Source organism: Bufo gargarizans, chromosome 4 (assembly GCF_014858855.1).
Source record: "Bufo gargarizans isolate SCDJY-AF-19 chromosome 4, ASM1485885v1, whole genome shotgun sequence".
NCBI classification, from domain to species: Eukaryota; Metazoa; Chordata; class Amphibia; order Anura; family Bufonidae; genus Bufo; species Bufo gargarizans.
Genome location: NC_058083.1, coordinates 318,047,907 through 318,192,085, shown reverse-complemented (window position 1 = coordinate 318,192,085; position 144,179 = coordinate 318,047,907). Strand labels below are relative to the sequence as shown.

Sequence of the window (144,179 nt, the reverse complement as noted above, 5' to 3'; positions counted from 1 at the left end):
TGGAGGACATGCAGAGCTTTTTCAGTCCTACACATCGCCACAGCCCTTCGGGATCCAGCCTTAGAGAACGACTCGACCGACAGGTGGCAGACTACCTCGCCTTAACTGCAGATATTGACACTCTGAGGAGCGATGAACTCCTTGACTACTGGGTGTGCAGGCTTGACCTGTGGCCTGAGCTATCCCAGTTTGCGATAGAACTTCTGGCCTGCCCCGCTTCAAGTGTCCTGTCAGAAAGGAACTTCAGTGCAGCAGGAGGCATTGTCACTGACAAAAGAAGTCACCTCGGTCAAAAAAGTGTTGATTACTTCACCTTCATTAAGATGAATGAGGCATGGATCCCGAAGGGACTGACAGTAGGGGATACGTTTAACTAACAAAAGGCCTGATGACATGCCTTGGCCTCAAAATGGTCCCCACTCTGCTGTATTTAATGTCTGCATACCGGATGACTTTCGTGAATTCTCCGCCACCAACTAGGGTTCAAGCCGCAATGTTTTAGTCACCTTTCTGCCTTGAAAACAGCGGCTGCAACAATAACATTGTTTTTCAGGCATGTGTACATGCCTAATTTTTCTGGCTTCTGGTGCTGCACTGTGGCTGCAAAAACAAACAAAAAAAAAAAGGCACATACAAGTGTCAATTCCCCTTTTGTGATTGTTACCTTGTTGTGGTGAAGGGGCTTGCGTATCACAATGAAGCGATATTCACCTCTATGAGTGTGTTGGCAATGTTGCCACACCCCAGATGATAAGGCCGTTGCTTCATTATGATCAGACCAAAAGTTGTATGGGTGGGTTTTTAATACATAAAATAAAAAAAAATCATAATAAAGTCTCTTAATAGTTTATTAGAAATAATGCAGACAATTTTAAAAATCCCCAACAATTCCAATACAAATCAAGTACAAAGCTCAGAACTAAATTATTCCAGGATGTCATAATGGTTCGTTAATTCGACAATGGTTAATCAGTTCGACACACGTCCCTGGATAGGGGACGTAAGAGGGATTAAACTGATGGGAATAGTACTAGTTAAGACACCACTCATATAGGGTGTCACAGCACATTGCTCCGTGCACGTGCAGTGCCCCAACTTGGGAGTAAGAGGACCGACCAAGCTGCTTTTTCCATCTCCCGGTTTCTAAAATCAATTCAGTTTGGTGTATCAGAGTTTGGTCTGTCACTGTGAAGACAGTCGAAGGTACCCGGCCTAAATTTTTTTTCACAAAAGGCAATCCCACCCTGATATGGGACGTAACAGGGATTAAACTGATGAGAATAGTACTACAGAAAATAGCACTCATATCGGGTGTGACAGTAAATTGCACGGCGCAGACGCAGTGACCGTGGCGTGGATTCAAACAAAGGGGAGGGAGCCAGCAATTTTTTAACCATCTCCCCGTTCGAAAAATCTATTTAATAAATGGACCCCAGATTGGGGACGTAACAGGGATTAAACTGTTGAGAAGAGAGAACTATAGAAAATAGCACTCATATCGGGTGGGACAGTAAATTGCACAGCACAGACGCAGTGACCGTGGATTCAAACAAAGGGGAGGGAGCCAGTGTTTTTTTAACCAACTCCCCATTCAAAAAATCAATTCAATTCACCTTTCCGGGACCCTTGGTGTTGTACGTGGCTGGGTGGAGGAAGAAACCTTCAATGACATCAACGGGACATGGCTAGCTTGGTATCCAACCTTGTGCAAATGGGAAGTTTGCGGTTGTTTGCGGTGCATTAAAAGGGGAGTTTGGTCTGTCAATGTCTGTGAAGCGGGCATAACCCTTACACTACCTGATCGATACAACATCATACCTGATCGTATATACACACTGGATGTTTTAAACCACGTTGTTCAAAATAAATTGGATTGTTAGGTTATTTATGCCCTTTATGGATTAAAATCCAACTCTGCGTCAACTATGTAATTTTCCATGGGAGTTTTGCCATGGATCCCCCTCCGGCATGCCACAGTCCAGGTGTTAGTCCCCTTGAAAAACTTTTCCATCACTATTGTGGCCAGAAAGAGTCCCTGTGGGTTTTAAAATTCGCCTGCCTATAGAAGTCAATGGCGGTTCGCCCGTTCGCGAACATTTGTAGAGGTTCGCGAACGGAAAATTTTATGTTCGCGACATCTCTAACAACAACTAGACATACAACTGACCCCGCACATAACCCACACCAAACATAGAAACAACAAGAGGTAAAGACATAGGGAACTTAGGGGAGACATCATGGTGACATCGATGTCTAACAACGAGGCCCTTCCACTGGACAGATGGTATAACCAGGAAAGGAGCAACACTCCTGCTCACACAAAGGCTGGAAGGAAACTGACCTCACTCTCACAACACCAGAACATGAAGAGCCAAGAGGCCACACACAGGACACACCTAAATCCACACCAGCCAGAAAGTTAACCACACCAGCCAGAAAGTTAACCCCTCCGGCACCAGACAGGGAAGGGACCAGGAGAACGGAGGAGACACCTAAATGCTGACAACAACACGACACATTGCTGCTGGCAACAGCATGCACGGCTACCGTGTTACGGCAAACACAACCGAGGCCGTGACAATATAATACAGGAACTTTTGGATGTACATTACTTAAAGCCTTTACCACTTGCTTGTCAATAATACCAGATATTTTACTCTCCTCCATAAACATATCTACCTCCTTTTTAAAATCCAATGAAGGATCTCCTGATCTGTTCAAAATAATGATTGCCCCATCTGTCTGCTTTTTTAATAATAGTGTCATCAGTTTTCAGATTGTATTGCCAACCGTTCATCCTTAATGAGATTACCCACCTGTTTAGACATTTTCCCAGTTAGATTTTACTTAATAATTAACAGCTTGTTGAAGCGCATTTAAAGCGTTATGTGTGGGTACAATGAGCCCCCTCCCCACAGTGCATCAGGGATTATTTTCAATAGGGACATACACATGGTGTAATTCCAATAAAAAAAAAATCCATTTCCAATTTTGATGGCAAAACATATAAAAGTCCACCAAAAATTCAAACTCAGAAATATTAAATGGGCAAACCTGATTTGTTTATTGCAAACTCATGTCTCCAATTTAGTTAATGTACAGTCAGATCTTTGATCGTCCTCATTTCTTTTTGACCCCTTTGTTCTTTTGATTTCTCTTTCCTCCTCCTTCTCTGACTGTTCTGCTTGATGATTCTCCTGTCTGTGGATCCTTCTGTCAGCTTTTTTTCTGAACCAATTCCCTGTAGATTGTTAACCAGATCTCAAGTGCATTTAGTCAGGCTCTGATTCTTGATAATCTGTAACAACCGGACTAGCAGATCCTAAGGAGTGTTCAGCAGAACTTGTATCTAACAGTATCTAATCTGATGCCTCCCTCTAAAACTTGGATATTTTCTCTTTACAGCCTGTAATTTCTCAATATTAGCATTCAATTCAGATTAATTAAACTCCTCCAGAGACTTAATTTTTAATCTGTTCCTCAGTATTGGAAACGATGCACACAAACTGCATCATTTTTGGGTAGAATTTGAAATGGCTCATCACATTTATCTTACATGGCAGGTGTTGGAGACGGTAGAGGTAAAAGAAGATGACCATAGGTGACCATTAGTGAAAATGGAGACAAACTTGATAGTGAGACTGGATTCATATACCCCACAGAGATTAAATGAGATCTGCAGCTTTAGTTTTAGTGATGCTATTATAATATACTCTATTATTGCTCTGAGAAAAGGTGTAGTGCAAGGCAATTGTGTAATAAGGATGAAAGGAGACATTTATGTATATGTGTATGTTTGTATTGTAATAATAGTTTTGTGTATGTCTCTGCTATTTATACCATGTCTCCTTTTCCTCCCACGTGCATAAGGGGGCAAAGTCTCCTGAAACTCATGTCAGAGGGGGATGGAGTCTAGGAAGATGTTGAGCTCAGCATCCTTCAAATTGAGTGAGTAGCAACTGCAGCGTCTGAGTGGTTAGACCATGGAAGAAGGACTCTGCCTGTCTCTTGATCATCTTCTCCCCTCAAGCTGTGGATAGAAGGGCAGTGAAATCACCATATACTTCTGTAATATAGAACCTATATAGAATCTACAAATCAATAATGCAAACAAAGATATGACATTTTTTTTATATTTCTTATGAGAGAAAAATGCCTCTTTCTCCACCTATCAGGCTCCTTCCCTGAACCCCAGAATTTTTCATTCATTCTGAATTTACTGAACAGATCCATCTCCAGAGAGGAGATAGCTTTTCAGCTTAACAAAGAAATCAGACTGAATGCTGCCAATAGAAGTATATGGTAACAGGAGGAGAAGAAGAAAGGAGAGAAGAAGGAAAGAGCTGAACTACTTATTACTACTATATAATATCCTCCATGATGCATATGCTTTTGGGGGCTGTGCAACAGAGTTGTAGGGGAGCAGAATCTTAATACCGTGCCTTGTATTAAAGCTGTTATAGCAGCTAGTGTACTATGTAAGAAACCTACCAGCTATGTCCGTCCAATGCTTCAGTTGTCCAGTGACACTAGCAGTGTGACCAGGCAACTAACACTCAGAGCTCCATTCAGACAAGCACAAGGAGGGCTTGCTGAGACTTGATCATCTGACTAAGGCCGCATTAACACAACTGGGAGACAACCATGTCCATTTCGTGGACACAAACCATGGATGTGCAAAATGCTGGCATCGGCCTTGTGCACCCCACTTAGCAGACCCATTGACTTCAAAGAAGGGTCCACGATCCACAAGTTGTGGCCAAAAATAGGACACGCCCTGTGGTTTGCGGACCCATGGTTTGCGGTCTGCAAAATGGACATGACTGTAAGATGGTTGTGTGAATGTGGCCTAATCAAGGGAACGATTACAGCAATCATTCTGAGAGCTTGGCTCTATTTGAATCTACTATGCTGTTCAGTCAGTGCCAGTTATTCTCATTTCATTCTGGAGTGCTTGATATTTAGACTGATCTGTCCCAACTTGTCTCTCTACTCCTCTGGATAAATACCTGCTATTCCGACCCTTCAGTGGATGATACCGTTAAATGGCTTACTGAAAAGATGATAAGACAATTTCAAGCCTTTAACCACTTCAACCCCGCTAGCTGAAACCCCCTTAATGACCAGGCCACTTTTTACACTTCTGCACTACACTACTTTCACCGTTTATTGCTCGGACATGCAACTTACCACCCAAATTAATTTTACCTCCTTTTCTTCTCACTAATAGAGCTTTCATTTGGTGGTATTTCATTGCTGCTGACATTTTTACTTTTTTTGTTATTAATCAAAATTTAAAGATTTTTTTGCCAAAAAATGACATTTTTCACTTTCAGCTGTAAAATTTAGAAAAAAAAAACGACATCCATATATACATTTTTCGCTAAATTTATTGCTCTACATGTCTTTGATAACAAAAAAAATGTTTGGGCAAAAAAAAATGGTTTGGGTAAAAGTTATAGCGTTTACAAACTATGGTACAAAAATGTGAATTTCCGCTTTTTGAAGCAGCTCTGACTTTCTGAGCACCTGTCATGTTTCCTGAGGTTCTACAATGCCCAGACAGTACAAACACCCCACAAATGACCCCATTTCGGAAAGTAGACACCCTAAGGTATTCGCTGATGGGCATAGTGAGTTCATAGAACTTTTTATTTTTTGTCACAAGTTAGCGGAAAATGATGATTTTTTTTATTTTTATTTTTTTATTACAAAGTCTCATATTCCACTAACTTGCGACAAAAAATTAAAAATTCTAGGAACTTGCCATGCCCCTCACGGAATACCTTGGGGTGTCTTCTTTCCAAAATGGGGGTCACTTGTGGCGTAGTTATACTGCCCTGGCAATTTAGGGGCCCATATGTGTGAGAAGTAGTTTGCAATCAAAATCTGTAAAAAATGACCGGTGAAATCCGAAAGGTGCACTTTGGAATGTTGGTCCCTTTGCCCAGGCTGCAAAAAAAGTGTCACACATCTGGTATCGCCATACTCAGGAGAAGTTGGGGAATGTGTTTTGGGGTGTCATTTTACATATACCCATGCTGGGTGAGAGAAATATCTTGGCAAAAGACAGCTTTTCCAATTTTTTATACAAAGTTGGCATTTGACCAAGATATTTATCTCACCCAGAATGGGTATATGTAAAATGACACCCCAAAACACATTCCCCAACTTCTCCTGAGTACGGCGATACCAGATGTGTGACACTTTTTTGCAGCCAAGGTGGGCAAAGGGGCACATATTCCAAAGTGCACCTTTCGGATTTCGCAGGCCATTTTTTACACATTTTGATTGCAAAGTACTTCTCACACATTTGGGCCCCTAAATTGCCAGGGCAGTATAACTACGCCACAAGTGACCCCATTTTGGAAAGAAGACACCCCAAGGTATTCCGTGAGGGGCATGGGGAGTTAATAGAATTTTTTATTTTTTGTCACAAGTTAGTGGAATATGAGACTTTGTAAGAAAAAAAAGAAAAATCATCATTTTCCGCTAACTTGTGACAGAAAATAAAAAATTCTTGGAACTCGCCATGCCTCTCACGGAATACCTTGGGGTGTCTTATTTCCAAAATGGGGTCACTTGTGGGGTAGTTATACTGCCCTGGCATTCTAGGGGCCCTAATGTGTGGTAAGTAGTTTGAAATCAAAATGTGTAAAAAATGCCCTGTGAAATCCGAAAGGTGCTCTTTGGAATGTGTGCCCCTTTGCCCACCTAGGCGGCAAAAAAGTGTCACACATCTGGTATCGCTGTACTCAGGAGAAGTTGGGGAATGTGTTTTGGGGTGTCATTTTACATATACCCATGCTGGGTGAGAGAAATATCTTGGCAAAAGACAACTTTTCCCATTTTTTTTATACAAAGTTGTCATTTGACCAAGATATTTATCTCACCCAGCATGGGTATATGTAAAATGACACCCCAAAACACATTGCCCAACTTCTCCTGAGTACGGCGATACCAGATGTGTGACACTTTTTTGCAGCCTAGATGCGCAAAGCTGCCCAAATTCCTTTTAGGAGGGCATTTTTAGACATTTGGATCCCAGACTTCTTCTCACGCTTTCGGGCCCCTAAAAAGCCGGGGCAGTATAAATACCCCACATGTGACCCCATTTTGGAAAGAAGACACCTCAAGGTATTCAATGAGGGGCAAAAATTTCAATCTTTCATGGACTCAATATGCCCCTCAGTGAATACCTTGGGGTGTCTTCTTTCCGAAATGGGGTCACATGTGGGGTATTTATACTGCCCTGGCATTTTAGGGGCCCTAAAGCGTGAGAAGAAGTCTGGAATATAATTGTCTAAAAATGTTTACGCATTTGGATTCCGTGAGGGGTATGGTGAGTTCATGTGAGATTTTATTTTTTGACACAAGTTAGTGGAATATGAGACTTAGTAAGAAAAAAAAAGAAAAAAATTTCCGCTAACTTGGGCCAAAAAAAATGTCTGAATGGAGCCTTACAGGGGGGTGATCAATGACAGGGGGGTGATCAGGGAGTCTATATGGGGTGATCACCCCCCTGTCATTGATCACCCCCGTGTCATTGATCACCCCCCTGTAAGGCTCCATTCAGACGTCTGTATGATTTTTACGGATCCACGGATACATGGATCGGATCCGCAAAATGCATACGGACGTCTGAATGGAGCCTTACAGGGGGGTGATCAATGACAGGGGGGTGATCAGGGAGTGTATATGAGGTGATCACCCCTCGGTCTTTGATCACCCCCCTGTAAGGCTGCATTCAGACGTCCGTATGCGTTTTGCGGATCCGATCCATGTATCAGTGGATCCGTAAAAATCATACGGACGTCTGAATGGAGCCTTACAGGGGGGTGATCAATGACAGGGGGGTGATCAATGACAGGGGGTGATCAGGGAATTTATATGGGTGATCACCCGCCTGTCATTGATCACCCCCCTGTAAGGCTGCATTCAGACGTCCGTATGCTTTTTGCGGATCCGATCCATGTATCCGTGGATCTGTAAAAATCATACGGACATCTGAATGGAGCCTGACAGGGGGGTGATCAATGACAGGGGGGTGATCAATGACAGGGGGGTGATCAGGGAATCTATATGGGTGATCACCCGCCTGTCATTGATCACCCCCCTGTAAGGCTCCATTCAGATGTCCGTATGTGTTTTGCGGATCCTATCCATGTATCCGTGGATCCGTAGAAATCATACGGACATCTGAATGGAGCCTTACAGGGGGGTGATCAATGACAGGGGGGTGATCAATGACAGGGCGTGATCAGGGAATCTATATGGGTGATCACCCACCTGTCATTGATAACCCCCCTGTAAGGCTCCATTCAGACGTCCGTATGCGTTTTGCGGATCCGATCCATGTATCCGTGGATCCGTAAAAATCAAACGGACATCTGAATGGAGCCTTACAGGGGGATGATCAATGACAGGGGGGTGATCAATGACAGGGGTGATCAGGGAATCTATATGGGTGATCACCCGCCTGTCATTGATCACCCCCCTGTAAGGCTCCATTCAGACGTCCGTATGTGTTTTGCGGATCCGATCCATGTATCCGTGGATCCGTAAAAATCATACGGACATCTGAATGGAGCCTGACAGGGGGGTGATCAATGACAGGGGGGTGATCAATGACAGGGGGGTGATCAGGGAGTCTATATGGGGTGATCATGGGTGATCAGGGGTTCATAAGGTGTTAATAAGTGACAGGGGGGGGTGTAGTGTAGTGTAGTGTTTTGTGGTACTTTACACAGCTACCTGTGTCCTCTGGTGGTCGATCCAAACAAAAGGGACCACCAGAGGACCAGGTAGCAGGTATATTAGACGCTGTTATCAAAACAGCGTCTAATATACCTGTTAGGGGTTAAAAAAAATCACATCTCCAGCCTGCCAGCGAGCAGTCAGTCAAGTATGTGTTTTGGATAAGGAGGCCGATTGGTACAAACGAGGTGTGAAGGAGGCCATCTACGTAAAAATGGAGAAGCTAAGCTTGAATACAGGCGAGGGGGGGGGGGGGGGGGGGTTAGATATCTATTGTCTGCCACATACAATGCTGTCTTGACACCTTTTTCTGGGAAGTCTTTATTACCTACTGACTCCAATTAGGATAATTGAATCAACACCTATGACCCCATGCTGGGTATAATTACCAGATGTTGATTCAGTTACATATTTATTCCCAGAGAATTCTTGTACAGTCACTCAGAATTGAGAAAGCTTGTTGGAAGAACGAGTGAAACATTTTCAAGAAATCTACAGTACATCCAGTTGCCTTGATTTATTCTTTACAGATAAATGAGACAAGAGATATAAAACAGATAAATAGAGTGGAGGAGTAAACAAACAGTTGTAGCAGGACATTGTTGTAGCAATTATAGATAAGGAGTGTGAAAGTTTTATTGTCCTCTAATAGATATCTAGTCCTCTAATAGGTATCTAGTGATGAAGCCAAGAGGATTCATCACTAGAGGTTAATATGAGTAGAAGAGTAAACAAACAGGTGTAGCAGTAAATTGTTGTAGTAATTATAGATAATAAGTGTGAAAGTTTTATTGTCCTGTAATAGATATCTCGTCCTCTAATAGGTATCTAGTGATGAATCCAAGAGGTCTGAGAGGCAAAAGTCTTTTGGTACCGGCTGATCTTTCCTTTCTTCTTTTACTGTGTAGCGATGAGTGTCCTTAACGCGGTACAATATATATCTTTTGCTATTCAGACCTAGATTTGACCCTGGACTGTCTGACACTTATAGTCTCACCTGATTATTAAAACACGCTCTGACTCTGACACACTGATTATATGGCATGGACCTTTGGCTTTTATGATCCATCTTACACCTGCCTGCTCCGCCAGTCAGTGCCTTTCTTGGTTAAGTCAGTTAAGGGTCTAGGAATTACTGAATAAAAAAAAAATAATAATAACGATAATAATTTGTGAACCCAAGGAAGCACTGTAATGCTTTAAGGGAAGATGGCCTTACCCAATCTTGAATAGCCTGTATCTTACCAGGATCCATCTTAAATGAGTGTGGAGTAAGGATATAACTAGGGTTGAGCGGACCTAAACTGTAAAGTTCAGGTTCGTACCAAACTTTAGGATTTTTGGACCCTGGACCCGAACTCAAACATTTCAGTAAAAGTTTGTGTTCGGGTTCGGTGTTCTGTGATTTCTTGGCGATTTTTGAAAGGCTGCAGAGCAGCCAATCAACAAGCGTTTAACTGTGTGCCCTTAGAAGTCATCACAGCCTTGCCTACTAATGGCATGGTTGTGATTGGCCAGTACAGAGTGTGACCCAGCCTGTATATAAGCCGGAGTCACGTAGCGCTGCACGTCACTCTGCTGTGCTTAGTGTAGGGAAAGGATGCTGCTGCTGTGAGGGAGAGGGAGAGGACAGAATCTTTTATCAGAACTCCAATTGAATTTAGCGATCTACAGGGAGTGCAGAATTATTAGGCAAGTTGTATTTTTGAGGATTAATTTTATTATTGAACAACAACCATGTTCTCAATGAACCCAAAAAACTCATTAATATCAAAGCTGAATATTTTTGGAAGTAGTTTTTAGTTTGTTTTTAGTTATTTTAGGGGGATATCTGTGTGTGCAGGTGACTATTACTGTGCATAATTATTAGGACAACTTAACAAAAAACAAATATATACACCCATTTCAATTATTTATTTTTACCAGTGAAACCAATATAACATCTCAACATTCACAAATATTCATTTCTGACATTCAAAAACAAAACAAAAACAAATCAGTGACCAATATAGCCACCTTTCTTTGCAAGGACACTCAAAAGCCTGCCATCCATGGATTCTGTCAGTGTTTTGATCTGTTCACCATCAACATTGCATGCAGCAGCAACCACAGCCTCCCAGACACTGTTCAGAGAGGTGTACTGTTTTCCCTCCTTGTAAATCTCACATTTGATGATGGACCACAGGTTCTCAATGGGGTTCAGATCAGGTGAACAAGGAGGCCATGTCATTAGTTTTTCTTCTTTTATACCCTTTCTTGCCAGCCACGCTGTGGAGTACTTGGACGCGTGTGATAGAGCATTGTCCTGCATGAAAATCATGTTTTTCTTGAAGGATGCAGACTTCTTCCTGTACCACTGCTTGAAGAAGGTGTCTTCCAGAAACTGGCAGTAGGACTGGGAGTTGAGCTTGACTCCATCCTCAACCCGAAAAGGCCCCACAAGCTCATCTTTGATGATACCAGCACAAACCAGTACTCCACCTCCACCTTGCTGGCGTCTGAGTCGGACTGGAGCTCTCTGCCCTTTACCAATCCAGCCACGGGCCCATCCATCTGGCCCATCAAGACTCACTCTCATTTCATCAGTCCATAAAACCTTAGAAAAATCAGTCTTGAGATATTTCTTGGCCCAGTCTTGACGTTTCAGCTTGTGTGTCTTGTTCACTGGTGGTCGTCTTTCAGCCTTTCTTACCTTGGCCATGTCTCTGAGTATTGCACACCTTGTGCTTTTGGGCACTCCAGTGATGTTGCAGCTCTGAAATATTGCCAAACTGGTGGCAAGTGGCATCTTGGCAGCTGCACGCTTGACTTTTCTCAGTTCATGGGCAGTTATTTTGCGCCTTGGTTTTTCCACACGCTTCTTGCGACCCTGTTGACTATTTTGAATGAAACGCTTGATTGTTCGATGATCACGATTCAGAAGCTTTGCAATTTTAAGAGTGCTGCATCCCTCTGCAAGATATCTCACTATTTTTGACTTTTCTGAGCCTGTCAAGTCCTTCTTTTGACCCATTTTGCCAAAGGAAAGGAAGTTGCCTAATAATTATGCACACCTGATATAGGGTGTTGATGTCATTAGACCACACCCCTTCTCATTACAGAGATGCACATCACCTAATATGCTTAATTGGTAGTAGGCTTTCGAGCCTATACAGCTTGGAGTAAGACAACATGCATAAAGAGGATGATATGGTCAAAATACTCATTTGCCTAATAATTCTGTACTCCCTGTACATACAGTACAGACCAAAAGTTTGGACACACCTTCTCATTCAAAGAGTTTTCTTTATTTTCATGACTATGAAAATTGTAGATTCACACTGAAGGCATCAAAACTATGAATTAACACATATGGAATTATATACATAACAAAAAAGTGTAAAACAACTGAAAATATGTCATATTCTAGGTTCTTCAAAGTAGCCACCTTTTGCTTTGATTACTGCTTTGCACACTCTTGGCATTCTCTTGATGAGCTTCAAAAGGTGGTCGCCTGAAATGGTTTTCACTTCACAGGTGTGCCCTGTCAGGTTTAATAAGTGGGATTTCTTGTCTTATAAATGGGGTTGGGACCATCAGTTATGTTGTTGTAACGGTCAGCAGAGGAAGAGACCGTAGAGCAGGACTCAAGTACAGTGCAGCAGACAAGGAGGCTGAAGCAGAAACCGGCTTTATTAAAAGAGAACTCTAACTGCCGGAAAAGCAGATTTACAATATGAACAGCTTGAGAATTCACAATAAAGATAATGGAAATTTGCATAAAGAACACAAATGAATCACAAACACAAGTACAGAAAATGGCAGGCTACTCTCTTCTAGGTAGTCCTATCTGTCCCCTCTACCCGGGGTGCACCTCTACGGTGCACTAAACTTAATCCTATTCCACTATGTCCTAGCTCAGATTAGCATCAGTGCACTCACAGTTCTGTGTCCGGCACATGCAGGCAGATACAGTCTGGGTCCCGATCTGGTTGCTTGCTTGCTTGCTTTCTTCAGCGTGGCTCAGCTCTGGCAGGGGTGATGCTGCAAGCCTCACTTTGTAGTCTCTGTAACTCTGGTTAGAGATAATCAGCAGCTCAGGACGTATAATCCGGCAGGGCCTGGAATTCACTCACAAGCCCCTCTGGTAAGTGCCTCACACTGCAGCAGTCTCTCTTCTGCACCAGGAAACATCAGCTCAGTCAGAGAGCAAACACACTCTAATGTCCCAGATACTGTGTCACAGCAGGCAGGGAGAAATCACTCTAATCTTCCCTGTGGATCTCCCTCTCAGTGGGCAGCGTCCTTCTTCCTGTGTACTCAGACACCTTCAGCCCAGGCTCTCTGCTCAGCCCGGGAAAAACCCTTAACTCCTTATCCTCTGGAAACATCCCCTCTCACTGTCCTACTCAGCCACAGTGGCCTCCGGTGGCTGGAGGGAAACATGACAGTCTGATATATATATATATGTGTTGGAAATGTTGCTGGATGATCAGGGCTGCCTCTTACATTGTGGAGAAGTCAGGTGGATACACAGCTGATAGTCCTACTGAATAGACTGTTAGAATTTGTATTAAGTCAAGAAAAAAGCAACTAAGTAAAGAAAAATGAGCGCCATCATTACTTTAAGAAATTAAGGTCAGTCAGTCCAAAAAATTGGGAAAACTTTGAAAGTGTCCCCAAGTGCAGTGACAAAAACCATCAAGCGCTACAAAGAAACTGGCTCACATGCGGACCGCCCCAGGAAAGGAAGACCAAGAGTCACCTTTGCTGCGGAGGATAAGTTCATCCGAGTCACCAGCCTCAGAAATTGCAGGTTAACAGCAGCTCAGATTAGAGACCAGGTCAATGCCACACAGAGTTCTAGCAGCAGACACATCTCTAGAACAACTGTTAAGAGGAGACTGTGTGAATCAGGCCTTCATGGTAGAATATCTGCTAGGAACTGCTAGGAACTGCTAAGGACAGGCAACAAACAGAAGAGACTTGTTTGGGCTAAAGAACACAAGGAATGGACATTAGACCAGTGGAAATCTGTGCTTTGGTCTGATAAGTCCTAATTTGAGATCTTTGGTTCCAACCACCGTGTCTTTGTGCGACGCAGAAAAGGTGAATGGATGGACTCTACATGCCTGGTTCCCACCGTGAAGCATGGAGGAGGAGGTGTGATGGTGTGGGGGTGCTTTGCTGGGGACACTGTTGGGGATTTATTCAAAATTGAAGGCATATTGAACAAGCATGGCTACCACAGCATCTTGCAGCGGCATGCTATTCCATCCGGTTTGTGTTTAGTTGGACCATCATTTATTTTTCAACAGGACAATGACCCCAAGCTCACCTCCAGGCTGTGTAAGGCCAATTTGACCATGGAGGAGAGTGATGGGGTGCTGCGCCAGATGACCTGGCCTCCACAGTCACTGGACCTGAACCCAATCGAGATGGTTTGGGGTGAGCTGGACCGCAAAGGGGCCAACAAGTGCTAAGCATCTCTGGGAACTCCTTCAAGACTGTTGGAAGACCATTTCAGGTGACTACCTCTTGAAGCTCATGAAGAGAATGCCAAGAGTGTGCAAAGCAGTAATCAAAGCAAAAGGTGGCTACTTTGAAGAACCTAGAATATGACATATTTTCAGTTGTTTCACACTTTTTTGTTATGTATATAATTCCACATGTGTTAATTCATAGTTTTGATGCCTTCAGTGTGAATCTACAATTTTCATAGTTATGAAAATAAAGAAAACTCTTTGAATGAGAAGGTGTGTCCAAACCTTTGGTCTGTACTGTAGATTTAGTTCTGTGGGTGCAGTGCACAATATTTTTACCCTGCCCTGAGCCCAGTGACAGAGAAAAATAATTTTTATCCATCTGATAGTAGGTGGGCGACGGCGGCTATTTTATAAAAGCTCAGTGCACCAGCAGTGCATCTGTGCTTTTGTGACATTCAAATCCAAGCTTGAAATACTGCAATAATAATCTGGTTTTAAAAAAACACCCTTTTTTGGCAATGTCCTACATCTGGTGCCTTTGCAGCATTAGTCAGTGTGCAATTTAAGCTAGAAATGCAGCTATAATTTTCTGGGTTTTAAAAAACACCCCTTTTGGGCAAAATACACAATTATACAGCCCTTGCTGCATCTGCACGTGTGACATTCAAGCGTTATATACAGCTGTGATATTCTGTTAGTAAAAAAACACTCTTTTTGGGCAAAATACTTAATATTGCAGCCCTTGCTGCATCTGTTATTGTTAAAAAGAAAGTTTGAAATACTTCAATAATTTTCTGGCTTTGAAAAAACACAAATCTTTGGCAATAACCTTAATTTTGGGCCTCTTCCGCATTAGTCAGTGTGCAATTTAAGCTAGAAATACAGCTATAATTTTCTGTGTTTTCTTTTGGGGCAAAAAACACAATTTTACAGCCCTTGCTTCATCTGCACGTGTGAAATTCAAGAGTTATATACTGTTGTCATATTCTGTTATTAAAAAACACCCATTTTGGGCAAAAAAATATATTTTGCAGCCTTTGCTGCATATGTCATTGTAAGATACACCCTTTAGATACTGTGGTTTTATTCTGCTATTATTAAAACACCAATTTTGGGCAAGAATCTTTAATTGCTGCCTAGTCTGCATCTGTACATGTGAGATAAACACTTTAGATACTGTGGTTCTATACTGCTATTAGAAAAAACACCCTTTTTGGGCAAAATACACAATTTTACAGCCCTTGCTGCATCTGCACATGTGAAATTCAAAGGTTATATACTGCTGTGATATTCTGTTATAAAAAACAAAACAAAAAAAAAAACTTTTTAATTGCTGCCTAGTCTGCATCTGTACGTGTGAGATAAACACTTTAGATAATGTGGTTCTATTCTGCCATTAGAAAAACACCCTTTTTGGGCAAAAAACAACATTTTGCAGCCTTTGCTGCATATGTAATTGTGAGATACACCCTTTATACAGGTCCTTCTAAAAAAATTAGCATATTGTGATAAAGTTCATTATTTTCTGTAATGTACTGATAAACATTAGACTTTCATATATTTTAGATTCATTACACACCAACTGAAGTAGTTCAAGCCTTTTATTGTTTTAATATTGATGATTTTGGCATACAGCTCACGAAAACCCAAATTTCCTATCTAAAAAAATTAGCATATTTCATCCGACCAATAAAAGAAAAGTGTTTTTAATACAAAAAAAGTCAACCTTCAAATAATTATGTTCAGTTATGCACTCAATACTTGGTCGGGAATCCTTTTGCAGAAATGACTGCTTCAATGCGGCGTGGCATGGAGGCAATCAGCCTGTGGCACTGCTGAGGTGTTATGGAGGCCCAGGATGCTTCGATAGCGGCCTTAAGCTCATCCAGAGTGTTGGGTCTTGCATCTCTCAACTTTCTCTTCCCAATATCCCACAGATTCTCTATGGGGTTCAGGTCAGGAGAGTTGGCAGGCCAATTGAGCACAGTAATACCATGGTCAGTAAACCATTTACCAGTGATTTTGGCACTGTGAGCAGGTGCCAGGTCGTGCTGAAAAATGAAATCTTCATCTCCATAAAGCTTTTCAGCAGATGGAAGCATGAAGTGCTCCAAAATCTCCTGATAGCTAGCTGCATTGACCCTGCCCTTGATAAAACACAGTGGACCAACACCAGCAGCTGACATGGCACCCCAGACCATCACTGACTGTGGGTACTTGACACTGGACTTCAGGCATTTTGGCATTTCCCTCTCCTCAGTCTTCCTCCAGACTCTGGCACCTTGATTTCCGAATGACATGCAAAATTTGCTTTCATCCGAAAAAAGTACTTTGGACCACTGAGCAACAGTCCAGTGCTGCTTCTCTGTAGCCCAGGTCAGGCGCTTCTGCCGCTGTTTCTGGTTCAAAAGTGGCTTGACCTGGGGAATGCGGCACCTATAGCCCATTTCCTGCACACGCCTGTACACGGTGTCTCTGGATGTTTCTACTCCAGACTCAGTCCACTGCTTCCGCAGGTCCCCCAAGGTCTGGAATCGGTCCTTCTCCACAATCTTCCTCAGGGTCCGGTCACCTCTTCTCGTTGTGCAGCGTTTTCTGCCACACTTTTTCCTTCCCACAGACTTCCCACTGAGGTGCCTTGATACAGCACTCTGGGAACAGCCTATTCGTTCAGAAATTTCTTTCTGTGTCTTACCCTCTTGCCTGAGGGTGTCAATGATGGCCTTCTGGACAGCAGTCAGGTCGGCAGTCTTACCCATGATTGCGGTTTTGAGTAATGAACCAGGCTGGGAGTTTTTAAAAGCCTCAGGAATCTTTTGCAGGTGTTTAGAGTTAATTAGTTAATTCAGATGATTAGGTTAATAGCTCGTTTAGAGAACCTTTTCATGATATGCTAATTTTTTTAGATAGGAATTTTGGGTTTTCATGAGCTGTATGCCAAAATCATCAATATTAAAACAAGAAAAGGCTTGAACTACTTCAGTTGGTGTGTAATGAATCTAAAATATATGAAAGTCTAATGTTTATCAGTACATTACAGAAAATAATGAACTTTATCACAATATGCTAATTTTTTTAGAAGGACCTGTATACTGTGGTTCTATTTTGTTATTTGAAAAACAGCCATTTTGGACAAAAAAATTGATTTTGCAGCCTTTGCTGCATATGTCATTGTGAGATACACCCTTTAGATACTGTGGTTATATTCTATTATTAATAAAACACCCCTTTAGGGCAAAAATATTTAATTGCGGCCTAGTTTGCATATATATGTGTGAGATACACCCATTACATACTGTGGTTTTATTCTGCGATAGTGGAGTTTCAGCTGCAGCATGCACGGGTGAGTCGCTCTGTGGAACAGCACCACTTCACCACCAATGACTTGGCCTCCTTGTTGCAACGTTTCGAGTACTCCCCCAACATGGCCAGTGCTGATAACGCCATTCTCAGCGTTACTTTCCCACTTCTATGCTTCCTTGAAAAATGCTGCTGGCGATAATAGAAGAGGATGTGGCACAGGAGGAAGAGGAAGAAGAGGGATAATTTTATAGGGTTTCCGGCCAGTCATTCACAAGTGGCTCCGAGGGTGGGTTCCTGCACACACAAATGCCAGGTACACAATTGTCCAGCCGGGGCTCAGTCTTGGAGGATGACGAGGTGGAGGATGAGGAGGAGAAGATGGATGTGGAGGAACCAAGTTCACAGCAAGGTTTCACCCAGACCAGCTCATAGCCATCACTGGTGCGTCGCTGGGGGGATACAGAGGACACAGACAATACACCTCCCGCAGAGGCCAGCTTTTCGTTGCCTCTGGGCAGCCTGGCCCACATGAGCGATTACATGCTACAGTGTCTCTGCAACGACCGCCGAGTTGCCCACATTCTAACTTGTGCTGATTACTGGGTGGCAACACTACTGGATCCCCGTTACAAGGACAATGTACCGTCCTTAATTCCGTCACTGGAGCGTGATCGTACGATGCACGAGTACAAGTGCAAGACGCGCTGTTGGTGGCATTCCCACCTGACAGCGGGAGCACAGTGGAAGCACAAGGAGAAGGCAGAGGAGGAGGAAGAGGTCGCCAACGCAGCTGGGGCACCGCCAGCTCCTCAGAAGGCAGGGTTAGCATGGACGAAATGTGGAAAAGCTTTGTCAGCACGCCACAACAACCAGCACCACCAGCTGATATGGAACGTCTTAGCAGGAGGCAGCATTTTATCAACATGGTGGAGCAGTATGTGTACACACGCCTACACATACTAAATGATGGTTCTGCCTCCTTCAACTTCTGGGTCTCCAAATTGGGCACATGGCCTGAGCTTGCCCTTTACGCCTTGGAGGTGCTGGCCTGCCCTGCAGCCCGTGTATTATCTGAACGTGTGTTTAGCACTGCAGGGGGCGTTATCACAGTCATGCGCACCCGCCTGTCCACAGCCAATGTGGACTAGCTCACGTTTATTTGAACCAGACATGGATCCCACAGAACTTGTCCGTACCTTGTGCAGAATAGACATTTATTACGGCCTTTCCCAGCCATTGTTATACTACAGCGCAATTGCTCATTGTTGTATTTTTGATATTTCCCACTCTTTTGGGGTGTACCCTAATAAAAAATATTTTTTTTTAATTAAAACCAAAAAACAGTGTTGGCTACCTCGTTCACCTCCGCTTCCACCTACACCACTACATCCAAGGCCTCCTCAAACTCCTACTTCATATGAACCTCCACCTCATAAATCAAGTTTTTATTTTATTTATTTGTACGTATTTTATGTCATTTCACTAATTGGTCTGTTACATTTTCGGGTGAAATTCACCAATTTTTGGGTGTGATATACCTTTGCTATACCTAGTAGACAGGTAAAAATATTTCACTAATTTGTCTGTTACATTGTAGGGTGAAATTCACCAATTTTTGGGTGTGATATACCACTGCTATACCTAGTATACAGGTTAAAAAAATTCACCATTTTGTCTGTTACATTTTCGGGTGAAATTCACCAATTTTTGGTTGTGATATACCACTGCTATACCTAGTAGACAGGTTAAAAAATGCACTAATTTGTCTGTTACATTTTCAGGTGAAATTCACCAATTTGTGGGTGTGATATAGCACTCCTATACCTAGTAGACAGGTAAAAAAAATATCACAAGTTTGTCTGTTACATTTTTTGGTGAAATTCACAAATCTTTTGGTGTTGTATACCACTACTATACTTAGTAGACAGGTAAAAAAATTCACTCATTTGTCTGTTACTTTTTCGGGTGAAATTCACCAATTTTTGGGTGTGATATACCACTGCTATACATAGTAGATAGGTTAAAGAAAATGACACATTTTTCTGTTACATTTTCAGGTGAAATTAACCAATTTTTGGCTGTGATATACCCCTGCTCTACCTAGTTGACAGCTTAATAAATTTCACTAATTTTCTTTTACATTTTCAGGTGACATGCAACAATTTTTGGCTGTGATTGACCACTGCTCTACCTAGTAGACAGGTTAATAAATTTCACAAATTTTTCTGTTACATTCTTGGGTTGACATTTTACAATTTTTGATGTGAATAAACCTGCTCTGCATAGGTGACAGGGACCAAATTTTTTAAAAATAATCTGTTCCATTGGTGGGTGACATTAACCCATTTCTGGCAAAGAAAAACCCATACTCTGCATAGGTCACAGGGACTTAAATTTCTAAAATTCGTCTTTAATTGGCCCTTTCCTTCAATCCTTCTGCTTTAATAACTTTTCCCATATTTCCGCTTGATCAAAATTTCATTTCACCCATTTATTTCCTTTGGATGTGGTCTCTCTTTCTCACACTCTTTCTCCGGCGTGGAACCCTGATTCGACGATAAGCGCGATCAACATGGTAGGCTCAGAAAAGAACATCGAAAGTTGATAGAGAAGATATCCAAATGGATGGTCGACATCACAGGGACGTGCGATCAAGCAGAAGTTATCTAGAGTCAACAAAGCGGCAGCAGAGCCTCTCCTGTCTAACGTTTCCTGATCCAAAATACCGCAGTGACATTCCCTGTAATTTGTAATTAATCATTCAAATAACAGGGCATCATAAGAGTCCTGTATTGTTATTTATCGTCACTAGTGGGTAATTGTCGAGCCAGCCAGGAGTGGGTAATTGCCGCGCGCCCCCTCATTTCCTTCAATTCTTCTGCTTTAATAATTTGACCCACATTTCCGCTCAATCACAATAAATTGTCATCCATTGATCTCCCTTGGATATGGTCTCTCTTCCTCACGCTCCCTCTCGTGAACCCTGATTCGCCGCTAACCGTGATCAACATGGTAGGCGCAGAAAAGAACATCAAAAGTTGATAGAGCAGATATCCAATTGGATTGTGAACATCACGGGGACCTGCGACATGGTGGGGCAGTATGTTTGCATATGCCTACACGAACTGACTGATGGGTCTGCCCCCTGCAACTTTTGGGTCTCCAAATTGGGCATATGGCCTGAGCTTGCCCTTTACGCTTTGGAGGTGCTGGCCTGCCCTGCAGCCCGTGTGTTATCTGAACGTGTGTTTAGCATGACTAGAGGGGGTTATCACAGGTTATATTTCCCAATGTTTTGGGGCGTACCTTAATTTAAAAAAATAGAAATACATTTAAAACCAAAAAGCAGTGTAAGCTACCTCCTCCTCCTCCACCGCTGCTTCCACCTACACCGCCACATCGACCACCTCCTCAACCTGCTACTCCATATGGACCTCGTCCTCATAGATCAAGACTATTATTTTTTATTTTTACGTATTTTATGATATTTAAAGTCATTTCCCTATTCACATTAGTTTGCAGAGCACTTGCTATGCTCTTAATCACATTTTGATGCCATTTGCAGCCGTCTAGCCCTTTCCATGAGTTTTTACAGCCATTTTAGTGCTCAAAAGTTTGGGTCCCCGTTGACTTCAATGGGGTTCGGGTTCGGGGTCAAGTTCGGGTCAAGTTCGGGTCCTGAACTCAAACTTTTTTTATGAAGTTCGGCCGAACCCATCGAACCCGACGCCACAGTTAAAAAATTAACCACGGCGACTACATTGAGCTCTTTTGGTCAAACCGAGCTGCATAGGTTCGTCAGTACAAGGCTCGGACTTGTTCCCCTCAGGATTGGTCTTTGGTTTGGACATAACCTGTGGAAAAAGCGAATGCTCCCATTGTCTCTCCCTAATGCGTCTGTCCAGTTCCACAGCAAGAGTCATGGTTTGCTCCAAAGTCCCAGGAGAGGGATAACATACAAGCATGTCTTTGAGAGTCTCAGGCCAGACCTAAACTGACTTTTAAGAACAGGTTCATTCCAACCAGAAGGAACGCACCATTTACGAAATTGAGTACAGTATTCTTCTACTGGTCGGTCACCCTGCACAAGAGATTTTTACTAACTAACTTTCCGCTACAGACGCTCTGTCAGGTTCACAGAGAGAGCTTGAAAAAATGCGTAAGCAGACCTAAGACACTGAGATTCGGGGGGTAACGAAAATGCCCAGTCTTGGGGGTCGCATTGTAATAAGTACATAATGATTACCACTCTTTGTTGAGCAGAACCAGAAGAGTAAGGGCGCAAATGGAAATACAGTTTGCAGCTCTCCCTAAAGGCCAAAAAACAATTGCGATCTCCCGAGAACCGATCAGGAAGCTTAACATGAGGTTCCGCCTGTAGTGCAGATGATTAAGAAACTGTTTCCTGTGCTTCAAACTCCTGGACAATCAGAGCCAGGTTTTGGACATGATCCGTGAGTGTTTGTAATAGATCCATGATATGATAGTAAGGCCTGTGATTCTGTCACGAGAAGGGGATGTGGAAGGTGCAAACTGACTCCTCTGTCCCTAGCTACTTGCACTTACCCGCCATAGGCAATGGAGCGCAACTGGGCGGCGATCCCTAACCTGCGTAAGTGCGGAGGGACAATCAAACATACAAGCAAAGCGAAGTTGAAAAGCAAGGTCAAAACCAGGAGGTCAAGGCGGCACAAAGGAAAAGGCAGAAGCAGCGTCAAAGAACAAACCGAGTGTCATTACCAGGAGAAGCAAGTCAGACAAAAGGAGCAAGCAAGAGACGAAGTCAAATAACTAGCAGAAGACAAATACAAAAATGCCAACAGAATATTCACTAGGTATAGGATCTTAATCACAGGCAACCTGTGGCCAGCAGGCTGCCTGTTAAATAAGGGAGAGAAGGAGTCATATGACGTGGCCAGTGTCACATGACTCATTCCCCTGCAGACTGCTGAGCGCCGAGTGTCCAGTTCGGCCCCCCGACTTTTAGTCGAATTTACGGGAGTGGAGTGCGCTAGCCGCGCTAAGGAGGCGTGCGCAGCCGGGTCCTCTCAGCCCCCAGTTGCCTTGGAGACGAAGACGCAGCGCACGTCATCGCTCCGAAGTTATCGCAGGGCGCTGGCTTCGCCCTCCTTCCCTTCAGGACCGCCGATGCCCTGCGATAACTTTGGAGTGAAGACGTGTGCTGCATCTTCGTCTCCAAGGCAACGGGAGGGGCGGAGAGGACCCGGCCACCGCACGCCTCCTTATCGTGTGACACTGTGTTTCTAATTGAAGGTACACTTTACATTACATTTTCTCTTAAGATATTGTAATAATTAACAGTCACGCCTTTGTTCTGCAATGATGCAATGCTGTTGACAATTTAAATATTACCATACTTTTGTTTCAGCTAAAGGGCATGCTCATTCTTTACATTCACTTTCTTTCTTAGAAATGTTTCTATTAAACTAACTGATCGCAAGAATTCCCAGTCTAGAAGTCCCACAGATCAGCTGTAGTACCAGCAAAAGTAAAATAACACATTGCATGATGTTCATTAATATCAATGGACTGCCCTGGTAATCTTTGCATGTTCTCTGTCCTCCAGTGGGCGATGAGCCACTGTCTGTACTTGATAAAGCGTATAGATCAGGAATACCCTTATATTACTTTTGAATTCCTTGGAAATAGGTGTACTAAACTAGACAACACATTTGAATACTGAGAGATTAGGTTCACATTATTCAATGATTTACATTGTATTTCTGCAATCTGAAAATAAACAATGGGACAGTTCCTTCCAGCTTTAACCCTTTCTACCCTGAAGGTTTTGCGTTTCCATTTTGCACTCACTGCCTTCCCAAAGCCATAACTTTTTTATTTTTCTGTTCACATAGCCATATGAGGGCTTGTTTTTTGCAGGACAAGTTGTACTTTCAAATGCCACAATTTAATATTGCATAGTGGGAAGCCTGAAAAGCTTTTTTAAATGGGGTGGAATTGGAAAAATTGCAATGCCACCACAGTTTTATATATTTTTTTAAATTGATGACGTTCGATGTGCGATAAAACTAACCAGTTACTTTCATTTTACAGATCAGTACCTTATATGTATAGTTATTCTTGCATTTTGATAATGATAAAATAAAAAACTTGGAGAAAATCTGTTTTATTTTTTTGCCGCCATATTCTCACCCCTATAACTTTTTTGTAGTTATGTTTATGGAGCTGTGTGAACATAAATTCTTTTGTGGGGCCATCTGTACTTTTCATTGATACCATTCTGGAGTGTGTACGGCATTTTAATCACTTTTTTTTTTTTTTTGTGGGAAATTAAGTGACCAAAAATGGTTATTTAGACATTTTTTTCTGTTTCTCCGTTTGCTTATGGGGAAAATATTTTTATAGCATGGGTGTTTTTGCACATGGCGATACCCATTATGTGTATATATTATTATTATTTTTTAGGAAAAACTGTGCAGTCACTATGGCAGGAGCTCCTGCATACAAGCTCCGGCTCTTTCGATTGCCACATGGGGAGCCGGAGCTTGTATTCAGCAGCCCCTGTCATAATGTGCAGACCATGGCATCTGAAGTGTTAAATGTCTGTGACTGGCATTATCGCCGGTGGCAGACATGAGCCGCGGGTGTCTGCTATATGAAACAGCAGGCATCCCGTGGCTATGCTGCCCACTCTGCTCAGGAGTGGGTGCCATCTTTAAAGACCCGGGTCGGGAAGGGGTTAAAGAGTATCTGTCTTCTGGTATGTCTGTTTTAGCAACTAAGGGGGTCATTTACAAACATATATACTAGAGATGAGCGAAGCGACTTCGGATGCTACATCCGAAGTCGCTTTGCTAAAAATGTTGTTATAATGCTGGAGCATCTACTCTTATAACTATGTTGTACCGTTCCTTTATTATCCCTTCTACAAGTTATAAATTAATTTTTAGCGGTTTGCAATTAAGACCCAGCTGGGGGTTGGGGGTGTGACACTATCCAAACAGTGCTACCAGTGTCAGATTATGCAGGGGCACACTCCCAACTAGAAACACCCAGCTGGACCCTCATTGCAAACTGTTTGTAATTTATTTATAACTTCTAGAAAGATTAATATGTGAATGGTACAACACAGAGTCATAAGAATAGCTGCTCCTGATTCTGAATAGTTATTACATGGAGAATTCAAGTAGTTGCTAAAACAGACATGTCAGGCGAGGTTACAGGTCCTTTTTAAATTTGGAGGGGTCAGCCTACAAACTTCCCATGTAGTGTATTTTTTACTCATTGCTTAAATATGTTTGAAATGTAGTAAGAACCCTCTGTCCCGATGGAGAATGATTCCCATGATATTTTTAGTAAATAGAATTGCTGAATATAAGCTAAGTATTATTCATTGCCAAAGCCTAGTGCATATTTATATTTGGCAACAGAGTAACAGTAACGGAGCAATTATAAAAAAGCAGAAGGGACAGAAGCGAAACAGCACAAAGAGCTGATGCATTTTAGATAATCGCTCCTAACAAAAGACAAAGTGGGAGTTTCCAGTCGAACATCATAAATGTCCATATTTGTCACTGCGATCTGTGACCTGGGTGACTAGTATAGACAAAAAAGCTGTTATCATTTAATTCTGTCAGGATGCCAGGGTAAAGATTTATATCCTGCTTATCTGTTCTTACGCATTCACTGTGCACGTCATCATCAATGAATATTATGAGAATTCTACTGTCTCAAAACGTGTAAGATTCCATTCGGCTGAAGATGCCGGTCTACATGGATTACCTGCTTCTAATGTTGCTTCTGATGCTGCATATGTTCAAGTCAACAAACCATTTTGTATGACCTTACTGTTCACAAGGTATGCATAAATACTTATTACGGTGATACGTATTTATTACCTTTATTATGCTTTATCTATGCTGAGTGGCAATGGCAGTGAATGGGTGTTGGGTTTTATAGAGCTCATGATAAACTGATGAGGGGATGTGGCTTGCTGTAAATGTTAGATAGAATTAGACTTCTAATCACGAGCTATATAAAAAATGAATTAAATGAATGTATTTTTTAATTTTTTAAAATATTTTAGATGTTTTTATTTTTCATAGACTATTTTTCTTATTTTAAGGTTAATATTTACATAATACATGTTTGAAATGATTTAATTGCAGACATTTTGTTTAGATTGGACCCACAGTGAGATTATAAATGGCAATACATCTGAGTTTTTTTTTAAAGTACCGTTCTACGTTTATCTTTTATTACATTTTGGTTATACTGACTGTGTTTTAATATAATAATACAGGTCATTTTACCATTATTCTATTGTGAATGTAGTGTTTCCTGTAACTTGTGCTACATTTTCAATGTGGAGGTTATTATTAGTGATTGATAGCATTCTGTGTGTAGATTTGTATACAGAGATAGCCACTACCATCTTTATGCCATACATTTTAGAAACCCAAGTTTTCTCAGTTATGTCCAAAATGTCACAATTAGGCCTCTTGCACATGAATGTTGTGCATCCGTTCTGTCCCATGTACGGTATTTGACCGGACAAAATACTGCAGCATGCAACTTTTTTTTTCCGGACAAAATCCCGTAACAGTACCGTACTTGCCAAATCCGGCATTCATTTCCATAGAAATGAACAGTTGTGTTCAAAATAATAGCAGTCAGACATTACTAACCTGATCAATCACTGTTTTTGGTAGAAAATATTTCTACATGGCAAATAATTTACTAGCAGGTGTAGTAAAGTAATAGAAACCCAACAGACCCAACAGTCATGACATGCATGCTGCTGATTCTCTGTAATTCAATCACTTATTGAAAGGGGCATGTTCAAAATAATAGCAGTGTGGAGTTCAATGAGTGAGGTGATTCATTCTTTGAAAAACAGGTGGCAATTATTGCCCTTATTTAAGGAAGGAAGGCAGCAAATGTTGTACATGCTGGTTACAGTACATTTCTCTCTGAAATTCTGAGGAAAATAGGTTGTTCCAGACATTGTTCAGAAGAACAGCGTACCTTGATTAAAACGTTGATTGGAGAGGGGAAAACAGATAAAGAAGTGCAGAAAATGATAGGCTGCTCTGCTAAAATGATCGCAAATGCTTTAAAATGGCAACCAAAACCTGAAAAATGTGGAAGAAAGCAAAAAACTACAATTTAAATGGATAGAAGGGCCAAGGGATTTAGCATTTAAATTGCCATCGCTCTTATTCACTTTGATATAATTGATTGCACAACTGCACTTTATCTAATAGGGTTTCGATCATGTCACATGGCACTTTGACTGCAGTCATGTCTTATGTCACGACTGAATTGTTATCCTGTTGGTTTTTGCTTATAACTCCAACTGGTGGGAAATTCCGATTTGGACCCATACCTGTGTGGTCTTTGACTTATTGACTGGTCTTTTTTATGTATACCACCTTCATATGTCCTGTGGGAGGTGCGGCCACAATATGCTTTTGACGCTGCGGTCATGTGCTTGGTCGCGTGACTGCCGCGTCATACCTGTCCCGCCCCCGGTATTTCCGCTCCATGCTGTAGATTGGCTATTTGTTCCTGGTAGAGGCGATGGCTATGACGCATTTCTGGCGTTGCGGTCATGTGCTTTGTCACGTGACCGCCACGTCAGATCTGCCCCGCCTCTGGTACCTCCTTGCGATTCCGCTGATTGACTTTTAGCACTCGAAGCTGCATACTCATTGGTGTAGGCGTCACCAGGTTATTTTTATCATCCTATCACACACCTGTGAGGGCACTTTAATAGGGAAAGTCCTTCCTAATGTTCCACATCCCCGGAAGAAGCCAGGTTACTGGCGAAACGGCGTTGGGTAAGGAGGCGGCTGAGAGATCAACACACCATCCAGGGCATGATTATTATTTTCCAATCACCAAGTTTTTTGCCTTTACATTTGCCTCTGCTACAGCATTGCCCGTAGCTTACTGTTTACAGGCGTCTTGGTGTTTTTTCATTTAATCATTCTTTTACCTGTTTTTTGGTGTGCTGACCTCTCGGCCCCCTCTTGGGTCCTGTTCCTCATCCTTGTGTTCCACCATTGTGCTGCCTTCTATTATTATGTATGTACCTATTATACATTGTCAATAAAGTTTTTTCGATTTTCACTTTGTGAAGATTGTGGTTTAATTTTTGGTTGATACAGCTGTATTAATGCACAAACAGTTTTCTGGTCTGCGCATGTGCAGTTCTTTCTAGCTTTGAAAAAATTAAATACCATATCCATTATTCCAGATGATACCAGAAAGACTGATCTAGTATTTTAATGAACAAGTCTAACGGATCCAGATCCGGAAAAAAAGATATCCGTTTGCATACAGATTTCCAGATCCGGCAGGCAGTTCCGGCAATCGAACTGCCTGCCGTATTCTAACAACGCTAGTGTGAAAGTACCCTAAGATGTATAGTAATACGTCATAAAATATTTATTACTTAACATTCCCCATATATCTACTTTATGTTGGCATCATTTTGAAAATGTCATTTTATTTTTAGGACGTTAGAAGGCTTTCCATTTTAGAAGCAATTTTTAAAATTTTTAAAGAAAATTTCCAAACCGACTTTTTTAAGGATCAGTTCAGTTATGAAGTCACTTTGTGGGGGTTACATAGTAGAAAGCATCCATAAATGACCGCATTTTAGAATCTATTCCCCACAAATTACGCAAAGCTGATGTTACTTTTTTTTTTAACCCTTTAGGTGTTTCATGAGAATAAAATGTTGCAGATTTTCAATTTTTATCTATTTTTCCTGCAACACACAAAGGGTTAACAGCCAGACAAAACTGAATATTTATTACCCTGATTCTGTAGTTTACACCCCATATGTGGTCATAAACTGCTGTATGGGTACACAGCAGGGCGCTGAAGGGAAGGAGCGCAAATTGGATTTTGGAAGGCAGATTTCACTAGGATCATTTTAAGACCCCCTGATGCACCTCTACAGTATTTTCGCACAGTTTTTATTTATTATTATTATTTTATTTTTTTAACAGCGTTCACTTTAGGGGGTAGCTCATAGGATATTTTTATAGAGCAGGTTGTTATGGAAACGGCGATACCTAATATGTCTACTTTTTTAAAATTTATTTCAGTTTTACACAATAAAAGCATTTATGAAGAAAAAAATCATGTTTAGTGTCTCCATTTTCTAAAAGCCAATTTATTTTTTTGCGATTGTCTTATGTAAGAGTTAATTTTTTTGCGGAAAGAGGTGACAGTTTTATTGGTACTATTTTGGGGTACATATGTCTTTTTAATCACTTAGTATTACACTTTTTGTGATGTAAGGTGCCAAAAAATTGCATTTTTGGCAGTTTTTAATATTTTATTTTTTTGGGAGTTCATCTGAGGGTGTCGGTTATATTATATTTTTAGCAGGTAGGTACACATGGGCAATACCTAATATGTCTGTTTTTATTATACATTATTTTATGGTGAAAGAATTTTTTTTTTACTTGAAACTTCAATTTTTTATTTATTTAGGAAAACGCTTTATTTACTCTTTTTCACTGTGGGACTTCAACTTTTCAGGGTTTGATCCCTGTTTCAATACAGTAGAATACATGCTATATTGTGCTGCTCTGAACTGTCAGCGTCTTACAATGGAAGATGCTGACAGTTGCCTAGAAGACCCATCCTGGGGGCTGGATCTCCTAGGCTTCCGTAGCTGCCATAGCAACCATCGGCCACCTTTAACCACAGAGCATGGGGCCGGTGGAGTCAGAGGGAGCCTTCTCCCTCTGTAAACCCCATATGTGCCATGGTCATCACTGACTGCGGCATGTGAAGGATTAATCCACATACAGAAATGGATACAGCGATGCTGGAGGATACAGCAGGGGCCCAGCTGTCAGTAACAGCTAGGTCCGTGCTGCTGATTGGGCGGGTGCAGATTCTGCACCCGCCCTATCAGAACATGTACATGTATGTTGGCATACGGCACATTTTAATACAAGGCACTTACGAATGTATTGTTATTATTCATATTGTCTCCTTTCTGGCTTGATTCGTTTTTCTATCACATTATACACTGCTCATTTCCATGGTTACGACCACTTTGCAATCCATCAACGATGGCTGTGCTTGCACATCATAGGAAAAATGCTAGCCTATCTTGTGGAGGGGACCATGGGAGCTCACATAAGCTGTTGTTTGTTTCTATAGTGTGCAAGCACATCTACCGCTGCTGGATTGCAGGGTGGTTGCAACTATGGAAAAGAGTAGTGCATAATGCGATGGAAATATGAATCAAGACAGCAAAGGAAGCAATATGGACAATCACAATACATTTTGTAATTAACTTTCTCTACATGATAGATGCCATTTGCTGAGGTGACACAACACCTTCAAGGCCACGTTCGCATCTGCAGCAAGCTGATCCGGCTGCCTAATATCGCTCAAATGCTGGCTGTTGACTAGACCAAATACCATTGCATGCCAACAGCCGGCACCTGTACTGGATAAGCTTGCTGCAGATACGATAGCGGTCTTAGGTCTTACACTACCATCTTAACTGAACCATGACAGCTATGATAGACCTTTTTCAGACAAATCCTAACATATTCTGACTGATTTCTATGACTTACAATAAGGTCCATGAAGTTTTTGGTATTCTGGACTGTGAGCATAGTGGTGCAGGCTATATTATTCTTGATGTCAAAAAGAAACAAGATCCTGAACTGTGAATGTACAGCCACATGGTCAAGTTTCTACAAGCAGTTTTGGAAGCCAAAAACCAGAGAGAATTTAAAAAAAGAGAAATTTCTTTCTTTTATCCTTTCTCACCTTTTATGATCCACTCCTGATTTTGCTTCAGAAACTGCATGCAGAAACATGACGGGTGGGGGCCCTTCATAATGAGTTTATTTCTTGCTATATCCTTGAAGGTCTTGCCACTCCTATGGTATTAGGTCTTTCCTGGTTGGTAGTGCATAATCCGTCATTGATTTGCAGGCCAGGGAGATATTGGAGTAGAGTGAGCATTGTAGGGACAATTGCCCTACAATTGCAGTTGCTCAGCCACCTCTATTACAACCTAAGGGTACTTTCACACTTGCGGCAGAGGATTCCGGCAGGCAGTTCCGTCCCCGGAACTGCACGCCGGATCTGGCAATACAGACGCAAACTGATGGCATTTGTCAGATGGATCAAGATCCTGATCCGATTGACAAATGAATTGAAATGCCAGATCCGTCTCTCCGGTGTCAATCGGAAAAACGGATCCGTCATTTATTTTTTATTACATTTTTTTTCGGTCTGATCATGCACAGACTGCAATTCCGGATCCGTTTTGCTGGAACACTCGAGGCCGGATCCGGCATTAATGCATTTCAATGGGAAAAAATGGCGGATTCAGCATTCCGGCAAGTGTTCCGGTCTTTTTGACAGAGATAACATCACAACATGCTGTGGTATTATCTCCGTCCTGAAAAGTCAAAAAGACTGAACTGAAGACATCCTGATGCATCTTGAACGGATTGCTCTCCATTCAGAATGCATTAGGATAAAACTGATCAGTTCTTTTCCAGTATTGAGCCCCTGTGACGGAACTTAATGCCGGAAAAGAATACTGCTAGTGTGAAAGTACCCTTATCAGCATTTGTGTCCGACTTTGAGGATGTTTTCTCTGAAAAGGGGTGTCAAGAGTTACCACTCCATTGTCCGTATGATTGCCCGGTTAACCAGCTCTCTGGAGCAAAGTTACCTAAGACCAGGTTATATAATCTTTCTGGCCCTAATACTGTGTCCTTGCCTAGATTTTCGGGAACTAAATCGGATAACTATCCGAGACCCCTATCCTCTTTCTCTCATTCCCGATCTTTTTATTCAGATTGCTGGTGCAAAATGGTTTTTCATAATGGATATACGGGGAGCCTACAATCTGATTCGTATCAAAGAGGGGGATGAGTGGAAGACAGTGTTTAACACTACTGAGGGGCATTATGAAAACCTGGTCATGCCATTTGGCCTGACTAATGCTCCTGCTGTCTTTTAAAACTTTGTCAACAATATCTTTTGTCATCTTGTCGTCAGATTTGTGGTGATATATCTTGACAATATTTTAATCTATTCACTCGATCTGGAGATGCAAAAGGCACATGTCAGGCAGGTGTTGCAGATTTTACGGACAAATAAGTTAGATGCTAAATTGGAGAAATGTGTATTCGCCATACTGGAGGTACAATTCCTGGGGTATCTGCTACCAGGTTCAAGGTTTTCGTATAGATCCAGAGAAGGTCCGCGCAATCCTAGAATGGGATCTTCCTGAAAACCTAAAAGCTCTGCAGTGCTTTTGGGGTTTTTGCCAATTTCTATAGAAAATCCATTCAAAATTATTCGGTGATTGCCAAACCCCTTATTGACATGACTAAGATGGGGACTGATTTTTCTGAATGGTCTGACTCTGCTAAACTGGCTTTTTCCCCTCTGAAGGAGAGTTTTACCTTGGTACCCATATTGGTCCAGCCTGATGTTTGTCAACCTTTTATTGTGGAGGTTGATGCATCGGAGGTGGAGGTGGGGGCGGTACTGTTCCAGGGTCCGTCTCCAAGTAAATGGCATCCTTTTGGATTCTTTTCTGAGAAATTGTTGGCAGCCGAGAAGAATTATGATATAGGCAACAGGGAACTTTTAGCTATTAAATTAGTATTTGAGGGATGGCGTCACTTTTTGGAGGGGGCATCTCATCCCGTTATGGTGATTACTGATCATAAAAACCTGTTATACTTTGAGTCTGCTAAATGTCTTACCCGTAGACAAACTAGGTGGTCTTTGTTTTTTGCCAGGTTTAATGTTGTTATCACCTAACGTCCGGGGGCAAAAAATACCAAAGCTGATACGCTGTCCCGAAGTTTTCCTGGAGGGGGTGATGTTGACGATCCGGTGTCGATTTAACAAAAGTGGGGTGGTTGTCTCTGCATTACACTCAGACCTGGAGGGGATGGTGTTGGAGGTTTAGGGGGATGCCCCGGTTTTCTGTTCCCCAGGAAAGTTGTTTGTGCCTTTGAATTTGCGCCTTCAAATATTAAAAGAACACAATAACTATGCACTCGCTGGGCACTCAGGTAGTAGGGCAACCTCGGATCTATTGTCTCGTCATTTGGTGGCCGATGTTTCACCAGGATGTAGTTTATTTTCTGTCTATTTGTACAACCTGTGCACTTGCTAAAGTCACTCATACTTCTCCGGTGGAGTCTCTGTTGCCAATGGTCATTCCAAATAGACCGTGTACACACCTGTCAATAGATTTTTTTTACTGACCTACCTGTATCTGCGAGTAAAACTGGTAGTAGTAGACAGGTTCAGTAAAATGGTGCATTTCATTGCCTCAGCCGCGTTGCCAAATGCTAGAACCCTGGCTCATGTTTTTATCAGTGAAATAGTGAAGCTTCATGGGGTCCCTTCCAATGTTGTATCGGATCAAGGAACTGTTTATTTCTAAATTCTGGGGTGCTGTTTGTTCTCGCTTTGGGGCACATTTGTCTTTTTCCTCAGCCTTCCATCCACAGTCGAACGGCCAGACCGAACCCACCAACCAAAACCTAGAGACTTATCTTAGGTGTTTTGTGTCTGAAAATCAGGAAGAATGGTGATCTTACTTACCTTTAGCAGAGTTTGCTATAAACAATTGCCATCAAGAATCAACTGGTAAGTCACCATTTTTTGGTGCATATGGTTTTCAACCACAATTTTGCAATTTCAGTGAGAGGGAGCCGTCTGGGATCCCTGAGGAAGAAGGGTTTACGTCATCACTCTCTTCTCTATGGCGAAAGGTTGAAAGCTACTTGAAAAATATGGGAGACAGGTATAAACGTATAGCTGATAAAAAAACGTTTACCTTGTCAGGACCTAAGGGTGAATGACTGTGTGGTTGCCAACTAGAAATATTTAGTTAAAGGTTCCCTCCTGGAAATTGGGTCCTAGGTTTATCGTTCCTTATAAAATAGTCGCCGTCATTAACCCCATGGCATTTCACCTAGAGCTACCTCAAACTTAGAAAATTCATAATGTTTTTCAAAAATCGTTGCTTAAAAAGTATGTTGCACCTCCGGAACCATCACCATTACCACCCCCTCCAATCATTGTCGATGGCAATTTGGAGTTTGAGGTGGCAAGAATTGTAGATTCTCGTTTCGGCCTTCACTCCCTTCAATATCTGGTGCATTGGATGGTTTATGGTCCAGAAGAAAGAATGTGGGTGCCAGCTTCGGAAGTTAACGCCAGAAGGTTAATTTTGAATCTGTAGAATCCTTTCAGCTTTTCTCTGTCAGCCACTCCCAGCTACTATATATTCTCCCTTTCTGCTTCCCTTGTTGTCAGATATAGACCTTCCCTCTGCAACGGACCCACTATCAGGGCGTCTGGGGTATCCCTTGCCCCTTAGGAGGTTTCTACGAAATATGTCCCTCTTATAGAGCAAATAAACGTGACGCCAGTGCCGTTAAGCAACGAGGACATGGAGTCCTCTTTGTAGATGGTAGTGTGGGTACCCAGATGTAGGATTGCCAGAGGGGTGCAGAGTGGCCTACAGTCTCTGTAGATTTTGTATACACGTGTCACAGTGTTACTACCTGGATATCCTTGGATCCCAGATGTGAAGTGGTCCGAAGCAGTGCAAAAAGGGTACTTGAACTTGGATGATGAATAAGTAGAATAAATTGAGTCTAAACTCGTAGTAATGTTGAACACAGCTTTACTTGGCATAAACGGTAATCCAAACAGCTTCCAAATGTCTTGGTCATCAGCAGGTATTGGCTTAATTTTGGCAGGAAAACACTTCTGCAACAATCTCAGCTCTGCTGTATCTGTATCTTTCTCAGCCCTGCTATGCTATCTGGAATAAATAGGAACTTTTCCTTTTCTACTGGAACTTAGTTTAGCTATAGTCTGTTTCTTACTTTAATCCTAGAAACTTCTTCCTGGCATCAAGCTCACTTAGCTTGGGTATTGGCAATTAGTGATGGCCTTCCGGTTTGCCTGGCGGTCGGCTTGCGGCAAACTTTGAGTGTTCGCGATCCGCCGTACATGCGAACATATGGCAATGTTCACGCACGCCAAATTCTTTAGCATTGCGCCAAACTTTGACCAATGACACATCCATCAGGTGGGACAGGACAGCCAATTGAGACGTTTCAGCACATAGACACACGCCCACCCTATAACAAAACCCGATCTGGCAGCCATTTTACATTCTGTATTTTGTCAGTGTAGGGAGAGGTTGCTTTGTGGAGCAGGGACAGGCTGTTAGGGACACCAAACGTTAGCTAATAGGGCCACAAAAGTCCTTTTAAGTGCTATAAATAGGTGTGATATACAGAGGGGTGTGATATACTTATTATATACTTTCTAACATGGAAAGTATATGATAGTGCATTTTGTACTGTGCAGCAGTTGTGTGCGGTTCTGCTTTGATACCGCAGCTATATAGAGGGACAAACGCTATTGGGACAACTAATTACAACGGGTGTAATATATCAGTTGCCCCCCAAAAAACTGTTTGAGGCAGGGGTGTGACATACCTATAATATACTTTCTATGTAGTGCATTTGAACTGTGCAGCAGTTGTGTGCGGTTCTGCTGCAATATCGCAGCTATATAGAGGGACAAACGCTATTGGAACAACAAATTGCAATGGGTGTGATATACCAGTTGGAGGGGTGTGTTATACTAACTTCCACAAAAGACTGATTAAGGGGTTAGATATACCTGCATTCACGTGTAATTGAATTTCCTCATACCAACCCACACATATCCGCCACGACCAGGCTCATTTTCACCTTCAGGACCAGGCCATTTTTTGAAAATCTGACCAGTGTCACTTTATGTGGTGATAACTTTAAAACGCTTTGACTAGGGATGAGCGAACTCGAACTGTATAGTTCGGGTTCGTACCGAATTTTGGGGTGTCCGTGACACGGACCCGAACCCGGACATTTTCGTAAAAGTCCGGGTTCGGGTTCGGTGTTCGTCGCTTTCTTGGCGCTTTTGTGACGCTTTCTTGGCGCTTTTTGAAAGGCTGCAAAGCAGCCAATCAACAAGCGTCATACTACTTGCCCCAAGAGGCCGTCACAGCCATGCCTACTATTGGCATGGCTGTGATTGGCCAGAGCACCATGTGACCCAGCCTCTATTTAAGCTGGAGTCACATAGCGCCGCCCGTCACTCTGCTCTGATTAGCGTAGGGAGAGGTTGCGGCTGCGACAGTAGGGCGAGATTAGGCAGATTAACTCCTCCAAAGGACTTGATTAATCGATCGATCTGCAGCTGTGCATCATTGAGCTGCTGAAATTCAAATGCTCACTGTTTTTAGGCTGCCCAGAGCGTTTGTCAGTCACAATTTTCTGGGGTGATCGGCGGCCATTTTGTGTCTTGTGCGGTGCTGCGACCAAGTGCATCCAAGCTGCGACCAAGTGCATTTAACCCTCAATGGTGTGGTTGTTTTTTGGCTAAAGCCTACATCAGGGTGAAGCTGTCACACCAAGTGCATTTAACCAGCAATAGTCTGTTTATTTTTTGGCCATATACTACATCAGGGGCAAGCTGCGCCTGTCACCAAGTGCATTTAACCCTCAATGGTGTGGTTGTTTTTTGGCTAAAGCCTACATCAGGGTGAAGCTGTCACACCAAGTGCATTTAACCAGCAATAGTCTGTTCATTTTTTGGCCATATACTACATCAGGGGCAAGCTGCGCCCGTCACCAAGTGCATTTAACCCTCAGTAGTGTGGTTGGTCAAGCTGTCACACCAAGTGCATTTAACCAGCAATAGTCTGTTCATTTTTTGGCCAAATACTACATCAGGGGCAAGCTGCGCCCGTCACCAAGTGCATTTAACCCTCAGTAGTGTGGTTGGTCAAGCTGTCACACCAAGTGCATTTAACCAGCAATAGTCTGTTCATTTTTTGGCCATATACTACATCAGGGGCAAGCTGCGCCTGTCACCAAGTGCATTTAACCCTCAATGGTGTGGTTGTTTTTTGGCTAAAGCCTACATCAGGGTGAAGCTGTCACACCAAGTGCATTTAACCAGCAATAGTCTGTTCATTTTTTGGCCATATACTACATCAGGGGCAAGCTGCGCCCGTCACCAAGTGCATTTAACCCTCAGTAGTGTGGTTGGTCAAGCTGTCACACCAAGTGCATTTAACCAGCAATAGTGTGGTTATTTTTTGGCCATATCCCAGTCTAATTCTGTCACTAAATCCATACCGGTCACCCAGCGCCTAAATACTAGACCTCAAATTTATATCCCGCTAAATCTGTCGTTACCGCTGTACTGTTGTGGCTGGGCAAGTTATTTAGTGTCCGTCAAAGCACATTTTTTGTTCAGGGTTGAAATACAATTCCCAATTTAGCAATTTCATAATTTAGTGGTTTCTGCTATATCAGAGCTATTTGAAATCTATCCCTAAAAGGGTATATAATATTCAAGGTGCACATAGGGTCATTCAGAATAACTTCACACACACGCTACTGTGCATTTCCAAGTCTAATTCTGTTAGTAAATCCATACCGGTCACCCAGCGCATAAATAGTAGGCCTCAAATTTATATCCCGCTGAATTTGAATACAATACATTGGGCCAAATAATATTTTTCTTGTTGTGGTGAACCATAACAATGAGGAAAACATCTAGTAAGGGACGCGGACGTGGACATGGTCGTGGTGGTGTTAGTGGACCCTCTGGTGCTGGGAGAGGACGTGGCCGTTCTGCCACATCCACACATCCTAGTGTACCAACTACCTCAGGTCCCAGTAGCCGCCAGAATTTACAGCGATATATGGTGGGGCCCAATGCCGTTCTAAGGATGGTAAGGCCTGAGCAGGTACAGGCATTAGTCAATTGGGTGGCCGACAGTGGATCCAGCATGTTCACATTATCTCCCACCCAGTCTTCTGCAGAAAGCGCACAGATGGCGCCTGAAAACCAACCCCATCAGTCTGTCACATCACCCCCATGCATACCAGGGAAACTGTCTCAGCCTCAAGTTATGCAGCAGTCTCTTATGCTGTTTGAAGACTCCGCTGGCAGGGTTTCCCAAGGGCATTCACCTAGCCCTTCCCCAGCGGTGAAAGACATAGAATGCACTGACGCACAACCACTTATGTTTCCTGATGATGAGGACATGGGAATACCACCTCAGCATGTTTCTGATGATGACGAAACACAGGTGCCAACTGCTGCGTCTTTCTGCAGTGTGCAGACTGAACAGGAGGTCAGGGATCAAGACTGGGTGGAAGACGATGCAGGGGACGATGAGGTCCTAGACCCCACATGGAATGAAGGTCGTGCCACTGACTTTCACAGTTCGGAGGTAGAGGCAGTGGTGAGACCGAGCCAACAGCGTAGCAAAAGAGGGAGCAGTGGGCAAAAGCAGAACACCCGCCGCCAAGAGACTCCGCCTGCTACTGACCGCCGCCATCTGGGACCGAGCACCCCAAAGGCAGGTTCAAGGAGTTCCCTGGCATGGCACTTCTTCAAACAATGTGCTGACGACAAGACCCGAGTGGTTTGCACGCTGTGCCATCAGAGCCTGAAGCGAGGCATTAACGTTCTGAACCTGAGCAAAACCTGCATGACCAGGCACCTGCATGCAAAGCATGAACTGCAGTGGAGTAAACACCTTAAAACCAAGGAAGTCACTCAGGCTCCCCCTGCTACCTCTTCTGCTGCTGCCGCCTCGGCCTCTTCCTCTGCCTCTGGAGGAACGTTGGCACCTGCCGCCCAGCAAACAGGGGATGTACCACCAACACCACCACCACCTCCGTCACCAAGCGTCTCAACCATGTCACACGGCAGCGTTCAGCTCTCCATCTCACAAACATTTGAGAGAAAGCGTAAATTCCCACCTAGCCACCCTCGATCCCTGGCCCTGAATGCCAGCATTTCTAAACTACTGGCCTATGAAATGCTGTCATTTAGGCTGGTGGACACAGACAGCTTCAAACAGCTCATGTCGCTTGCTGTCCCACAGTATGTTGTTCCCAGCCGCCACTACTTCTCCAAGAGAGCCGTGCCTTCCCTGCACAACCAAGTATCCGATAAAATCAAGTGTGCACTGCGCAACGCCATCTGTAGCAAGGTCCACCTAACCACAGATACGTGGACCAGTAAGCACGGCCAGGGACGCTATATCTCCCTAACTGCACACTGGGTAAATGTAGTGGCAGCTGGGCCCCCAGCTGTTTAGCGCACGTCCTTCCGCCGCCAAGGATCGCAGGGCAACATTCTTTGCCTCCTGTTGCCACCTCCTCCTTCTCAGCTTCCTCCTCCTCTTCTTCCACCTGTTCATCCAGTCAGCCACACACCTTCACCACCAACTTCAGCACAGCCCGGGGTAAACGTCAGCAGGCCATTCTGAAACGCATATGTTTGGGGGACAGGCCCCACACCGCACAGGAGTTGTGGCGTGGTATAGAACAACAGACCGACGAGTGGTTGCTGCCGGTGAGCCTCAAGCCCGGCCTGGTGGTGTGTGATAATGGGCGAAATCTCGTTGCAGCTCTGGGACTAGCCAATTTGACGCACATCCCTTGCTTGGCGCATGTGCTGAATTTGGTGGTGCAGAAGTTCATTCACAACTACCCCGACATGTCAGAGCTGCTGCATAAAGTGCGGGCCGTCTGTTCGCGCTTCCGGCGTTCACATCCTGCTGCTGCTCGCCTGTCTGCGCTACAGCATAACTTCGGCCTTCCCGCTCACCGCCTCATATGCGACGTGCCCACCAGGTGGAACTCCACCTTGCACATGCTGGACAGAATGTGCGAGCAGCAGCAGGCCATAGTGGAGTTTCAGCTGCAGCACGCACGGGTCAGTCGCACTACAGAACAGCACCACTTCACCACCAAAGACTGGGCCTCCATGCGAGACCTGTGTGCCCTGTTGCGCTGTTTCGAGTACTCCACCAACATGGCCAGTGGCGATGACGCCGTTATCAGCGTTACAATACCACTTCTATGTCTCCTTGAGAAAACACTTAGGGCGATGATGGAAGAGGAGGTGGCCCAGGAGGAGGAGGAGGAGGAGGAGGAAGAGGGGTAATTTTTAGCACTTTCAGGCCAGTCTCTTCGAAGTGACTCAGAGGGAGGTTTTTGGCAACAGCAGAGGCCAGGTACAAATGTGGCCAGCCAGGGCCCACTACTGGAGGACGAGGAGGACGAGGATGAGGAGGAGGTGGAGGAGGATGAGGATGAAGCATGGTCACAGCGGGGTGGCACCCAACGCAGCTCGGGTCCATCACTGGTGCGTGGCTGGGGGGAAAGGCAGGACAATGACGATACGCCTCCCACAGAGGACAGCTTGTCCTTACCCCTGGGCAGCCTGGCACACATGAGCGACTACATGCTGCAGTGCCTGCGCAACGACAGCAGAGTTGCCCACATTTTAACCTGTGCGGACTACTGGGTTGCCACCCTGCTGGATCCACGCTACAAAGACAATGTGCCCACCTTACTTCCTGCACTGGAGCGTGATAGGAAGATGTGCGAGTACAAGCGCACGTTGGTAGACGCGCTACTGAGAGCATTCCCAAATGTTACAGGGGAACAAGTGGAAGCCCAAGGCCAAGGCAGAGGAGGAGCAAGAGGTCGCCAAGGCAGCTGTGTCACGGCCAGCTCCTCTGAGGGCAGGGTTAGCATGGCAGAGATGTGGAAAAGTTTTGTCAACACGCCACAGCTAACTGCACCACCACCTGATACGCAACGTGTTAGCAGGAGGCAACATTTCACTAACATGGTGGAACAGTACGTGTGCACACCCCTCCACGTACTGACTGATGATTCGGCCCCATTCAACTTCTGGGTCTCTAAATTGTCCACGTGGCCAGAGCTAGCCTTTTATGCCTTGGAGGTGCTGGCCTGCCCGGCGGCCAGCTATTTGTCTGAACGTGTATTCAGCACGGCAGGGGGCGTCATTACAGACAAACGCAGCCGCCTGTCTACAGCCAATGTGGACAAGCTGACGTTCATAAAAATGAACCAGGCATGGATCCCACAGGACCTGTCCGTCCCTTGTCCAGATTAGACATTAACTACCTCCCCTTAACCATATATTATTGGACTCCAGGGCACTTCCTCATTCAATCCTATTTTTATTTTCATTTTACCATTATATTGCGAGGCTACCCAAAGTTGAATGAACCTCTCCTCTGTCTGGGTGCCGGGGCCTAAATATATGCCAATGGACTGTTCCAATGTTGGGTGACGTGAAGCCTGATTCTCTGCTATGACATGCAGACTAATTCTCTGCTGACATGAAGACAGATTCTCTGTTACAGGACCTCTCTCCTCTGCCTGGGTGCTGGGCCTAAATTTATGAAAATAGACTCTTACAGTGGTGGGCGACGTGATGCCTGATTCTCTGCTATGACATGAAGACTGATTCTCTGCTATGACATGAAGACTGATTCTCTGCTGACATGAAGCCAGATTGTCTGTTACGGGACCTCTCTCCTCTGCCTGGGTGCTGGGCCTAAATTTATGACAATGGACTGTTGCAGTGGTGGCTGACGTGAAGCCTGATTCTCTGCTATGACATGCAGACTGATTCTCTGCTGACATGAAGCCAGATCCTCTGTTACGGGACCTCTCTCCTCTGCCTGGATGCTGGGCCTAAATTTATGAAAATGGACTGTTGCAGTGGTGGGTGACGTGAAGCCTGATTCTCTGCTATGATATGAAGACTGATTCTCTGCTGACATGAAGCCAGATCCTCTGTTACGGGACCTCTCTCCTCTGCCTGGGTGCTGGGCCTAAATATCTGACAATGGACTGTTGCATTGGTGGCTAACGTGAAGCCTGATTCTCTGCTATGACATGCAGACTAATTCTCTGCTGACATGAAGCCAGATTGTCTGTTACGGGACCTCTCTCCTCTGCCTGGGTGCTGGGCCTAAATATATGCCAATGGTATGTTGTAGTGGTGGCTGACGTGAAGCATCATTCTCTGCTATGACATGCAGACTAATTCTCTGCTGACATGAAGCCAGATTGTCTGTTACGGGACCTCTCTCCTCTGCCTGGGTGCTGGGCCTAAATTTATGAAAATGGACTCTTACAGTGGTGGGTGACATGAAGCCTGATTCTCTGCTATGATATGAAGACTGATTCTCTGCTGACATGAAGCCAGATCCTCTGTTACGGGACCTCTCTCCTCTGCCTGGCTGCTGGGCCTAAATATCTGACAATGGACTGTAGCATTGGTGGCTGACGTGAAGCCTGATTCTCTGCTATGACATGCAGACTAATTCTCTGCTGACATGAAGCCAGATTGTCTGTTACGGGACCTCTCTCCTCTGCCTGGGTGCTGGGCCTAAATTTATGAAAATGGACTCTTACAGTGGTGGGTGACGTGAAGCCTGATTCTCTGCTATGACATGAAGACTGATTCTCTGCTGACATGAAGCCAGATTGTCTGTTACGGGACCTCTCTCCTCTGCCTGGGTGCTGGGCCTAAATTTATGACAATGGACTGTTGCAGTGGTGGCTGACGTGAAGCCTGATTCTCTGCTATGACATGCAGACTGATTCTCTGCTGACATGAAGCCAGATCCTCTGTTATGGGACCTCTCTCCTCTGCCTGGGTGCTGGGCCTAAATTTATGAAAATGGACTGTTGCAGTGGTGGGTGACGTGAAGCCTGATTCTCTGCTATGATATGAAGACTGATTCTCTGCTGACATGAAGCCAGATTCTCTGTTACGGGACCTCTCTCCTCTGCCTGGGTGCCGGGGCCTAAATATCTGAGAATGGACTGTTCCAGTGGTGGGTGACGGGAAGCCAGTTTCTCTGCTATGGGACCTCTCTCCAATTGATTTTGGTTAATTTTTATTTATTTAATTTGTATTTTAATTCATTTCCCTATCCACATTTGTTTGCAGGGGATTTACCTACATGTTGCTGCCTTTTGCAGCCCTCTAGCCCTTTCCTGGGCTGTTTTACAGCCGTTTTAGTGCCGAAAAGTTCGGGTCCCCATTGACTTCAATGGGGTTCGGGTTCGGGACGAAGTTCGGATCGGGTTCGGATCCCGAACCCGAACATTTTCGGGAAGTTCGGCCGAACTTCTCGAACCCGAACATCCAGGTGTTCGCTCAACTCTAGCTTTGACTTATCCAGGCCATTCTGAGACAGTTTTTTAGTCACATATTGTACTTGACACTGGTAAAATGGAGTAAAAAAAAAATCATTTTTATTTATAAAAAATACAAAATTTGCCAAAAATTTTGAACAATTTGCAAAAATTTCCAAGTTTCAATTTCTCTACTTCTATAATACATAGTAATACCTGCAAAAATTGTTATTACTTTACATTCCCCATATGTCTACTTCATGTTTGGATCCTTTTGGGAATGATATTTTATTTTTTGGGGATGTTACAAGGCTTAGAAGTTTACAAGCAAATCTTGAAATTTTTCCGAATTTTTCAAAAACTCACTTTTCAAGGACCAGTTCAGATCTGAAGTCACTTTGTGAGGCTTACATAATAGAAACCACCCACAAATGATCCCAATTCTAGAAACTACACCTCTTAAGGTATTCAAAACTGATTTTACTAACTTTGTTAACTATTTAGGTGTTCCACAAGAATTAATGGAAAATAGAGATACCATTTCAAAATTTCACTCTTTTGGCAGATTTTCCATTTTAATAATTTTTTTCCAGTTACAAAGCAAGGGTTAACAGCCAAACCAAACTCAATATTTGAAGCTCTGATTCTGTAGTTTACAGAAACACCCCATATGTGGTCGTAAACCGCTGTACGGGCACACGGCAGGTCGCTGAAGGAAAGGAATGCCATACGGTTTTGTGAAGGCAGATTTTGCTGGACTGGTTTTTTGACACCATGTCCCATTTGAAGCCCCCTTCATGCACTCCTAGAGTAGAAACTCCAAAAAAGTGACCCCATTTTAGAAACTACGGGATAGGGTGGCAGTTTTGTTTGTACTATTTTAGGGTACATATGATTTTTGGTTGCTCTATATTACACTTTTTGTGAGGCAAGGTAACAAGAAATAGCTGCTTTGGCACCGTTTTTATTTTTTGTTATTTACAACATTCATCTGACAGGTTAGATTATGTGGTATTTTTATAGACCAGGTTGTCATGGACGCAGCGATATCTAATATGTATACTTGTTTTAGTGTTTCCATAGTCTGAGAGCCAAAGTTTTTTCAGTTTTTGGGCGATTATCTTTGGTAGGGTAAGATTTTTGCGGGATGAGATGACGGTTTTATTGGCACTATTTTGGGGTGCATATGACTTTTTAATCGCTTGCTATTACACTTTTGTTATGTAAATTGACAAAAAATGGTTTATTTAGCACAGTTTTTATTTTATTTATTTTTTACGGTGTTCACCTGAGGGGTTAAGTCATGTGATATTTTTATAGAGCCGGTCGATACCGATGCAGAAATACCTAATATGTATACTTTCTTTATTTATGTAAGTTTTACACAATAATATCATTTTTGAAACAAACAAAAAATAATCATGTTTTAGTGTCTCCATATTCTGGGAGCCATAGTTTTTTAAGTTTTTAGGTGATTATCTTAGGTAAGGTCTCATTTTTTGCGTGATGAGAAGACGGTTTGATTGGCACTATTTTGGGGTGCATATGACTTATTGATCACTTGCTATTACACTTTTTGCGATGTAAGGTGACAAAAAATGGTTTATTTAGGTTTTTATTTTTTATGGTGTTCATCTGAGGGGTTAGGTCATGTGAATTTTTTATAGAGACAGTCGATACGGACACGGCAATACCTAATATGTATACTTTTTTTTAAATGTAAGTTTTACACAATAATATCATTTTTGAAACCTCCCCAAAAAATCATGTTTTAGTGTCCCATATTCAGAGAGTCTTAGTTTTTTCAGTTTTTAGGCAATTATTTTAGGTAGGGTCTCATTTTTTTGCGGGATGAGAAGACAGTTTGATTGGCACTATTTTGGGGTGCATATGACTTTTTGATCGATTGCTATTACACTTTTTGCGATGTAAGGTGACAAAAAATTGTTTATTTAGCACAGTTTTTATTTATAGGTCATGTGATATTTTTATAGAGCTGGTCGATACGGACACGGCGATACCTAATATGGATACTTTTTTTTATTTATCTAAGTTTTAAAAAATAACAGCTTTTTTAAAACAAAAAAATGATGTTTTAGTGTCTCCATATTCTGAGCTATAGTTTTTTTATTTTTTGGGCCATTGTCTCAGATAGGGGCCCAAGTTTTGCGGGATGAGGTGATGGTTAGATTGGTACTATTTTGGTGGGCATATGCCTTTTTGATCGCTTGCTGTTGTATTTTTTGTGATGTAATGTGACAAAAAAATATATATATTTTTTAATGATGTTCATATGAGGGGTTAGGTCATGTAATATGTTTATAGAGCCGGTCGATATGGACGCGGTAATACCTAATATGTCCCCCCTATTTTTTACCAATTTTTTTTAACTTTATTTGGGGAAAATGACATTTTTGTTTATTTTTACTTGAAACTTTACTTTTTCAACTTTTTTTTTGTGCCACTTTGGGACTTCAATTTTGGAGGGGGGGGGGGTCTAATACTTTACAATGCATTCCAATACTTCTGTATTGGAATGCATTGGCTGTAATACTGTGAGTACTACTCATACAGCTTCCTGCCTGTGAGATCCAAGGGGCTGGATCTCACAGGCTCGTTATCGGAAGGCAGTGTGATGCCTTCATTAGGCATCGCGCTGACTTCCTTGCCATCGGGTCCTCCCTACAGCTGCATTGGGACCCGATGGCACCGCCGCCCTCCTCCTCTGCACCAGGTAATAGACGCAAACCGCAGGTCTGAATTGACCTGCGTTTTGCGGCGATCGCTGACACGGGGGGTCACGGGACTCCCCCGCGCATTGACCCAAGGTGCCTGCTCAATGATTTGAGCAGGCACCTTGTTCCGATCACCGCCTGCCGTGCGGCGGTGATCGGAAATACACAGGACATACCGGTACGCCCTGTGTCCTTAAGTACCGTGACATCAGGGCGTACCGGGACGCCCTGTGTCTGGAAAAGGATAATGTACCTCTAGCCACAGAATCACAAGATCTTTTGTGTCAGGTGAATGCCAAATTTTTGGGGCTTATACTCCAGTGGCCTACAGTTCTATTTTTATCCAGTGACCGCCTAATGTACCTTAAGCCACAGTGTCACAAGTTCTTTTGTGTCAGGTGAATGCCTAATTTTTGGGGTCTCTATTTCAGTGGCCTACAGTTAAATTTTTATCCAGTGAACGCCTAATGTACCTCCAGCCACATCAGCCAAAGTTCTTTTCTGTTCGGTGAGTTCCAAATTTTTGAGGCCAGTACTCCAGTGGCCTACAGTTACATTTTTAACCAGTGAATGCCTAATTTACCTCCAGCCACATCAGCCAAAGTTATTTTCTGTCCGGTGAATGCTACTTTTTTGTGGCCTATACTCCAGTGGCCTATAGTAAAATTTGTATCCAGTGACCGCCTAATGTACCTCCAGCCACAGAATCACAAGTTCTTTTGTGTCAGGCAAATGTCAAATTTGTGGGGCATCTAATCCAGTGGCCTACAGTAACATTTTTATCCAGTGAATGCCTAATGTACCTCCAGCCACAACAGCCAAAGTTCTTTTCTGTCCAGTGAATGCCACATTTTTGGGGTCTGTACTGGCCTACAGTAACATTTTTATCCAGTGAACGCCTAATGTACCTCCAGCCACATCAGCCAAAGTTATTTTCTGTCCGGTGAATGCCAAATTTTGGGGGCCTGTACTCCAGTGGCCTACAGTAAAAAAAAATATTAAGTGACCGGTAATGTACCTCCAGGCACAGGATCACAAATTCTTGTCTGTCAGGTGAATGCCTAATTTTTGAGGCTTGTACTGGCCGACAGTTCTATTTTTATCCAGCGACTGCCTAATGTACCTCCAGCCACATCATCACAAGTTCTTTTCTGTCAGGTGAATGCCATATTTTTGGGGCCTGTCCTCCTGTGGCCTAAAATACAATTTTTCTATGCTCCAGCAGGGCACATTTTTAAGAGTTTCCCTTTAAGACACATAAAAATTGGTAATTTTTGTCAATGATCCCCCTCTGGTTGATCACTGTCCATGTTGTGTGACTATTTGTGTACTTATAGTAAGTGTTTGCTGGCTACGAATATGACCTGAAGGTTTTTCAGGTTTGCCTGCCATTAAAGCGAATTGGGCCCGTTGCGAACGCGTGATTCACAAACATTTGATCGTGAATGAGCGTTCGTGAATCGTCCCGGCCGATGTTCGTCCATCACTATTAGCAATGCAAGCCCAGGAGGGGTCAAGCAACCATGTAGAACTTCATAGGCAGGGCCTGCAGGCCAGCAGAGTAGGCAGTGCTCTGCTGGCCAACACACGACCGTCCCTTTGAAATGGTAAGCTAGACTGACTCACACTAACTAACTCCCCCCTCTCTAGAGATGGCTGGAATGGAACTAAAAGGTTCCTCTCCAGGGAAACTATAACACTGCCTTAAATGCCACCATCTGCTGGTAGACCAGACACATTACATGTTAACATAACATTTGCCAGGAAATTCATACACACATTGCAGGAAATGACATTAAATATCAGAAATGACGCAGGATGCACCAATTAAGATAGTGGGGGTACAAAGAAGGTGGTAATGCCCCTCTGGGTCATTACACCTCCAGATCTTCTACGCTGACCTCAGGTGGACAACTGTTGCTGTGGAGCCGTTGGAACTGGAGCTGTTGGATCTCCGGTTCACTCCTGTTGTTGTTGTCTCCCTTTGCAGATTGTTTGTGGTGTTTGTCCTTTCCCTGTTGTTACCCTAGGTGTCAGTGGTGAGGACTAGTGCTCCCACCACCCTATTCACTAACTAGGGCTTGTTTTAGGGAAAGCCAGGGACAAGGCACATGATCGGTGTACTCCTCTTCCCTCCCCTCTGCTCCACAGGTTTGTTACCTGCCATCTCAGATGTGATAGCCAGTCATGGGACATAGCTTTATTATTATCTTAATTATTCCTGCTAGAAGTTGATGAATTATTAAATGAATAATAGTTTTTAATAAATATCCAGATGGTCCTGCCACAGTCAAACACTGGCAGCACTGATTGGATCCTTTCAGACTGTGAAGAAACACATACACAATTGTTATCACCCCCCTGGACTTTTGTTGCAGACTGCTAGTAATTTGTTCACTTCTAGCAGGAATAATAAAGGAACATCATAGGGTCATAAAATATGCTCCAGAATTGTTATTACATGGGAAATGTATGTGCTTGCTAAAATAGACTTGTCAGGAGAGGTTACAAGTCCTCATTAAGTCACTAAAACACGTTAAAGGGAACCTCTCACCACCATAATGCCCCAACCGCCACAGTACCTCACAGCTGAAATCATCTTGTCACTAATGATGTCCCCTTTGCTATTTCACCAGATATCCAAGTTCATTGGAAAACAACTTTATTCCCTCTGCTTGCTGTATGAAAACGTGCAGCTTGAAGTCAAAGGTGCAGCGACCTTGGTTGTTGATGGATGCCTTTTTCATCTTTAGACACCATGTGCCTGACATCCCACACATGTGCCTTTCTCTATCCTTTTCAGTACTTGTACTTGGCTTCAGAGGCCTGGGAGTGAGCACACCATGGAACATTCTCATGCATCAATGTCACTCACGCACAGGACCAGGAGAGCAGAAGCGTTCTCTGGAGTGCTCATTTCCAGGGGTCAGTGCCTGAACAATGAGCCTCTGAAGCCAAGTATACTGCAGTTGGGCTCGCTGTGCAGGCGGGAGAAGGATAGAGGATTGTACATGTGTAGAATCTCTGGCACATTTTGTCTGAAGAAGAAAAAAAGCATCCATTAATAGAATGAAGAGGCAGGAAGATGGAGGGGCAAACTTCATTTGAAGTGTCAAGAAACTGACTTCAAGCTGCACATTTACATATAACTTGTAGTTATTTTATGACAGGATGCGAAGTCTGGAGAAGGCTGATATCCCTGACTTGCATCTGTCAGAAGGGTGGAAGCTATGCCTTGAGATCTCTAATGAAATATCCAGTCATTCAAGGTATGGGCACTAATAACATCACCTGATAGGGTGTAGTAGGTAAGAAGATAAAGGGAGGAGGATTAACTCCCCCTGAATACCAAATACAGTAACCTACAGTACTACAAGTTAGACACCAGAGAATCTATTCACTGAAATATTCTTCCCTTAGGGCACCAGTACTTACTTGCTTTGTCTGTGACCTCACGTTGCCTCCTATAATTATACACACTGGCAATCTGCTGTTGTAAAGCTATCAACTGTAGGTGTGAAAGGTGCAAATGTGCTGGATGGAAATATATTTATTTGGTGGTTTTACCTGGGGTGGATTGAAAATTTAAAGTGGTCTTGTAAAAATAATATAAAAGTGGCTACATGTTGTAGGTGGGTCCAATATTGTAGCAGGTGGGAACAACACAAGTTGGCTGGGTCAGTGAACTCTTTGCTATAGCCAATTTGGCAAGTGGGTTCAATGCCAAAATACAATGGTAGACTAAGCCTTTACAGTAGATGGTGCTAATGCACAAGTAGGGAAGGCACAACTTAGCACACATGGGCCTCCCTTACTTGTGCATTAGCCTGAGTGTTGATAAGACTGGAGAGTCATCTCACAGAGAGGTTTGTGTGGTTCTGTCCAGATGTTGCAAATAGAGATGAGCGAATTGAAGTTGATTTGCACTGAAACCGAATTTCCTCATGCTTTGTGGTAACGAATCAAATTTTTTCCTAAAATGGCTGCTGCATGTGTTAGGACATGGAGCAAAGAACTCTGGGAACGAGGAATCACCCAACATGCCATCCGCAGCAGCCAGCCCATGTGATGTCACAGCCCTACAAATAGCCTCAGTCATCTTGAATTCAGCCATTTTGCAGTGTGCTTAGTGCAGGGAGAGACATCAGCAAGCGCTAGGGACAGTGCTAGGAAAGACTTCATTGTGCTGAAAAAACAATTTACAAGTTCAGGGAAAGATTAGTCAAGGTGTAGGGAAAGGATACGGAGGCATCATCTACACTATAAAAGGAGAACAGGGTGTAATAGGAGAGTGTGCAGACGGCTAGTAGCCGTTCCCGCGTGTAATTTTGATATTTTTATTCGGTGGGGTGTATTCATAGGAAAATAAAAAAGGAAAAAATATGTAATAATTGCCGTTCAGCAGTGAAGTTACATTGTACTACAGCCATTTATGGGGTGTATTAATAAGAAAATATGTTCGTCCTATTAGCTGTTCTGCAGTGAATTGTGATATTATATTTATTTTTTTGGGGTCAAGTTACATTGTACTACAACAATTTCCAGGGTGTATTAAAAGGAAATAAACGTAAATATATTTTTTGTTGAGGGGGTTTATTAATCGGAAAAAAAATGTCTTAATTGCCGTTCTGCGGTGAAATTACATTGTACTACAGCAGCTGCTGCCCTGCCAAGATGTGGAGGAGACATCCGCCGCTTCCTCCGGTAGGTGGAGAATTAGTGATAATGAGAGTCACGTGGGAGCAGGTGCTGAGAGCGGTCAGGCTCCTGGCCCTGAGACTGTTGAGGGGGACATGAGTGATGTGCAGATGGTAGCAGATGATGATGGTGTACCCGATCGCACAGGGTGGTAAAGTGGCCATGAGTTAGAAGGGTGGCAGCAGTGGGAGGTCGGGAGCCAAACGTGCCCACGGTAGACCGCCCTCTTCGCAGAAGCTTACCTGCTTTGAAAGTAGCAGTGCAGGGGTTTACAGAGGCAGCGGTAGCAGGCAGTCAGCGCAAAGTGTTGGGGGGAAAATGCCATACTCGGTGGTGTGGCAATTTTTTTTTAGGCCGCCGGAGAAGGTGAACATGGCCATTTGCCGAATTTGTGGGCAGAAGGTGAAGCGTGGCCAGGGTGCCAATGTTGGCACCAAGGCCCCGTGTGAACACATGCAGTGTCACCATAAAATGGCTTGGGAGAACCGTGGCTACGATGTGATGGTCCAGCCTTCCGCAGCAACCGCTGCATCACCCAGTGGCACATAGGAAGCTGTCTGTCCTTCCAACCATCTGCTGGTCCTGATGCTCCTACTCCTCGTCAGTCATTGCCAAAAGACAACAGTATGCGTACACTCTGAATGTGCTCCTGGCCAAGTTGCTGGTGTTGCAGTCCCTCCCTTTCCAAGTGGTGGACTCTGCACCTTTCAGAGAACTGATGGCTTGTGCCGAGCCGAGTTGGAGAGTCCCAAGCCGTCATTTCTTGCCAAAAAGGCAGTACCAGCCCTGCACACATATGTTGAACAAAAGGTGGGGCAGTCCTTCAGCGTCTCGGTGTCTGCCGAAGTGCACGGTAGCGCCGACGTGTGGATCTATAACTACGGTCAAGGACAATATATGTCCCTCCCAGCCACACCAGCAACTTGGCCAGGTGACGCCGCTTCCGCCTCCACGTTTTTATGCCATTGGTCCTGTGACAATGTCCCCCTCTGCCTCCTCATCATTCACCGTGTACTCAGCCTCCAGTGCAGGGCACAGCGGAGTCACACAGTGGAGGAACTGCTCCTTCATCAAGAAATCTCCTCGACAACTCAAAATTGGAATCATGGTGACCGACAACGGGAAGAACATGATGTTGGCGCACATGTTCAATCTGATTGTAAGCGCTTCATGAAGTCTTCACCCCATCAGCAAGACAGCCTGAAAATGGCCAGGAAACTTTGCATGCACTTCAGCCACTCATACACCGCAAAGCACACCCTTCTTGACCTGCAGGGCAGAGCAGAGTTCCCCAACATAGGCTGATATGCAACGTTTCCACCCGTTGGAATTTCCACTCTCTATGTTGGACTGATTAAATGAACAGAGAAAGGCCATAAATGATCTTTTGATGATACAGGCGGACAGAGGTACTCCCCTGTGTAACTTTGATGTTAGCCAGCAGCAGCTCATGCGTGATACCTGCTGTTTGCTTGGGCCCTTTAAAGGGGTTGTCCGGGATTGGGGACATGGGTCTACATGTACAATGGTCCCCTAAATATTACATTCATGCCTGTCCTTCCCTTACCAGACATCGCATCGCTAAGCCACGCCCCTCGCCGAGCAGGGCGCATTCTTAGTAAGGAAGGAGGCGTTTAGCTGCGCTGGGACCCAGAAAGCATTGAGGCAGGAAGTTACCGCACACATAAACAGAAAGGTAAACAATCAGTGGGGGACTGTAGGAGCCCTGCTGAAGTGTAAAAATACCTAAAAACATCTGGGGGGACCTTAAAACCGCTATTAATAGTGATTTAACTGGTTTTAAAAAAAATCTTGATCTCGGACAACCCCTTTAAGGAGCCCACTTTGTTTGTCAGTCGTCAGGACAGGTCATACTTGGAGTGCACCCTGCAACTGGCCGAATTTGCCCTAAACAAGCTTTTTACCCTGCCAGCAGTGTGGCATCAGAGTGGGTGTTCAATGCAGCGAGAGCCATAGTTACCCCAATGAGAACTCGCCTATTCACCCAAAATGTGGAGAAACTGACCTTTGTAAATATGAATCAGGCGTGGATCAGCAAGGATTTTCAAACACCAGTGCCGGATGCATGAGACTAGATCATCCATGGTGCCATACCTAAACTTTGTCAAAAGAGACCTGTTTCTTCTGGCTACCTGCTTCAGCTACTATTCTGATGCTGCCAACCACATGATGCCACACCGGCTGCCAGGTGCTCCTACTGCCACCCACCATCTTCAGCCCGCACTGGTATTGCCCCAACTTCTCCACTCTGTCACTGGACCACTCTGTGGTCTACTCATGCTGCTGCCACCTCCCCACTCTGTCACTGTGCCACTCTGTGGTCTCCTCATGCTGCTGCCACCTCACCACTTTGTGGTCTCCTCATCCTGCTGCCAAATCACCATTCTGTGGTCTCATGCTGTTGCCACATCACCACTCTGTGGTCTCCTCATGTTTCTGCTATATCACCACTATGTTACTAGCCTTTCTGTGGTTTCCTTATGCTGCTGTCCCCTCACCACTATGTTACTGGCCTTTCTGTGGTTTCCTCATGCTGCTGTCCCCTCACCACTATGTCACTATGCCACTCTGTGTTCTCCTCATGCTGCTGCCACCTCACCACTATGTAACTGTGCTACTCTGTGGTCTCCTCATGCTGCTGCCACATCACCACTCTGTGGTCTCCTCATTCTGTTGCCACCTTACCACTCTGTGGTCTCCTCATGCTGCTGCCACTTCACCACTATATCACTGGGCCACTCTGTAATCTCCTCATGCTTCTGCCACCTAACCAATCTGTGGTCTCATTATGCTGCTGCCACCTCACTACTATGTCATTGGGCTACTCTGTGGTCTCCTCATGCTGCTGCCACCTCACCACTATGTCAATCGGCCACCCTGTGGTCTTGTCATGCTGCTGGCAGCTTACCAATATGTCACTGGGCTACACTGTGGTCTTCTCATACTTCTTCCACCTCACCACACTATGGTCTCCATATGCTGCTACCAGATCACCACTATGTCACTGGGCCACCCTGTTGTCTCCTCATACTGCTGCCACCTCACCACTCTGTGGTCTCCCCATGCAGCTGCCACCTCACCATTATGTCATTGGTCCACTTTATGGTTTCCACATGCTGCTGCCACCTCACCACTCAGTCACTGGGCCAATCTGTGGTCTCCTCATGCTGCTGTCACCTTACCAGCATGTCACTGGGCTACTCTGTGGTATCCCCATGCTTCTGCCACCTCATCACTCTTGTCCCCTCATGCAGCTTACCACTTTACCACTATGTCACTGGACCACTCTATGGTCTCCTCATGCTGGAGCCACATCACCACTCTATTGTCTCCTCATGCTGCTGCCACAATACCACTCTGTCACTGGGCCACTCTGTGGTCTCCTTATGCTACTGCCACCTCAACACTATGTCACTGGGCCACTCTGTGTTCTCCTCATGCTGCTGCCACCTTACCACTCTCTGGTCTCCTCATGGTCTGCCACCTCATTACTATGTCACTGGGCACTCTGTGGTTTCCTCATGCTGCTGCCACATCACTACTCTGTGGTCTCCTCATGCTGAAACAACCTGACCACTCTGTCACTCAGCTACTCTGTGGTCTCCTCATGCTGTTGCCATCTAACCACTATGTCACTGGGCCACTCTGTGGTCTCCTCATGCTGCTGCCACTTCACCACTCTGTAACTGGACCACTCTTTGGTATCCTCATGCTGCTGCCAGCATACCACTATGTCCCTGGGCCACTATGTGGTCTCCTCATTCTGATGATACCTTACCACTATGTCACTGGGCCACTCTGTGGTCTTCTCATGCTGTGGCTGCCATACCACTCTATGGTCTCCTCATGATGCTGCCACCTCACCATTATATCACTGGGCCGCTCGGTTGTTTCCTCATGCTGCTACCACCTCACCACTATGTCACAGGGCTAATCTATGGTCTCCTAATGCTGCTGCCACCTCACCACTCTGTTTTCTACTCATACTCCGGCCAACTCAGCACTATTTTACTGGGCCACTCTGTGGTCTCTTCATGCTGCTGCCTCCTCACCACCCTGTGGTCTACTCATGCTGCTGCCACCTCACCACTATGTCACTGGGCTACTCTGTGGTCTCCTCATGATGCTGCCACCTCACCACTATGCCACTGGGCTACTTTGTGGTTTCTATATACTGCTGCTACCTCACCACTCTATAGTCTCCTCATGTAGCCGCCACCTCACCACTATGTCACTGCTTCACTCTGTGGTCTCCTCTTGCTGCTGCCATCTCACCACTCTGTCACTGGCCACTCTGTGGAGTCCTCATGCTGCTGCCACCTCACCATTCTGGTCTCCTCATTCAGGTGCCAACTCACCACTAGGTCACTGGGCCACTTTGTGGTCTCCTAATGCTGCTGCCACATCACCACTCTGTGGTCTCCTCATGCTGCTGCCAACTCACCACTATGTCACTGGGCCACTCTGTGGTCTCCTCATGCTGCTGCCTCCTCACCACCCTGTGGTCTCCTCATGCTGGTGCCACCTCAGCCCTATGTCACTGGGCTACTCTGTGGTCGCCTTATGATGGTGCCACCTCATTACTATGCCACTGGGCTACTTTGTGGTTTCTATATGCTGCTGCTACCTCACCACTCTGTAGTCTCCTCATGTAGCCGCCACCTCACCACTATGTCACTGTGTCACTCTGTGGTCTCCTCTTGCTGCTGCCACCTCACCCCTCTGTCACTGGCCACTCTGTGGTGTCCTCATGCTGCTGCCACCTCACAACTCTGTGGTCTCCTCATGCTGCTGCCAAATCACGATTCTGTTACTTGGCCACTCTGTGGTCTACTCATGCTGCTGTCAAATTACCACTATGTCACTGGGACATTCTGTGGTCTCCTCAAGCTTCTGCCACCTTACCACTCTATGGTCTCCTCATGCTGCTTCCACCTCACCACTATGTCACTGGGCACTCTGTGGTCTCCTCATACTGCTGCCAGCTCACCACTATGTCAGTGGGTCAGTCTGTGGTCTCCTCATGCTGCTGCCACCTCACTACTCTGTCACTGGAAACTCTGTGGTTTCATCATGCTGCTGACACTTCACCACTCTGTAACTGGGCCACTCTTTGGTAGCCTTATGCTGCTGCCAGCTCACCATTATATCTCTGGGCCACTCTGGTCTCCTCATTCTGCTGCTACCTTACTACTATGTCACTGTGCCACTCTGTGGTCTCTTTATGCTGAGGCCGCCATACCACTCTATGGTCTCCTCATGATGCTGCCACCTCACCACCATATGGTCTCCTCATGCTGCTGCCACCTTCCCACAATGACACTGTGCTACTCTGTTGTTTCCTCATGCTGCTGACACCTTACCACTGCGTAGTCTCCTTATCCTGCTGCCACATCACCACTCTGGTCTCCTCATGTTGATGCTACGTACCTCACTACTATGTCACTGGCCACTCTGTGTTTTCCTCATGCAGCTGCCACCTCACCACTATGTCACTGGGCCACTCTGTGGTCTCCTCATGCTGCTGCCTCCTCACCACCCTGTGGTCTCCTCATGCTGGTGCCACCACAGCCCTATGTCACTGGGCTACTCTGTGGTCGCCTTATGATGGTGCCACCTCATTACTATGCCACTGGGCTACTTTGTGGTTTCTATATGCTGCTGCTACCTCACCACTCTGTAGTCTCCTCATGTAGCCGCCACCTCACCACTATGTCACTGTGTCACTCTGTGGTCTCCTCTTGCTGCTGCCACCTCACCCCTCTGTCACTGGCCACTCTGTGGTGTCCTCATGCTGCTGCCACCTCACAACTCTGTGGTCTCCTCTTGCTGCTGCCACCTCACCCCTCTGTCACTGGCCACTCTGTGGTGTCCTCATGCTGCTGCCACCTCACAACTCTGTGGTCTCCTCATGCTGCTGCCAAATCACGATTCTGTTACTTGGCCACTCTGTGGTCTACTCATGCTGCTGTCAAATTACCACTATGTCACTGGGACATTCTGTGGTCTCCTCAAGCTTCTGCCACCTTACCACTCTATGGTCTCCTCATGCTGCTTCCACCTCACCACTATGTCACTGGGCACTCTGTGGTCTCCTCATACTGCTGCCAGCTCACCACTATGTCAGTGGGTCAGTCTGTGGTCTCCTCATGCTGCTGCCACCTCACTACTCTGTCACTGGAAACTCTGTGGTTTCATCATGCTGCTGACACTTCACCACTCTGTAACTGGGCCACTCTTTGGTAGCCTTATGCTGCTGCCAGCTCACCATTATATCTCTGGGCCACTCTGGTCTCCTCATTCTGCTGCTACCTTACTACTATGTCACTGTGCCACTCTGTGGTCTCTTTATGCTGAGGCCGCCATACCACTCTATGGTCTCCTCATGATGCTGCCACCTCACCACCATATGGTCTCCTCATGCTGCTGCCACCTTCCCACAATGACACTGTGCTACTCTGTTGTTTCCTCATGCTGCTGACACCTTACCACTGCGTAGTCTCCTTATCCTGCTGCCACATCACCACTCTGGTCTCCTCATGTTGATGCTACGTACCTCACTACTATGTCACTGGCCACTCTGTGTTTTCCTCATGCAGCTGCCACCTCACCACTATGTCACTGGGCCACTCTGTGGTCTCCTCATGCTGCTGCCTCCTCACCACCCTGTGGTCTCCTCATGCTGGTGCCACCACAGCCCTATGTCACTGGGCTACTCTGTGGTCGCCTTATGATGGTGCCACCTCATTACTATGCCACTGGGCTACTTTGTGGTTTCTATATGCTGCTGCTACCTCACCACTCTGTAGTCTCCTCATGTAGCCGCCACCTCACCACTATGTCACTGTGTCACTCTGTGGTCTCCTCTTGCTGCTGCCACCTCACCCCTCTGTCACTGGCCACTCTGTGGTGTCCTCATGCTGCTGCCACCTCACAACTCTGTGGTCTCCTCATGCTGCTGCCAAATCACGATTCTGTTACTTGGCCACTCTGTGGTCTACTCATGCTGCTGTCAAATTACCACTATGTCACTGGGACATTCTGTGGTCTCCTCAAGCTTCTGCCACCTTACCACTCTATGGTCTCCTCATGCTGCTTCCACCTCACCACTATGTCACTGGGCACTCTGTGGTCTCCTCATACTGCTGCCAGCTCACCACTATGTCAGTGGGTCAGTCTGTGGTCTCCTCATGCTGCTGCCACCTCACTACTCTGTCACTGGAAACTCTGTGGTTTCATCATGCTGCTGACACTTCACCACTCTGTAACTGGGCCACTCTTTGGTAGCCTTATGCTGCTGCCAGCTCACCATTATATCTCTGGGCCACTCTGGTCTCCTCATTCTGCTGCTACCTTACTACTATGTCACTGTGCCACTCTGTGGTCTCTTTATGCTGAGGCCGCCATACCACTCTATGGTCTCCTCATGATGCTGCCACCTCACCACCATATGGTCTCCTCATGCTGCTGCCACCTTCCCACAATGACACTGTGCTACTCTGTTGTTTCCTCATGCTGCTGACACCTTACCACTGCGTAGTCTCCTTATCCTGCTGCCACATCACCACTCTGGTCTCCTCATGTTGATGCTACGTACCTCACTACTATGTCACTGGCCACTCTGTGTTTTCCTCATGCAGCTGCCACCTCACCACTAAGTCACTGGGCCACTCTGTGGTCTCCTCATGCTTCTGCCACCTAACCACTCTATGGTCTCCTCATGCTACTGCCACCTCACCACTATGTCATTGGGCTACTCGGTGGTCTCCTCATGCTGCTGCCACCTCACCACTATGTCAATGGGCCACCCTGTGGTCTTCTTATGCTGCTGGCAACTTACCAATATGTTACTGGATCACTCTGTCATCTGCTCTTTCTGTTGCCACCTCACCATTCTGTCACTGGGCTACACTGTTGTATCCTCATACTTCTGCCACCTCACCACCCTATGGTCTCCCCATGCTGCTATCAGCTCACCACTATGTTACTGGGCCACCCCGTGGTCTCCTCATACTGCTGCCACCTCAACACTCTGTGGTCTCCTCATGCAGATGCCACCTCACCACTATGTCATTGGTCCACTCTATGGTTTCCACATGTTGCTGCCACCTCACCACTCTGTCACTGGGCCAATCTGTGGTCTCCTCATGCTGCTGTCGCCTCACCAGTATGTCACTGGGCTACTCTGTGGTCTCCCCATGCTGCTGCCACCTCATCTCTGTTGTCACCTCATGCAGCTTACCACCTCACAAAAATGTCACTGGACCACTCTATGGTCTCATCATGCTACAGCCACATCACCACTGTATGGTCTCCTCATGCTGCTGCCACATTACCACTCTGTCATCTCCTCATGCTGCTGCCACCTTACACCTCTGTGGTCTCCTCATGGTCTGCCACCTCATTACTATGTCACTGGGCACTCTGTGGTTTCCTCATGCTGCTACATCCTCACCACTCTGTCACTTGGCCGCTCTCTGGTCTCCTCATGCTGTTGCCACCTCACCACTATGTAACTTGGCCACTCTGTGGTCTCCTCATGCTGCTCATGACATTTCACCACTCTGTAACTGGGCCACTCTTTGGTATCCTTATGCTGCTGCCAGCTCACCGCTATGTCTCTGGGCCACTCTGTGGTCTCCTCATTCTGCTGCTATCTTGCCACTATTTCACTGGGCCACTCTGTGGTCTCCTCATGCTGAGGCCGCCATACCACTCTATGGTAACCTCATACTGCTGCCATCTCACCACTATGTTACAGGGCCACTCTATGGTCTCCTAATGCTGTTTCCACCTCACCACTCAGTGGTCTACTCATACTCCTGCCACCTCAGCACTATTTCACTGGGCCACTCTGTGGTCTCCTCATGCTGCTGCCTCCTCACCACCCTGTGGTCTCCTCATGCTGGTGCCACCTCACCCCTATGCCACTGGGCTACTCTGTGGTCTCCTTATGATGCTGCCACCTCATCACTATGCCACTAGGCTACTTTGTGGTTTCTTTATACTGCTGCTACCTCACCACTCTGTAGTCTCCTCATGTTCCGCCACCTCACCACTATGTCACCGTGTCACTCTGTGGTCTTATCTTGCTGCTGCCACCTCACCCCTCTGTCACTGGCCACTCTGTGGTGTCCTCATGCTGCTGCCACCTCACAACTCTGGTCTCCTCTGCAGCTTCCAACTCACCATTAGGTCACTGGTCCACTTTGTGGTCGACTCATGCTGATGCCACATCACCACTCTGTGGTCTCCTTATGCTGCTGCCAAATCACGATTCTGTCACTGGGACATTCTGTGGTCTCCTCAAGCTTCTGCCACCTTACCACTCTATGGTCTCCTCATGCTGCTTCCACCTCACCACTATGTCACTGGACCGCTCTGTGGTCTCCTCATGCTGCTACCACCTCACCAGTATGTCACTGGGCACTCTGTGGTCTCATCATGCTGCTGCCATTTCACCACTCTGGTCTTCTCATGCAGCTGCCAACACACCACTATGTCACTGGGCCACACTGTAGTCTCCTCATGCTGCTGCCACATCACCACACTATGGTCACCTCATGCTGCTGCCACCCCACGACTCTGGTCTCCTCATGCAGCTGCAAACTCACCACTATGTCACTGAGCCGCTTTGTGGTCTTCTCATTCTGCTGCCACATCTTTACTCTGTGGTCTCCTTGTTCTGCTGCTACATCACCACTCTTTCACTTGGCCATTCTGTGGTCTCCTCATGCTGCTGCCACCTCACCACTATGTCACTGGGCCCCTCTGTGGTCTCTTCATGCTGCTGCCACCTCACCACTATGTCACTGTGTCACTCTGTGGTCTCATCATGCTGCTGCTACCTCACTACTCTGTCACTGGTCCACTCTGTGGTCTCCTTATGTTGCTGCCTTATCACTACTCTGTAGTCTCCTCATGCTGCTACCACCTCACCACTCTGTCACTTGGCCACTCTGTGGGCACCTCATGCTGCTGCCACCTCACCACTATGTCACTGGAGCTCCTCATGCTGCTTTCACCGTATCACTCTGTCACTGGGCCACTCTGTGGTCTCATAATGCGGCTGCCAGCTCATCAGTATGTCACATGGCCACTCTGTGGTCACCTTATGCTGCTGCCACCTCACCACTATATCACTGGTACAGTCTGTGGTCTCCTTAAGCTGCTGCCACCTTTCCACTCTATGATCTCCTCATGCTTACTTCCACCTCACCACTATGTCACTGGTCCACTTTCTGGTCCCCCCATGCTTCTGCCACCTTACCACTCTGTCACTGTGAAACTCTGTGGTGTCCTCATGCTGCTGTCACATCACCACTCTGTGGTCTCCTTATGCTGCTGCCACCTCAACAGTCTGTCACTGGGCCACTCTGTGGTCTTCTCATGCTGCTGCAACCTCAGCCCTCTGTCATTGGGCCACTCTGACACAGCAGTTCTGAAGGAAAACCTGGTAGAGTTTCACCTTCCTTCAGGACAACAACCCTAAACATACAGCCAGAGTTACAATAGAATGGTTTAGAACAAATTATATTCATGTGTCAGAATGACCCAGTCAAAGTCCAGACCTAAATCCTATTGAGAATCTGTGGCAAGACTTGAAAATTGGTGTTAACCTACACTCTCCATCCAATGTGACTGAGCTTGAGCTACTGTATTTTGCAAATAAGAATGGGCAAAAATTTCAGCCTCTAAATATTATAAACCTATCTATCCGAGATCCAATGGCACGATCCTCAACCTTGACATGGCCGCACGGGAGAGAGGCATTACTGAGCCATATCCCCTGGTGATGGGACAGCATCACAGGATGTGGAGCAATGCTTTGTTTCCCCCTGCAGAAGGCGTGTGCTTGAGGAGATAAACAGTGGATCATTTGTTGAGCTGCTCTATTCCTGTGTACTAGTGTTTCTGACTAATGGAGTGCCTATCAGGTGCTGATCCATGGACTCAGTGCTCTATTTAAACGCCTTCACCAGTGCCAGTTATAGACTTGTTTGGGCTCACTAGCTTGGGTCCTGGTTATTGCTTATTTGGATTGCTCCTGTTTTTCAGTTCGGCTTGTACTTTGACCATTCTCTGTCTTTTGTGATTTGTACTGTGCATCCCATGTGGTTCTGACTTTGGCTCGTCTTTTGACCTCTCCCTGTCTCTCATTTTTGTACTGCGTTGTCCTCCCGGTTTTGACCCATTTATGTACGACTCTATCTTTGTGTCGTTTGTCTCTAGGTGTTTTTCTGTCTCTGCACCGTTGTAGCATAGGGACTGTCAACCAGTTTCAGTCTTGCTACCTAGGGCTTGCACTGCAAGTAGGTAGGGAAAGCAGGCTGAATTCTAGGTTAGGGCTCACCGTCTATGTCTGTCCCTACCTACAGGCGCGACACCAGATGTGCAAAGCTGGTAGAGACATACCCCAAAGGACTTGAAGCTGTAATTGCAACAAAAGATGGTCTTACAAAGTATTGACTCAGGCGGCTAATTATGCAAGCTGCATTTTCCAGATTTTGATTTATATATATTTTTTAAAACCTTGTAAAATTTTCTTTTCACTTAACAGATACTTGCTACTTTATGTTGGTCTATCACACTGGGGTTAGAGGGGGGAAATAAACCACTGGGCCCTATGATGTAAACTTTTTGAGAAACAACATTGCGAATAGCCACTAGTGATGAGCGGCAGGTGCCATATTCGATTCCGACGAAATTCGCGAATATTCGATAGAATATTCCTTTTATATTCGTCGAAATCGAATATTCGTCATTATTCTTGTTATCGCGATTAATATGCGATTTAAATAATCGGGTATTGTGATTGGAATATAGCAGTGCTAAGCTAAAATCGAAATTTGATTATTATAACTTGAATTAATCGCATTGCTATTTCAATAGGAGAGTAGCCTTTAAGTTAAAATTGAAATTCGATTATTATAAGTTGAAATAATCGAATTGCGATTTCAACGTAATTCTCAAATCCGACAGTACATTCTAGTATATGGAGACGTTCCTGTGGTGATGGGGACGCTCCATGAGCACGGAAGTCGGCAGAAGCGGCAACGGGCACTGACTTTAGCAGCCAGGAATCCAAAGGACAGGTAAGAACAACTTTAGGGAAGTGGGAAAGAAAAAAAATATAACAATAAAAAAAAAATTAAAAAAACGAATATTCAAAATATTCGCGAATTAGCGAAGTGCCGATATTCGCGGAAAAAAAATCGATATTCAAATATTCGCGCTCAACACTAATAGCCACACCTAAAGACTCTTTTGATGTGAGAAACAGTCTTGTTTTGTTTGTCTTTATACTTACAACACCCTACTCTACATTCATGAAATTATATCTCCTTAAAAAATTTTTTTTTGATGTTTGTGAACTGATACCAATTGTGTTGAATAAATTATCTTAAAATGAAAAACATTTCTGTAACATGGAACGTGAATCATTGTGTATACTGGTTAACAGATTAATAATTAACAGATCTTCTGTTAAGTAATAGTTCTGAAATGAATTGAAATGAATGCACATTATCAGCCCATTTTTTTATGACGCAGTCTAAATTTTTATCTAATAATATGCTACATTTTCCAGTATTGAGCAATTAACTAGTATTTTTAATACAATAAGCCAAATAAATAGACTGCAAAATAAATGTTTGATCTTAGACTATAGTTTTGTTTAGAGAAACCAAGCATGCTCATATAATGGGAACTTTTAAACAAACAACTGCTTTTAAACAACCATATTTCTAGTTTTTCTAGGATTCATATATCTGTTTATTATTACTTATACCAAGAGGATATGACATGTTAGTTGGGCATCCCATATGTCAGTTCAGTTTTTAGTATTTTAATTGTCTCACTGTGTGTTTCTTCTTTAAGGGCCACATTTATTAAGACTGGCGTTTTAGACATAGTAACATAGTTTATAAGGCCGAAAAAAGACATCTGTCCATCTAGTGCGGCTTGTTATCCTGAAAGTTGATCCAGAGGAAGGGGGGAAAAAAACTGTGAGGTAGAAGCCAATTTTCCCCACAAAAAAATTCTTCCCGACTCCAATCAGGAAATCAAAATTACTCCCTGGATCAATGACCCCTCTCTAGTAGCAGGGCCATCTTTAATATTGATTGGACCCTGGGCAAAAATTTACTTGGGCCCCCTGGATCCCGCCTTCCCACACCTTAACAGGCAATCACGCCCTCCACCACAACACACACAAAAAAATCCACATATCTGGTAGAGTACAGTGAATGACTGTAAATACTTCCAGTTCTGAAGACTCCAGCGGCTCAGGATCAGTGCTCTGGGCAGCTGGGCTCAGGCTGGAAGTGGGCACCGCTCTGCAGGAAGGAGACCAGGGCTCGGCTCACCCTAGTGTTACAGTGCACCCCAGCACCCAACAGTATGCAGTATAGCACCCTATAGTATACAGCACTACACAGTATGCAGTATAGCACCCCACACTATACAGTACCCCACAGTATATAGTAGAGCAGTATAGCAGCCCACAGTATACAGCACCCCACAGTATACAACACCTCACAGTATACAGCACCCCAAACAATACTTGATACAGCCCCCCACACTATAAAGTACAGTAGTATAGCACTCCACACTATACCGCACCCTCAGTATACATTATACAGCCCCCCACAGTATACAGTACAGCAGTATAGCCCCCCCACTATACAGGCCCCCCCACACTATACAGCCCCCCACAGTATACAGGCCCCCACACAGTCCTACGCAGTATACAGTCCTACACAGTGTACAGCCCCCCACAGTATACAGCCCACCACACAGTATACAGCCCCCACACAGTATACAGCCCCCACACAGTATACAGCCCACCACAGTATACAGCCCACCACACAGTATACAGTCCCACACAGTATACAGTCCCCCACAGTATACAGCCCACCACACAGTATACAGCCCCACACAGTATACAGCCCACCACACAGTATACAGCCCTTCACAGTATACAGGCCCCCCACAGTATACAGCCCCACACAGTACACAGCCCCCACACAGTATACAGTCCCACACAGTATACAGCCCCCCACAGTATACAGCACCCCACTATACAGTAGTTTACAGTATATTAACATAACAGCCCCTGTCACCTTTTACTGATGTAATCTTAACACAAAAAAGCTCCACAGTTAACTTCTGCAACACTCCACAGGACCTGTGATGACCTCATAGCCATGTGACCAGTAATTGCTAGGTTACTGGTCACATGGTGATGATGTCATTACGGTCCTAAATCACAACTTTAACACAGTACAATCATAATGCCTGGACTCCTGGTAGAGCTGACAGCCTGACGCCCGGGGCAGCTGCCCCTTTTGCCCCTTGGTAAAGATGGCCCTGTCTAGTAGCTATAGCCTGTAATATTATTACACTCCAGAAATACGTCCAGGCCCCTCTTGAACTCTTTTAGTGAACTCACTATCACCACCTCCGTAGGCAGAGAGTTCCATAGTCTCACTGCTCTTACCGTAAAGAATCCTCTTCTATGTTTGTGTGCAAACCTTCTTTCCTCCAGACACAGAGGATGTCCCCTTGTCACAATCACAGTTCTGGGGATAAATAGATGATGGCAGAGATCTCTGTACTGACCCCTGATATATTTATACATAGTTATTAGATCTCACCTCAGTCGTCTTTTTTCTAAAGTGAATAACCCTAATTTTGATACTCAAGGTACTGTAGTCCACCCATTCCAGTTATTACTTTAGTTGCCCTCCTCTGAACCCTCTTCAGCTCTGCTATGCCTGCTTTGTTCACAGGAGCTCAGAACTGTACACAGTACTCCATGTATGATCTGGCTAGTGATTTGTAAAGTGGCAGGACTATTTCCTCATCAAGGGCAGCTATGCCGCTTTTGATGCAACACATTATCTTATTGGCACTGGTTTCTACAGCTTAGTTTGCTGTTCACTAAAATTCCTAAGTCCTTTTCCATGTCAGTGTTACCCAGTGTTTACCATTTAGTATGTACTGGTGACTTGCATTATTTCTTTCCATGTGCATAACTTTACATTTGTCAGTGTTAAACCTCATCTGCCACTTATCTGCCCAAGCCTCCAATCTATTGATATCCCTCTGTAGCAGTATACTGTCCTCTTCCGTGTCAATTACTTTACACAGTTTAGTGTCATCGGCAAAAATGTATATTTTACTGTGCATGCCTTCTAAAAGATTATTAATAAATATATTGAAGAGAGGGGGGCGGAGCTAGCGCTGAAGGCGGATGGCTGTGTGAAGCGTGGCTCTGTGACCAGATATCCCTAAAAGCACCTTATTTTCAGCTATCCAGAACGGCAAAATGGTCAAAATAGGTGGGCAGAAGACCACTGACCCTACCGGACCTAACAAGTCGACAGTGCAAGCAGGAGATATGGAGAAATTCATCAAAAAGGCGGCAGCTGCATACGTGGCTAAAGAACCTAAGATGGCGCCGGGTACGCCGAGATCCTCCAGCCTCAAACAACGAGCTCCTCCGGGCGCCGTGGGAGGTAGGGATGACTCCCCTGACCCTGATACCAGGCCTATATCCCGGAACTTTCTAAGAGAGACACTGGCTGAAGCTCTTGAACCCCTGAGCTCTGAAATGGCAGCTATTAGGAGCGACATACGGCACATAGGCACTAGAGTAGAATCGCTTGAGGAACATCAATCCAAGCTTACTACGCATCAAAAGGCAATATCTTCGAATATGGCGGATCTTAATGCACACATAAATATGCTGTACACAGCTATAGAGGACCAGGAGAACAGGGGGAGAAGAAATAACCTCAGATTTAGAGGTATACCTGAATCGGTTGCCCCAAGTGATATACCAGAAACGGTGATGCAGATTTGTCTACAGCTCCTAGGTCCGGACACAGCGCACGAGGTCACCATTGAGAGGGCACATAGGGCCCTGAGGCCTAAGCCGCAACCTAACGAGCCTCCTCGGGACATTATCTGTAAGTTCCTTTATTTCCCTGTCAAGGAGGCAATTCTATTAGGGGCCAGGAATACTCCATCCCTCAACTGGGAAGGATACGACATCGCCGTCTTTCAGGACTTAGCGCAATCGACACTGAAAAAACGCAGAGCCTTAAAACCGCTTACCGACTGGCTGCGAGCTCACAAGATCCTGTATAGATGGTCGTTCCCGTTTGGCATTTCTTTTTCCCACGAGGGACGTCGCCTCTTCGTTTCCACATTCAAAGACCTGGAGAAGATTTACCAACAGTTGGATATCCAGCCACTACCGATCGACAATTAGGACCCGATCCAGGAGATTGCAGCCCTACCTGAACTTCCGAATATGTTGCCTTGGGAGATTCCTCGCACCCCAAAGCAGCAAAGAGCAAGGAGGGGGAATAATACTACCCCGAGAAGACTTCCACTACCGGAGGACTGACCAGCTGGAGTATCGACCTGGCAGATAAATATGCATTCTTAATGAACCTGTCTCTTATAATACTTTACTTTTTTCCGTTAGATATATGCGATACCTACGCTTAAGTTCTTCACCCTATTCGCATGTTTAGAATTGTTAGTTATTCGCAAAACACAGGGATGCACTTGTGTTTGCGAAGAAGGAAGCTGGCTAGTGGCGCATGGGAAGAAATGCTGCGCTTTTCGTTTTCGTTTTCGTTTTCTTTCTTATTAGCGCATAAGTTCTTTGGAACGAAAGATGTATGACATTCGCGGCCACTTCCTTTTTTCGCAAACGTAATGATCCATTTTAGGCTCTTGGCACTATTATATTACTCACCCCCCTGTCATTGACACAGTAAGAGATAATATTCATAGGTTTTATTGGTTCTAAAGTGTTTATGCAGGAGATCTTCAGGCTATATTTGCATGGTTATGCGAATATATTATGCGAATATATTATGACTTAAAATACATAACACTTCTGAATGTTATCCTAGATAGTGATATCGGTTATGTGCGACCTCATGCATGGATCGCCAGGTATTATACCAGGTTAATTAGCTGAACATATGTTAATAGCTTTACACTGCTTGCTATTATATCCTCACTATTATTAGTACCACTCATAGGCATATTTTTATAAGTACGCTTATACTGTTAAGACTAGGTCATGGGGCTATGGTAACATTTATTAATAGTAGCATTTAACAATGTTTTGACACCGAACTAAGCTCTGGTTTAAATTGAGCCACAAAGGGATAGGTCTGGAAATTTTGAGTCTTTCCCCCTTACCTAACTTGTAGAGCTTTTATGCTCTACTGTGCTACAGTTCACAACGTTCTTTTTTTATTGTTATGTTTTATTTAATGTTCTCACTTTCTTCGCTCATTGATGTCATATTCGCAGGTATCTTGACATATAACCATGATCTACAACTCAAATATAGAACTAAGGGAGACCCTGATGCTTCGCCCGGGGAGGCCGAGGGCTTTACGGTACCTTGTTGCTTTATTCTAATCTGCTCTTTATCACCGCTATATTATCTTACCTTACCCCTTACATTGAGGAATGACTAGCATCCGCGTGGCATCCTTCAATGTGAAGGGTTTCAACTCCCCATCTAAGCGTAGCCAGATCTTCTCTTATTTGAAAAAGGAGAATTGCTCGATCATTTTTCTCCAAGAGACCCATTTTAAATTCAACAAGTACCCTAATCTTACTCACTCCCTATTCCCGAACTGGTATCACTGCGGAGCGGGACCCTCGTCCTCCAAGGGCGTCAGCATAGGTATAAGAAAAGACCTCCCTTTCTCTTACATAAACCATATCCAAGATACTGAGGGAAGATACATTATGCTTAAGGGTTCCATTGCTAATCAGGTCTACACTTTTGTCAATATCTATGCCCCCAATACTGGCCAGGTTGCTTGGATTACAGAATCCCTAGCTAGGTTGGAGTCACATAGGGAGGGGATAGTGATCCTAGGTGGTGATTTCAATATGACGCTTGAACCAGAAATTGATTCCACCTCTGAAAGATCGGCCATTTCGAGCAAGGCTCGCAGACATCTCAAAAAATACCTGCATAGCTGGTTCGTTTGCGATGTATGGAGACTCTTAAATCCAAAAACTAAGGACTTCTCCTTCTATTCAACAGTACATGGATCATACCATAGAATAGACTACTTATTCGTGTCCATAGAATACCTTCAATTTAGCAAACTGGCCAGTATTGGCTTGATGCATCTGTCAGACCATGCGCCTGTGTTCTTTACTCTTGACTTGCCCACTTCTGAACCGCGTCATTTCATATGGCGACTAAATGAACAATTGGTCTCACCTGGGGATCATCTTTCACTCACACAAAAAACATTGGAAGAATTTTTCTCGCTGAACAAAGGCTCTGTGTCCTCCCAGCAAGTGCTTTGGGATGCTCACAAAGCATACATGAGAGGTCACTTTATTGCCATGGGTGCTAGGGTTAAAAAAGCTAGGAAAATTCAGATAGATGATTTGATATCGAAGATTCAACGCTTAGAATCCCTACACAAACAATCTCTGTTAAAAACCCATTACAAAGATCTAACTGACGCACGGGAAGCATTAAAAAACTTGCTAAACTTGTCCTCAGCTAAATATTACATACAGGCCCAATTTAGATACTATGCTCATGGTGATAGAGCTTCAAAGTTCATGATGCAACGTATCAAAAAAAGGCAATCACATAACTTTATTAACAGAATCAAACTGGCGGATGGCAATATGGCTTATTCCACTTCATCTATAGCTACACGATTTAGAGAATTCTATCACGCACTGTACAATCTGAGAACGTATGAGCCTGATAAGCAAATGGAGATCTCCTCACCTGATAACATGACGGCTTTTCTAGACTCACTATCTCTCCCTGCTCTTTCTGAGGAGCAAGCGTTGTCATTAAAAAATACCTTCTCCCTGAAGGAGCTGGAAGATACCATTAAACAACTCCCCAGGGGCAAATGTCCGGGTCCAGATGGTTTCTCAGCCCCATATTACAGATCACTATCGAACATACTGGGTCCCCATTTGCTGAACGTCTGTAACGGCTCGCTATTGGGTACCCCAATGTCTGTGGACATGACCAGGGCTCACATATCCTTGATCCCTAAAGAAGGGAAGGATAGCTCGAGTTGTGCAAACTATTGCCCAATATCTTTACTAAATTTGGACCTTAAAATTCTGGCAAAAATGATGGTGACGCGTCTTTCGAGACTGCTCCCCACATTGATCCAAAAAGACCAGGTAGGCTTCGTAAAGAGCAGAGAGGGCAAGCAAAACACTTCTAGAGTCCTCAATTGCTTATATATCTCAAAAAGAAATAAACGTCCAATGATCCTTCTCAGCACAGATGCTGAGAAGGCATTTGACAGAGTTAATTGGGACTATATGAAAGAAGTCCTTATCACCTTTGGCATTCCAGACTCATTCATTAAAGCAGTTTTTTCACTTTACTCCAACGCATCGGCATCGATCATTGTGAATAACTTTATCTCCAGTCCCTTTGAAATCAGCAACGGGACTAGGCAAGGATGCCCCCTCTCTCCCCTACTATTTGTCTTAGTTATGGAAACTCTGCTGCAGGATATTAGGAGAGAGAGGGAGATCCAAGGTGTACAATTAGGTGAATTCGAACACAAAACCGCGGCTTTTGCCGACGATCTACTCATTATGATCACTAACCCTACAGTAGCCTTACCACATATATACCGGATATTGGAACGATTTGGTCTTTTCTCCAATTTTAAAATTAATAAGAGTAAATCCCATATACTAAATGTTGGTTTCCCTAGTCCACTCATTCAGAAACTTAAAGCTGAGTCCCCCTACAACTGGGATACTCCACATATCACTTACTTAGGCGTTAAAATCGGCTCAGACCCAAGTGAGTTGTTTAACCTCAACTATACCCCATTACTGAGCTCACTGAAAGAACAGCTAACCTCCCTTGACAAACATATCTTATCCTGGTTTGGCAGAAAAAACTTAGTTACGTCCCTGATAGTTCCGAAGGTAACGTATCTTCAACAGGTTCTACCGATCCCGGTACCTAACACTTTCTATAATAAGCTGAATCAAATGACCAGATAATTTATTTGGACAGGAAAAAAGGCTAGGATAGCTCTACAGATGCTGTGCAAGCCAAAAGCTTACGGTGGAATAGGTATGCCTAATCCTGAGTTGTATAATAAGGCAGTCTTACTTGCCAGAGTAGTGGGATGGCTTAAAGACCCAACAATGGAACTCTGGGCTAATCTAGAACAATCGCAAATTGGACTTATGTTTAGAGGTCTCTTAGTGGGAAAAGTGGTACCCAAATATATGAACGAAAACCCTAACCCAATAATTAAAGCTACACTTAAAGCTTGGGACTGGTTACAAACCACAGAACATGCATTACCCCTACCATCCCCAGTACTTCAAACTAGAGATATACTCACGTTCGCTCCCTTGGAGCTTCTCAATAGCCTCCCTCCATCAGTGAGGAACTCAACGCACCCAATTATATCTCTATTCAATGTTGATGGGACCCTATTGGAACCTAAACTTTTGTCTAAAGCATTTCCGGACTGTAAATTTCTACCTCCTTTACTATCCTTCATACGTTCATTTACATCCAAAAATATATCTTGGAATGCTTTGAATAGACCATTAACTTGGTTAGAAGAGTTATTAACAAACTCAAGAACGAAGCCAAAACTGATCTCATTGATATATAAAAAACTATCTACCCCTATCACGGTGCCTAAACCCGCATTCATAGGACACTGGGAAAAAGATTTAGACCTAACCCTCCCTACAGAAACGATAGCCAAAATCTTAATAAGACCCCATAGAGTATCGAGGTGTATAAGGATACAGGAGAACGCCTATAAGATCCTCACACGGTGGTACAAAACTCCAGATGTAACCAGAAGATATAGGGCAGAAAACAATGATATATGCTGGAGATGTTGTAACGATAAAGGTTCTTTTATCCACATTTGGTGGACTTGCCCTTTAATCAGAGACTGGTGGTCAAAAATATTTGAAGAAAGTAACAAGATTTGCCATTCTAAAGTTCCCTCTTCACCACTACTAGCCCTGTTAGGAATACACACTCCCACTGCTAAAGATAAACCTCATCCTTTATTCAACCATCTTTTAGGTGCAGCGCGTTTATTAATTCCCAAATTTTGGCTAAAGGAAGAAACTCCACCCTTAACTCAATGGATTGCCAAGATTGACCAGATATACAGGTTTGAGGAACTAGCGTCATGGGAGAATGATAGAAACAGAGATTTTAAACACACTTGGTCACTTTGGTCGGCTTTTAGGAATTTCTAAACATATTCTTGCCATACGTCTCCAATAAAAAGAAGTAACAGGGGAGGAGATTGGAAGCAACCTATCTTATTTCTCTTCCTAATTTGGTCTCTATAAAGCTTATAGAATTACCAAATAAGATACATGATAAAAGGGTTGTTTTTAGATCAGTGATATTATTGTCATACCTGCACTGTATTGTCATATCCGCATTGTATGCGGGAAGAAAGTGATTTTTGTTCTTTTATTTTTTATTTTTATTTTATTTTATTTTCTTCTGTATTGTGTTATCCACAATAAGAGTGTATTGTCAGCATATTCTTCAATAAAAGCATTTTGAAACAAAAAAAAAAAAATAATAAAATATTAAAGAGAATAAGGCACAATACTGACCCATGAGGTACCCCACTAGTGACAGTGACCTAATCTGAGTGTGTACCGTTAATAACCACCCTCTGTTTTCTATTACTGAGCCAGTTACTTACCCACATACAGACATTTTCTCTCAGTCCAAGCATTCTCATTTTTTATACTAACTTTTTATGCTGTACATTGTCAAATGCTTTGGAGAAGTCCAGATTAGTGATGAGCGGCAGGGGCAATATTCGAATTTGCGATATTTTGCAAATATTTGGGTGAATATTCACCATATATTCTAAATTCGCTAATTTGTGATCTCCAGGCAGTATTCTCTTGATTCTGAAAATTTGCATAAAATTAGTATCCATTTTTTCAGAAAATTTGCATAAAAATTTGCATGAACTGGTATTTAAAAAAAAAAACGGATATTCACAATTACGAATATATTTTGCAATATTCTAAATATTCACGAATTCTCGAAGTGCCGATATTCGCGATTAAAATTCGCAATTCGAATATTCGTGATCAACACTAGTCCAGATATACAACATCCATTGATTCACCGCTGTCAAGTCTAGAACTTACCTCCTCATAGAAACTAATTAAATTAGTTTGACATGACTGATTCCTCATGAAGCCATGCTGATATGGTGTTTTTTGCTTATTTTCATTGAGGTACTCCAAGATACTCCAGTTTTCCCACGACAGATATTAAACTTAACGGCCTATAGTTTCGGGGCTCAGTTTTGGACCCTTTTTGAATATTGGCTCCACATTTGCTATGCGCCAATCTTGTGGAACACTCCCTGTCCCTATAGAGTCCATAAATATCTGATATAAAGGTCTGGCTATGACATTAATTAACTCTCTTAGGATACGGAAGTGTATGCCATCTGGTCCTGGCGATTTGTCTATTTTAAGCTTTTTAAGATGCCACTGTACTTCTTCCTGGGTCAGACAGTTACTTTTTACCTTTGATCTAACAGTTTATTTTCTTCAGTAAAGACAGTGGAGAAAAGAATATTTAATAGCTTTGCTTTCTCCTCATTGCTCTCTGCATCTCCCCCCTCATTCCTCTGTAAAGCGCTGACACCTTTAGATTTATACTTTTTACCATTTATATAATTGAAGAACATTTTAGGGTTAATATTACTCTCTCTGGCAATTAATCTCTCGGTCTCTAGTTTGGTTGCTTTTATTTGTTTTTAACATATTCTATTTTTTTTCCTTATAGTTTTTCAGTGATTCCTCGCTGCCCTCCTGTTTAAGTGATTTAAATGATTTATTTTTGTGATTTATTGCTTTTTTTTTTTCTTGTTCCTTAACCTTTTATTCCCATAAGGTATGTAGCTCTCACAATTAGATTTTAGGACGCTTTTAAAAATACCCCATTTTGTGGCCGTATTTTTATTTTTTAAGACTTTGTCCCAGTTAGTTAGGCCTATGGCCTCTCTTAGTTGGCTAAATTTAGTTTTTTTGAAGCTTGGTATTTTTGTTCCTCCCTGAAGTAACACTCTTTTGAATGACAATTGGAAGGTTATTACTTGATGGTCACTATTTCCCAGGTGTCCCCTAACCTGCACATCTGTTGTTCTGTCAGATCTATTGGTTAATACTAAGTAGTTTTTTTTTTCATTAATAAAATCGCAATGTAAAATTCGCTTAATACGCATGCGCAAAAAGGGGCGTGGCCTAGCAACTGTTTTTGAACTACCGAAGTTTGAGGCGATTGGAAAGGATGGTCGGAAGCAAATTTTCGAGACAGTGAGGAAGAACTCCTGATCACTGACTGTAAGTAATTTCACATTACACCAGTGTCCTTCTGCACCTACTGTGCCTTCTCCCATACCATGTAGATTGTAAGCCCTCACGAGCAGGACCCTCTCTCCTTCTGTACCAGTCTGTAACTCGTTTTGTTTATGATTATTGCAATTGTCTGTATTATGTATGTGCACCCCTTATCATATGTATAGCGCTATGGAATGAATGGCTTTAATAATAAATAATAATAATTACATTTCACATGCATGTCAGACCAATCGCTTTATATGCAGATAGAGTGTTATAAAATCTTTGTGATTGCAAAAATCGTCACTTATTATCCAAATTTTTTTTTCGTCATACATATAACTTTACTTTTTATCAGGTCTAAGTAGATATTATTGATTGGTGCACTAAGTATTGTTGTAACATCACAGCACTATGTCTGTAGAATGTATGTATGGACAGCATAGAAATATCTCTCACATGCACATTGCACATCCATTTTCCTGCCCACACACACAAACACAGTCTATAAATTAGAGTTTGTGTCCTGTTGCTCAGGACTCAGGAGAAGCTTTCTTTGTCTTACCGCCAGTATTTGCTGGTTCATTTAGAGTTACCCAGGGTGCACCAGCTGTACACCCCATACAGTACCTTCACTTCACTAAACAGGTACATCTCTGCTCAACTGGCCAATATCCGATTGCTCAGACCCCACACACATACAATCGCAATGCAATCCCATCTTACAATGGTAACATTAAATCTAATATTTCCAATTCGAAGACAAAATACTTTTTGATGTTTTGCTGAGGACAATATTTACAATACTTGCATTTAAAAAAAATTGGAATTATATGCTTGCATCTTTATCCTGCAACGCATGTTGGAGCAGGGATTTGACAGGACCCGGGTCCACGCTAAGAAGCAGGCCATTGTGAGTGAGATCCGTTCCGAGCTCAAGAGGAAGTTTAAGGGCAATCACCCTAGGATGGCTATATTAAAAAAATGGTCGGGTTTGAAGAGGAGGAATTCGGAGCGGATCAGAGAGATCCGTGACAGAAAATGGCGAGGTACAATGCTTAAATTTCTTTTGTATCTCTCGCTAGCACTCTGTAATGTATACAGTATATACAGTTATGAAAATAAGTATTTCATCCCTTTACAAATGATTACTTATTAACTGGTGTGACATGTAGCAAATCAGCTGGTTACATCATACATCTCTACCTCGCCATAAGTATATATATGTATATATATATATATATATATATATATATATATTTATACACACAGCGAGGTACAGATGTATGATGTAACCGGCTGATTTTGTGCATTTTACACACACAGAAATATATATATATGTGTGTGTGTGTGTGTATATATACATAAACTGAAATCATAATTCTGTATTCCAGTAAAAGGCCCCGTACATCATTAGATTAGATACATCCCCCACTTAACTCCTTAATGCCCGATGAAGTACATGTATGTCAGATCTGGACGTGACTTAAAGCCCAGTCATGTAAATGTACTGCATGGTGATCGGGGGCAGGGGACCGGCAGTCACTGATAGCCGGACCCCTGCTGTATGCGCTGGCATTGGTTAAATCACAGATGCCTGCACATTAACCCCTGCACGGCCGCGGTCAGCGCTGACTGCAGCACGTGCGAGCTTCAGACATGTGCGGGGTGTCCATTGGGTCCCTGCGCTGCTGTTATGGGGACCCGATGGCAGGGAAGGTAGCGCGATGCCTTTCTTAGGCATCGTGGCTGCCTTCTGGGAGGGCCTGTCAGATCCAGCCCCCTGTATTACACTGGTAATACACTTACAGCCAATGCACTACAATACAGAAGTATTGTAATGTATTTGAAAGGCCATAAGACCCCCAAAAGTTGAAGTCCCAGAGGGGGACAAAAAATAAACTGAAAAAAAAAGTAAAAAAAATATAGGTTTTAAAACAAAAGTAAACTTTCAAGAAAAAAAGTGTCCTTTTTCCAAAATAAAGTTAAATAAAAATTGAAAAAATAGTGAAAAAAGAAAAGTAGACATATTATGTATCGACTCGTCTGTATCGACTGGCTCTATAAAAATATCACATGAACTAACCCCTTAGGTGAACACCGCTAAACAAAATAAAATAAAAACTGTGCTAAATAAATCTTTTTTTTTTTCACATTACAGCCTAAAAGTGCAACACAAAGCAATCAAAATGGCATATGACCACCAAAATAGTACTAATTAGTTACCTCATACCACAAAAAATTGGCCCCTACTTAAGACAATCGCCCAAAAAAGACAAAAAACAAATATGGAGACATTAAAACATGATTTATTTTGGTTAAAAAATTATTGTGTAATAATAAAATAAGTAAAAAATATAGATATTAGGTATCACCATGTTCGTAATAAGCAGCAGTATAAAAATACATGACCTAACACCTCAGATTAACACCGTAAAAAAAAGAAAAAAAAACTGTCAAAAAAGCAATTTTTGGGACACCAAAGCGTAATGCCAAGTGATCAAATTTTGGGTAAATTTAGTATTTAAAAAAAATACAAATGAAAATTTTTGACAGAATTTTTCCACTGTCATGAAATACAATATGTGACGATAAAACAATATTATAATGGCCAGGAGAAGTAAAAGCGTTTTAGAGTGACACATGTCAGATTTTCTCAAAATGGCCTGGGCATAAATTATAAAAATGGCCCCGTCATTAAGAGGTGAATTCTCATTTTGAGTTTTGAGTTGTTTGTCTAAATTCTGAACATTGTGTGATTACAGGGGTTCCAGTTCCCTCTGTACGGCGCAGGCCTTCTTCAAAGGATATGGTGGTGGTTGTAGTATCGGCATTGGAGGAGGAGGAGGAGAGAGAGCATGCTGGACCCTCCGGCGAAATGGTGGAGGTGGAGGCTAAAGAGGCTGGTCCCTCTCTGCCGCCGTATTCCCCCATCACACCCAAGCTCCTGATGAGGAATAAGAGGAGGTAGTCACCAGCCAGCCAGGAGGGTAAATATGTGCACACAGCAATATAATTCTGTATCCATAACATGTACAGAAACAAAAGGCGAAAAATTAGGGGACAACACACACTACAGTAATAGAAAACAACAATACTGGACACTAACTATGTAATCTACATAAAAACCATTAACTAAACAACTAAATAACATTATACTCTACATGACTATCACAAACTAAACAACTAAATACAATTATACTGTACTGAACTAGAACTAACTAACCAACTAAATAACATTATATTATACTGAACTATCACTAACAAACTATATAATCATCATAAATATCATTAACTAATGAATTGTAATGTAAATTGTCAGTGCTTTAACAAATACTGCACACAATGCACTAATTGCCTCTTAATCTTAATTGAAAGTAATTTTAATATTTTTTTAAATCCTAACAGTACTCTGTAAAAAAAAAAAAAATATGCAGCTGCAGCAGGCCGAGATCAGCAAAAGATAATACAGGAGCAGCAAATGAGGCTACATCAGCAGCAGCGGCATCTGGATAAGAAGGTGCATCAGCTGGAGGAGTTGCATCATAAGGGGTTTCAGGAGTTGCTGGACCTCTATAAACAACTGAAAAAGTTGCCTTAAAGGCATATTTGTTCATAAACATTGTTAATAAATATTTCTTTACGTTCTAACGTGTGCTTTCATTTTTAGATATTGCTATGTTTTTGATTAATGTTAACCTATAAGGTTGCAGGAAGGCCCCTTTAGTCCTGGGGCAAACTCATCTGGATCAGGACAGACAGCAGCAGGTAAAGGTAATGGTGGGGTAAACGGCCTACACAAAACTCAGCAGGATCAGGACAGACAGAAGCAGCATGAAATTGTTAAGGGTATAGTATAACGCCTACACCTAGCTAGACCAAACTCAGCAGGACAGACTGCAGCAGGTAAATGGTAACGTTGTAGTGTAAAGCATACACATATTTGGGTGTAAATCAGCAGGAACAGAACAGATAGCAGCAGGGAAATGGTAGCGCTGTAGTATAAGGCATACACATAGCTGACCCTAACTCAGCAGGAACAGAACAGACAGCAGCAGGAAAATGGTAATGCTGTAGGACAAGGCCGACACATAAGTCATCAAGATCAGGGGTGAATCAAAAGGGAAAAAAATCACCAAGTGGCGTCTGACTGCTAATAGAATATTGTGAATAATTCGATAAATTGTACACCAATAGTAGGAGTTATAGATGAATAAATATATATATGTAAAATTAGATATAAATATAAATAGGAGCCCCTTACCAATAAAAAGGAGGGGGGAGCTGCAGTGCTCAGTGATCATATGATAAAACCATAAAACCATAAAACAGCTGATGTATAATATTAGCTGAAACACGTAAAAACATAAAAAAGGTGATAAACACCGAAACTCACTTCACCAGGGAGGGGTGGGCTCAACGTGTTTCGGGTATAGACAAACCCCTTCCTCAGGAGCAGAGCAAGTAATAGGCTTATCGTATAAGCCTATTACTTGCTCTGCTCCTGAGGAAGGGGTTTGTCTTTCCCCGAAACGCGTTGAGCCCACCTGACCTATTTACCTATTAAAGGATTATACCAGAAGTTCCTAGTTGTGGACTGCCGTATCTTCCAGACACTCTACAAGCGAGCCAGGCGATGGAGGTGGTTGTTTTGGGTGTCTTGAGTTTTATCCCTTTACACCCCTCCCTGGTGAAATGAGTTTCGGTGTTTTTCACCTTTTATATGTTTTTACATGTTTCATCTGATATTATACACCAGCTGTTTTATGGTTTTATCATATGATCACTGAGCACTGCAGCGCCCCCTCCTTTTTATTGGTAAGGGTCTCCTATTTATATTTATTTTTATATCTAATTTTACATATATATATTTATTCATCTATAACTCCTACTATTGGTGTACATTTTATCGAATTATACACAATATTCTATTAGCAGTCAGGCGCCACTTGGTGATTTTTTTCCCTTTTGATTCACCCCAGTACTACTATATTGCATTCTTGCTTATAGTCCATCACCTAGGCTGCCCTGCTTTGGGTCTATCACCTCACTGTTCAGTATTTCCTGAACTCCAAATAGCTTCATATTTTACCTTCTCCTCCACTTCGGTCCTCACCTCTGGCACCTCTGACACCTTTCAAAGGAGTACAGGATTAACCCTCTTTTTTTCTCCCTTTACCTCGATTCATTAAGATCAGGTCAGATAACAGCAACAGCAGATAAAGGTAACGGTGGAGTATAAGGCCTAAACATAACTTAACATAATCAGGACAGACAACAGCAGGTACATGTTAATGGTTGAGTCTAAGCACATAGCACGGCCTAACTCAGCAGGAACAGACAGCAGCAGGTTCTTTGTTTGCAGCAGGAATGTGTTCCCAGGAATGGGCCACCACCGACTTGGGCAACAACAAAAATAAACTTAGACTTCTCTTATAGCAGCAGGTTCGTCGTCTAGAGCAGGAATGTGCTCCCATACATACAAAAAACAATATTTTCCTTTAACAAAATTGTTAATCGATTGTATTTTAAGTTTGCACAGCTCACAATAAATTAGTACTACAGTACATTAGCTCCACATGCTGCCCACACAGTGGACAGACGGGTCTGCTTGTCGGTGACCACCCCACCTGCCGCGCTAAATGTCTGCTCAGACAGAATGCTGGAAGGGGGGCAAGACAGTACTTCTAGCGCATACTGAGCGAGCTCATGGCAGGTGTCCAGCCTGGCAACCCAGTACTCCATGGGGTCGTTGGTGCTCATGCTGTCGGAAGCACCGACGGACCCCATGTAGTCTGCCACCATGCAGGCCAGCCACTGGTCGTGACTGCTGATGCTACTGCTGCTGCTACTGGATCGTGCAGATTGGTAGAACAACCTCATCCCACCCATAAGATCACTCGGTTGGAGCTGCATGGGCAAGCAACCTGCTGGGTAAGATGGGCGGGGAGAACTGGAGCGTGATGCTGAGGGTTTGCCTGCTCCAGCCGAAGGATCAGACAGGCCCGCAGGTTATACATACGGGCATCCCACTGGCTGGCTGGGATGAACTGCTCCAGTTTTCCCTTGCAGAGAGGGTCTAAAAGGTTGGCCAACCAAAAATCATCCCTCTTCTTAATTTTCTTGATCTGGGGTCCCTCCTGAGGCATCGCAGCATGTGGGCAGCCACAGGGAAGAGGACAGCCCGCTGTGACTCTTCTTGGCTGCCCGGGACCATGATATATTGGTCCTCCTGCTGCTGCTGCTCCCTGTGGGAGCCACCCCACCCCCGGACTAACGGTGCCCCCAGCACCGGTTCTCCCTCCTGACCAGGCCCAGACTCCTGGACTTTGGAAAAATCCTCAACAAATTCTTCCTCCTCCTTGTCCGCGGCCTGGTCTTGGTGGAGCATTGTTGCCTCTTCTTGTTCCACCAAGGCACTCTCCTCAGCATCGAGCAGGCGATCTAGTGTCCTGTCCATCAGGAACACTATGGGGAGCATGTCATTGCCTACTCGAATGGGGCCAACACATGGCATACCTGATGCATCTGCCCCCACTCTGCATTGGTGATGTAGGGGAGTTGGGTGTGATGGCCCAGAAGTGCCTTGGTCCAGCAGGTATTCTTTCACCGCCCGTCACTGCTCCCACAACCTCTCCAGCATGTGGAGGGTGGAGTTCCACGAGTCATGTTGTCAACAATCAGCCTGTGAGGTGGCAGGCTGTTGTCCTGCTGCAGTTTGGACAGGGATGCGGTGGCGGTTGGGGAGAATTAGAAGTGGCTGGCAATCCTATGTTCACGTTGCACGATGTCGCTCAACCTTGGGTATGTGCATAGGAACTTCTGTACTGCAAGTTTGAGGACATGTACCATGCAAGGCATGTGTGTTAGATTGCCAGCATTGAGGGCGGCGAGGAGTTTGCTGCCATTTTCACAGATAACCATACCTGCCTAGAGCCTTCGGGGTGTCAGCCACTTGTGGACCTGAGCCTGGAGGGCGGCTAGAACATCAGGTCCAGTGTGTCTACATTCCCCTAAGCTCACAAGCTGCAGCACGGCCTGGCAGTGGACCTGCCCCACACTTGTGTAGCTACGGGGATGCTTGCTGGCGGGCTCAGCTGGGGGGCTCAGGTGTGGTGGAGACAGTGGCTTGAGAGAGAGCAGCAGTTCTCCCCCGGACACAACACAACCACAAACTGAGATGCCACATCTGATTATCCCTTCCCGGTGCCTCAGAGGGACACCCAATGGGCTGTAAAACTGATGTCATGTCTGATGGTCCAGGCATCCATTGTCAGATGCACCCATAATGTGCTGGTGTAGGGCAAGGACTGGCAAAGAAATGGCAGCTGGGGACACGCCATCTGGGTTAGGCATGCTCCAACATCTGCCAAAATGGATTGCAGTCCACAATTTTGAAGGGCAGGCGATAACCCTTGCCAGGAGCCCATTGAGTGAACGCACGCGTCAGTCCCCGGGGGGCGAAGGGCGCGGTGTGTTAGGATGTGTCGGCAACCGACGGCTGGTGCCGGACGGCGGTGGAGGCAATAGAGGAGGGTGCAGAGGAGGCAGAGGGCTGGCTGCCGGTACCAGTACCTCTAGGAGAGGGAGTGGGGGAGTGAGAATGCATTGTTGGAAGGGGGTGGGGTGGCTGCAGGACAGTGACAGGAGCTGCTGTATCCTGTGCACTGCTGCTGGTGCTGCTGCGACCACCCTGCATTTGTTCACACTCCTGCCAGTGGTTGAATCTCAGGTGCTGGGTAAGGTAGTGGTACCCAGCCGAACAGACCTCCCTCTCCTCACCCTGGCATGGCACAGATGACAGATGGCAATTGTCACATCGTCTGATGCTAGGGTGAAGTAAGCCCTAACAGCGAACTCCTGTCAGATGGGATGGTGCTGGCTTGTGCCTGTTCAGGCTCGGTGTGCACAAGCGGAGGCGGCTCCTGCTGCTGTCGCCTCCTCCTGCTACTATTACCAGTGGAGCCCCTGCCACTGGTCTCCCTGGTGACCTGGTATACCGTTTGCCTTGGGTCCCTACCTTCCTCATCAGTGCTGCTATCACCTGACAAGGGCGTGGCACCCATTCTAAGTCACCTCTTCATTCCCTGTAATGTCAAACCCAAGGTCGACCAGTGGTTGACTGAGGGGAACAGCAGACGTGGAGCCGCTGACCTGGCTCCGCTATCCCCTCGCTGACGCCTGGGTCTGACTTTGGGGGTTCTGTGAAACCACCCACACCAGTTGGAAGGGATGTCACTGGGGTACTGATGGGCGGTACCCCCTCCTCCTCCATCCCTTCAAAAAGGTCCTGAGCATCCGGACCAAGCTCTAGCTCACTCACCAAAGATGTCCCTCTCACTGTCGCTGTCAAACAGCATCAGGGTTGATTCTTGGGGGCTGGGGGCTGGTCCTGCAGGAGGCGGAGAGCTGCTCCTGCTCAGAGCCGGGGCAGAGGACTCTGTGCCACTAGCTTGTGTCACAAAAGACACCACTGCCTCGGCATCTTGAGATGAAATGGGGGGACTGCCACGCCCCAAAAAAATCACGGATGAGGTAGACGCCCCTGCCACCTGCGCCCGACCCTCTGTGGGTAGAGTCCATGATGGCAGCAGTCAAACACTGGAACCAACTCTCCTACCACGACCACGGCTGCCGGCACGCCCATGTGCACTCATGATGTGTTTTCATATACAAAAAAATATATAAGAAAAATAATGAGGGAATTTGGGTTGGGGACAATGGGGCAAAAAAGGTTAAATAAAATAAACGAAAACCTAAAACACAGAAAAATTTATTTTGTTTTTTTCACAGACTCAAGATGCTGACACTAATCACTACCCACATGAAACCCGAAAACACTAACCCTAAAACACTGAAATATACTTTTTTTTGGTTGTTTTTTTTGTTTTTTTCACAAACAAAGGACACTTACACTAATTACTACCCACACAAAACCCTAAAGCACTAACTCTAAAACAAAGAAAAAAACTTTTTTTTTAAGACAAAAGATTATGACACTAATCACTACCCACACTCACCCTAAAGCACTCACCCTAAAACACAGAAAAATACTTTTTTTTCTTGTTTTTTGTTTTTTTTCACAGACAAAGAACGCTAACACTAATCAATACACACACGAAACCATAAAACACTAAAACACAGAAACAAACATTTTTTTTCACCAACGAAACAGACAGCAAAAACCTATATTATACTATATCTCTATCTAACCTACACTACACCCTGCACTGGACCCTATCAGCTACACTATTCACTCACTAACCTACACTGACTATCTAACACTAACTATCTGGATTATATATATGAGCTACCTAGCTAATGTACCAAACACCCTACACTGGACCCTATCAGCTACACTATTCACTCACTAACCTACACTATCTAACACTATCTGGATTATATACTGTATATGAGGTATCAGAAGTCACAGGAATTCAGCACAACACAAAGATCACACTCCTCTCTCTCTCACAACGGCATGAAACAGCACAAAATGACTGTGGGGAGGTTCTCTTATATAGTAAGGGGTAGGCAACTTTCCTATTGGTTGCTAGGGAAGTTGCTAAGCTCTTGCAGCCTTCTCATTGTCCCACAAGCTAGAAGCAGGGGGGGATTATGTGTACTGTGGGAAAAAAAAAATAGAATTTTCGAATATATGGCACCGATATTCGCGATTAAAATTCGCTATTCGAATATTCACGCTCAACTCTAATACTAAGTCTAGTATGACCCTCCCTCTAGTCGGGTCCTCAACCAGTTGGGAAAGGTAATTGTCTTTGGTTATTGGAATCTTTTTCCTTTATGAGATATACAGGTTTCAGCTTTCAAGTCTATATCTGGGTAGTTCAAGTCCCCAATAATAACAACCTCATTTTGATTTGCTGCCTCGTCTAGCCTGTATATTAGTAGATTTTCTGTGGACTCTGGTATACTAGGTGGTTTTTAATAAACTCCTATGGCCTCATTCATGCACACGGCCGTTGTTTTGGTCCGCATCCGAGCCGCAGTTTTGGCAGCTCGGATGTGGACCCATTCACTTCAATGGGGCCGCAAAAGATGCAGACAGCACTCCGTGGGCTGTCTGCATCTGTTGCTCCCTTCCGTGGTCCGCAAAAAAACTATAACATGTCCTATTTTGTCTGCGCTTTGCAAACAAGAATAGGCAGTTATATTAAAGGCTGCCCGTGCCGTTCCGCAAATTGCAGAATGCACATGGACGCCATCAGTGTTTTGCGGACCACAAAACAGTCGTGTGCATGAGGCCTATTAGTATATTGTTATTATTTTTGCCTCCATGTAGTTCTACCCACAGTGACTCCACATGTTCACGTCCCTCACTTACAGTTGAAAGAAAAAGTATGTGAACCCTTTGGAATTAGATGGATTTCTGCACAAATTGGTCATAAAATGTGATCTGATCTTCATCTAAGTCACAACAATAGAGAGACACAAATAATTAAATGTTACCATGTTTTTATTGAACACATAATGTAAACATTCACAGTGCAGGTGGAAAAAGTATGTGAACCCTTGGATTTAATAACTGGTTGAACCTCCTTTGGCAGCAATAACTTCAACCAAACGTTTCCTGTAGTTGCAGATCAGACGTGCACAACGGTCAGGAGTAATTCTTGACCATTCCTCTTTACAGAACTGTTTCAGTTCAGCAATATTCTTAAGAAGTCTGGTGTGAATCGCTTTCTTGAGGTCATGCCACAGCATCTCAGTCGGGTTGAGGTCAGGACTCTGACTGGGCCACTCCAGAAGGCGTATTTTCTTCTGTTTAAGCCATTCTGTTGTTGATTTACTTCTATGCTTTGGGTCGTTGTCCTGTTGCAACACCGATCTTCTGTTGAGCTTCAGCTGGTGGACAGATGGCCTTAAATTCTCCTGCAAAATGTCTTGATAAACTTGGAAATTCATTTTTTCTTCAATGATAGCAATCCGTCCAGGCCCTGACGCAGCAAAGCAGCCCTAAACCATGATGCCCCCACCACCATACTTCACAGTTGGGATGAGGTTTTGATGTTGGTGTGCTGTGCCTCTTTTTCTCCACACATAGTGTTGTGTGTTTCTTCCAAACAACTCAACTTTGGTTTCATCTGTCCACAGAATATTTTGCCAGTACTGCTGTGGAACATCCAGGTGCTCTTGTGCAAACTGTAAACATGCAGCAATGTTTTTTTGGACAGCAGTGGCTTCCTCTGTGGTATCCTCCCATGAAATCCATTCTTGTTTAGTGTTTTACGTATCGTAGATTCGCTAACAGGGATGTTAGCATATGCCAGAGACTTTTGTAAGTCTTTAGCTGACACTCTAGGATTCTTCTTCACCTCATTGAGTAGTCTGCGCTGTGCTCTTGTAGTCATCTTTACAGGACGGCCACTCTTTGGGAGAGTAGCAGCAGTGCTGAACTTTCTCCATTTATAGACAATTTGTCTTACCGTGGACTGATGAACAGCAAGGCTTTTGGAGATACTTTTATAACCCTTTCCAGCTTTATGCAAGTCTACAATTCTTAATCGTAGGTCTTCTGAGAGCTCTTTTCTGCGAGGCATCATTCACATCAGGCAATGCTTCTTGTGAAAAGCAAACCCAGAACTGGTGTGTGTTTTTTATAGGGCAGGGCAGCTGTAACCAACACCTCTAATCTCATCTCATTGATTGGACTCCAGTTGGCTGACACCTCACCCTGGGAGATGTCATTAGTGTAGGGGTTCACATACTTTTTCCACCTGCACTGTGAATGTTTACATGGTGTGTTCAATAAAAACATGGTAACATTTAATTCTTTGTGTGTTATTAGTTCAAGCAGACTGTGATTGTCTATTGTTGTGACTTAGATGAAGATCAGATCACATTTTATGAACAATTTGTGCAGAAATCCATATAATTCCAAAGGGTTCACATACTTTTTCTTGCAACTGTATATCTTCTCGGACTGTGGGCTTTAGACAGGACTTTACATAAAGGCAGACCCCTCCCCTCTCTGGTTTTGGTGATCTTTTCTATACAGACTGTAACCCTGTATGTTAACTGCCCAGTTATAGCTATCAATCAGCCATGTCTCAGTTATTCCCACTATATTATAGTCCTCCTCACACATCACTAATTCCAGTTCCCCAGTTTTATCAGCCAGGCTTCTGGCATTAGTATACATACAATTAAGAGGTTTATGTATATTTGTTAGCATACACTTTCCCTTCTGAACTGTTCTAGTCCCTCCTTCCATTCCTACCCCAGTCCCATTACCTTGCCCCCAGTCTCTATTTCCACTATCTTCCCATCCTATAATTACCCTCCCCTAGTCCCTAGTTTAAACACTCATCCAACCTTCTAGCTATATTTTCCCCCAATAGAGCTGCCCATTCCCCATTGAGGTGCAGCCCATCCCTACGATAGAGCTTGTAGCCGACAGAAAAGTTGTCCCAGTTCTCCACCCAAACCCCTCCTTCCTACAGAAGTTCTTGAGCCACTTGTTTACCTCCATAATCTGCCGCTGCCTTTCTTGTGTCGCTCGTGGCACAGGTAGTATTTCGGAAAACACTACCTTTGAGGTCCTTGCCCTAAGCTTTTGACCTAAATCCCTAAAATCATTTTTAAGGATGCTCCACCTACCTCTAACTTTGTCATTGGTTCTGATATGGACCATGACTGCTGGATCTTCTCCAGCCTCTCCCAGTAATCTGTCAACCCGATCCGTCATGTGCCGAACTCGAGCGCTAGGAAGACAACACACCGTTCAACGATCCCGTTATTTGTGACAGATCACCCTATCTGTACCCCTAATATTTGAGTCTCCCACTACCAGCACCTGTCTGGCCTGCCCTGCTCTCCTGGTCCCCTGCTTACTGGAGCTGACATTCCCCTGACTGGCAGAGAAAATGTCCGGCTACAGCAGTGCTCTCCCTGAACCGACATTCCCCTCATCTGCCAACCTTGCAAACTTGTTGGACTGTGTCAGATCAGGGCTAGCCTCCCTGTACTCTTACCTCTACCCCGCTTTCTAACTGTTACCCAGCTAGCTCCCTCACTTTCCTCCACCTCCTCGCTACCACCATCCCCCACATCTACCCCAGAGAGTGCTTGCTCAGTGAGCAAACTCTTAATAAGGATATACCAGCGGTGTATCCGCTGGTTATGTAGAGGCCCCAGCCTCTACATAACTTCGGTGTATCCGCCTTCCCTTCTAAATGTAAGACAACTTGGATGACCATTTTCTATGCTTAAAACAGGCATAGAAAATGGTAAATGACCTGCTAGACTGTCCCCTTTCCCACACACTTATTAAAGCTGTTATTAAAGTACATGTTTTACTTAACCAGTTACAAATGTTGTATGTATTGAATGATATAATGTTTCTGTTGTCCGTTTGGATATATTATCAGTCAGTCATCTAAATCACCCCCCGGTATGGTACTCCCTTGGCCAGCGCACCAATACACTGTCTTTTTAAACTGCATGTCATGCCGGTCTTTTAGTATGTAATTGTCCTGAAGAAGGGGTCTTTTTGCCCTTAGGTATAATAAGGATGTGTTAATAAACACATCCTTATTATACCTACCAAGACTGATGTCCCTGCTGTCAGCGCCGGAATAGTGTTTCCTTTTCTTCCTTTTCTTTACGTTTCATACATATAATGTACAAATAGTAGATAGTATTATGTATACTGGTTATTTAAAACATAGAAAATAGAAAACATGGATGGTTCATGACATATGCATGGGTGCACAAGCTCACTATTAAGTAGTTTAGGGGTATGTTCACTTGAGCAAAATAATTGTTTGAAAAATCCAACAAATATTGTCCTTTTAAGGCTGAGCATTGGTTTTCAGCCGCAGGTTCTTCCATGGGTTTGCACAATGATTCTCCACCTCCCCACTCTGTCACTGTGCCACTCTGTGGTCTCCTCATACTGCTGCCACCTCACCACTCGATGGTCTCCTCATGCTGCTGCCACATTACCACTCTGTAGTCTCCTTATGCTAATGCCACATGACCACTCTGTGGTCTCCTCATGCTGCTGCCACATCACCGTTTTGTGGTTTCCTCACGCTGCTGCCACCTCACCACTATGTTACTGGGCCACTCTGTGGTTTCCTCATGCTGCTGCCTCCTCACCACTATGTCACTGGGCCACTCTGTGGTCTCATCATGATACTGCCACTTCACCACTATCTCAATGGGCCACTCTGTGGTTTCCTCATGCTGCTGCCTCCTCACCACTATGTCACTGGGCCACTCTGTGGTCTCATCATGATACTGCCACTTCACCACTATCTCAATGGGCCACTCTGTGGACTCCTCATGCTGCTGCCACCTCACCACTCTGTCACTGGGCTACTCTATGGTTATGTCATGCTGCCGCCACCTCATCACTCTGGTCTCCTTATGCAGCTGCCACCTCACCACTATGTCACTGGGGCACTCTGTGGTCTCCTTATGCTGCTGCTACATGACCACTCTGTGGTCTCCTTATGCTGCTGCCACATCAATACTCTGTCACTGAGCCACTCTGTGGTCTCCTCATGCTGCTGCCACCTCACCACTGTATCACTGGGCCCATCTGTAGTCTCCTCATGCTGCTGCCACCTCGTCACTCTGTGGTCTCCTCATGCTTCTGCCACCTCACCACTATGTCACTGGGTCACTCTGCGTTCTACTCATGCTGCTGTCACATCTCTACTCTGTGCTCTCCCCATGCTGCTACCACCTCACCACTCTGTCACTTGGCCTCTCTTTGGTCTCCTCATGCTGTTGCCACCTCACCACTATGTCACTGGACCACTTTGTCAACCCAGATCGAAGATCTCTCTGGACTACTTGACAGCCAAACTCGATTTATGGCCACAATCGGCCGAGTTTGCCCTGGACAAACTTTCCTGCCCGGCCAGCAGTGAGACATCAGAGTGGGTGTTTTGTGCAGTGGGGCTATAGTTACCTGAAGGAGAACAGTTTCTCCAAAATGTGGAGAAACTGACATTTGTGATGATGACTCAGGCGTGGATCAGCCAGGATTTTCAAACACCAGTGCCTGATGCATCAGACTAGATCATCCATGGTGCCACACCTAAACTTTGTCAAAAGAGACCTTTTTCTTCTGGCTACCTGCTTCATCTACTATTCTCATGCTGCCACCTGCCTAATGCAACATGTCACTGGGCCATTCTGTTGTCTCCTCATGCTGCTGTCACCTCACCACTATGTCACTGGGATATTTTGTGGTTTACTCATGCTGCTAACACCTCACCACTTTGTTGACTGCTCATGCAGTTGCCACCTCAACACTATGTCACTGGGCCACTCTGTGGTCTCATGATGATGACACATCACCACTCTGTGGTCTCCTCATGCAGTTGCCACCTCACCACTATGTCATTAGGCCACCCTGTGGTCTCCTCATGCTGCTGCTCCCTCACCACTATGTCACTGGGATATTTAATGGTTTCCTCATGCTGCTGCCACCTTTTCACTTTGTGGACTGCTCACACAGTTGCCATCTCACTACTATGTCATTGGGCCACTCTGTAGTCTCCTCATGCTACTGCTACCTCACCACTATGTCACTGGGCTACTCTGTAGTCTCCTCCTGCTGCTGCCAACTCAACACTCTGTTCTCCTTATGCAGCTGCCACCTCACCACTATGTCACTTGGCTACTCTGTGGTATCCTCATGCCGCTGTCACATCACCACTCTGTGGTTTCCTCATGCTGCTGCAAAATCACTACTCTGTCAATCGACCACTCTGTGGTCTCCTCATATTGCTGCCACCTCACCACTCTGTGGTCCTCCTCATTCTGCTGCGACCTCACCACTATGTCACTGTGTCACTCTGTGTTCTCCTCATGTGGCTGCCACCCCACCACTTTGTCACTGGGCCACTCTATGCTCTTCTCATGCTGCTGCCACATCACTACTCTGTGGTGTCCTTATGCTGCTACGATCTCTTCCTCTATCACTTGGCAACTCTGTGGTCTTTTCATGCTGCTGCCACCTTATCTCTATGTCACTGTGCCAATCTGTGGTCTTCTCATGCTTCTGCCACCTTACTCCTCTGTCACTGGGCCACTCTATGTTCTCCTCATGCTGCTGCCAGCTCACCACTATGTCACTGGGCCACTCTGTGGTTTCCTCATGCTGCTGCCACTTCATCACTATGTCACTGGGACACTCTGTGGTCTCATCATGCTGCTGCCATCTCACTACTATGTCACTAGGCCAGTCTACAGTCTCCTCGTTCTGCTGCCAACTTACCACTATATGGTCTCCACATGCTGCTTCCATCTCACCACTATGTCACTCGGCCACTTTGTGGTTTCCTAATAAAGCTGCCACCTCACCACTTTGTCACTTTCCCACTCTGTGGTGTCCTCATGCTGCTGCAACCTTATCACTATGTCACTGGGCCAGTCTGTGGTCTCCTCATGCTGCTTCCACCTTACCACTCTATGTTCTCATTATGCTGCTGCCACCTCACCACTATGTCACTGGGCCACTTTTAGGTCTCCTCATGCTGCTGCACCTTATCACTCTGTCACTGGGCCACTCTGTGGTCTTCTCATGCTGCTGCCACCTCACTACTATGTCACTGGGATACTGTGTGGTCTCCTTATGCTGCTGCCACATCACCACTCTGTGGTCTCCTCATGCTGCTGCTGCATCACTTCTCTGTCACTCGGCCACTCTGTGGTCTGCTCATGCTGCTGCCTTCTTACCACTATGTCACTGGGCCACTCTGTGGTCTCCCCATGCTGCTGCCACATCACCACCCTGTGGTCTCCTCATGCTGCTGGCACCTCACCACTATGTGACTCTGTCACTCTATGTTTTCCTCATGCTGCTGCCACTTCACCACTCTGTCACTGTGTCACTCTGTGGTCTCCTTATGCTGCTGTCACATCACTACTCTGTGGTGTCCTTATGCTGCTACCACCTCTCCACTATGTCACTGGGCAACTCTGTTGTCTATTCTTGCTGGTACCACTTCACTACTCTATCCCTCGGCCACTCTGTGGTCTCATCATGCTGCTGACACATCACCACTCTTTTACTGGGCCACTCTGTGGTCTACTCATGCTGCTGCCATCTCACCACTATGTCACTGGGCCAGTCTGTGGTGTCCTGATGATGCTGACACCTTACCACTCTATGTTCTCCTCATGCTGCTGCCACCTTACCACTCTGTCACTGGGCCACTCTGTGGTCTCCTTATGCTACTGCCACATCACCACTCTGTGGTCTCTGAAGGGTTAAACAGAATTAGCTGTATAATCTGTATGAAGGACAGGAGGTTGGGTGACATCATATTGAAGGGTGACTATATATACATTTACCTCCTGCCTGTATAAGGAACTGCTATTATTAAAATGAGAGCTGCAGCTATTATTGTATGTATGCATGAATGCATATAAGGCCCTGTATGACAGAGAATAAATAGAATTGTTACTGACATCATACTGCATTTGTCACTGACACGTTCTCCAGACATCTGTCTTCGGGGACAAAGGAAGGAATCAAGGTGCATCGAGAACGAAAATACTTTTTCAGTCTCCTCATGCTGCTGCCACATTACTACTCTCTCACACGGCCACTCTGTGGTCTCCTTATGCTGCTGGCACCTCATCACTATGTCACTGGGTCACTCTGTGGTCTCCTCATTCTGCTGCCACGTCACCACTCTGTCAGTGTGTCACTCTGTGGTCTCCTCATGTTGATGCCATATCAGTACTCTGTGGTGTCCTTATGCTGCTACCACCTCTCCACTCTATCACTTGGGCAACCTTTGGTCTTCTTATGCTGCTGCCACCTTGCCACTATGTCACTGGGCTACTCTGTGGTCTTCTCATGCTGCCATAATCTCACTACTCTGTCACTGGGCCACTCTGTGGTCTCCTCATGCTGCTGCCATATCACTGCTCTGTGGTGTCCTTATGCTGCTACCACCTCTCCACTCTATCACTTGGCAACTCTTTGGTCTTCTCATGCTGCTGCCACCTCACCACTATGTCACTGGGCCACTCTATGGTCTTCTCATGCTGCTGTCACCTCACTACTATGTCACTGAGATACTGTGTGGTCTCCTTATGCTGCTGCCACATCACCACTCTGTGGTCTCCTCATGCTGCTGCTACATCACTTCTCTGTCACTCGGCCACTCCGTGGTCTGCTCATGCTGCTGCCTCCTCACCACTATGTCACTGGGCCACTCTGTGGTCTCCCCATGCTGCTGCCACTTCACCACTCTGTCACTGTTTCACTCTGTGGTCTCCTTATGCTGCTGTCACATCACTACTCTGTGGTGTCCTTATGCTGCCACCACCTCTCTACTATGTCACTGGGCCACTCTGTGGTCTCTTCATGCTGGTACCACCTCACTACTCTATCACAGGGCCACTCTGTGGTCTCATCATGCTGCTGCCACCTTAACACTCTGTCACTGTTTAACTCTGTGGTCTCCTCATGCTGCTACAACATCACTACTCTGTGGTGTACTTATGCTTCTACCACACCTCCACTCTATCACTTGGCCACTCTGTGATCTTCTCATGCTGCTGCCACCTCACCACTATATCACTGGGCTACTCTGTGGTCTCCTCATGCTGCTTCCACCTCATTAATATATCACTGGGCTACTATGTGGTCTCCTTATGCTGCCACCACCTCTCCACTATGCCACTGGGCCACTCTGTGGTCTTTTCATGCTGGTACCACCTCACTACTCTGTGGTGTACTTATGCTTCTACCACCTCTCCACTCTATCACTTGGCCACTCTGTGATCTTGTCATGCTGCTGCCACCTCACCACTATATCACTGGGCTACTCTGTGGTCTCCTCATGCTGCTTCCACCTCATTAATATATCACTCGGCTACTATGTGGTCCCCCTTTGCTGCTGCTACCTCACTACTCTGGTATCCTCATACAGCTGCCACCTCACCACTATGTTACTGGGCCATTCTGTAGTCTCCTTATGCTGCTGCCACATCACCACTCTGTCACTGTTTTACTTTGTTGTCTCCTCATGCTGCTGCCACAATACTATTCTGTGGTTTTCTTATGCTGCTACCACCTGTCGACTCTATCACTTGGCCACTCTGTGGTATTCTCATGCTACTGCCACCTCACCACTATGTCACTGGGCCACTGTGTGGTCTCCTCATACTGATGCCAGCTCACCAGTATGTCACTGTGCCACTCTATGGTCTTTTGATGCTGCTGTCACCTCATCACTATGTTACTGGGCTAGTCTGTGGTCTGCTCATGCTGCTGCCACCTTACCACTCTATGGTCTCCTCATGCGGCTGCCACCTCACCACTCTGTCACTGGGCCACTCTTTGGTCTCCTCATGCTGCTGCCACCTCAAAACTTTTTTACTGGGCCACTCTGTGGTCTCCTCATACTGCTGACACCTCTCCACTCCGTGGCCTCCTCATTATGCTGCCTTCTCAACACTATGTCCCTGGACCACCCTTTGGTCTCCTCATGCCTCTGCCACTTCACCAGCCTTTGGTCTCCTCATGCTGCTGCCACCTCACCACTACATCACTGGGCTATTGTGTTGTTTCCTCATTCTGCTGCCACCTTACCACTCTGTCATCTCTTCATGTAGCTGCCACCTTACCACTATGTCACTGGGCCACTCTGTGGTCTCCTCATGCTACTGCCACCTCCCCACTATGTCACCTGGTTACTCTGTAGTCTCCTTTTGCTGCTGCCACCTCACCACCCTGGTCTCCTCATGCAGCTGCCACCTCACCACTATATCACTGGGCCACTCTATGGTCTCTTTATGCTGCTGCCACATCACCACTCTGTGGTCTCCTCATGCTGCTGCCACATCACTACTCTGTCACTCGGCCACTCTGTGGTCTACTCCTGCTGCTGCCACCTCACCACTCTGTGGTCTCCTCATGCTGCTGGCATCTCATCACTTTGTCACTGTGTCTCTCTGTGGTCTGCTCATGCTACTGCCACCTCTCCACTCTTTCACTGGGCAACTCTTTGGTCTCCTTATGCTGCTGCCACATCAACACTAGTGATGAGCAGCAGGGGCAATATTTGAATTTGCAATATTTTGCGAATATTTGGGCGAATATGCGCCATATATTTGAGAATTCATGAATTCATGATCTCCAGGCATTATTTTCTTGATTGCGAAAATTCGCATTTAATTTTTTTTTCGCATAAAAATTCGCATGAGCTGGTATTTTCCCAAAAATCAAATATTCGCAATTACGAATATATTTTGTGATATTCTAAATATTCGCGAATTCTCGAAGTGCCGATATTCGCGATTAAAATACGCAATTCGAATATTCGTGATCAACACTAATCACCACTATGTCACTGGGCCACTCTGTGGTCTCCTCATGCTGCTGCCACCTCACTATTCTGTCACTTGGCCACTCTGTGGTGTCATCATGCTGCTGCCACCTCAACACTCTATCATTGGCCCCTCTGACACAGCTGTTCTGAAGTATCTGAGACAGCCGTTCTGAAGTAAAATCTGGTTAGATGTTCACCTTCGAGCAGGACAACAACCCTAAACATACATCCAGAGTTACAATAGAATGGTTTAGATCAGGCATGCTCAACCTGCGGCCCTCCAGCTGTTGCAAAACTACAACTACCAGCATGCCCGAACAGCCTACATCTATCAGCCTACAGCAGGGCATTGTGGAAGTTGTAGTTTTACAACAGCTGGAGGGTCATAGGTTGAGCATGCCTGGTTTAGATCAAAGTGCATTTATGTGTCAGAATGACCAAGTCAAAGTCCAGACCTAAATCCTATTGAGAATCTGTGGCAAGACTTGAAAAATGCTGATTACAGACATTCTCCATCCAATGTGACTGAGCTTGAGCTTGAGCTACGATATTTTGCAAAGAAGAATTGGCAAAAATTTCAGCCTATATATATGTTAAACTTATTTGTCCGAGCTCCAGTGGCACGATCCTCAACCTGGGCATGGCCGCACGGGAGAGAGGCATTACTGAGCCACATATCCTGGTGATGGGACAGCATCAGGGGACGTGGAGCAATGCTTTGTTTCCCCCTGCAGCAGGCGTGTGCTGGAGGAGATGAACAGTGGATCATTTGTTGACCTGCTCTATTCCTGTGTGCTAGTGTTTCTGATTAATGGAGTGCCTATCAGGTGCTAATTCATTGACCCAGTGCTCAATTTAAACACCTTCGTGGCCATGCACCAGTGCCAGTGATAGACTTGTTTGGGTTCACTAGCTTGGGTCCTGGTCCTTGCTCCTGTGCTTATTTGGATTGCTCGTGTTTTTGACCTCGGATTGTCCTTTGACCATTCTCTGTCTTTTGTGATTTGTACTGTGCATCCCATGTGGATTCTCTTTTGACCTCATTCTGTCTCTTGTTTTTGTACTGCGTTGTCCTCCTGGTTCTGACCCATTTATGTGTGACTCTATCTTTGTGTCGTTTGTCTCTAGGTGTTTGTCTGTCTCTGCACCTTTGTAGCATAGGTACTGTCGACCAGTTGCAGTCTTGCTACCTAGGGCTTGCACTGCAAGTAGGTAGGGAAAGCAGGCTGGATTCTAGGTTAGGGCTCACTGTCTGTGTCTGTTTCCTACCTACAGGCATTACACCAGATGTGCAAAGCTGGTAGAGACATACCCCAATTGACTTGCAGCTGTAATTGCAACTAAAGATGGTCTTACAAAGAATTGTCTCAGGGGGCTAATAATGCACTCTGCATTTTCCAGATTTTTATTTATTAAAACTTTTAAAAACCTTGTATAATTTTCTTTTCACTTAACACATACTTGCTACTTTTTGTTGGTTTATCACACTGGGGTTAGAGAATGGATATAAACCACTGGGCCTTATGATGTAAACTGTTTGAGCAACGACATTGCAATTAGCACAAGACTCCTTTGATGTCAGAAACAGCCCTTTATTGATGTTTTGCGTATTTTTTAAGTCTGGTCAGTGCTACAATATTTTTTTTCTAATATCTCATTTTTTTTGTCTTTATACTTACAACACCCTACGCTACTTTCATGAAATGATACCTCCTTTAAAAAATATTCCTTTTTGATGTTTGTGAACTGATACTAACTGTATTGAATTAAATAATCTTAAAATAAAAAAAAACATTTATGTAACATGGAACAATGAACATGAATCATTGTGTATACTGGTTAACAGATTAATAATTAACAGATCTTCTGTTAAGTAGTAGTTCTGAAATGAATTGAAATGAATGCACATTATCAGCCCATTTTTTATGACGCAGTCTACATCTTTATCTAATAATATGCTACATTTTCCAGTATTGAGCAATTAATTAGTATTTTTAATACAATAAGCCCAAAAAATAGACTGCAAAATAAATGTTTGATCTTAGACTATAGTTTTGTATAGAGAAACCAAGCATGCTCATGTAATGGAAACTTTTAAACAAACGACTGCATCCTATATGTCAGTTTTTAGGATTTTAATTTGTCTCACTGTGTGTTTGTGCTTTAAGGGCCACATTTATTAAGACTGGCGTTTTAGACGCCGGTCTTAAAAAGTTCCTACGCTAGCGGTGGTTCCGCCGAAGTTATGTAGAGACGCTGGCATCTACATAACTTCGGTGTATCCGCCTTCCTTTCTAAATGTAAGATAGCAAGGATGACTATTTTCTATGTCTAAAACAGGCCTAGAAAATGGTAAATGAGACGGGCCTACCAGCCTGTCCCCTTTCCCACCCACTTATTAAAGCTGTTATTAAGTACATGTTTCACCTAACTATGTTTTACCTAACCAAATGTTGTATGTATTGAATGATATAATGTTTCTGTTGTCCGTTTCGATCCGGCCCCGTACTTCCTGGCCAGTGCACCAAAACACATTTTTTTAAACTGCATGTCATGCCAGACTTTTAGTATGTAATTGTTCTGAAGAAAAGGGCTTTCCTTGAAACACGTTGACTTTAATAAACACATCCTTATTATACCTACCAAGACTGATGTCCCTGCTGTCAGTGCTGGAATAGCCCTTTTCTTCATTCTCTTTACTTTTCACAAATATGTACAAATAGTAGATAGTATCATGTATACTGTTTATATAAAACATAGAAAATAGGAATCGTGGATGGTTCATGACATATGCATGGGTGCACAAGCTCACTATTAAGTAGTTTAAGGGTATGTTCACTTGAGCAAAATAATTGTTTGAAAAATCCAACAAATATTGTGCTTTTGGAAACCTTGGCAGAAATCTGAGGCAGAGCATTGGTTTTCAGCAGCAGGTTCTGCCATGGGTTTGCACAATGATTAGTCCCATTCAACGGGGCTGGGTCAGTGTGCGGCCACCCACCGAGGGTTTTTTAGCTTTCTGAAAAAAGAAGCTGCAGTCATTGCCTCCCATAGAAAACCATGGTAGGCCGATTTGAGGTGATTTTTGTACAATGATTCTGACCCTGTTTCCCTGTCAAAATAGTGGCCTAACTATTATGTACTATCTTTAGCAATAGTGACCACCAATCTGCAATGCTGGCATTTTGATACTTTCTATGTCCCCTTCTGGTTTCTGCTTCTTGGTGGTGGTGACCTGCTTGAATCAGTTATCATGAGACACATGGATGCAGAAACAGCAGGAGACCCAGGAAGAATTGAAATGGCAGTGTCAGGGGGTTAACCAGGTAGGTATTTCCTGATTTCCTTTTTTCAACCCATTTTACCTCTTTTCTCATGATTTATTTTCCACCACACAAACTCTTTTACATTGAAATATTTTGCTTTACAGATTTTCTCAACAAGAGGCAGTTAAAAAGCAAAGTTATTTATTATAAGACTCACTACCCTACCTTTACCCACTGCAACGAATGCATCAAGGTGAAGCATGCCATCTGAAGGTACAATGCAACTACAGTACTGCTTTGAGACAATAAACAAGTCATGTGAAAAGAATAATTGGGCAAACAACATAAGGATTCCCATGTATGTGTTTATGGTAAGCACCATTTTGGCTACAATAGCTGGAAATCTTGCCGTGATCATCTCCATAGCTCATTTCAAGCAACTTCACACCCCAACAAATTACCTGATTCTTTCCATGGCCAGTGTGGACCTCCTATTGGGGTGTCTTGTTATGCCATACAGCATGGTTAGGTCAGTGGAGAACTGCTGGTATTTTGGAGAAATCTTCTGTAAAATCCATACTGGAATAGACATAATGCTCAGTACAGCTTCCATATTCCACCTCTCATTCATCTCCGTGGATAGATATTACGCAGTATGTGATCCATTGAGATATAAGACAAGAATGAATCTTTTTACTGTACTTATAATGATTATTGTCAGTTGGGTGGTACCTGCTATTTTTGCCTTTGGTATGATCTTCCTTGAACTTAATATAAAGGGTTCTGAATCATATTTCTACAATGAGGTCAGCTGCATTGGAGGCTGCTTTGTGTTTTTCAGTGAAACATCAGGTATAGTGGCCTCCATGTTGTCCTTCTTTATTCCCGGATTCATTATGATCTGTATTTATGGAAAAATATACGTCATTGCCAGAAGACAAGCAAGATCGATTAAAGACATTGCAAGTCAGATGCAATTCCAGATTGATCTTAATGGAAGACAACATGGATCCCGATGCAGAGAAAGGAAAGCAGCTAAAACCCTGGGAACAATTATGGGAGTTTTTCTGTTTTGCTGGTCACCTTTCTTTTTCTCCACAGCTACTGGTCCATTTTTGAACTATGGTATTCCACCCATTGTCATTGATGCATTTGTATGGATTGGATATTTAAATTCAGCTTTCAACCCAATAGTTTATGCTTTCTTCTATATGTGGTTCCGGAGAGCACTAAAACTGATTTTATTTGGAAAAGTTTTTCAGTTTGATTCTTCTAGAACTATTTTATATTATGAGTAATCCATCAAGACAAGCAAAAAATTTAGAAAATAATGAACACTGAAACAATATGACTGTCTGAATAAGTATACTTTACATAAATAGAAAACCCAAGCAATATTCTATCATACACTATACTACTATATACAACTATGGGTGTCTATCTATATACCGGTATCTATGTATATTATCTCAAAATATACACGAGACACAATTAGATGACTACTTTAATTTATCTAAATATCTAAGTATCAATTTTCTTAGATTACTTTCACACTAGCTTTTTCCTGGATGCGGTTGTATTATCTTTGTTTAACATTGCCAAAACAGATCCATTTTGAATTCCATTGAAAGTCAATGGAGGACAGATCCGTTTTTTATTGTGGCAGATTGTTTTTCCCAGGAAAGAAAGCAAAATACTACATGTTGTGGTTTGCTCTCTGGTCTGTGAAGGCAACTAAACTAAATGGAATGCATTTTAGAGCATTCTGTTCTGTTCAGTTCAGTTTTGTCCCCATTGACAATGAGCGGGGACAAAACTGAAGCATTTTTTTCCGGTATTGAGCCCCTATGATGGAACTCAATACCGGAAAACTTTAATGCTAGCGTGAAAGTACCCTCAAAGTAAATGTCTACGTTTTACTACCATATTGTTTTATTTTTGTATTCTGTGCTCATTCAAATGTCACTAGGCTTAGAATATATATATATATATATATATATATATATATATATATAAAAATATATATATATATATATATATATATATAAATATTACTGTATTATGATTATTTAAGGATAATGTAACAACAGTATGCAGCAATTCCAAAACTCCCCTGGTGGTTTCTAACGGCAGCTAGAATTGTAAAATGTTACTTTTTGTCTATGCAAGTAATTTGGACCTCCTATCAGAAGCGGGACACTAAACATTGCATTAATAAACATGAGAGATGAGTGAATGTCTTGAAATTCATTTCGGGTCCGAATCTAACTAATCGGTTGGAAGATTTAATTTGGGTACAAATAAATTCATCCTGATCAAAAGTGCTCCAGTTGACCTAAAAATTTGAGGTTTCCTAAGACTGAGGTTTTCTCTCTTGTCTTTTTATTTATTTATTTTTTAAATTAATTTCTATCTATCTCCCTTTTCAAGGTCTTTAAAGCAAATACTGCATTAGTACTGTCAGGGTGAGAGTGACATATATTGCTATGGGCAGGGCTGGACTGGAACTGAAATTCAGTTGTGGCATTTTAAAACAGACAAGCCCACTTTTTGCTTTTTGTGCCGTGCATGTGAAATATGTTTGCACCCCAGTGCTAATGGAATATTTGGAAGGACAATACATTCACCACTACACACATCCAGGAGAAAAGAGCACTGAATACCTATTACTTCCAGTGACATCTCCTCTGATGTAGATGTTCTATCTCCTCACCTGTTTTATTGAGAGCAACTATAATGACATCTTCCAGTCATGCCTTACTGTATCTCTGCACAGTTTACCACAGACATTTTTGTTCCCCCCTTTTTAACATTCTTCCCCTTCTGGTGCCCCATCAGTGCTATCATGCTGCTACCCCCAATTCTGTGCCTGTTGTGCTCCCCAATGCCCCCAAAACACTATACTGAAGACTAACAGTGCCATACAGTCCCCACATACTAATAGTGCTCACAAAGGTCCCACTGAATATAATTCTCTTCCAGAGTCCCCTCAATATTAATAATGCCCCTACATTGATAATACTTCCTGAGAGTTCCCCTGTTGGTAGTAGTGCCTTCCATATTGTGCCCAATAAAAATTCCTCCCACTGTACTGCCAGTTGTAATAATGCCCCTTAAAGTGCCCTCATTAGTAATAAGGCCTCTCTATACCCCCAATAGTGCCCCAAGTTGTAAGGGCCCTTTATAGTGCCCCATGTAGTTTTCATAGGCCTCTCTATAATGCCCCCATTATTTAATTTTGGCTCCTCTATAGTGCCCCAGTAGGCCCATCTATAGTGCCACAATAGTTAATATAAGCTGCTCTTTACAGTGCCCTAGCAGTTAATTTTACCCCCTATACAGTGCCGCCAGTAGTTAATATAGGCCCCTATATAATGTCCCCAATAGCTATTATAGGCTCCTCTATAGTGTCCCAGTAGTTAATATAGACCCCTATATAGTGTCCCTAGTATTTAATATAGATCCCTCAATATTGCGCCAGTAGTTATAATAGTGATCCAGTAGTTAATACACATTCCACTATTGTGCCCCAATAGTTGATATAGGCCCCTCTATAGTGCCCCAGCAGTTAATATAGGCCTCTCTATAGTGCCGCAGTAGCTGAATAGGGCCCTCTATAGTTCCTCTGTAGATATATACCCCTCTATAGTGCCCCTTGTAGTTAATATAGGCCCCTTTATAGTGCCCTCAGTATGTCCCATTCTAGTGCCCTAGTAGCTAATATAAGTCCTTCATAGTATATATGGCTAAATATGTGATATTTTTTCCATCATTTTTTCCTCTTACATAGCAGTTTATTCTGGGAAAATTAGTTTGAAGTTTCAAAAAGAATAATAGAAATAAAAGGTATACATATTGCATGATATGTTCACAAATGACTTCTTCATAGGGACTAAATGCTGGCATCTTCCTCAGACAAAGCTGCACTAGCAGGGAAAAGCACTAAGGGGCACATTTATAAAAATTTGTCTCTACATAACTTCAGTGTTTCCTCCGCCAATGCTAAATGTAAGACAGTTTCCTTCCTGTCTTAATTTAGACCATTTTCTACGCCTAAACCAGGTGTAGAAAATTATGAATGACACTAGTCTGCCAGCTGGCCCCCTTGCCCGCCCATGCTACACCCCATTTTTAGACCTAACGTAACATGATGTGTGATAGAATTTGCGCCAGATATACAGCACAAGAGTGGCATATATGGGTTCATAAATGCCCCCCAAAATGTTCACCTCAGCACCTTTCATGGAATTCCAGTTATAAAAGTACTTCAATGTATTTACAAAGTGACAACAAATTATTCCGCAAACAATGTACATAAGCATAACAACATAAAATGTGTGAGTTCAAAATCTGTAAATAACTAGTATTTTTTTCTTTTATATTGAAACGTTTAGAATGTACTTTTTTTTTTCTTCTTTTATGTTTCTTGCCCTGATTTATGGCGAAAAACTACAAACCGGATTCCAAAAAAGTTGGGACACTAAACAAATTGTGAATAAAAACTGAATGCAATGATGTGGAGATGGCAAATGTCAATATTTTATTTGTAATAGAACGTAGATGACAGATCAAACGTTTAATCCGAGTAAATGTATCATTGTAAAGGAAAAATACGTTGATTCAAATTTTCACGGTGTCAACAAATCCCCAAAAAGTTGGGACAAGTAGCAATAAGAGGCTGGAAAAAGTAAATTTGAGCATAACGAAGAGCTGGAAAACCAATTAACACTAATTAGTTCAATTGGCAACATGATTTGGTATAAAAAGAGCTTCTCAGAGTGGCAGTGTCTCGCAGAAGCCAAGATGGGTAGAGGATCACCAATTCCCAGAATGTTGTGCAGAAAGATAGTGGAGCAATATCAGAAAGGTGTTACCCAGCGAAAAATTGCAAAGACTTTGCATCTATCATCATCAACTGTGCATAACATCATCCGAAGATTCAGAGAATCTGGAACAATCTATGTGCGTAAGGGTCAAGTCCGTAAAACCATACTGGATGCCCGTGATCTCTGGGCCTTTAAACGAACCTGCACCACAAACAGGAATGCTACTGTAAAGGAAATCACAGAATGGGCTCAGGAATACTTCCAGAAACCATTGTCAGTGAACACAATCCACCGTGCCATCCGCCGTTGCCAGCTGAAACTCTACAGTGCAAAGAAGAAGCCATTTCTAAGCAAGATCCACAAACTCAGGCGTTTTCACTGGGCCATGGATCATTTAAAATGGAGTGTGGCAAAATGGAAGACTGTTCTGTGGTCAGACGAGTCACGATTTGAAGTTCTTTTTGGAAATCTGGGACGCCATGTCATCCGGACCAAAGAGGACAAGGACAACCCAAGTTGTTATCAACGCTCAGTTCAGAAGCCTGCATCTCTGATGGTATGGGGTTGCATGAGTGCGTGTGGCATGGGCAGCTTGCATGTCTGGAAAGGCACCATCAATGCAGAAAAATATATTCAGGTTCTAGAACAACATATGCTCCCATCCAGACGTCATCTCTTTCAACAAGATAATGCCAGACCACATTCTGCATCAATCACAACATCATGGCTGCGTAGGAGAAGGATCCGGGTACTGAAATTGCCAGTCTGCAGTCCAGATCTTTCACCTATAGAGAACATTTGGCACATCATAAAGAGGAAGGTGCAACAAAGAAGGCCTAAGACGATTGAACAGTTAGAGGCCTGTATTAGACAAGAATGGGAGAGCATTCCTATTTCTAAACTTGAGAAACTGGTCTCCTCGGTCCCCAGACGTATGTTGAGTGTTGTAAGAAGAAGGGGAGATGCCACACAGTGGTGAAAATGGCCTTGTCCCAACTTTTTGGGGATTTGTTGACACCATGAAATTCTGATTCAACATATTTTTCCCTTAAAATGGTACATTTTCTCAGTTTAAACTTTTGTTCCGTGATTTATGTTCTATTCTGAATAAAATATTAGAAGTTGGCACCTCCACATCATTGCATTCAGTTTTTATTCACGATTTGTATAGTGTCCCAACTTTTTGGGAATCCAGTTTGTAGAATGGCAGAGAGCAAATGTGATATTAGGCAGTGCAGCACCAACAAAAATGTAACTGCAAATAAAAGCTCTATAGAAGCAGTCGACAGATGAGAAAGTCTTATTTCTCTATTCTGTATGGAGCTGTAAGTAGTGCCATATAGGTGTGAATGCCTCTACTGTACTTCTGTATGCATTTGAAATAAGAAAAAAAGTGTAGAAAGCTCCATTACACTCCATATGTAGAGTACACATAGTTGTGGTGGTGGGGTGGAATAATTTATCAAGCCCTTCACTCAAGAACTCTGTCTTTAAAAAAAATAGCAAAATTGGGTTTTGTGGCTTTTTGGGCTTATTTGCACAGAATTTGCAACTTTTTGTACTTTTACACCAATTAGTGTACTTGTGTACTACGATGTTTGATTCCGGCAGGCTGTTCCAGACACCATTTGCAGACGGATACGGATCTGTCTCACAAATGCATTGCAATACCGGATCATCCAGAAAACGTATCCGGTATTTATCTTTTTCACATAATTAAAGGTCTGCGCATGTGCAGACCGCAAAACCGGATCCGTTTTTGATCACAATGATGATGCATAGTCTTGTGTACACGCAGTCTTACCCTTAGGGCCTTGATGCGCTTAGCTGGCTGAAAAGAAGTCATGACACTTTGCCATGGGCTGCAAAGGCCTAGAGAATAAGGCACCTATTCCAGAGACCAATTTCCTAGCACTTATCAAATGGAAAATTAAGAAAAAGGGAAGGGAGGGAAGGTAGGGGGATCTCAAGGTTCAAAGTGTTCGGACAAGAAATAGAAAATGTGAAGAGAACAAAAATTAATAAACGTGAGGGAAAGGTATGTTTAAAATAGAAGTGATATTACCAACCGTGAATTTATAAACTAAGATTTAGGAAAACCCCAAAATTATATGAACCAAAAATAAGTGTTATATAGGAAGATCAAACGCCTGTTTGAAAAGTAAGGTTTTCAGTGCATATCTGAATAAGAGAAGACTGGGAATCATTTTCAGGGCCAGAGGTAGGTGGTTCCAAAATCTGGCCCCTTGAGCCGAAAAGGATCTACCTCCACGTCTGATCTTATTAACTTGTGGGAAGGTAAAATTTGCAGAGTTACTAGACCTCAATGTCCTTAACGTACCTGGTGAATTTAGGTTGCAGGTACAAGGGCCCCACACCATGGAATACCCTATGCATGAAACATCCAATCTTGAACATCACCCGTTGTTGGACAGGGAGCCAATGCAAGGTATTAAGAGAGGGAGTGATATGCTCTCGGCCGGCAACACCCGTTAGTAGCCTTGCTGCGGCATTCTGTACAAGTTGAAGTCTATGCAAGTTCTTCTTAGGGAGTCTTATGTACAAGGCATTACAATAGTCCAACCGACTGCTGATCGCTGCTCCGACCAACTCTTTCCTGAGAGGGAATTCAATGTATTTTAAGATCCTCCTCAGAAGTTTCAGCTGGTAGTGGCAGGTACTAACCACCTGATTTATCTGAGGAGCCAGGGTTAATCTGGAGTTCAAGACTAGGGATGAGCAAACCCGAACTGTATAGTTCAGGTTCGTACCGAATTTTGGGGTGTCCGTGACACGGACCAGAACCCGAACATTTTCGTAAAAGTCTGGGTTTGGGTTCGGTGTTCGTCGCTTTCTTGGCGCTTTTTGAAAGGCTGCAAAGCAGCCAATCAACAAGCGTCATACTACTTGCCCCAAGAGGCCGTCACAGCCATGCCTACTATTGGCATGGCTGTGATTGGCCAGTGCAGCATGTGACCCAGCCTCTATTTAAGCTGGAGTCACGTAGCGCCTCACGTCACTCTGCTCTGATCAGTGTAGGGAGAGGTTGCAGCTGCGACTGTGAGGGGGCGAGATTAGGCAGTGATTAACTCCTCAAAAACACTTAATTCAGTGATCGATCTACAGCTGTGGATCATTGAACTGCTGCTATTTAATTGATCAATGTTTTTAGACTGCCCAGAGCGTTTTTCAGTCACTTTTTTCTGGGGTGATCGGCGGCCATTCTGTGTCTTGTGGTGCGCCAGCACAAGCTGCCACCAAGTCCATTTAACCATCAATAGTGTGGTTATTTTTTTGCTATATCCTACATCAGGGGCTTGACTGTGTTTGCTATTTTATTGAGGGGCGAAATACAATTGAAAAAAATAGCAGTACCCTAAATCTGGTGTTTCAGCTGTGGCCAGCCAATTGTAATACTGTCTGCTGTCTGGCAAAGGATATATTTTTGTTCTGGGTTGAAATACAATTCCCAACTTAGCAATTCCCTAAATCAGGGGTTTCTGCTGTATCAGGCCTACTTTAAATCTATCCATAAAAGGGTATATTAGATTGAAGGTGCGGATAGTGTCATTCTCAATAACTTCACACGCTACCGTGTATTTCCAAGTTTAATTCTGTTCCTAAACGTATACCTGTCACCCAGCGCCTAAATAATAGGCCTCAAATTTATATTCAGCTAAATCAGTGATTATTGCTGAGGCTGGTCAATTCATTTAGTGTCCGCCAAATCACAGTTTTTGTTCTGGGTTGAAATACAATTCCCAACTTAGCAATTCCCTAAATCAGTGGTTTCTGCTGTATCAGGCCTACTTTAAATCTATCCATAAAAGGGTATATTAGATTGAAGGTGCGGATAGGGTCATTCTCAATAACTTCAAAGGCTACCGTGCATTTCCAAGTCTAATTCTGTCCGTAAACGTATACCTGTCACCCAGCGCCTAAATAATAGGCCTCAAATTTATATTCAGCTAAATCTGTGGTTATTGCTGAGGCTGGTCAATTCATTTAGTGTCCGCCAAAGCACAGTTTTTGTTCTGGGTTGAAATACAATTCCCAACTTAGCAATTCCCCAAATCAGTGGTTCCTGCTGTGTCAAGCATACTTTAAATCTATCCATAAAAGGGTATATTAGATTAAAGGTGTGGATAGGGTCATTCTAAATAACTTCACACGCTACCGTGCATTTCCAAGTCTAATTCTGTCCGTAAACATATACCTGTCATCCAGCGCCTAAATACTAAGTCTACAATATATATTCAGCTAAATCTGTCGTTACTGCTGTGCCTGTATTAGTGTAATACGGTACCTAAATAGATCGCCAGATAGTGTTAGGTGTCTGAAAAAAAAGGTCTGAATTTGAATTCAATACATTGGGCCAAATAATTTTTTTCTTATTGTGGTGAACGGTAACAATGAGGAAAACATCTAGTAAGGGACGCGGACATGGTCGTGGTGGTGTTAGTGGACCCTCTGGTGCTGGGAGAGGACGTGGCCGTTCTGCCACAGCCACGTGTCCTAGTGTACCAACTACCTCAGGTCCCAGTAGCCGCCAGAATTTACAGCGATATTTGGTGGGGCCCAATGCCGTTCTAAGGATGGTAAGACCTGAGCAGGTACAGGCATTAGTCAATTGGGTGGTCGACAGTGGATCCAGCACGTTCACATTATCTCCCACCCAGTCTTCTGCCGAAAGCGCACAGATGGCGCCTGAAAACCAAGCCCATCAGTCTGTCACATCACCCCCATGCATATCAGGGAAATTGTCTGAGCCTCAAGTTATGCAGCAGTCTCTTATGCTGTTTGAAGACTCCGCTGGCAGGGTTTCCCAAGGGCATCCACCTAGCCCTTCCCAAGCGGTGGAAGACATAGAATGCACTGACGCACAACCACTTATGTTTCCTGATGATGAGGATATGGGAATACCACCTCAGCACGTGTCTGATGATGACAAAACACAGCTGCTAACTGCTGCTTCTTTCTGCAGTGTGCAGACTGAACAGGAGGTCAGGGAGGAAGACTGGGTGGAAGACGATGCAGGGGACGATGAGGTCCTAGACCCCACATGGAATGAAGGTCGTGCCACTGATTTTCACAGTTCGGAGGAAGAGGCAGTGGTGAGACCGAGCCAACAGCGTAGCAAAAGAGGGAGCAGTGGCCAAAAGCAGAACACCCGCCGCCAAGAGACTCCGCCTTGTCCTGACCGCCGCCATCTGGGACCGAGTACCCCAAAGGCAGCTTCAAGGAATTCCCTGGCATGGCACTTCTTCAAACAATGTGTTGACGACAAGACCCGAGTGGTTTGCACGCTGTACCATCAGAGCCTGAAGCGAGGCATTAACATTCTGAACCTTAGCGCAACCTGCATGACCAGGCACCTGCATGCAAAGCATGAACTGCAGTGGAGTAAACACCTTAAAAACAAAGAATTCACTCAGCCTCGGCCTTTTCTGCTGCTACCGCCTCGGCCTCTTCCTCCGTCTCTGGAGGAACGTTGCCACCTGCCGCCCAGCAAACAGGGGATGTACCACCTCCGTCACCAAGCATCTCAACCATGTCACACGGCAGCATTCAGCTCTCCATCTCACAAACATTTGAGAGAAAGAGTAAATTCCCACCTAGCCACCCTCAATCCCTGGCCCTGAATGCCAGCATTTCTAAACTACTGGCCTATAAAATGCTGTCATTCAGGCTGGTGGACACAGACAGCTTCAAACAGCTCATGTCGCTTGCTGTCCCACAGTATATTGTTCCCAGCCGGCACTACTTCTCCAAGAGAGCCGTGCCTTCCCTGCACAACCAAGTATCCGATAAAATCAAGTGTGCACTGCGCAACGCCATCTGTAGCAAGGTCCACCTAACCACAGATACGTGGACCAGTAAGCATGGCCAGGGACGCTATATCTCCCTAACTGCACACTGGGTAACTGTAGTGGTGGCTGGGCCCCAGGCGGAGAGCTGTTTGGCGCACGTCCTTCTGCCGCCAAGGATCGCACGGCAAAATTCTTTGCCTCCTGTTGCCTCCTCCTCCTACTCGGCTTCCTCCTCCTCTTCTTCCACCTGCTCATCCAGTCAGCCACACACCTTCACCACCAACTTCAGCACAGCCCGGGGTAAACGTCAGCAGGCCATTCTGAAACTCATATGTTTGGGGGACAGGCCCCACACCGCACAGGAGTTGTGGCGGGGTATAGAACAACAGACCGACGAGTGGTTGCTGCCGGTGAGCCTCAAGCCCGGCCTGGTGGTGTGCGATAATGGGCGAAATCTCGTTGCAGCTCTGGGACTAGCCGGTTTGACGCACATCCCTTGCCTGGCGCATGTGCTGAATTTGGTGGTGCAGAAGTTCATTCACAACTACCCCGACATGTCAGAGCTGCTGCATAAAGTGCGGGCCATCTGTTCGCGCTTCTGGCGTTCACATCCTGCCGCTGCTCGCCTGTCTGCGCTACAGCGTAACTTCGGCCTTCTCACTCACCGCCTCATATGCGACGTACCCACCAGGTCTAACTTCACTTTGCACATGCTGGACAGACTGCGCGAGCAGCAGCAGGCCATAGTGGAGTTTCAGCTGCAGCACGCACGAGTCAGTCGCACTGCGGAACAGCACCATTTCACCACCAATGACTGGGCCTCCATGCGAGACCTGTGTGCCCTGTTGCGCTGTTGCGAGTACGCCACCAACATGGCCAGTGGCGATGACGCCGTTATCAGCGTTACAATACCACTTCTATGTCTCCTTGATAAAACACTTAGGGCGATGATGGAAGAGGAGGTGGCCCAGGAGGAGGAGGAAGAGGGGTCATTTTTAGCACTTTCAGGCCAGTCTCTTAGAAGTGACTCAGGGAGGTTTTTTGCAACAGCAGAGGCCAGGTACAAATGTGGCCAGCCAGGGCCCACTACTGGAGGACGAGGATGAGGTGGAGGAGGATGAGGATGAAGCATGTTCACAGCGGGGTGGCACCTAACGCAGCTCGGGCCCATCACTGGTGCGTGGCTGGGGGGAAACGCAGGACGATGACGATACGCCTCCCACAGAGGACAGATTGTCCTTACCTCTGGGCAGCCTGGCACACATGAGCGACTACATGCTGCAGTGCCTGCGCAACGGCAGCAGAGTTGCCCACATTTTAACCTGTGCGGACTACTGGGTTGCCACCCTGCTGGATCCACGGTACAAAGACAATGTGCCCACCTTACTTCCTGCACTGGAGTGTGATAGGAAGATGCGCGAGTACAAGCGCACATTGGTAGACGCGCTATTGAGAGCATTCCCAAATGTCACAGGGGAACAAGTGGAAGCCCAAGGCGAAGGCAGAGGAGGAGCAAGAGGTCGCCAAGGCAGCTGTGTCACGGCCAGCTCCTCTGAGGGCAGGGTTAGCATGGCAGACATGTGGAAAAGTTTTGTCAACACGCCACAGCTAACTGCACCACCACCTGATACGGAACGTGTTAGCAGGAGGGAACATTTCACTAACATGGTGAAACAGTACGTGTGCACACCCCTCCACGTACTGACTGATGGTTCGGTCCCATTCAACTTCTGGGTCACCAAATTGTCCACGTGGCCAGAGCTAGCCTTTTATGCCTTGGAGGTGCTGGCCTGCCCGGTGGCCAGCGTTTTGTCTGAACGTGTATTCAGCACGGCAGGGGGCGTCATTACAGACAAACGCAGCCGCCTGTCTACAGCCAATGTGGACAAGCTGACGTTCATAAAAATGAACCACAGGACCTGTCCATCCCTTGTGCAGATTAGACGTTAACTACCTCCCCTTAACCATATATTATTGTTCTCCAGGGCAGTTCCTCATTTAATCCTATTTTTATTTTCATTTTACCATTATATTGCGGGGTGTAAAGGGGGAATATTAATCACCAATATGTATGCAAATATTGATAATCAATATTCATAAACAGGAAGAGCCGTCTATTGATGACTCTGCCTATTTATGCCTTTATATAATAATTACACAATACTTTTGCTATACTTTACACTAATCACTACGCTAGCTGCATGCGCCAAACTAACTCACTACCGCTAACAAGTACACGCTACACAAAGGGTACAAATATAACAGTATTTATTAATACCTGACGCACACGATATACAGTAAATACACAGCCTAAACTACACTACACATTCCCAGATTCCACCCATAAACTATCTATACAATTCACACATACAAGTATATAACAACCCACCCGTCTGACTGATCACTGTCCCTACGGGGTACAAGGGGTTAAAGACAACAGTGGCTCTGCAGGGGTTAATACCTGCAGGCCAAGGAATACAGGGTTAGGCCCCATGCACACGGCGTGTTTCACAGCCGTGTGCGGGCCGTGGAACCGCGGCCTGGATCCCTCCTGTGAGCTGGAGCGCACGGCGTCACTGGTTGCTATGACGCCGTGCGCTCCCTGCTGCCGGCACAGTACAGTAATACACTGGTATAGATCATACCAGTGTATTACTGTATAGCGGCCGGCAGCAGGTAGCGCACGGCGTCATAGCAACCAGTGACGCCGTGCGCTCCATCTCACACGAGGGATCCAGGCCGCGGTTCCGCGGCCCGCACACGGCTGTGAAACACGGCCGTGTGCATGGGGCCTTAGAGGGTTGTTTGCAGAGCAGGGGCATGCTCTACAGATAACAGAGCACTGAAGGGGTTAACGCTCTGTACTGTGGCAGCAGGGTAGGGGTTAAGGACAGCTGCAATGCTGCTGAGTTACCAGGGTCCACAGAGGGGGGCGCTCTGTACTGTGGCAGCAGAGCAGGGGTTAAGGACAGCAGCAATGCTGCTGGGGTGCCAGTGTCCAAAGGGGGGGGGGGGTGGCTGGGCACTGTAAGGGTTAACCACGGGTGGAAGTCAGAGGCAAGGGTATCAGGGACACAGCAGGGACACAACAGGGACCAGGGTCAGCGGTAGCAGGGATCAGGCATTGCTTATAATTATATATATCTATATCAATAGAATAGATATATATATTTATAGCAGCACACTACAATATAAACAATATCGTTGGTGGGATAGGGGATAATAAGGGGGTAGATCAGGGGTTATAGGGTTGATACTTAATCCTTCCAGAGGCCTTTCCAGGTGGCCATCATGTAGCTGCTCTCTCCCATGTGTGTCTGATTCTATCCTGGTTGCAAGAGAGCCCACCTTTGTCCTGTTTGGGCTATTATAGCCCAAAGCAGCCCCCCTCCTCCTTCCTCAGGCATGTGACATCATAGTGTGCCTTACTCAAATCCCAAGAGTCCCCCCCCCAGTCCCAAAATGCTGGGAGTAGGGGCATGGCCATGGGGCAGAGGTGTTGAACAGGTTTATGATGTCTTTAATTTGAAAGCCCCCTGACAACGGTGCCAGAGAGTCTGAATCTTTGGGGCCTGAACAAAAGAGGACTAGATACTAATCAGCTGTTATATCAACCAGATTGCATCTGTGTGAATGCTTGGGGCACATTCACACCAATGCACCTAGTTTCAGGTATAGGGAGGGGGGGGGGATACACATATATATGTGTATATATATTATCAGGAAGACATATAAGGGGCATAGTTATGTAATGTATTCTAAGTGGGATTATATATATATATATGTTATAAGGGGCCACAGCTATATATATATATATATATATATATATATATATATATATTATAAGGGGCACGGTCTAAAGGAGGCACATATTTCCCACAGGGGCCACCATGAGCCCCTGGGGATCACCATGGGCAGACGTGCGCAGATGCTGGGCACATCTGCGCACATCGTCCCATGATGCTGCCGTTAATGTATGCACATATATACCATACATGCCCGCACGTGTTTGCAGGCATGCATGGATATATATGCATACGTCTCAACCCTTCCTCAACACGGGGCAACCCAAAGTTGAATGAACCTCTCCTCTGTCTGGGTGACGGGGCCTCAAAATATCTGACAGTGGCCTGTTCCAGTGTTGGGTGACGTGAAGCCTGATTCTCTGCTATGACATGAAGACTGATTCTCTGCTGACATGAAGCCTGAATCTCTGTTATGGGACCTCTCTCCTCTGTCTGGGTGCCAGGGCCTAAATATATGACAATGGACTGTTCCAGTGTTGGCTGACGTGAAGCCTGATTCTCTGCTATGACATGAAGCCTGAATCTCTGTTATGGGACCTCTCTCCTCTGTCTGGGTGCCGGGGTCTAAATATTGACAGTGGCCTGTTCCAGTGGTGGGTGACATGAAGCCTGATTCTCTGCCTTGGGACCTCTCTCCAATTGATATTGGTTAATTTTTATTTATTCTATTTTTATTTTTATTCATTTCCCTATCCACATTTGTTTGCAGGGGATTTAACTACACTTTGCTGCCTTTTGCAGCCCTCTAGCCCTTTCCTGGGCTGTTTTACAGCCTTTTTAGTGCCGAAAAGATTGGGTCCCCATTGACTTCAATGGGGTTTGGGTTCGGGACGAAGTTCGGGTCGGGTTCGGATCCCGAACCCGAACATTTCCGGGAAGTTCGGCCGAACTTCTCGAACTCGAACATCCAGGTGTTCGCTCAACTCTACTCCTGACATCCCAACATATGATATAAAATGACGGTATAGAGGTCGGAGCTCTTTATTTTACACAGCTACTCTACAAGTCACTGTCAGGTATTGTACTTTACTTCTGGTACTTGTTTAATTTTGGAAACAATCTTTACTACATGTTTTTCCTAAAATCTAGCTCTACACTAGAAGTTGTAAGTGACCCTTTTCTGTAAGTCTTGTCTTTCATGGTTATGGTTCTGAATGACAGTGTCACCAGTTAACAAGACAATAAGCTGCAGAAATCAGACCTATTTTGCTGTCTAGTCAATAACCAGCTCTAGACAAAGATGATAATTAGCGATGAGCGAATTTCTGGAAATCCCATTTGCAAACAAATGTGGATAGGGAATAAAAATAAAATAAATAAAAATTAACCAATAACAATTGGAGAGAGGTCCCATAGCAGAGAATCTGGCTTCACGTCAACCACCACTGGAACAATCCATTGTCATATATTTAGGCCCCGGCACCCAGGCAGAGGAGAGAGGTCCCGTAACAGAGAATATGGCTTCATCTCAGCAGAGAATCAGTCTTAATGTCATAGCAGAGAATCCTGCTTCACGTCACCCGACACTGGAACAGTCCATTGTCAGATATTTAGGCCCAGGCACCCAGGCAGAGGAAAGAGGTCCCGTAACAGAGAATCTGGCTTCATGTCAGCAGAGAATCAGTGTTCATGTCATAGCAGAGAATCAGGCTTCACGTCACCCACCACTGTAACAGTCCATTGTCATATATTTAGGCTCCGGCACCCAGGCAGAGGAGAGAGGTCCCATAACAGAGAATCTGGCTTCATGCCAGTAGAGAATCAGTCTTCATGTCATAGCAGAGAATCATGCTTCGCGTCACCCACCACTGTAACAGTCCATTGTCATATATTTAGGCCCCGGCACCCAGGCAGAGGAGAGAGGTCCCATAACAGAAAATCTGGCTTCATGTCAGCAGAGAATCAGTCTTCATGTCATAGCAGAGAATCATGCTTCACGTCACCCACCAATAGAACAGTCCATTGTCAGATATTTAGGCCCCGGCACCCAGGCAGAGGAGAGAGGTCCCGTAACAGAGAATATGGCTTCAGGTCAGCAGAGAATCAGTCTTCATGTCATAGCAGAGAATCATGCTTCACGTCACCCAACATTGGAACAGTCAATTGTCATATATTTAGGCCCCGGCACCCAGACAAAGGAGAGGTTCATTCAACTTTGGGTTGCCCCGCAATATAATGGTAAAATGAAAATAAAAATAGGATTGAATGAGGAAGTGCCCTGGAGTATGATAATATATGGTTAAGGGGAGGTAGTTAATGTCTAATCTGCACAAGGGATGGACAGGTCCTGTGGGATCCATGCATGGTTCATTTTTATGAACGTCAGCTTGTCCACATTGGCTGTAGACAGGCGGCTGCGTTTGTCTGTAATGACGACCCCTGCCGTGCTGAATAAACGTTCAGACAAAACGCTCCAGCACCTCCAAGGCTTAAAAGGCTAGCTCTGGCCACGTGGACAATTTAGAGACCCAGATGTTGAATGGGGCCGAACCATCAGTCAGTACGCGGAGGGATGTACACACGTACTGTTCCACCATGTTAGTGAAATGTTGCCTCCTGCTAACACGTTGCGTTTTAGGTGGTGGTGCAGTTAGCTGTGGCGTGTTGACAAAACTTTTCCACATCTCTGCCATGCTAACCCTGCCCTCAGAGGAGCTGGACGTGACACAGCTGCCTTGGCGACCTCTTGCTCCTCCTCTGCTTTGGCCTTGGGCTTCCACTTGTTCCCCTGCGACATTTGGGAATGCTCTCAGTAGCGCGTCTACCAACGTGCGCTTGTACTCGTGCATCTTCCTATCACGCTCCAGTGCAGGAACTAAGGTGGGCACATTGTCTTTGTACCGTGGATCCAGCAGGGTGGCAACCCAGTAGTCCGCACAGGTTAAAATGTGGGCAACTCTGCTGTCGTTGCGCAGGCACTGCAGCATGTAGTCGCTCATGTGTGCCAGGCTGCCCAGAGGTAAGGACAAGCTGTCCTCTGTGGGAGGCGTATCGTCATCGTCCAGCGTTTCCCCCCAGCCACGCACCAATGATGGGCACGAGCTGCGTTGGGTGCCACCCTGCTGTGACCATGCTTCATCCTCATCCTCCTCCACCTCCTCCTCATCCTCGTCCTCCATTATTGGGCCCTGGCTGGCCACATTTGTACCTGGCCCCTGCTGTTGCAAAAAACCTCCCTCTGAGTCACTTCGAAGAGACTGGCCTGAAAGTGCTAAAAATGACCCCTCTTCCTCCTCCTCCTCCTCCTCCTGGGCCACCTCCTCTTCCATCATCGCCCTAAGTGTTTTATCAAGGAGACATAGAAGTGGTATTGTAACGCTGATAATGGCGTCATCGCCGCTGGCCATGTTGGTGGAGTACTCGCAACAGCGCAACAGGGCACACAGGTCTCGCATGGAGGCCCAGTCATTGGTGGTGAAGTGGTGCTGTTCCGCAGTGCGACTGACCCGTGCGTGCTGCAGCTGAAACTCCACTATGGCCTGCTGCTGCTCGCACAGTCTGTCCAGCATGTGCAAGGTGGAGTTCCACCTGGTGGGCACGTCGCATATGAGGCGGTGAGCGGGAAGGCCGAAGTTACGCTGTAGCGCAGACAGGCGAGCAGTGGCAGGATGTGAACGCCGGAAGCGCGAACAGACGGCCTGCACTTTATGCAGCAGCTCTGACATGTTGGGGTAGTTGGGAATGAACTCCTGCACCACCAAATACAGCACATGCGCCAAGCAAGGGATGTGCGTCAAACCGGCTAGTCCCAGAGCTGCAACGAGATTTTGCCCATTATCGCACACCACCAGGCCGGGCTTGAGGCTCACCGGCAGCAACCACTCGTCGGTCTGTTGTTCTATACCCCGCCACAACTCCTGTGCGGTGTGGGGCCTGTCCCCCAAACATATGAGTTTCAGAATGGCCTGCTGACATTTACCCCGGGCTGTGCTGAAGTTGGTGGTGAAGGTGTGTGGCTGACTGGATGAGCAGGTGGAAGAAGAGGAGGAGGAAGCCGAGTAGGAGGAGGAGGCAACAGGAGGCAAAGAATGTTGCCCTGCGATCCTTGGCGGCAGAAGGACGTGCGCCAAACAGCTCTCCGCCTGGGGCCCAGCCGCCACTACAGTTACCCAGTGTGCAGTTAGGGAGATATAGCGTCCCTGGCCGTGCTTACTGGTCCACGTATCTGTGGTTAGGTGGACCTTGCCACAGATGGCGTTGCGCAGTGCACACTTGATTTTATCGGATACTTGGTTGTGCAGGAAAGGCACGGCTCTCTTGGAGAAGTAGTGCCGGCTGGGAACAACATACTGTGGGACAGCAAGCGACATGAGCTGTTTGAAGCTGTCTGTGTCCACCAGCCTGAATGACAGCATTTCATAGGCTAGTAGTTTAGAAATGCTGGCAATCAGGGCCAGGGATCGAGGGTGGCTAGGTGGGAATTTACTCTTTCTCTCAAATGTTTGTGAGATGGAGAGCTGAATGCTGCCGTGTGACATGGTTGAGATGCTTGGTGACGGAGGTGGTGGTGTTGGTGGTACATCCCCTGTTTGCTGGGCGGCAGGTGGCAATGTTCCTCCAGAGGTGGAGGAAGAGGCCGAGGCGGCAGGAGCAAAAGAGGCCGAGGCGGCAGCAGCAGAAGAGGTAGCAGGGGGAGCCTGAGTGAGTTCCTTGTTTTTAAGGTGTTTACTCCACTTCAGTTCATGCTTTGCATGCAGGTGCCTGGTCATGCAGGTTGTGCTAAGGTTCAGAACGTTAATGACTCGCTTCAGGCTCTGATAGCACAGCGTGCAAACCACTCGGGTCTTGTCGTCAGCACATTGTTTGAAGAAGTGCCATGCCAGGGAACTCCTTCAAGCTACCTTTGGGGTGCTCGGTCCCAGATGGCGGTGGTCAGTAGCAGGCGGAGTCTCTTGGCGGCGGGTGTTCTGCTTTTGCCCACTGCTCCCTCTTTTGCTACGCTGTTGGCTCGGTCTCACCACTGCCTCTTCCTCCGAACTGTGATATTCAGTGGCACGACCTTCATTCCATGTGGGGTCTAGGACCTCATCGTCCCCTGCATTGTCTTCCACCCAGTCTTGATCCCTGACCTCGTGTTCAGTCTGCACACTGCAGAAAGACGCAGCAGTTGGCACCTGTGTTTCGTCATCATCAGAGACGTGCTGAGGTGGTATTCCCATGTCTTCATCATCAGGAAACATAAGTGGTTGTGCGTCAGTGCATTCTATGTCTTCCACCGCTGGGGAAGGGCTAGGTGGATGCCCTTGGGAAACCCTGCCAGCGAAGTCTTCAAACAGTATAAGAGACTGCTGCATAACTTGAGGCTCAGACAGTTTCCCTGGTATGCATGGGGGTGATGTGACAGACTGATGGGCTTGGTTTTCAGGCGCCATCTGTGCGCTTTCTGCAGAAGACTGGGTGGGAGATAATGTGAACGTGCTGGATCCACTGTCGGCCACCCAATTGACTAATGCCTGTACCTGCTCAGGCCTTACCATCCTTAGAACGGCATTGGGCCCCACCAAATATCGCTGTAAATTATGGCAGCTACTGGGATCTGAGGTAGTTGGTACACTAGGACGTGTGGCTGTGGCAGAACGGCCACGTCCTCTCCCAGCACCAGAGGGTCCACTAACACCACCACGACCATGTCCGCATCCGCGTCCCTTACTAGATGTTTTCCTCATTGTTACCGTTCACCACAATAAGAAAAATATTATTTGGCCCAATGTATTGAATTCAAATTCAGGCTTTTTTTTACAGACACCTAACACTATCTGGCTATCTATTTAGGTATCATATTACACTAATAACGGCACAGCAGTAACGACAGATTTAGCAGGATATAAATTTGAGGCCTAGTATTTAGGCGCTGGATGACAGATATACGTTTACAGACAGAATTAGACTTGGAATTGCACAGTAGCGTGTGTGTGAAGTTATTGAGAATGACCCTATCAGCACCTTGAATCTAATATACCCTTTTAGGGATAGATTTAAAGTAGGCTGATACAGCAGAAACCAATAATTTAGAGAATTTCTACGTTGGAAATTGTATTTCAACCCAGAACAAAAACTGTGCTTTGACGGACCAAAAAGAACTTGACCAGCCTCAGCAATAACCACAGATTTAGATGAATATAAATTTGAGGCCTATTATTTAGGCGCCTGGTGACAGGTATACGTTTACAGACAGAATTAGACTTGGAATTGTACAGTAGCGTGTGTAAAGTTATTGAGAATGACCCTATCTGCACCTTGAATCTAATAAACCCTTTAGGGATATATTTAAAGTAGGCCTGATACAGCAGAAACCACTAATTTAGAGAATTGCTAAGTTGGGAATTGTATTTCAACCCAGAACAAAAACTGTGCTTTGACGGACCCAAAATAACTTGACCAGCCTCAGCAATAAGCACAGATTTAGATGAATATAAATTTGAGGCCTATTATTTAGGTGCTGGGTGACAGGTATACGTTTACAGACAGAATTAGACTTGGAATTGCACAGTAGCGTGTGTGTGAAGTTATTGAGAATGACCCTATCAGCCCCTTGAATCTAATATACCCTTTTAATGAATAGATTTAAAGTAGCCCTGATACAGCAGAAACCACTAATTTAGAAAATTGCTAAGTTGGGAATTGTATTTCAACCCAGAACAAAAATATATCCTTTGCCAGACAGCAGACAGTAGTACAATTGGCTGGCCACAGCTGAAACACCAGATTTAGGGTACTGCTATTTTGGAAATGCACCAAACGGATATGTCACTGACTATACTAGCTGGTCATACAAGCAGATATTAAAAGCTGAGACTTTTGCCAATATATTCCTGTCAGGAAGATATCGGAGCCCATCATGCACCACGTCACGGTCACTCAGCATGGCAAGGGGTCCTACCACTGCGCTAACTCTGGTGCGCTAACTATGGTGTGAACACGGTCTGAAGATGATGAAATTCAGCTCACAGCCAAGCTTCCACACAACCGCATAGCAGGACAACTAATGCAATGTGAACAAAGCAAGACTGTAAGCCACACCCATATCAGACCATGTGATGGAGGTCTCCAGGTGCAAAAGAATGTTCAATTGCCAGATAAAGGCACACATTCAATACATATAAATTACAAATACATTTTCTATGTATTGAATGTGTTATTTGCTCGGGATGGTCGTTTGCTGCAGTCCACATGCGGTGGGACTACTCCCCCAATGAGAAACACGCTACAGTGTTTGGGGCTTGGCCAGTTCCCCCATATTGGCCACTATAGTTCAGTGATTTTGTTTTACTGCTATTTTGGCAATTGTATTTCACCCTTCAATAAAATAGCAAGCACAGCCAAGCCCCTGATGTAGGATATAGCAAAAAAATAACCACACTATTGATGGTTAAATGGACTTGGTAGCAGCTTGCCCCTGATGTAGGATATAGCAAAAAAATAACCACACTATTGATGGTTAAATGGACTTGGTGGCAGCTTGTGCTGGCGCACCACAAGACACAAAATGGCCGCCGATCACCCCAGAAAAAAGTGACTGAAAAACGCTCTGGGCAGCCTAAAAACAGTGAGCAATTGAATAGCAGCAGTTCAATGATCCACAGCTGTAGATCGATCACTGACTTAAGTGTTTTTGAGGAGTTCATCACTGCCTAATCTCACCCTAACAGTCGCAGCTGCAACCTCTCCCTACACTGATCAGAGCAGAGTGACGTGCGGCGCTACGTGACTCCAGCTTAAATAGAGGCTGGGTCACATCCTGCACTGGCCAATCACAGCCATGCCAATAGTAGGCATGGCTGTGACGGCCTCTTAGGGCAAGCAGTATGACGCTTGTTGATTGGCTGCTTTGCAGCCTTTCAAAAAGCGCCAAGAAAGCGACGAACACCGGACCCGGACTTTTATATACAGTTCGGGTTCGCTCATCCCTACATTTTAGTCACATGTTTTCATATCTGTCCTATCACATTTAACGGATTATGGATCATTGAAAGCAAAACTGATTCATCCCTCAATATTTCCAAGAAGAGAGAACAAAAAGCTGCTAAAAAATTAGCTATTTTAATGGGTGTGTTCCTTACATGTTGGTTACCTCTGTCTGTTGCTTTTATAATTGACCCATTCATTAATTACTGTACCCCAGCATTTGTTTTTGAAGCATTTAATTCGTTCTCATACATAAATTCAACATGTAACCCAATACTGTATGGCTTTCTTTATCCATGGTTTAGAAAAGCTTTGTGGTATATTGTTTGTGGCAACATTTTTGACACCCAGTCACAAAAAAAATCTCTTTCCTGATGAGTAGTATGAACTTTCATTTAAAGGTATGTTTTAATTTGAAGTTAATATGATTGCCTTTTATATTCCTATAAAGTATTTTGTTCCAATACATATATAGGGGACATTTATTAACTGATATACACCACAGTAGTGGCATATTAAAGGGATTCTGTCACCAGGATTAACAATATAGCAATATTTATATGTGCCCATTAGTCTCCATGCAGTGTTTAAAATTATGCCACTGTTTATGCTCTATGTGTGTTAGATTCTTATAAAAAGCGATCTTATTGATATGTAAATTACTTCTGTCAGGAGCCCAAGGAGTTGTCCCACAATATGTTGGAGCCCAGATGCGCCCATCGATCCGGAGCCCAGCACCGCCTACCACTTAATTTATTCACTCCACTATTCCTGACGTCAGTTCTTCTCAGTGCCGTAATCTCGCGCAGACGCAGTGGACACATTTAGACAACATGATATTTCATATACCCCTTTAGAATTTATTAAAATAAAAAATAGAAATACTTACTTATAATGTGCTTTTTTGAGAAAATTTACATAAGAAACTGAAGTGGTGCTTTGGATTCCCATGTTATTTCTTTAAAAGGATTGTGCAAGAATAGGGGGGGGGGGGGGGTGCTGGAAAACCTCCCTACTTGTCTGGACCCATAAAGGGAAGGTTACTCAGGGGAGCACCCAGGAATTTTGTCTAGGGAAAGTCCGAAATGAAAAAAAGTGGCGTGTGGTACGCAAAAAAATTGGCCCTGCTCATTGTTATAAGTTGCTCTTACATACAATAGGCCACTCCCAACAAACACTGTACAGCTGAAATTATATTGTTGAGGAGTCTCACCCTCATCCTACATAGATGCACTGTACTCAATACTCAGGGCCCCGACATAAAGTACTTGTACTCACACTCACACTGCCCCCCATGTAGCTCTGTGGCAGAAGCTGTTGCAGTTTCACTTCCTCCCTCCTAGTCCTGAAGGCACCAAACGAGGAGTGGAGGAGGAGCTTTGCCATATTTAAGGCCTGTAGATCGGAGTGGAGGCCTGGCTCTACACATCATACAGAGAGGGGAGGGCCTGTCCTGAAGGCACTGCCTGCTTCACATTATACAATAGACAACAGCAGGCTACAGCCAGGAAGCTTCTCCACTCTCCTCCCTCCCCAGATCCTGCTCAAGGCCTGTGGTTCCCCCCACCATCCACCACCTGCCTCCCTTGGCTGTCCTCACCCAGCTCTGAATCATTCTTCTGCAAATGGCAGGGGGAGGAGACAGAGCATCTCCTCTCCTACATAGCGCCACATACCTCTTACATCCAGTGAGGTCACCTTTGATGCAGATGTTCTCTTTCCTCATCTTCTCCATTCAGACCAGACCTCCATGATGATTTTTCAGCCATCTCCCATCTCTGCAGAGATTGACAAACAGACATTAGTTTCCCACTTTTCCATCATCTTCACATCTTCAAAACACCCCATTATGCCACCCCCAATACTGTGCTCCCAATACTATACTGCAGAAACTGTCCTCTGAAAAATACTAGTACCACTGATACTGTGCCAGAGTGCCCACCAAAGTAACATTGCTCACCTAAATCCCACCAATATAAATAATTATCTGCCAGAGCACACTTAATAGTAATAATGCCCCAATAGTGCATGTTCCCCTTAGCCCCCCAGTAGTAGTAAAGCTCACCATAATGCCCCCAATAATGTCCGAAATGCATAGGTCTGTTTTTTGATCATTGCACACAATGTTTTTAAGGATTTTCCAATAAAGAACTAAAGTTTTTAGAGCGTGCTGAAGATTTATAATTGTGAAGCCTGTAGAAGGCAGGGCTCCATGCGGAAAAACTGAGTTCCTCATAATCTACTATGTAAAATCACAGAATATGTGAAATGCAATCTAAAGATTGCACGTTCAAGATCCCTAAGAGCGGTTAAAAACGTAAAAAAAGGAAAATGTAAAAAAAAATAAAAATACTAATCACCCCCCCCCCCTTTCCCTATAACAAAAAATAAACAATGAAAATCTTAGGCACGTACTGTGAATGCTGTAATAAATAAAAAAATAAAAAAAATGGCCGATTTGAAGTTTTTTTTGTTGCTTCCCCCCCCCCCCAAAAAAAAAGTGATCAAAAAGACATACACACCCTGAAATTGTATCACTGAAAACAACTGATTTCCCCACAAAAAATGAGCTCTCACACAGCTCTCTATACATAAACATGTAAGACATAAATAAGTAGACATAAATTAGTATTAATACACAACAAAAACTATTTAAATGTAGTGATGCTTTAATTTTACTAAGAATGAAGGTAGAAGTCAGTTTAACCACATAGGGAACACCCTAAAAACTAAACCTATAAAACTGTGGCAGAATTGTGTTTCCTTCCAATTCCACCCCATTCAGAGGTTTAGTAAAATTATGTTTTTGTTTTTACAATAGCAATACAAATGTACAACGCCTGTTTTACAATCAAGAGGGTAATGTTTAAAACCTCTGATTCAAAACTAGAAATAGTATTCCAAACAATTAATCAGGGCATTAACAACAGTTCAAGTGTTTGTGTAGTTTGCAAAAATAGCAGAGGCTATTGTTTAACCACCTCCGGACCGCCTAACGCAGATGTGCGGTCCGGAGGTGGCGGCCCTGCGCAGAGTCACGCATATATGCGTCATCTCGCGAGGGCCGGGATTTCCTGTGAACGCGCGCACACAGCGGCGATCGCTCGCTGGCAGGCTGGAGATCCTAATTTTTTAACCCCTAACAGGTATATTAGACGCTGTTTTCATAACAGCGTCTAATATACCTCCTACCTGGTCCCCTGGTGGTCCCTTTTGTTAGGATCGACCACCAGAGGACTCAGGTAGGTCAGTACAGTCGCACCAAACACCACACTACACTACACCCCCCCCGTCATTTATTAACCCCTTATAAACCCCTGATCACCCATGATCACCCCATATAAACTCCCTGATCACCCCCCTGTCATTGATCACCACCCTGTCATTGATCACCCCCCTGTCAGGCTCCGTTCAGACGTCCATATGATTTTTACGGATCCACGGATACATAGATCGGATCCGCAAAACACATGCGGACGTCTGAATGGAGCCTTACAGGGGGTGATCAATGACAGGCGGGTAATCACCCATATACACTCCCTGATCACCCCCCTGTCATTGATCACCCCCCTGTAAGGCTCCATTCAGACGTCCGCATGTGTTTTGTGGATCCGATCCATGTATCCATGGATCCGTAAAAAATCATGCGGATGTCTGAATGGAGCCTTACAGGGGGGGTGATCAGTGACAGGGGGGTGATCACCCTGATTACCCCCTGTCATTGATAACCCCCCTGTAAGGCTCCATTCAGATGTCCGCATGTGTTTTGTGGATCCGATCCATGTATCCATGGATCCGTAAAAAATCATGCGGATGTCTGAATGGAGCCTTACAGGGGGGGTGATCAGTGACAGGGGGGTGATCACCCTGATCACCCTGATCACCCCCTGTCATTGATAACCCCCCTGTAAGGCTCCATTCAAACGTCCGCATGTGTTTTGTGGATCCGATCCATGTATCCATGGATCCGTAAAAAATCATGCGGATGTCTGAATGGAGCCTTACAGGGGGGGTGATCAGTGACAGGGGGGTGATCACCCTGATCACCCCCTGTCATTGATAACCCCCCTGTAAGGCTCCATTCAGACGTCCGCATGTGTTTTGCGGATCCGATCCATGGATCCGTAAAAATTATACGGACGTCTGAATGGAGCCTTACCAGGGGGGTGATCAATGACAGGGGGGTGATCAGGGAGTCTATATGGGTGATCACCCCCCTGTCATTGATAACCCCCCTGTCATTGATCACCCCCCTGTCATTGATCACCCCCCCCCTGGTAAGGCTCCATTCAGACATTTTTTTTGGCACAAGTTAGCGGAAATTTTTTGTTTGTTTTTGTTTTTGTTTTTTCTTACTAAGTCTCATATTCTACTAACTTGTGTCAAAAAATAAAATCTCACATGAACTCGCCATACCCCTCACGGAATCCAAATGCGTAAACATTTTTAGACATTTATATTCCAGACTTCTTCTCACGCTTTAGGGCCCCTAAAAAGCCAGGGCAGTATAAATACCCCACATGTGACCCCATTTCGGAAAGAAGACACCCCAAGGTATTCGCTGAGGGGCATATTGAGTCCATGAAAGATTGAAATTTTTGTCCTAAGTTAGCGGAAAGTGAGACTTTGTGAGAAAAAAACAAAAAAAATCAATTTCCGGCTAACTTATGCAAAAAATAAAAAAATTCTAGGAACTCGCCAGGCCCCTCATTGAATACCTTGGGGTGTCTTCTTTCCAAAGTGGGGTCACATGTGGGGTATTTATACTGCCCTGGCTTTTTAGGGGCCCGAAAGTGTGAGAAGAAGTCTGGGATCCAAATGTCTAAAAATGCCCTCCTAAAAGGAATTTGGGCCCCTTTGCGCATCTAGGCTGCAAAAAAGTGTCACACATCTGGTATCTCCGTACTCAGGAGAAGTTGGGGAATGTGTTTTGGGGTGTCATTTTACATATACCCATGCTGGGTGAGAAAAATATCTTGGTCAAATGCCAACTTTGTATAAAAAAATAGGAAAAGTTGTCTTTTGCCAAGATATTTCTCTCACCCAGCATGGTTATATGTAAAATGGCACCCCAAAACACATTCCCCAACTTCTCCTGAGTACGGCGATACCACATGTGTGACACTTTTTTGCAGCCAAGGTGGGCAAAGGGGCACATATTCCAAAGTGCACCTTTCGGATTTCACAGGCCATTTTTTACACATTTTGATTGCAAGGTACTTCTTACACATTTGGGCCCCTAAATTGCCAGGGCAGTATAACTACGCCACAAGTGACCCCATTTTGGAAAGAAGACACCCCAAGGTATTCCGTTAGGGGCATGGCGAGTTCCTAGAATTTTTTATTTTTTGTCACAAGTTAGCGGAAAATGATGATTTTTCTTTTTTTTTCTTTTTTCCTTACAAAGTCTCATATTCCACTAACTTGCGACAAAAAATAAAAGATTCTAGGAACTCGCCATGCCCCTCACGGAATACCTTGGGGTGTCTTCTTTCCAAAATGGGGTCACTTGTGGCGTAGTTATACTGCCCTGGCAATTTAGGGGCCCAAATGTGTGAGAAGAACTTTGCAATCAAAATGTGTAAAAAATGACCGGTGAAATCCAAAAGGTGCACTTTGGAATATGTGCCCCTTTGCCCACCTTGGCAGCAAAAAAGTGTCACACATCTGGTATCGCCGTACTCAGGAGAAGTTGGGGAATGTGTTTTGGGGTGTCATTTTACATATACCCATGCTGGGTGAGAAAAATATCTTGGTCAAATGCCAACTTTGTATAAAAAAATGGGAAAAGTTGTCTTTTGCCAAGATATTTCTCTCATCCAGCATGGGTATATGTAAAATGACACCCCAAAACACATTCCCCAACTTCTCCTGAGTACGGCGATACCAGATGTGTCACACTTTTTTGCTGCCAAGGTGGGCAAAGTGGCACATATTCCAAAGTGCACCTTTCAGATTTTGCAGGCCATTTTTTACACATTTTGATTGCAAGGTAGTTCTCACACATTTGGGCCCCTAAATTGCCAGGGCAGTATAACTACGCCACAAGTGACCCCATTTTGGAAAGAAGACACCCCAAGGTATTCCGTGAGGGGCACGGCGAGTTCCTAGAATTTTTTATTTTTTGTCGCAAGTTAGTGGAATATGAGACTTTGTAAGGAATAAAGAGAAAAAAAAAAATCATCATTTTCCGCTAACTTGTGACAAAAAATAAAAAATTCTAGGAACTCGCCATGCCCCTCACGGAATACCTTGGGGTGTCTTCTTTCCAAAATGGGGTCACTTGTGGCGTAGTTATACTGCCCTGGCAATTTAGGGGCCCAAATGTGTGAGAAGTACCTTGCAATCAAAATGTGTAAAAAATGGCCTGCAAAATCTGAAAGGTGCACTTTGAAATATGTGCCCCTTTGCCCACCTTGGCAGCAAAAAAGTGTGACACATCTGGTATCGCCGTACTCAGGAGAAGTTGGGGAATGTGTTTTGGGGTGTCATTTTACATATACCCATGCTGGATGAGAGAAATATCTTGGCAAAAGACAACTTTTCACATTTTTTTATACAAAGTTGGCATTTGACCAAGATATTTTTCTCACCCAGCATGGGTATATGTAAAATGACACCCCAAAACACATTCCCCAACTTCTCCTGAGTACGGCGATACCAGATGTGTGACACTTTTTTGCTGCCAAGGTGGGCAAAGTGGCACATATTCCAAAGTGCACCTTTTGGATTTCACCGGTCATTTTTTACACATTTTGATTGCAAAGTTCTTCTCACACATTTGGGCCCCTAAATTGCCAGGACAGTATAACTACGCCACAAGTGACCCCATTTTGGAAAGAAGATACCCCAAGGTATTCCGTGAGGGGCATGGCGAGTTCCTAGAATTTTTTATTTTTTGTCGCAAGTTGGTGGAATATGAGACTTTGTAAGAAAAAAATAAAAAAATAAAATCATCATCATTTTCCGCTAACTTGTGACAAAAAATAAAAAGTTCTATGAACTCACTATGCCCATCAGCGAATACCTTAGGGTGTCTACTTTCCGAAATGGGGTCATTTGTGGGGGTTTTCTACTGTTTGGGCATTGTAGAACCTCAGGAATCATGACAGGTGCTCAGAAAGTCAGAGCTGTTTCAAAAAGCGGAAATTCACATTTTTGTACCATAGTTTGTAAATGCTATAACTTTTACCCAAACCATTTTTTTTTTTCCCAAACATTTTCTTTTTATCAAAGACATGTAGAACAATAAATTTGGCGAAAAATTTATATATGGATGTCGTTTTTTTTGCAAAATTTTACAGCTGAAAGTGAAAAATGTCATTTTTTTGCAAAAAAATCGTTACATTTTGATTAATAACAAAAAAAGTAAAAATGTCAGCAGCAATAAAATACCACCAAATGAAAGCTCCATTAGTGAGAAGAAAAGGAGGTAAAATTCATTTGGGTGGTAAGTTGCATGACCGAGCGATAAACGGTGAAAGGAGTGTAGTGCCGAAGTGTAAAAAGTGCTCTGGTCATGAAGGGGGTTTCACCTAGCGGGGCTGAAGTGGTTAATGTGTCTTTTCTGCTGTTGTATGACTTCCACAGCAACTTTAATTAACCATGCAGTGCCTTTTGGTCTGACTATGAAGCCAGAAGATGTATTGAAAAGGACCTGATATTTACATCATCTGTGGATTGCACTAGCCCCTCTGCTGTGTATTAGGAGTCATTCAGCCTGTCTGGCTGATGTGGAAAAGCTGTGTCATCAGAATGACATTATGCAGTCAAATTGAACTGACAACCAATAACGGAACAGCCATGATTATCCCACCAATACTATGGGGACCAATGCACTGAAATGGCAGCTGAGGGATATAAAAGGTTGGCTGCACCTGTCATCAGCGGCTATTCTTCAGGACTTCAGCCTAGGGACTATGGTTCTAGCTTTGCTCTTCTGCCTAACCTCGAGCCTATGGGTTTGGTTGGAGAGTCCAGGTTGGGATGATCAAGTCGCCTGTCCACATGCCTCACTGTGCATGGCTGGCTCCCTAAGCTTGTTCTACCTCCTCTTGGTGCCCACCCAAAGCTGGGTGCTACTGGCTGGGGTAGCTGGTCCTGAGTCCCCCCGAAGTCGAGGAGGTCTAATCCCAGGCGAGTCAGTGGAGGGATGAATCGCTGTCACCTAGCCATCCTGTGTCCTTTCTGGGTCTGTATTATATGCCACTTAGGCCTCATGCACACAACAGTATTTTTTCATGGTCCGCAAAAATGGGTCCGTAGGTCAGTGATCCGTGACCGTTTTTCCTTCCGTGGGTCTTCCTTGATTTTTGGAGGATCCACGGACATGAAAAAAAAGTCATTTTGGTGTCCGCCTGGCCGTGCGGAGCCAAACGGATCCATCCTGAATTACAATGCAAGTCAATGGGGACGGATCCGTTTGACGTTGACACAATATGGTGCAATTGCAAACGGATCCGTCCCCATTGACTTTCAATGTAAAGTCAGGAGTCCCTTTTATACCATCGGATCGGAGTTTTCTCCAATCCAATGGTATATTTTAACTTGAAGCGTCCCCATCACCATGGGAAAGCCTCTCTGTTAGAATATACTGTCGGATATGAGTTAGATCGTGAAACTCAGATCTGACAGTATATTCTAACACAGAGGCATTCCCATGGTGATGGGGACGCTTCAGGTTAGAATATACTAAAAGAACTGTGTACATGACTGCCACCTGCTGCCTGGCAGGTGCTACCAGGCAGCAGGGGGCAGACCCCCCCCCTGTTTTTAACTCATTGGTGGCCAGTGTAGGCCGGCCCCCCCTCCCCCCCTGTAGTTAACTCATTGGTAGCCAGTGGGCCCCCCCTCCCTCCCCTGTAGTTAACTCGTTGGTGACCAGCCCCCCTCCCTCCCCTGTAGTTAACTCATTGGTGACCAGTGGGCCCTCCCCCCTCCCTCCCCCTCCTAATTAAAATCCCCCCCTATCATTGGTGGCAGTGGAGAGTACCGATCGGAGTCCCAGTTTAATCGCTGGGGCTCCGATCGGTAACCATGTCTAGCAATTTGTAGACGCATTATACTTACCTGCGAGCTGCGATGTCTGTGACCGGCTGGGAGCTCCTCCTACTGGTAAGTGACAGGTCTCTGTGGCGCATTGCTTAATGATCTGTCACTTACAAGTAGGAGGAGCTCCCGGCCGGACACAGACATCGCAGCTCGCAGGTAAGTATAATACTTCTACAAATTGCTAAGTAACCATGGCAACCGGGACTGCAGTAGCGTTAATTAGGAGGGGTAGGGAGGGGGGAGGGCCCACTGGCCACCAACAGGTTAACTACAGGGGAGGGAGGGGGGGCTGGTCACCAACGAGTTAACTACAGGGGAGGGAGGGGGGGCCTACTGGCCACCAATGAGTTAACTACAGGGGGGGGGGGGGGGCGGTCGCACTGGCCACCAATGAGTTAAAAACAGGGGGGGGGGATCTGCCCGGCAGCAGGGAGCAGTCATGTACACAGTTCTTTTAGTATATTCCCATCACCATAGGAACGCCTCTGTGTTAAAATATACTGTCGGATCTGAGTTTTCACGAAGTGAAAACTCAGCTCTGAAAAAGCTTTTATGCAGACGGATCTGCGGATTCGTCTGTGTAAAAGTAGCCTACGGCCACGGACCACGGACGCGGATGCCAATCTTGTGTGCATCCGTGTTTTTTCACGGACCCATTGAATTGAATGGGTCCGTGAACCGTTGTCCGTCAAAAAAATAGGACAGGTCATATTTTTTTGACGGACAGGAAATATGGATCACGGATGCGGCTGCAAAACGGTGCATTTTCCAATTTTTCCACGGACCCATTGAAAGTGAAAAAAACTGAAAACAGCACAACGGCCACGGATGCACAAAACGGTCGTGTGCATGAGGCCTAACTGTTGGTTGTCCAATAAAGTCTTCCCGGAGCGTTGTACCCTCACCCTGTATTGTCTGAGTAGTGTTCCACCCACCGGAAAGAAGCACAGGCGTTTGGTTATATCAGACCTGGCCCTGCGTGGTTTTTATACAGATAGCCAGGCCGGAGGACGAGAGCACCTACTGACCCTTGTGTATCCGCAAATAGTGTTTTAAATTACCTGAAATACTAGTCTGAACTTTTTTACATGGCATTTCCAGACAGTGTCAAGTGTTTTTTTAGTTTTTGTTTCGAAACAATAGCAATACAAGTGTACAATGCATGTTTTATAAAATTAGCAATGTTTTGCTAGAATAGAATTTTGCAATACAGAGGGGAGCATTTTATATCTCAGTGAAAACACCTGAATTAGTAGTCTAATCTGGGACAGGGTATCTCCAGATGATTCAAGTATGGCTTTATTTGTTTTCTTTTGTAAAAACAATAGCAATACAAGTGTACAACACATGTTTTTCATTCCAAAGGACAGCGCCTTAAATCTTTGAGCAAAATTACCGGAAATATTAAGCGTATTAATATTAATATTAGTAGTTTTAAATCTCTTAGTGAAATCACCAGAAATAGTAGGGCATCAGTCAGTTCAATCGTTGGTGTGGAGGGGAATTATCTCATACTGGTTTGGCAACTTATGTTTTACACTAGAGAAACCTTTATTTATTTTATCTACTTATTTGGAAGCACATTAGGTCCAAATCTGTTAGTGGCACTGATACTGCATTATTCAAAAAGTAAATTGTCAGTAGCTGAATAAAGTGTAGACAGGCCTTTTTTCAGCCTGGTTTTAAAAGATGAATAAAGTAATGGAATTTTACAGTGGTGAGTGCTGCATCTTTCTTCTTCATGAATTTTGTCAATAGCAGTATGTTTGTAGAAATGTGAGGGAATTTTATTGCACCTCTCTGTCTTTAAGTTCCAGAAAACAGATTTGCAAATCATTCCATACTTTGTATGAATATGTACATTAGGCCAAATGTCTGAAATATGGAAGAATTCCAAACAAGACCCAGGGTGGCCAGGCCTTGTCCTCCCAGAGCCAGAATGTGGGTAGTAGCAGCACCAGCTCTCTGTCCAGAAGTAGTATTAGTAGTAGTAGCAGGCAGCAGTTCTCCTGGCTTTGGAAAGGTGTATCACTGAGGAGAAGGAAGATGAGATTGTGGTTTGGACGGCTAGCTCCTGCTCTCAGTCGCAGCAGGATAAAGTGGAGGTGACTTTTGAGTCTGACACCATGCCTTGAAGCCATGGGTCACAGCATTCCTCCTGCTCCTCTTCCTTGCAGCCCCAGAAAAGCTTTACATTACCATCCATTCTGTCTTTCTTGCCCCTTCCCTGAGATGTCTTATTTTTTCCTAAGAAGGTGACACAAAACCACACCACGCCCTACGGCAGATAGTCGAGAGAGTTTCCCTGTTGATGACTTGTGTGAGGAGGCAGTGGACCCCATACATAGCTGTGTTGGTGGTGTTAATAATTAGTGATGAGCGGCAGGTGCCATATTCGATTTCGACGAAATTCGCGAATATTCGATAGAATATTCGTTTTATATTCGTCGAAATCGAATATTCGTCATTATTCTTGTTATCGCGATTAATATGCGATTTAAATAATCGAATTTCGATTTTAACTTAAAGGCTACTCTCCTATTGAAATTGCAATTCGATTTTTTCAAGTTATAATAATCGAATTTCGATTTTAACTTAGCACTGCTATATGCCATATTAGGCTAACTAATATGGCATATAGCAGTGCTAAGTTAAATTCGAAATTCGATTATTATAACTTGAAAAAATCGAATTGCGATTTCAACGTAATTCTCAAATCCGACAGTACATTCTAGTATATGGAGTCGTTCCCATGGTGATGGGGACGCTCCATAAGCATGGAATATGGCTTCAATGGCTTGGTAGAATTAGCGAATTGACGAATATATTCGTTATATTCCACAAAACGAATATAACGAATGTATTCGTCATATTCCACAAAACGAAGATAACGAATGTATTCGTCATATATCACAAAACGAAGATAACGAAGTATTCTGCATCTTCATTTTAGCTACATATTCATCAATTTCGCTAATTCTAGCAATGATATAGGAAAGTTGACTATAGAGACAGCTAAGTATAATTCGCTATGCGATTATATTACTGCTTTTTTTTATAAATAGTATAATTATAATAATTATCAGGTATTATAATTATTCTATTTATTTAAAAAAAAAGCAGTAATATAATCGCATAGCGAATTAAACTTAGCTGTCCAGTCAGTGCCCGTTGCCGCTTCTGCCGACTTCCATGCTCATGGAGCGTCCCCATCACCATGGGAACATCTCCATATACTAGAATGTACTGTCGGATTTGAGAATTACGTTGAAATCGCAATTCGATTTTTTCAAGTTATAATAATCGAATTTCGATTTTTAACTTAGCACTGCTATATGCCATATTAGTTAGCCTAATATGGCATATAGCAGTGCTAAGTTAAAATCGAAATTCGATTATTATAACTTGACATAATCGAATTGCGATTCCAACTTGGACCTGGTTTACTATATGGTTGGCTTCAATGGCTTGGTAGAATTAGCGAATTGACGAATATATTCGTTATATTCCACAAAACGAATATAACGAATGTATTCGTCATATTCCACAAAACGAAGATAACGAAGTATTCTGCATCTTCGTTTTAGCTACCTATTCATCAACTTCGCTAATTCTAGCAATGATATAGGAAAGTTGACTATAGAGACAGCTAAGTTTAATTCGCTATGCGATTATATTACTGCTTTTTTTTAAATAAATAGAATAATTATAATACCTGATAATTATTATAATTATACTATTTATAAAAAAAAGCAGTCATATAATCGCATAGCGAATTAAACTTAGCTGTCTCTATAGTCAACTTTCCTATATCATTGCTAGAATTAGCGAAATTGATGAATAGGTAGCTAAAATGAAGATGCAGAATACTTCGTTATCTTCGTTTTGTGATATATGACGAATACATTCGTTATCTTCGTTTTGTGGAATATGACGAATACATTCGTTATATTCGTTTTGTGGAATATAACGAATATATTCGTCAATTCGCTAATTCTACCAAGCCATTGAAGCCATATTCCATGCTTAGTTATGGAGCGTCCCCATCACCATGGGAACGACTCCATATACTAGAATGTACTGTCGGATTTGAGAATTACGTTGAAATCGCAATTCGATTTTTTCAAGTTATAATAATCGAATTTCGATTTTAACTTAGCACTGCTATATGCCATATTAGGCTAACTAATATGGCATATAGCAGTGCTAAGTTAAAATCGAAATTCGATTATTATAACTTGAAAAAAATCGAATTGCGATTTCAACGTAATTCTCAAATCCGACAGTACATTCTAGTATATGGAGATGTTCCCATGGTGATGGGGACGCTCCATGAGCATGGAAGTCAGCAGAAGCGGCAACGGGCACTGACTGGAGCAGCCAGGAAGCCAGGAATCCAAAGGACAGGTAAGAACAACTTTAGGGAAGTGGGAAAGAAAAAAATATAACACAAAAAAAAAAAAAAAAAAAAACGAATATTCGAAATATCGAATTTATATCACTATATTCGAAATATTCGCGAATTAGCGAAGTGCCGATATTCGCGAAAAAAATTCGATATTCGAATATTCGCGCTCAACACTATTAATAATGTCATCCATAGCCACAGTATTGGCGGTAGGGGCATTGACAGTGGAAGTCCATATATTTAGCTCTGCGTGAGTATCTACTGTTTTTCTCTATACTTCTGCAAGACAGAAGCATTTCCCTGTGCAATCTCTGCAAGAGTAGAATAGGCTGTGTGCAGACAAACATAGGCACCACAGCCTCTCCTACTCAGAATTCAGCTCCTCTACTCCATCATCAACCATCGATAGCGGAATGCATGTCCAGGAAACAACTTTACACACCCAGCAATCCAAGCTTAAAGGGGTTTTCCCAAGATTTTTCTACTGATGACCTATCCTCATAATAGGTTATCAGTATCTGATCAGTGGGGGTCTGACACTTGGGACCCCCGCCGATCAGCTGTTGAGCTCCTATGAGCATCACAGTCTTCTCACAGCTTTCCTTAGACCAGTGACAACATGTTCATCTTTCATGTGGCCTAGGAGCAGCTCAGCCCCATTCAAGTGAATGAGCTGAAAGCAATACCAAGCACAGCCACTATATAATGTACAGCGATGTGCTTGTTAAGCTTTTTTTTTTTTTAAACTCGTTTTATTAAAAGAGTATAGCACAAGTATGGCATACATGTAGCAATAATACTGCCCACGCAGGGGCTCCTTGATAATACATGGAAGACAGTATAGCAGAATCAGATGACATTGAGAGTTTTATTTTTTTTCAGATCACGAATCTAGGAGAGGGTAGGAGTTAAACCCCGCCTAAACACAACTATCACAGAGTAGAAGAAAAACATGCGCATGGAAAATTCAGCATTAACATCAGTTAGAGCAGTGTAGTTAAATGCCTAAATGCTGTCCCGTAGCAGACTTGAGGAGTGCAAGGTAAGAGGAGAGGCGCACCAGTCACCCCAAACTTTATCAAATTTCTGTGGGCAGCCCCTATGCTTATATACTATATTCTCCATGGAGACAGCATGGTTCACCAGAGTGAGCCATTGTCCCTTTGAGGGGGGCAAGTCTCCCATCCATCTTAAGGCAATAGCCTTCCTGGCCAGAAATAACGTCTCCGCTAGAAATATTTTATGATAATGCGACCACGCCTCCTCATCAATGACTCCAAGAACGCATGCCTTGGGGAACAATGGTAGCGTCGCAGGAACCATAGTAGCGAGGACCTCCAGGACAGAGACCCAGAACCGGCGTATGTACTCACAATCCCACATCATATGCCAGAAGTCGGCCCCTACAGCATCACATCTATGGCACCTGGAATGATTGATCCTACCCATCTTCTGGAGTCTAATGGGTGTGAGGTAGCTACGGTGCAAGATATAAAGCTGGATCATCCTATTGTTTATGGAGGGCGATACTTGGGTCGGGGCAAGTAATGCCTCGTTCCATTCCTCAGGAGATAAAGAAGGGATTTGCAGCCTCCATCTTTCCTCGACAGCCATCGGGGCCACCAGCAAGCGTCGGTCCAGCAGGTGGGTATATAGCGCAGAAACTATGCCTCTTGGACCTTGCGACTTCAAAACACCTATAGTAGGATATTTAGAGATATTCCTATCATCTCTCCTAAATTGGGCCTGCAGCGCATGTCTCAGCTGTAGATACCTGAAGAAGAGAGTTCGGGGTACCTGAAACCTATCCTGGATCTGGGAGAATGATCTAAGCTGCCCATTCTCATATAGGTCGCACAAAGAGAATATACCATGCCTCTTCCAATCAGCCGCACCCTCCAGCTGCACCAAATGTGGGAACATACAGTTGTCCCAAACGGGGACCTCACTTGGTAAATCCTTGTAGGAATTCAACTTGGATGACTGCCACACCTGGTGAGCTAGCCTATGCACTGGGAGAAGACCCTTTGTAACATAGCGAGAACCCTCCAAAACAGGCCACAGCGTTGGAATCTGCAGATACTCCTGCAAAAAGCACTCGGCGTTCGGCTTTAAGGCGTCAGTAACCCAGTATCTTAGGAACCTGAGCTGACTCGCTATATAATAAAGGAAGAAGTCTGGAAGGGAGGCTCCTCCCTGCAGCTTCGATCTTTGTAGGACCGCCAGTGAGAGTTTCCTCCTAGATTTACCCCACACGAAGGAGGCTATTATAGCGTGCAAGCGTTTAAAAAAATCCCCTGGGAACTGGCGTGCAGGCATGGGACAGTAGGTATAAACCCTTGGGCAGCAGCACCATCTTCACCAGGTTCAGTCTACCCATAACCGACAAAGGGAGGGCCTCCCATGTTCTAACCTTGTCCTGGAACAATGTTTCCAAGGGCGCTATGTTCAGGGCATAGGAGAGCTGAGGCTCCCTTGTGATCACTACCCCTAGGTATTTAAATCTATCAACCACAGGCAGGTTGTTCCGGCAGCTATGCCAATCATGATTCCAGAGTGGCATGATGGCAGATTTACCCCAATTTATGCGCAGCCCGGAGTATTGCCCAAAACGCTCTATAATTTCAATAGCTCTCAAGAGAGATACCTCCGGATCCGACATAAAAAGGATCAGATCGTCTGCATACAACCCAATTCTCTCTTCCCTATCCCCCTCGCTGACACCCACATACACCTGGTCCTGCCTAAATCTGATAGCCAAGTGCTCTATGGCAATCGCAAACAGCAGCGGCGAGAGCGGGCACCCCTGTCTCGTACCCCTGAGTAAGGGAAACCTATCAGAGTGTGACCCGTTCAGTTGGATGCTAGCAGTGGGCTTTCTATACAGCAATTCTATCCATCTGATGAACTTGGGGCCAAAGCCAAAATTCCCCAGCACCGCTGTCAGAAAGGGCCACTCCAGTGAGTCAAAGGCCTTGGCCGTGTCCAGTGAGGCCAGAGCCCACTTCTCCATCCTAGCTACCCCCAGCTGGGAGATAACCTGAGCCCTTCTAATATTGTCCGAAGTGGACCTCCCAGGCATAAAGCCCGACTGATCGGGGTGAATAATAGATGTGATAACCTTATTCAGTCTATTAGCAATAATCCTGGTCAGGATCTTATAGTCCAGGTTCAAAAGAGAAATTGGACGATAAGATCCACAGTCCAATGGGTCCTTGCCAGGCTTCAAGATCACAACAATAGATGCATCATACATGGAATCTGGCAAGGAACCTCGGGAGTGCGCCGTTTGATACAGGGTCAGTAACTGAGGGGCCAAGTTATCCCTATATTTAGAGTATACCTCTACCGGAATGCCATCTGGACCTGGTGCCTTCCCTGTTGGTAGATCTCGAATGGCCCTCTCCACCTCCTCTAGTGTTACATCCTCCTCCATAAGACCCTTATCCAGACCTGTTAGCCGAGGATGAGACACTTCAGCGAGGTAGGATTCCAATTCTGATGCCGAATAAGAAGCCACCGACTTGTACAGGTCTCTGTAAAAATCATGGAAGCATTGCAGTATGTCTTGTGCCGACTCTACAATGCGGCCATCCGCCTCCCGTATCCTGAGCACAGGGGGAGACATATTATTAGTGCGTGCAATTTGCGCTAGAAGCTTCCCTGTCTGATTGCCGGTTTCGAACGCTTGCTGTTTAAGAAAAAAGAGCTTTCTTTTGCTCTTTTCCTCCAGGTATAACATGTACATTCTCCCTCTGGATAACCACTCCACTCTACGCTCTTCAGAGGGGGACTCAGTAAACGCCCTCTCTGCCTCCTTACAGCTGGTATGCAAGTCATTCTCCTTACGCCTTGAATCCCTCTTAACGTAGGAAATGGAGGATTTGAGGCAACCTCTGAGGTACGCCTTCAGTGTCTCCCAGAGTAAAAGAGCATCAGTAGTTTCGCCCTGAGCATCAAAGTACATCTTCAATTGATCGGGGATTCTGTCATTTAACCCAAACAGGGACAGCCAGAAGGGGTGCACGCGCATCTTACCGCCAGCGCCAGCGCTATCGACCTGACCCAGCTCTGCCATCAATGGAGCGTGATCGGACGGGCCCTGCGGGCCATGTCTAATATCTACCAGATCAGTGTACACTGTGGCATTGCCAAACAGATAATCAATTCTAGACAGGGCACCCCTGGCAGGTGTAAAGCAAGAGTACTCCCTTGTCAGCGGATTCCTGGCTCTCCACATGTCTATCCATCCCATCTCCTGTGATATCCTGGCTAGAACTGTGCTGCTCCCCCTCCGCCCACCCCTATCCGTTCTGCTACTGAATCTGTCTAAGTCCTCGCTGACTACCTGATTAAAATCTCCCATACATATGAGGCGAGCATTAGGGTAACCAGTTACAAATCCCACGACTGCTTGCAATAGAGATAAAGACGCCGGAGGAGAGTTATACAGATTGACGATCACATAGGGAACACAGTTAATATGAGCATATACAAATATATACTGTCCGCCCTGATCCACCGCTGAATAGTGAATCTCGCACCTGAGACTTTTATGGATCATAAGGGCCACTCCTCTGGAGTGAGAGCTCCCATAGGAATTGAACAAACTCTGCACCCAGGGCTTTTGCAGCCTATTCCCTGTCTCCGGAGTGAGGTGAGTCTCCTGGAGGCCCAGAATATGAGGATTGAAGGATCGTATTTGAGAGAAGATCGCAATTCTCCTATTCGGGTCTCCCAGTCCCCTCACGTTCCACGACATCACCCTCAAGGGGGCCATGGGGTCTCCTGAACTAAATCAATGACAAATACTCCCATCCAAATCGCGTATCTCAGCAGTGTGGACGACTGAATTGCAAGGAGTGAGTACTCCCCTATTGCTAATGCATGTAAAGGTGGCCATACTTGAAGCACATAAACTTGCACACACACAAACGTAACATAGAACAATAACAGATTAAACATAGCGTCGGATTTAGATCCAACTAACTTAGTGGCTCTTGTCTCGGGGACCCGTATGGTGTAGCTAGGTTGAATAACCATACAGGTAGTGCCCCTTCCCTCTGTTCAGCAGGGTGATGCTAAACTGCCGATCACGATGCAGGATGACTGGATACGACAGCATGTCGTTCGGCACTGACCAAGGAGACATTCAATATTAAAGTGGCGTCCCAAATACAAACATGAACTGCAGTCCAGAACACATGTTAACTGCGGTAGGCAGAGCCCCATTTTGAGTGCAGTCATGAATAGGGACAACAGAAACAAGTCTCCCTGAAATCAAACACATAGGAACAACATAATACTTGCTGCGACCAAGCTGCCATAGGGTCAGCGCGGTCCAGGCCGCGCGGTCTTCCTTGAGGCCCAGTCCTCTGCCTCGCGGGGATCATTGAAGAACACTGTCTTATCGCCATCTACGACCCTGAGGCGAGCTGGGTAGGCCATTGAATATTGAAAGTTGAGCTCGCGGAGACGGCGCTTAACTGCGACAAAAGTGGCTCTCTTCTTCTGAAGGTCTGCAGAGAAATCCGGGAAAAGGGAGACCTTTGCATTCTCATGCCTGATGTCTTGCTTGCTTCTGGCCTGGCTGAGGAGTAGGTCCCGATCCCTCCAATTCAGCAGTCGCGCCAAAAGAGGCCTAGGAGGGGCCCCTGGCGGGGGCTGCCTGGCTGGAACACGGTGTGCCCTTTCCACGGTGTAAGCAGGAGAGAAGGGTGCTCCAGGGAACTGCTCTTTGAACCAGACCTCCAGAAAGGCCGCAGGATCTCTGCCTTCAACTTTCTCTGGTAGGCCCAGGATCCTCACGTTGTTGCGGCGCGACCTATTCTCCAGGTCGTCACATTTCTGCTGCCACTGCCCGACAGCCCGCTCCAGCTCTTGCATCTGCCCGGCCATGGGTCTGGTCAGGTCTTCCAGCGCGGACACACGGTCTTCAGTGGTCTTGACCCGGTCTCTAAGCTGTTGCATGTCATGGCGGAGCAGGCCCACATCCACTCTCACCTCCTCCAGCTTCCCGGTGAGTGAGGTTTGGCATGATGAAATCGCCGTTAGCAGCTGCTCATAAGCTGCCTTTAGGGTGAACTCCTGCTCCGCTCCTTCCTCTGCATCCGCCTGTTGGGCAGCCTGCCCGCGGGTAACTGCCGCACGTGTGGGAGTCGCGGTCGCGGCCCCGCTCTGGGCCTCAGGCCTGGCGAACTCCTTAAGCCTCTCTGCAGCCGATTGAGCTTTACTGGGCCCCATATTCGGTGTGCGGGGTCTCCTCCGTCTCTTACACACCGTCCACTCTGAGCCCGGAGTCGGCAGTTTGACAGGATGGTGAAGGATTATCGAGGGTTAGCGGAGCTTCTCACAGATGCGTGCTCACATGCCGGCTGCTGGCCACGCCCCCCCTTGTTAAGCTTTTTAAACAACTGATCGGCAGGGGTCCCGGGTGTCAGATCCTTTGATGTGGTGAGCTTATATACATCAATTTCACATGACAGTGGTGTCAAAGAAACTAAACACACATTGGAAACCTCAGAATACTTCCCCCCTCTTTGCGTTTTTTCTTTAGAAACAATTAAAACTGGTACTAACAAAAACTACGTCCTTTTCTGTAACACATTTTATAGACAACAGCGGGGGACCGCAATGGGGTTTAATGTGGCACCTAATTATGCAAATATATTTATGAATCAATGTGAAAGAAATGTGATACATAACTCTAGACACTGGCCATCGTTGCAGTGCTGGTAGCATTACATTGATGACGTATTCGCCATCTGGATGGGGACATAGCATAATTGGATTAATTTCTTGATGAACTTAATGGTTATGATCCAGATCCACAATTCACTATGGTTCACGCTTCGTGGTAACGAACACTTTTTTTTCCCTAAAATGGCTTCTGCAAGTGTGAGGCAATGGAGAAAGGAACTCTGGGAAGGTGGGGTCATCCATAATGCCATGCATGCAGCCAATCAGCAGCCAGCCCTGTGATGTCACAGCCCTATAAATAGTGGCAGCCATCTTAGAGTCTGCCATTTACCAGTGTACTTAGTGCAGTGAGAGAAATCTGCAGATGCTAGGGACAGTCATAGGAAAAACTTGATTGTGGTGAAAAAATGATTTATAAGTGCAGGGAAAGGATAGGGAGGAATCGTTCCACAGCAGTTGTGCAGAACAGGGTTCAGTGGGGGAGGTTACAGACTGGGTAAAAGGAACAATCCTATTACACCTTAGTGCACTGACTGGGGATCCAAATTGCTATTATAAAGCTCTGTAATTCCAGCAAACCATTCTTGTTAATAGGGTGCAAATGCTGTTTGATACAGCCATTAACAGGGTTTATTACAAGGAAATATTTATAGAGTACGTCTTATTTGCCCTTGTGCTGTGCAGTTATATTTTGTAAAGCCCTTTTTGCCTTGCATTAGTGGCAAAAGAAAAATACATTTGCCTTTGTGCGGTGCAGTGATATAGTCTAAAGCTCTGTTTGCCGTGTATTAGTGGCAAAATAAAAACATCTTCGCTGTTCAGCGTTGCATTTATCTGTTGAAAATCCTTTTGTGTTGTGTAAAAGTTGAAAAACATTAGGACCTAATTGCCATTTAGTGGTTCAGTGATATATTCTACAGCAATGTTTGCCGTTGTAGCGGAGAGGCAGGGTGAAGTGCAGTATCTCCGCTGGTAGACAGGAACAATCAGAATGAAATGCAGGTAGCGTGTATCAATCCCATCCCTCCAAGAACTAGACGACACATAGCTTGGAGGTGAACTCACTTGGCTTCTAGCTTGCAGCCCTTTTTATTACATGCTCCCCTGAAGGAGAGGGACACACACATTATCATACATTACCCGATAACATTGTAGTTACAACCCACACATATTCCTCCCCTCTGTCTAGGAGATAATTGCATCAATCACTGTGTCTCCCCCATTATCTCCTAAACTGAAAAGTTACTACACAATGGGACAATAGAAACCCACCCAGCATGGTACAAATGAATACATTAAGCCCAGAAACAGGGAAATAACATGCAATATGCCCAAGTTCTGTATTTAAAGGGCCAAATCGCCCAGGGCCCGTAGTCACAGGGATTGTCACGGATACAGTCCAACAGTTCTCAATGTGGCTGGATTTGCCACACTGCTCCACCAGAACCAAGCCGGCATACACAGTCTGATCCAAACGGATCGGCTTGGGGAGGTCCGGAAGAGTACCCAACGATCATTGTTCAAGGTCAGTTTGTCTGGACAACCCGTCGGCGTTACCATTCTGCTTCCCAGGGCGGTAGTGAATTGTCAAGTCAAACGGCTGCAGCGCCAAACTCCAGCGCAACAGCCGGGCATTGTCTCCAGACACCCTGTTTAGCCATACCATACGGGTTGTGATCGGTGAGTAGCGAGAACTGTTGTCCATAAATGTACGGCTGTAATTTCTTTAAGGCCCACACCACGGCCAGGCATTCCTTTTCGATGGCGGCGTAGCTTACCTCTCGGGGTAACAATTTCCTGCTTAAGTAAGCTACAGGATGCTCGCCGCCATCAGATCCGACTTGGCTCAGTACTGCTCCCAATCCAAACATTGAAGCGTCTGTGTGGACAAGAAAACGTTTAGTTGGATCAGGAGCGGCCAAGACAGGAGCATTTATCAAAGAGTCTTTCCGTTTTTGGAATGCCTGTTCACACTCTGGGCTCCAGGTGACAATCTTAGGGAGATTTTTACGGGTAAGGTCAGTGAGGGGTTTTGCTACGGCGCTATAATTGGGTACAAATTTCCAGTAATACCCAGTGGTACCTAAGAAAGCTAATACCTGGGTCTTGGTGCGGGGGGTTGGCCATTTGACGACAGCCTCAATTTTAGCGGGTTCTGGCTTCTGTTTCCCACTACCCACCCTGTGTCCCAGATACTGAACTTCTGCCATCCCTATATGGCACTTGCTGGGTTTTAGGGTCAGGTTGGCTTCCCGGATCCTATCTAGGATAAACCCGATATGGGTTAAATGTTCTTCCCAGGAGCTGCTGAATATGGCGATATCGTCTAAATATGCGCACGCAAACTCCTGGGATCCTTCCAATAGCCGATCTACGATCCTCTGAAAGGTAGCCGGGGCGTTCTTCATCCCAAATGGCATGACCTTAAACTGGTACAGGCCAAATGGGGTGACGAACGCCGACTTGGGGATGGCATCCTCGGATAGGGGAATCTGCCAGTACCCCTTACACAAATCTATCGTCGTGAGGTACTGACCACGGGCCATCTTATCTAAGAGTTCGTCTATCGTGGGCATAGGATAGGCGTCTGATACCGTCTTGTCATTCAACTTCCGGTAGTCTATGCAGAAACGGGTCGTGCCGTCCCGTTTCGGCACTAGAACTACCGGGGAAGCCCAGGGGCTGTCAGAGTGTTCTATCACCCCAAGCTCTAACATTTCGTCAATCTCCTTACGCATGTGTTCCTTAACAGATTCAGGGATGCGGTAAGGGGGTTGACGCATGGGCAGCTGACCAGGGGTCTCCACTCGGTGAGTGGCTAGGGGGGTATACCCTGGTACATTAGAGAAGGTTTTGCTTTTCTCTCGTAAGAGATCTACAATCTGGTCCGGGTTTAATCTTTCCCCCAATTGTACCTCTCCCAGGTCTTCGTTCCGGTTCTCCATTCCCAGGAGATCAGGGAGAGGTAAATTGTCCATATCTTCTGCAGCAGAGGCGCAAATAGCATTTACCTCCTCTGGGCGTTCATGATATGGTTTTAACATGTTAACATGGAGCATCCGCCTAACTCCTGCTCCAGTACATGGACCGATCACATAGGTGGTGTCACAGACTTGTTCCACCACCTTGTATGGGCCCTGCCAAGAAGCCTGCAGTTTATCATTCTTAACAGGTTTAAGGATCAACACCCTTTCCCCCACTTGAAAACTGCGGTCCCTGGCACCCCTATCATACCATCGGCGCTGCCGGCCCTGGGCCGCCCGGAGGTTAGAGCGTACGGTCTCGGTTAGCTCCTCCAAGCGGTCCCGAAACTCCAGCACATATGGTACAACAGGGGTACCCTCTATCGTGACTTCCCCCTCCCAATGTTCCCGGATTAAATCTAAGGGGCCCCTTACCCTCCGTCCGAACAATAACTCGAAAGGTGAGAACCCAGTGGACTCTTGAGGCACCTCCCTGTATGCGAACAACAGGTGGGGCAAAAACCGCTCCCAGTTCTTCTGGGTCTCCATGAACATACGGAGCATTTGTTTCAATGTTCCGTTAAACCGTTCACAGAGGCCATTAGACTGGGGGTGGTAGGCCGAGTTTATAATCGGCTTTACCCCACATGTTTTCCACAACTGGCGGGTGACTTCAGCGGTGAACTGGGTGCCCCTATCAGAAATAATCTCTTGGGGGAAACCCATGCGAGAGAATATTTTAATAAGGGACTCGGCTACGGTCTCGGCATGAATATTAGTCAATGCCACTGCCTCAGGGTAACGGGTGGCGTAATCTACTACCGTCAGGATAAACCGCTTCCCCGAGGGGCCGGGTTTAGCTAGGGGTCCAATAATGTCAACAGCTACCCTACTGAAGGGTTCTTCAATTATAGGGAGGGAGTGTAACTTAGCCTTATATTTATCTCCTCGCTTCCCTACTCGTTGGCAAGTGTCACACGTTTGGCAATACTGCCGAATGTCTTTGGAGATACCGGGCCAAAAGAAGTTCTGCGTTAACCGGTGTTTAGTCCGACTAACCCCTAAGTGTCCTGACAGGGGGATGTCATGAGCAATGCGTAGTAACTCACGTCGGTATCTCTTAGGTACTACTAACTGTCGCATAGATACGGGAACTGTACCGGCTACTGTCTTATCTGCATATCTATACAGTAACCCCTTTTCCCACCCATATCTCTCCCCCTCTAACCCAGTTTGGCTTCCTGCTACTTTATCTTTATATACTTGCAAGGAAGGGTCATTAGCTACCTCACTACCAAACTCTAATGGGGGGGCCCAAGGGATAACAGGGGTATTGTTCTTTACCTGAGCCTCAGCGTGATTTGCCGGTGGGTTGGTGTGGGCCTGCTGCCTGGTAACAACAGGTAAAGCTTCCTGGAGGTTCCGTTGTGGCACAAACGCCGAAGTCAGCTCCCCCAAATCGTTGCCCAAAATAATATCCGCTGGCAAATCTTGCATGAGCCCCACTTCCACATTTCCAGACCCCGCTCCCCAATTCAAATGTACCCGGGCAGTAGGAATCTTGTAGATATTACCCCCGGCTACTCGAACAGCTACACATTCACCGGTGAGCTGGTGAGCAGGGATCAAGTGATTC

At 44.7% G+C, this 144,179-nt stretch overlaps 1 protein-coding gene across 1 annotated transcript; it reads left to right on the top strand.

The window, feature by feature from the left end:
• Positions 1 to 25,066: 25,066 nt before the first annotated feature.
• Positions 25,067 to 99,030, top strand: LOC122935906 (trace amine-associated receptor 1-like). Its single transcript, XM_044291844.1, has 2 exons — positions 25,067 to 25,365; positions 97,240 to 99,030. The coding sequence occupies exon 2, from the start codon at positions 97,336 to 97,338 to the stop codon at positions 98,371 to 98,373; it is 1,038 nt and encodes a 345-aa protein (XP_044147779.1). The 5' UTR covers positions 25,067 to 25,365; positions 97,240 to 97,335; the 3' UTR covers positions 98,374 to 99,030.
• Positions 99,031 to 144,179: the final 45,149 nt, after the last annotated feature.

Excerpts from the sequence above, each read along its gene's own strand:
- LOC122935906 (XM_044291844.1), top strand. The coding sequence starts at position 97,336 with ATGCCATCTGAAGGTACAATGCAACTACAGTACTGCTTTGAGACAATA.